A 144,179-nucleotide genomic window follows, 5' to 3' on the forward strand; every position below is an offset into this window, starting at 1 on the left:
TTTCCCCGTGTTTCATGTCCACGTAGACAGAACGTGGTGGACATTTGATCCTCTGCAGGTGCAAGCAAGGCAGAAAATCACTGTGGTCACTTGCACTGGAATTTGTTTGCTATGACTTGTTAGGATTAGGGCCCACCTATGGTTTTAATAGACTCAGGAGCTCTAATCCTTTAACGTGTTCCGTAAGTGCCATCGAAGTCTCGGATAAAGGGAAAGCAAATATTCAGTACAATATTTGTTAGTGATGGGTCTTAACAGATGTCAAGCCTGGAACAATGGGATTCAGTTGTAATAATGTGGACCATTATGTAAAAACTTGTTCGGGTCACCCACCAAGACCTTTTCAGGTTTATAAGATCAACTTAAGATGTATACAGAAATGTGGTTTATCTTTAATTGGAATTAGTCAATATTAATGCAAATTTGCACCAACCAAACACATCTAATAGTAGTACTAGTATTTATAATTGCTATTGTGACAAATTCTAAAATAAAACTCAATGGTTTGGGCTCTGTATCAAGACTATATAAATGTTTATGTTATATTTTATTCTAAGGCACTCGATGGGATGATTAGATAATTATGTTAAATCTATAGTGTGTAATCTAGAATTATACAAACATTCCCCAAAATGAAAGCATGGGCCTATAATTTAACGACAAAGAGTAACTTACAAAACAATTCAAAAATACTGGTTCTCTGAAAATGAAGTAGACTTCGGAACTAATGATGTGAAATATTTTTCAAACAACTTTCTGGGCATGTTATGTAATAAATACAGCACCGGACTTTACTACATACGTATGGAATTACATATCATTATCTCTACAGCCCGACAGGAACCAACCACCCCCTACACTCTCTCCTTCAAACGCTCTGCTCCCAACCCCTACCAAATAGCCACCACTGCATCGCAACAACTCCCAACCCCCATTCTTTTGAATTTTCCTGGTCGTTCGTTTTTTGTTCTAAAATCAAACCCTACCTCTTGAAATGCTGATTACGAGTCATTGAAAGGGACAGCCTTTGGCACCCTTTCATTCCCAATAATGCTTAAAATTGAACACATTTGGGGTGAAAGCAAAATAAATACCTACAGTTCCATTCCACGTGAAGGCAAACGAGGGAGCGATTGTGGTGATTTTTAAGTGCTTTTTGCAATTATTGGTGTCAACACCTACTCCATAGTTTGTTTAAATAGTGTGAACTTCTTTATCTGCTTATATATTTACAGTCCGCTCCCCTTTAAAACACACCGTCGATGTCAGCCTATTTTTCTTCGACGAGGTATTGAGCGCGTTGTCATTCGATTTGACTTCTTCTTAACATGTCAAATGACACCGTCATCATTATCATCGTCGTCGTCGTCATCTGCCAAGGTCAATGCACTGCCGGAAGGAGTACACCACAGATGTCACGGCCTGCCACGATCCGTCAGGAGGACCTGCACACACGAGCGGACATCACCGCTCCGTCTCAGCGGTCTTGACATCACCTCGGCAACATTCACTTACTTTGATCAGTCTACGTAAATGTAAATCAGCGTGAAGAAAATAACGTAGTGTGCCCTTTGTCAATCCCACCCCCACAAAACATGGTTTGTGATACAGAGTCATTTTATCCTCACAAGTGATGTTATACAAATGCGGATTTGTAAGAGTGTTCGGTTTGCAAAGACTAAAACACACATTTTAATCCACAGTATCACCACTTTACGGTAATCTATGCCAATTCACCTTCAGTAATAAAACATCTACTGCATACCTGAAATAAACTAAACTGAGAAATGTCGACTCTCTGTAATTTAAATGTAATACAAATAAAATATAAATATAAATAAATAAAACCGTGGCCTTTTACTTATTATATTCTTGGTTCTTTCGGTAAAGTCACGTAGATAGAAAACAAAAATCCTAATTAAAAGCAAAAAACCACGACGTTTCGATCGCAACAAAAGCCGTCTTCTTCAGGTGGAGAGACCGCTGGTGTTGCGATCGAAACATCATTGTCATCGTGACATCCGTGGTACAAACATTATACACATTTACAAATAAATATAATAAGTCCATAATATGCTGCTGACAAATCCGTAACGAAGTCCAACTGGAAGCAGTTGGTTATCAATTTCGTGTGAGGCGATGGGTATTCGTTGGCGTTCCTGTGGTGCTGCAGCCGCAAGCACAGAAGCATTTTGGTCAGAATATTGGCCAGAGGTCAAAGAGAACGGGTGAGGAGGGTGACAACCACCGTGTGGGCGATGAGAGGGAGAACAGGAGGTGAGCCCAGGAACGCGATGCATGACTGCTAGCGTCGCAGATCTACACAGCTGCACAAACCCTACACGTCACTTGCGCGCGCTCTGTTTCCAAACACGCAATTCGTGTTTACCAACTCTCTGCGAAATCCTTGTAAAAGTTGAAGCATTAACCCAGACCGTGCCAAAAGGCTGCAGGACAGGTTACTGATGTAACACCTTGAAGGGCGCAGTCCCACATAAACACTGTGGCTGATGTTAATCTTCAAATATATCCGCTAGCACCTCCCTAAGCCCAAGAGCGAGTACTTCGCACTAACCGCCTTCACATGCGATGATCTCACGCTCATTCTTCCGTTATCCCCCCCCCCCCCCCGTGTGTTTGTCACACATCGTCTTCCTAGTGGGTTGTTTCTTTCCATTGACTTTCTATGTGCTCGGTGTGTGTCTCGACAAGTCACACACTGTGTCTCAGATAAATCTCGGCGGCAGATGTAAAACTCTACAGCTGTTTTGTCCAACGCTAAAAAAAAATACCCAAAAGCGGCGAGTAGCGCGTGTGTTTCTTTCTTTTTAAAGCACGCCACTGTATTTAGGGCACCTGCCTATAAATGTGTTTAGATTGTGTCACACCTTACGCAGGTGCTGCGGAAATCTGTTGTTCACCGCCGCGACTGCTTTTGAGAAATGTTCTTAACGTGCTGCTTTTGTCCATTTTAGATACTTAGAGAACATTTTTACACCTGCTCCATTTTTTTTTACGTCTCCTAAGAAAATCTTTTTTTGGGGAAGCACGACCCTTTCATTATTTGTTTCTGAAGCTCTGCCTACAAATTGCCGATGGAAGAAAGCGCACGGTCCACATGGTGGTTGGCGTGTTTGTTCTTACGGCGCGAGGAGCGAGTGTCCTCTTTCAAGCAGCGCCTTTGACCAATGATGAGTGCTCACACGTGTTTCATAACAGGCCTGGGATTCGTGATACTTTGTGCTATGACAGCCATTTCACGCCTATTAAGATAGCGTTATAATTTATCTCTTTGTGCGCGTGTGGCTTCGGCTATATAGCAGCGTGCCGCAGGTAAAACGGGCTTCCTCGGTTCCAATAATATAATGCAGACATTGTATAATCTATACATACCTAACGTTCATTGGCGTGTTGTAAAAAAAAAAGTACAATTTCTATAACAATTTGTGTAACTTGACATCATTGAGTTCCTCCAAATGGTATTTTATCTGAAAGCATGCAGCATATGGACATATCTGTCCTGCCAGATACTGAAATTTAAAGCCGTGGTCAATATTCATAGACACTCTGGACCACCCGGCCACCACGGCCGGTGGGACATCCACCTCTAAATGCCCTCTTGCCAGGTCTCATGTGCGCGAATCATGGGGCAATGGGCGCGCGCGTCCATACAGGAGCGCACACGGAACCCATTAGCACCACAAGAAAGATGTCATGAAGGAGTTGTGGTGGGAGGGGGTGAACTAAAAGTAAGACTGATAGATGTGCTAAGTCGAAGCGAAGTCGTTATTAAAGGCACGGAGATTAGAGCAGACGGTCATAAATGGAAAACACGTTACACGGGTATCTCAGCGTGTGTTTACAATCATGTGTATGTATTTCAAGAAAAAAAGAGCTCTGTTTGAAATAAGTTTCTGAATTTTAATTGCATTCTTGCAAGATCTATACAGAGCAGGCTAAGTATAAAATAAATTGGAACATGTTCTGTTCATGAGAGGAAAGAACGGTGATGGCTCAGTAAAATTGCCTTTTTAAAGAAGAGTAAATATTTTATTTTTAAAAAAGTATTGGTCAGCACTATACATTTTACACATTTTAGTTGTGCAATTAATGTCTCCAATAAAAGTACATTTCAGCCCATTGTCAATCCATTGCTCAATCAATACTTATTTTACGTGCCAATATCGCCCTCAATAAAGTAGGCATCAGTGCACATTGCGACAGAACGGGAACGGGCATTGCTAGATGGTCATGGGGGTTGATTTCCCTTAATTCACCACGCTGATCGCTGTGGCTTGGGGAGGGTGAGTGGAGACAGGGCGAGTTCTGATATCAGTGGCCACTGTTGTTAGCCCTGGATCAAAATCAAACTCAGATCAACAGATTCACAGCATAGTGTGGTATCCCACTACACCACCCCTCCCGTCATATATATATAATCATGTAAAAGTGCGTTTAATGATAAATACTGTACATTTATTTATTTAATCAATACACCAATTCCACAGATTGACAATAATCGTGGGCTATTTACAATCATGGTTTACAGATGTTTAGGTTTTTGTGTGTACAGTACTAGGCAACAGCCATCGTGAACACCACGGGGAACTTTTTTAAAAACGGAATTAGCATAGTTACAGTAAGTGGCAGTCCCGAGTTGGCCCATGGGTCCTGGTACCAATAATTAAATGTGGCCCCTTGTCCATCTTCCCTCCTCCTTATAGCCTGGTCTGGCAGCTGGACTCTGTCTGGACTGTGGGTCGCCGTGCGGTTGCACTCCCCGCACGTTCGTCAGTTGCTGCGCCACTGGGACAGAGTAAGGTCCATGCAGTGAAGGAGATCAGAATGAGATTTCCACTTCGTTGAACACGAGGCGCCACTCATCTCACAGTTACACAGCCCCTGAGCCAGTGGGTGTCAATTCCACATTCCTGTGGTGGTCGAGGCAAGTCCTTTCAGAGGATAATCACCGATGACTTCAACATACTTCAACAATTACTATTTCACTTATTACCAGCTCGTAAATTAATTGCTAACTAGTTGTCGCCATTGACCGGCATTTACACGAGTTTAATGGCTGCAGCATAGCATACTTAAGGAGAAAAAAATGTTAAATACACATCGTACACGAATATTACGAATGAGATATATACTGTACGTGCAACTTGATCAATATGGGCATATGCCACATAATTCGGTTTGGGAAAAGCGCGAATTGCAAGCAACATGACTTAACAGCAGAAGAGCATGTAATTAGTCAAGAGGGCATTTAGGGGGGCCTGAAACACAGAAAGATATTGTTGGGGGGAGAGGAGAGGGGTGGGGATTGCGGATTTTAACGAACCTCTGCTGAAGGAAAAAACACACGAGAGGAAAGGAAAGGAGGGGGGGGTGAAACGCTCAGAGCTCAGCTGGGTTCGCCAATGCCTCGTTTTCCGACTGATTTGAGGCTGGGTCGCTGTTCCTACCCTGAAGCACTTGTGGTACAGCCTCGTGAATAACAGTGGTCGGGTGCGGGGTGTTCGTACTCTGCGGTGGCGAGGGTGGTGGTGGTGGGGGTAACGGGTGGTGGTGGGGTAGTTCTAAGCAGTGGAGGAGGTGGTGGTGGGGAGTGTTAGTACAGTGCCATGCAGCAGTGGTGGTTGGGATAAATGGTGGTAGTGCTAAGCAGTGGTGGTGGTGGTGGAGGCAGTGACGTCACTCGGGTTGATGTCACCCAGTGGGGTAACTCGTGGTCTCACCCCTCATGGACCTCCGCCCGTACCAGACCATACAGAATCCTTAGTCATGTTCTTTGTACTAATGTTACTCGAAAATCGTAATTCCTGTTTTCACTGAATTTAATGGCAATAGTAGTGATATAAACAACTAGCAAAATTAAAATTACACCTTTAAATGACAATATTTCCTTTAATTACTACTTCTTTCTGAAAAAGGTCATTGATGTAGGTTCACAAATACTAATTACCATAATATTGTAGCTAAAACACCAGGAAATTTGACAAAATCAGCGACTATAAAAACACGAGCAGCAACGAAAACAACAGCGCGTGCTTGCAGCGCGTGCAGACGAAACCACGTGACTCGATTCGTCATTGTAGTTGGGTAACAATGACGGCTCTGACCGGAGCGCATTAGAAGGTTCAAAAAGTAAATCAGCATAGAGTTTTAGCCTTGTAGGTAGATTGATACAGTGCATGTAAGCTGGACTTACGGGAAATGTTTTTGTTGTTATAACTAACCACGGGGATAAAAAAAAATCATATCAAAAAGAGAATAAATTACTGCTGAAACACTGCACAAAAATTGTATCGACAGTCATTTTGGTGTCACCCCCTCTGATGGTGTTACCCGGTGCGGTCCGCACCCCCCGTAGTGACGCCAATGGGTGTAGGAGGTGGGGCAGGAGGAGCGGCCGGCCAGCAGAGAGGGCTTCGTCTGCGCTCATTCTCTCTCACTCTGTACGTGCGGCGTTCCTTCCTTGCGCCGAAAAACTCCACCGCTTCGCATTCTTCTTGAGTTGTTTACTTGAAGCAACGCATTATCGCGTAAAGACGGATTAAACGCACTCAACGAGATACGCAATCCATAATAGAGGTTTTTTTTTAAAGATACGCAATACTGCCACTTATTTAAAAAAAATGTGTGTTTGTATTATTACAGCGCTATCGTTTTCATTGGCTGCGTTGATCGGTTTGTCTGTCATTTTGTGTTTTGTTTAATTGTTTAGGCAGCACTTTGCGGGATTGAGGCTTGCGCTCTTGAATGTTTTGATATAAACAAGGGGGAGACACGCTTGCGTGGGTAGCTGGGCGGGGGCCGTGGTGGGGGTAGGGGAGGGGGGGAATGAGTGGGTAGGTGGGGAGTGGATGGGTGAGTGGGAGGGTGTGTGGTTGGTGGCGGTGGTGGTGGATGTGGTAGAGGAGGAGGATCAGGCTGGATCAGCTGGGAGTGAGAGCTACACTCTGCTGTCAAACAGGAGGAGGAGGAGGCTGCTGCCGCTGCTGCTGCTGCCATGCAGACGTGACACGGAGGCGAGCGTTGCTCGTCCTCTCTCTCTCACCTCTTGACCACCGCCTCTTGCTGCCGCTGCCCTCGAAGTCGGGTTGTATTCCGGACCCAGGCGCGATGCCCTGCGTGGGAATGAGACCACAGTCGCCCCGGGGGCTGACACAGGAGCCCCGGGGGCTGCCCACGCTCCTCCTCCTCCTGCCGCTTGTCCTGGTGCTGTGGGTTGGCACGACCCAGTCCCAGACAGGTAAGTTCCGATTGATGGTTATCACCATGAGCAGGCTGTGGTGCGTGTGCCATCGTGCTGTTTTGCTTGTCTGGGTGGATGAGCACATCTCTTTATTTTGCGAGTTATGTGGTCATTACACATTCTTATGGCGGGCGCGTGCCAGGCAGGTGACAATCGTTATTTAAAGTGTAGGATAACCTTTGTCGACTTCCAGAAAGTGGACATTACAGTATGGGTATATTATTGCAAAGTACTGTGCATATGCTGCAGTGTGGATAGCATTTGCAGGGCTTTGCATGCACGTGATGGTGTGGCATTGCGTGATGGTGTGGCATTGCATGCGGCCGGTCACATCATGTCTAAGTTCGACACCCACAACGGGCAGATTTGATTTGTACAAGAGAGTGTTCGCTGCTCGTAAATGTGTGAATTGTGCGCCATTCCATTGCTATGCTGTAACCCGACATATGGTGCAGAGAGTAGATTCAGCAGTGGACCTATACACGCTGATAAGTTCTGTCGAGGCGTGCTTGTGATATCACAGTGTACAAACAACAGGGCTCACCTGTATGTACGTGCGCTGAACTTCTTTCGCACCGTACGTAGCCAGCCCTGCTAATTGGAGGTGCGCCCTCGCCCCCTCTCCGCACATCCGTCAGCGAACACCTGCTCGCAATTCCATTGAGATAGAGATCGAGGAACGGCGCGTGGATGCCAAGAGCACGCACGGGTCGAAGACGCGAGAGGGAAGGTTGGCTTGGGCCCCATACATCCGTAGAAGGGACGATGACCGACGGTTAAGAATAGGGACGGTAGTGATGGAGCGGGGATCAAAGATCGCGGCGAGTTCAAGAGCGACTTCCGTCGAGGTGGCGAGTGGGGTCAGCGGGCGTGAAGGTGCTGCCGAGTTGTTGCATCGCGCGAGATGACAGCGGCTTTGGGAGGCATTCATCCAGCAGTGGATTGACCATGGCTAGTGATGGTGATAGTACGTGGCCAGTTTTAATACGCAGTATACACGTGCTCCGTGTGTTGAACGTGGGATGTTTAAGCGGTGATGCAATGGTTTGTTGGCGCGCGCTGCGCTACGAACCAGGCGGCCCGAGTTCGATTCCCGACCACGACTCACGCCTGTGGCGATTGATATCGAAACCGGTCCTACTGCCCGCCCCCCCCCCGGTCAGTGCGGGTTGGCGAAATGAGATGGGGGGCAAGGGTCTCCTTCACCAACCCACACTGACCAGCGTGGTGAAGTATGATCAAAACAGGACCCTGCGGGGTGGGCTGGTAGGAACGAATAACCAAAGAATATAAACATAATGTATTATTACACTTGTTAAGCCAGGAAAGCCCCACTGAGTCAAAAGGTTTTAGTAGGGTCCTGGCAAGTGTTTGCAGTAGGGGTCGATGTTGATACACGGACGGACGGACGATATAATCTATTGGTGGTCTGATCCACTTCGTTCCTACCAGTATAACCCCTACAACTGACACACGCGGGGAAGGCATCTATCTATCCAGCAGTGGATTGATAAACGGCTTAACATGATAAACGTATGTTTTATTAGCCATTTAATTTTAATTGATCACCAGCAACTCGCACGTCCTTTGCACGTGACCATTCGTCCGTCCCTCCCACCCTTCAGCCAGCAAAACTTATTTTAAATCATCTGTACACACGTACAGTACCGCAGGATGAAGTATGAAATCATCTTCTTGGTTCTTTCGGTAAAGTCACGTAGAAGGGAAATAATAAAATAATAAAAATAAAACATAATAAAATACTATTTAAAGCTTTCGTGACTGCAGGGATTCATCTTCTTGGTTCATTCGGTAAAGTCACGTAGAATGGAAATAATAAAATAATAAAAATAAAACATACTAAAATACAATTCTCACGACGTTTCGGCCACAACGCAAGCAGCCGTCCTCAGGTGAAGAACAGGTCTGTCGGAAAGACAGCTGTCTTTCCGACAGACCTGTTCAAGTTGATTAAAATTGCTGTAAGTTGGAAATGCCCATACATGGAATAGTAGAGCAACTCTATTCACCCTGTTATGCAAACTCTCTTAATCCTTCCACCCACAGAGCAAATATGACGAGCGTTACAATAAGTCCAAGGCAAACAGGACACGGATGGGCGCGTGTTATCCGCGCACTTTGTGTGTGTAATTGACAACTTATGGCCGGTTCACGCCGTGCAAAAGTGAATTGCATGACAGCTAAATGAGAACATTTTCTTTGGGGTTCAGATTAAATGAACCGTTTGCCTTTGTGATGATCACATTGTAGCCCACCAGTTACTTTGTCACTTCTACATACGCGCACTTTGTGTGAATGTGGCCTTGTGCAAAACGCTGCAATGTTAAACTTCGTTTTCGCCGGTTTTGCTCTTGCTAGTTAGCACATTCCCTCCCTGCAATGTTCTGTGTAACATCCACTACTGCCGACTGTTTTGGGCTGTGGTTGTCCTCGTAAAAGAGCTACGAAGCACAATTGGCGTTACCAGCTGCAATTAAGGCTGGGAGTCTTGAGGCCAAGTATAGCTTCTCAGACGCGTTTGCGGGTTGTTACTGCGCGCTTACTCGGCACGATGTCCCAACGATTCGCTCCACGTGCTGTGGGCGTCTCACATTTCTCGTGCGGTTTAAACGGACGAAAATACAACAGAATTGCTACGTTGCGACTCTGTTTCGTACCGTACGTAGCCAACCGTGCTAATCATAGGTGGGGGGGGGGTTAAAGGACAACAAACTACACATACTATGATACCTCCTTTACCAGTGGCAAAATATAGTGATAGGTTTTTACCCAAAAACTGACACCTTTGTACCAGTTGAAAGGGTAAAAACCCATCACTACAAACTACACATACATAATACTGAAGTAGGGCTTTACCGAAAGAACCAAAGAGTAATTCCTGCAGTCACGAAAGCTTCAAATGAAGTTTAAGTTTCATGTCTTTGTGCCTTTTCGTGTTCCAGTGTGAAGCGTGCTGCGTGTTCTGTGTCCTTTTTAAGAGCGGCTCATCTCCATAAATGGGATGCAAGTTGGTTTTATTGTTCTTGCACAGGGCTTCTACTCACCGATACTGCCACCAAACTTTTCGCCATCCCTCGCCTCTCTTTCACCCCAACTTCGGGCACCCCCCCCCAACACCTCCCAACCTCCTCCCCCAACACCCTCCCCCCCAACCACCCGAAAAACGACCCCCTGCTCGCCCGCAGGCCTCACGATCATCCCCACGGGACCTGCACCCCTCTCGCCCCAATCGTTCACACCCGCACCACCACCAACAGCCCGGTCCACTTTATGTTCACAATTCCTCGCTAGGATTGGATTTCGGATTAAGATTGTCAGACTTTTGGATGTTTTAGGACCAGTTCTGTTTAGGGGAAAAGGGTTATTTGCATCATTTCGTTTTTTATTTTAAAAAAAACTAAAATTTTAATGATTTTGTTGTCATCATTTTAAATTTTAATCGCTGTACATAGTCATACAATTTAAGCAATTGACTTTTAATATTTTAAATTATATTTATCTTTATTAAAAAGCATTTCATGTTTGTACATTTTGATTTGTTATCAATTAGTCTTTAATGTGAATAATCCTAAACCATACTTCTGCAGTTTTTTTATATTTTTTTGATTGTATTATGTTCATTACATGCAATCATATTTATATCAATTTACTATTGATTTATTTTTGTGCATAAGTATAACAGCCAGGAATGCCTCACTGAGGACAAAGACCATTTCAGGTGGTGCCCTGCGTTGAGATGTTTGATCTGAAGCACTTGGAGAAAAGCCACCTTGCATAGAGGAGGATAACACCCAATGGCCCACACAGTCGGGTCCATGAACCCACCCTGCTTACTTGTACTATTATCTCATGGCCACCACTTTACAGCTCAGCAGGTGTGGGAGTTTCACAATCTCTGTTTGAGCCACCAAATCTAGCCTCCACGAGCTCTGGATCAAAGACGTGTGCCCACAAGGATGGCTGCTGGGTGGTTTTCAGGCAGCGGCATGCAGCTCTCATGGTCACACACAGACACTTTCACGCGTACGAATGTCTTCCAGGTTTTAGAAAAAAGTGATGTCACAGTGACATTATGTCCCTAAAACTGATCATTGACGTCACATCATGTTATCATGACAACTTTTCGAATCCGAAGCAAAAACATGTTCAGATCCGAATCTTATTTGATTGATTAACCCAAACATTCTAAAGACATCCTTATTCCACACGTAAATAGATTGATGAAGTCAGCTCAGACTTGATGCGGAAGAGTCATATCATTTGAGAACCTCAACATGTAAACCGTTTTCACGACAGGGTGCTGTCCTTAGCATGTGCTTTGCATTGTTTTCGCTCAGACCAACTGAAAGGCAAGAGTTAATCTTTGAGTGCAGTGCTGTGGTGGTTTGTCACTGCTGGTGGTTTGACAGTGTTTGTCAGAGGTATATCAATACATCGAATCATCAGTAAATATCAATTATTGAGATCACTGATTCTTCAATTAATATACTATAAGTTGTACGTACAGTACTGTAACCTTCGAGCCAATATCAACCACGACATTCACAACAAAGGTATAAAACACAAGCATAATTTTTTTGATTTAAAGCTTTCGTGACTGCAGGGATTCATCTTCTTGGTTCTTTCGGTAAAGTCACGTAGAAGGGAAATAATAAAATAATAAAAAGAATACAAATAAAACATAATAAAATACAATTCTCACGACGTTTCGGCCATTACGCAAGCAGCCGTCCTCAGGTGAAGAACAGGTCTGTCGGAAAGACAGCGTCTGAATGAACACCACCAAGCTTGGCAGTGTATATTTAAGCTGGGTTAGAGGAGGAAGGGCGCCTTGACAAAGGAATTTGCATATCAACATATTTTATTATGTTTTATTTTTATTATTTTATATTTTCCCTTCTACGTGACTTTACCGAAAGAACCAAGAACACAAGCATAATGTGAATCGAATTCTGACCCTGAATTGTGGTGATTGAATGAATAAGGAGGAGAGCACATTGCACCTCTGCTGTCATTAGTTGTAGTATACAGTACAGAAAAAACATGTGATTTACATCTCGTATAATAGCACATGGTAATAAGATACAGCAGTCTGGTGTGGTGTGGTATGAGCATCAGTGTGAAAAAGCTCAGCGCAAGGGACTCACAGTTTATACTTTTACAAATGTGGCCTTCAGATGGGATGTCCTACTTTGTTTTATAAGTGCCTTGGGATCGTTTACATTTAGACGCAATGAGGGATTCCAAAACAATGCCCTTTGGTTTCTGAGAGACAACATGCTGGGAGGTTGTGCCCCACTTCAATGCAAATGATTTCCAGGGTGATAATCAAAGACTTGCTCAAGTTCACCATTCCCAGGTACAGGTTTGAGGCCCAGTGTAAGGAAGCAGTCAGCCAGCACTCTGAATCCAGAGGTTTCATCAGGACCCAGGCTATCCTGGTGAAAATATGTTGCTGAAAGCCCTCGTAATTTTCTGATGTGCTGATAAAACTACTCTTTCTCAAATGTTTATTTTATTTGTAATACAAATACCTATCATTAGTATTGCAGTAAATAACACTGGTGATTAAACACATTCTTATTTAATCCATGTTTTCAATTTCTTCAGTGTACGTGTGTGTGTTTTTTTACGTCCAGGATTTCCAGTCTGCGAAACTGGAGTGTTCCTTCATTGTGAGGGATTTTTTTCTCGCCTATCCGCGGCTTCGTGCCTGACCAATGAAGAAGTGTGGCTCGGCACCATCGTGCTTCCTGGCTCAAGTAGAGGAGCTGGCACGGGGTGGAGACACATCTGGAAGCTTTTAGACCCAGAATTACTGAATAATTTGACCTGGAGGGCGAACAATGGAGCTGCTCACCATTGCATGTGCATATTACGTAGGCAAAGGTTTAATTTCTGTCTTGTGCTTGGTGACTTTCTGAAACGTAAAAGATTGCTGAGCAAACCAATTAACGCGAAACAAAACTGCATAAGTTAGGCAGATTAGCTACTGACGGTTGGCGGCTGCAAGTCAGAACTCTCAACTGGTACTGGACGAATCCCAGCGTGGTTGGTTGGATGCAGCTGTTTCCATGGAATATATTCTTGAACGTTAGCTCCACGGGTTTTAGGGACAGCCAAGGAAAAAATGTCAAAGCCACATTTTTGCCAATAAACATGGCGGGAGTGCAGCAGCAGCAATAAACGTAGCTCAAGTAAAACTGCTGGATATATGGCTCCACAAATTGGAACAAAGCACACGCAGACAGTTTCAATGTCATGCCATTACCAGTTACAGAAAGGTCTCTGACCTTAGCTGTGTTGCAGTTTACCAAGCATGTGCACATTAAAATATGCTGAAAGTTAAACACTCCAATTTGTGCAGATCCAGTTTATGTTCCCAAAAATAAGGGGCACGCACACTGCGAGAATTGATGCATCTGACAGTGAATTAAGTGTAACAAAGGGTTTTTCTGGTTTCCAATAAAGAGCAGGTTCATAATGTAAAGATAACTGTGCCGTGGCACAAATTGCGGAATCTCCTTTATAATGAATTGGTGTTGGCAGACCGTGATCTGGCGCCAGTTGTCAAGAGTTTTTACACAAAGCGAAGCCCTGATCCCTGTTGGGTCGATGCACGCCGGAATGTCATCAGGTGACCTCATCACCAGGGGCTGTGCAGATATGTCAATGCATGAGCATCCTTTAACAACCGTTCATTTAGGGAACAATCAGACGCCCGTCTGCCTCAGGACGGATTATGTCAAACGCGCAATGCCCCTCTTGTACCGTGATTGTCAGAAAGTAAACACGCAAGTGTGTCATCGAAAATGCCTGGCGAGATACCCCGTGATATTGGCCGTGGCCTTTCTCGTGCGTTGATGTAGTGAGGAAAACTGTCAAGTTGATTTTCTTGATTCTTTCGGTAAAGTCACGTAGAAGGGAAATAATAAAATAATAATAAAATAAAACATTATAAAATAATTCTCACGACGTTTCGTTTTGAGAATTATTTTATTATGTTTAATTTTTATTTTATTATTATTTTATTATTATTTTATTATTTCCCTTCTACTTGACTTTACCGAAAGAACCAAGAAGATGAATTCCTGCAGTCACGAAAGCTTTAAATCGAAACTGTCAAGTTGATCACAGACGCTTCACTTTACTTGTTGTGTATTGAAAAGCAGAGGTATGATAATGCATAGAAGTGCAAGTGTACGAATAAATGTGTTTTTGTAATTCATGTATTCGCATATAACAAAGTTCCCATGACACATGCACACAATAGAGGCCACTGCATTAACCACAATGTTAAAGAGAGAATCAATTAATCTAGGATTGAAGCGTTCGTGACTGCATGAATTACTATACTCATTGGTTCTTTCGGTAAAGTCACGGATGTAGAAATAAAAATAAAATAACATTAAAATAGATCACGACGTTTCGAACACAACACAAGCGCTCATCCTCAGATGAAAATGGTGTAAACCACACAGCGAGGGAACACACACAGAGAGGGGACATCACACACGGCTGGGTTGCATCGCATTATATTTCTCAGGTTTGCTGAGTTCGCGTACGAGGGCTTGTGTTGCGTTCTAAACATCGTGATCTATTTTTATTTTGATTTTACTTTATTTCTACATACGTGACTTTACCGAAAGAACCAATGAGTAGAGTAGAGAATCAATTCTTTAACTGCATCGTGATGCTGAATGGCGATGATACTTTGAGTTACCAGTTGAGGCCGAATCATTGCACATCTATTAAAAAGTTTCAAGAGTGCGTTTGCGACAGGACTTTAAATAAGATGAATGTCACCCACTTTATCCAACAAATATCAGTGGCACGTTAAATTTAGTGCCACTGCTCATTCCTATTAACCCCGCTGATCACTTCTCTACTTAAGCCCGAAGCTACCTTTGACCTCAGCTGTACCCCCGATGGCACAGTGGCCACATAGGAGATCAGATTGCTGACTGCGGCTTTTGTTCAAAGAAGATGCTCATCCTATCGCGCCATTTTTCCTCGCTGTGGGATGTAGGTAACAGAGGCTGTGTGCGTGCGTTTGTGTTTAAATTGTGTGTGTGTGTGTGTTGGTATATTAAAAGTAATCTAGTTGTTATTTCAAATGCAGCGTAAATGTATTCAGTTTACATAACGTGCCAAATCCTTCGTTTTGGCAAGGCTTGCCCTGTTTTTTTTTAAGTTATCTGGAAAGAAATGAATTATTTCAATCCAATGTTTACAAGTTGTTTTGGTCCAAGACATGCAAAACAGTACATGACATGACTGTTTTAAATCACGCGCTGAGAGATACATGTATTTTCTACAGTACAGTATTCTCACTCGACATAATAGGTTGGCAAAGTGTCTGTATACAGACATCTTCAAATGAAAAGTTCCTACGATAGAGTCTTCATTAATTGAATCATAGATAGTTGATTTTCATCTCCAGGGTCTCTTAACATTTAATCATTTGATCCATCAGTGTGATTTATAGTTAACATTCATATTATCACAGAGTTTAGTGTCAGTCTATGTAAGTTATTTCACAGGATTTACACCTCCTGCATACATTTGCCGTGTAGCACATCCATATATGAAGAGACATTGCTGGGAAAGGAATGCCTTCTGAATTTCACTATCATGCGCTGCTGCACCCAGCATTGGTCGTGTGCTATAATTCACAGTTACTTGTGCCATGACGAATATTGTAATGTTACAGTACTTTATCAATCCACTGCTGGATGAAGGCTTGCCCATGCCTTGCAGCCATTAGGATTGTTTGACCATACTTCACCACTGTTGATCCGTGCAGGATGGTGAAGGGAGTGCCCAGGGCCAGTCCAGATTCAATCTCAACTTGTACATATATATAAACCACTTTTCGATGTAAAGCTTTCGTGACTGCAGGGATTCATCGTCTTGGTTCTTTCGGTAAAGTCACGTAGAAGGGAAATAATAAAATAATAAAAATAAAACATAATAAAATAATTCTCACGACGTCTGAATGATTCAGACGCTGTCTTTCCGACAGACCTGTTCTTCACCTGAGGACGGCTGCTTGCGTTGTGGCCGGAAACGTCGTGAGAATTATTTTATTATGTTTTTTATTTTATTATTTCCCTTCTACGTGACTTTACCGAAAGAACCAATAAGATATAAACCACTTGTTTACCCAGAAAAGCCTCACCAAGTCTCAAGACACGTTTTCAAGAGGATCATGTTACTAGTGTTATCCGTGGCCGGGAATGAATACAAATCTGGTTGCCAGCTGCATTAACGCAATGGCGCTAAACACAGAGTGCAATATCTTTCCAACTTCCCATCCAGCCCAATTACAGAGGCCGCTGGGTTCAGGATCTTCTGGCAGCATTACTCCAACGTTGGCCATCTTATCCTATCTGTTGCTGATGTCTCCATGTCATTCCTCTCCGTCGCATTGCCTCTTCCGCTCCTCGAGTCCGTACTTGTTGTTATCGGTCGTCCCCTTGCCTCTGTTTCCTTCCACTAACGCGCTCGTTTCCGTTGCGGAATGCCTGTTTGGAGAGCACGAAAGGTGTTTGAGCTAAAGCACTTCTGCTTCGTAGTGAAAGCTCTCGTGGCACAAGACACACAACACACCAGACACACACACACACAAAGTCACGTGGTAGACCGCACTCGAACAAGTTTGTGTGCCCACCGTTTGGAGGCACAGAAAATGCCTCCTTTGAGCCGAAGCGTACGGGCTGTAGTTTGAGCAGCACAGCGACACATTACGAGACCACCCAACCTGGCCACCCGTTACTAATTGATATTTATTCAGCCCGGCCGCACACAGCCGCCCTGTTGGTGTGAGTTATGACTCCTGTGTAGGGGGCGTGACATCACCCAGCAGAGGGGCAGGTTTTTTTTCTAAGCTCGATGCCTTTTTGAATGAGCATGTGTTTTGATGTTTTATGATGAAAATGTGTTCATTGTACACTTTAGAAAGTACACTTTAGATAGCAGATTGGGTTCTAATGGGATCCGATGTTCGAGAGAGAATACAATATTTGAGGTTTCATGCAATTGTTTATTTTTAGTTACTTTTCAGCCCACAAACCGTCATGCCTGTCAGGAATTTGCGATGTAGTTTGTTTTAAAGGTGAAATTTCATGGTCAACCGGTCATATAGGCAGTAGCTTATTTCCATGAAATGAGGCTTGAAATGTGTTTTTGACCTTAGGCTGACGTGGAAAGGAAAAGCCAAATGAAAGCCAAGATGTAAATTGGGAAGTATTCTGGAAAGTAGCATGTTAGGCTCGAGCTAAAGATAGTTGTGGGCATATATTCCGTACCCCATGACGCGAATGTGAAACTCACCACTGTAATATGATTTTGGAGTTGCAATGATTGGAATTGCAACGTTCCGAATCATGCACGACATGGTATGCTCCATTGTACAATATATGTATTATACCAAATATTACAATGCAGAATCCTCAGTAAGGCTACTCTGGATATGTAAAGAGCATTATTGTATATAAACAGCACTGAGATACTACAACACTTGTTTTAGATTATCAGAGAGGTTGGTTTTATCTCTTGTCCTAAGTTCAGGCAGCAGTAGTTGCTTCACTCCTACATGCATTCTCTTTTAATTTCTCCATTTAAATAATGTTCATTCGTATCCTATATTCCACAAATCTGACTACAATGACTAATGGAGCACAGGTTTTAATACCAGTCTCTCCCGCTGCCCTTTTAATAGATTATCACCATGGAACTTACTAAAACTACGACGGCTTTTAAATTCAGCCTCAAGACGCATTTATTTGGTCTCGCTTTGGTTCTCTAAATTAGCTCCTGTACTTCTTCGTTTTGCTCCCCTTGGGCAGATGCCGTTTTATTTATTTATTTGCGTCGAGTACCTTGTGAAACGCGCTTTACAAATGTATTTTATTATTGTTATTAAAATAAGGACTGTAAATGTTACTTTGGCGTAATGATGCTTACACGCATTCTTTCTTTTGTTGCACAGTTTTTGTGGGTTTTCTAAATACAAATGCACAGAAATTAATTATGTCCCTGAATAAATGCAACGTACGCATTTCCACTGTTTTGGCAGCTTTAATAATTTTGACAAACGGTTCAAGTAAAATTGTCTTTAGAAATGTTAAGGAGGGGTAGGGGTCTTATTTTTTTGTTACTTTAGGATGTTTTTAAAAGCTCTGCTTCCTGGCTTTATGTTGCTGCACACGTTTACTTAGCTGGTAATGAAACCTTCAGCAAGTTAAACAGCAGGATAGCAGACAAAAAGTGTGCCCGTGACAAGCCACTTGGTGCGACTGCGTGGATGTTCGCGATCAAAGAAACCCTCGAGGAATCTCTCAGCGTGTGCTTGGAAGAAGCCCCAGCACGTGGAGTGAAACATTGGAACATCACGGTGACGAACTACGTGGCACAACTCCAAAAGAAAAACACATCGGAAAGCCACTTGGTGATCCCCAAATAGGACACCGTGTTTTGGAATTCATTTTGGCTGCTCCGTGCCTCGCTCATATAAGCAAACAGCAGAGCCATTGTCACATTTTTGCCCCAGGCAACTGTGGTCACTTGCCCGTGACCGCCAACATACTGTGAACTGTGTGGAAATAGCCAAAAGTTTATTGCTGGCTGGCACACGAGGAGTTGCGTTTTTGAATGTATTGTTACATAATGTATTTGTGTGTGTATATATATACCGTAATTATATTCGTCCAATGATAAATTAGTTCAAGTTTGAACTTTATACAAGCTTCAGTGGAGCAGCTGTGTTTACATTTTGAAGGATTGTTTGGGCTTTAAAAAAATCTAAGCGTTTTATCAGTCTCGTAAAGCGAGGCTCTTTTCCAGTACGTAATATAGTTTTAAAAACTTTGCATCCAATACAACCCACAACAAATATTTTTAGGGTGCGTTTTTGTAACTAATATTTTTCACCTGTCAGATATTTGCACCACAATAACATTTACTTAATACATTTTTAAATAGCCACATATTCTACTTTTATATTCATGCATTTGACAGCAGGAAATAATTATGCTCTTATTAACTTGGCCTTTGCAATGTGCATGTTCTCATGGGGTTGCATTGATGTTTTTTTTGGATTGTTGTACTGGAATTTCTGTTTGGGTTTGTTTGCTACGAAACAACTGCGCTTCGCTGCAAGGGCAGAGCCCCAGCGCGAATTAGTCCAAGTTGAATGCTATCTAGTGGAACATTTATTTTTATTAAAAAAAACTGTTCTAAAATGTTGGAGTTAATGACTGTGCAGGCAATAATATCGTCATGACAGTCATAACAACCCCGCGATTTCCAAGGAAATCGTTGTTTATAACGATAAGTGATGGGACCCAAGGTAAGTCGATGTTGATGAGCTGTAACGGTGGGTTTGTTTTGCAGTTAAATGTTATTGGATGGCTACGAGCCAAGGATTAAACAGCATCAGTGGGTGCCTGCACAGTTTAAGTGCATTTAAGTAGTCAGTCGACTTGTGGTTGGGGTGAGTGATGATGTTATGATACAAGATCCAGCGGTCTCTGAGCCCCACATGTTCTTAAGTTGTGCAATCGCAAACATTTTCCTTGGGCGTGATCATTATTATCCACTGGTGGATGCCGGCCTCCCAAAGTCATCACAATCCCTCACGGCTTCATGATGTTACAATCCATCTGGCTTCTCATTTCTCCATATCCTCTAAGACGTATTATTTTTCTTCCTTTGGTTGCCATTCCATCAACAGTCTCGTTCACCAGCCATCATCCCTTCTATAAATGTATCCTTAATAGTCAATATGGTGGCTCTGATTTGCAATTCCTGTCTGATTCATGTGTCCCTCGTTCTGTCTGTCAGTGTAATCTCTAGCATGCATCTCGCAATGATTCTCTTGCAGTAGCTGCAACATTTACCATTTTTTTAATCTTCATATATTTAACTCCAAGGTATCTGTGACGTTTCCAATTCGTAATTAACTTGTGAAAATAACATGCTTCTCGCAATCCTTTCCACGTGTTATATTGACGTTTTCCTCATACCTACGTTAGTCGTTTGCCTCTCACAAGTAAGCTGTTATAACCCCTCGATGACCTCATCTCTTAAAGTCGTCATTTTGTAATTTCATGCATGAGTGCAGGCCAATACTGATATTTCAAAACGCCCAGGGTGCTTATAACAAGACCTTAATCCAATTATAACTTTTCCCCTCTGAAATATTAAGTTCTGCTTGCTGTTCGTGATCATAAGAAGGAGTTGTAGTGCAGCCAAAATTATTCCATAGCCTAAAGACCACATTTAAAATATTGCATCCTGTACACGTTAAAGGTTGCATTTGCGACATTACTGTAGAAACTTGGAATGCCAAAATGACAGAGACGGAGGGAATCGGCCTCGGTGGCTGCTGGGAAATTGCTGATGGTGGGAGAGTTGTGGGTTGGCGAGGTGCAGCCACCTGCTTGACCGAGGAGGCAGCCCATGGCTGCCCAGCTGCAGAATTTTACATCTTACTTGGGCCTACACAGCCCCACAGCTGTTTCCTGCCCCCCCCCCCGCCCCCCCCTTGTAATGTACATGAACACTGCAGTTCACGTCAAGGAAAGGCACTGGTATGGTTTCTCTCACGAAGATTTCACATGCTCTGCTATGATTCGCAGGGCTTTAACTCTTTCTCTACTTCCCCTGGGTTAATTTGATGATGATGATGATGCTGCAGCCACCCCACTTGTCCATGAGATTGACTTTGTATCAATTTAATCCTATGCAATAATGTTATGTTTTGTCAATTATTGTAACTTTTAAATTCCGAGAATGTTATTCCTATTCTTGGTTCTTTCGGTAAAGTCACGTAGAAGGGAAATAATAAATAATAATAAAACAATACAATTATTTATTATTTCCCTTCTACGTGACTTTACTGAAAGAACCAAGAATATGAATCCCTGCAGTCACGAAAAGCTTTGAATCGAAATTCCGAGAATGTTGTTTAAATCCTGTTATTCATTTGTGTAAAAAGGCTGTGCAGTTTTACCGAGCAACGCAAGAGACATGAGTGTGAGTTAATTTACATTGCACCGTGTTGCGTTCATGTAAATGTGTCCTCACCAGGTCTAACAACCCACAAGAGTCGGTGATTTGTGGTCTTGGAACACAAGCATGTGACATTCCTCCTTTAGTAGCCCTGCTAGAGGCACAATTGGCAGCAAGAACGTAACAAATATGTTCCATGTTTAATTGTGTTTAGAGAAAATACTGTGCTCTCATTATTTCCAGAAATGCAATTAGAGCATTTGAAACGCACCCAGCATTTAACCATAAACAGTACTGGAGAGATATTTCCTTTTTTAGGGAAGAGATACAAATATATTGGATGCTCTTCCAAAGAGTTCGTACACGAGGAGATAAAGAATTACAGCATAAGTATTTTTTTAAAAACATAAACACATTTAATACAAAATGTTGCTGCGATACAAACTTGTTAGATTTATATTAAACAAGGGGAGTTCCTTTTGCCCGTGTTGATCTAGGGGGACCAATATCACAGATCCTATTATTATCCAAAGTAATATATCCATGATTTTCCTCCACTTATCTCTGGGAAAGATTACAGATAATGGCGGACAATAGGATGAATTGGCAATTCACCTCCTAATTATCCACAATAATTGCGGAAGATAGAAAGCCGCACCACAGAGCAGGATGGGAAAAACTTTAGAAAATCACGGATAAGACGAAGAATAGCACCTCAGATAATAAGAGTTTCTTCCAGGACGCTCCGGCTGCTACGGATAATAGGAAGCACGGGTAATGGGGTCATGGACAAAAGAATCTCTCCTGCAATACTGTGCATTTGAATGTTATAGTTCAGAGCACAAAGTAATGTTGTTTTTACGAAACCAGTGAGTGACTGTGGTTCCAGTGTGCGTCCATTCGATAATATACACACTTTGGAGGTGTAATCGCATTGGCAGCTGTTGTGTAACTGTAACCATACTGGCAGGCGTGTTTCCGCGAGTTTCTGTAACAACCCGGGCCCGCCTCCCCAAGCGTGGTGAGACGCTGTGCTGAAGTAATTCAAAGCTGACTTTTTTTGTGCATCTGTCTCCATAAATGTTTGAGTGCGCGTTTGCACCATCTGTTGCGGATTGGCTTGTTCTAGCTTAACAGGCTGGAAGTTCAAGGACAAAGGAAGAACAGAATGAGAATCCTCAGATCCCTGTACAAAGGAATACAAAATAAGGCATTTTGCAGAAGTGTGGCATTTATAACATAGTTTTATTTTATCAGACCGTTAATACGCGGCAGTACAGCTTTCTTTTTATACGTTTATTACAAACTATTTAAAACCCATCAACACTTGGTGTTGCACGTGAAGATGATGATGAGAAATCCAGTATTGTACTGTGTGTCAAGTAGAAAATGACTTTACATGAGAGGAAATATTTTCAATAATCTCATAGCTAATGAACAATAAGCGTTTTGATGTAATTCCCCAAATTATTTTTGAAGGGTAAAAACAAGTAACATGATCGCAGGGCATCATCTGCAGATGTATGACCACTGTCTCTGCTCAATGCAAAGTTCCACTGGCAAAGTTCCATTGGCATCATGTTGGCCACCCACTGGTCCAAGAAAACGATAATTATTTAATACACTTTATTCCATAACAGTACCAAATTTAAACTTCTGGCATGTGAATTAGCTGAGTTCACTCGCCCCGCCGAACGCCATGTGGTAAATGTGCAAACTAAACACCAGACACCCGTGCATCTGTCGGAGCACTCCTATTATCCACCGTAATGTGGAGGACCAATATGACAGAGCCTCTTATCTATGGGGTTACTCGAAAAACTACTCTACTTAACTGTGGGGGGGGGGGTGGAAATCGCAGATATTTGGACGAATTTACTGCTTTGCTTCTCCTGACTGAATATAATTGAATGATGCCTGCACGGTAATTCAAGTAATGCCATATTTTCCCAAAGTGCATGCCGAGAAAGAGAGGCAGTCAATCCCAGTGGATAACCCGTGGGTAATTGGACGAATTTTCCACGCGACTCCTCCTAACCACGTAAAATGTGCGTATGATTGGAAGCTGTTCTGCAAATAAACTCTTGGAAAATGATGGCAGACAATTGGAAGAGTAGGGCGACTCATAATTGTAGTTTTTGCGGACCCAATGGCTCCTGTGGATAATATTGGTGTATGACCGTGTAGATACACAGCTCTTAATTTGGGGGCTCACACAAGGGGTTTGATGGCCCAGTGTGGACGTTTACAGGCGTCCCCCATTCTGCCGCCCGGTTCACTCGCAACACTGGGTCAAAAGCTCACACTGCTGGCGTTGTGGCTCGCTTTGTCTTGGCCAGCGCTAAAAAAGAACTGTCAAATGTTTTATGATGCTAAATACTCACCACTGGTGCTCCAAAACCTTGGGTTACACTATAGATTTGCAGTGCCAAAAATGTGCTGTGGGTTCATAAACATCCAATGTAGAATCCTACTAAAAAAAATGTAGTTCTTCTGTTTAGAGACGGCGATAGTTTTGCCATCAATTATTGTGTCAGAATGGAGAAACAAATGCATGTGATATTTATTGGAAAAACTTGTTTACGATTTTTATTTTATTTTATTGCTTTGGCTCAAATGCAAGCAGATGAATGTGCCAGGCGGACACTATCCTTGGAGCGGGCTTTGTTGAGGGTCTGGCAGGACCACACTGGCGACCAGCATGTCCACGGCTGACCCTTCACTCTAACTGGTCTATGGCAATAACTTATTGCTCTGGTAGCATCAGCCACGGTGATGGGATTTCTCCATCGGGCAGTCACTGAATTGGGGTTCTGAGCTCCCACAGCAGGAAGCCAAGTGGCTTTTCAGTCGCTTTTGCAATTAAAGCTTTTTTGACTTCCCATGCGCTACTGCCCACAAAGCACCACCAACCACACAAGATGCTTGTTTTGTTCCCATGAGCGGAATGTTTTGCAGCCCTCTGAATTCTAAATTCCCACAACAAGCACAGAAATGTGCTCAGACCTACCCTGAGGATAACGCCTCTCTCTCTCACTAATGAAATTGTAGTTGTTGCTCTGCATTCCCATCGGCCATACCAAAGAAGGAGTGCATCAATGCACTTGTTACCTGCCTCTATTCGTTCCATGCCTACCGTTTACGGCACTCGTATATTGTGGTGTGGGCAAGTCGTACACTATCGTATGCAGCAACTTAAGATGTTGCAAAGTTTGTAGAAAAAGGTTAACGTGATTTCAAAATAATAAAGTGTGATGTTTAAAAAAAAAAAGATAAATCAGTTTTCACTCCGAGCTGCTTAATATAATAACTTCCAGCAGCTATTCCAACTGTGCAAAGTATGAACCATCACAAATGCTCACGGTGGAATGTCGCCAGCATTATAGTAAACCACAGTTGGCAGAAAAAACGACAAGATGTTGGCAAAAATGGACATTTCATTTTGGCTTGAACACGTTAGGGACAAAGGTTTAAATAGTTGCAGACTTGTATAAATAAATATTTATTTGCACAAAGCTGGTGGTATTTATGAGAAGTGTTTTATATTTTTTATGCAAAACTATTTTGGATGCTACACTATTCACTACAGAAAAAAATGTATCATATGACAACAAATATACAGTTAAGTTTATTGGAAATTACACCTTTTTGTGTATGTATATATGAACAAGTAAAGCAGGTCACGATCGCATCGGCTACATCTCACAATATGCCTTAAAACTAATTATTTACAAGAAACAGTTTTCATCAGTGTCGTGAGACACCGCCCTTAACCTCGTCAAGACTCTCATTCGTGGGTTAGTCAAGAACACAGAGCAGAAACCACAACAACCTATGCTTCAACTGACACCTTTCAACAAAACGATACGTCTATTGTGTGAACAAACTTGAGTGGAATAATAATTTTTTTTTACAACTATTGTGGTATGGGTGACTTGCTATGCACAGACATTGCTTTCCAGAAATAGAAACGCCAGCAGCTGATTCAGCTGCCATGAATCCCGTGAAGGTAGTAAATGAGGGAGTTGAACGGTTTTGTTTGTTTTAAAGTACTTTGACTCAAATTGTTAGCACATGGCTATGCGGGATTGACCTGCGGATTCGGCTGAGACCTGCTTTGGTATGCGTGTGGTGTCGGGTCATCGCCAGTGTCGGTCAGGTGTGTGCGCGTGTTTGGACAGGTACATACATCACAGGCCTGGCTTCGTGCGTCGTGTCCTGCCGGGTCACCTTGCCATGCGAACGCTCTCTCTCTGCGGCCTCTCCCCACAAACGTCTGTGACGGATGACAAGGGGCGATGTTGGCTGTCATACCTGAGACCCATATTAAACATACAGATTCTATTTCAGGATCATTATGTATATGTAAATGTACTCAATTAGTACATTTGGCTATCACCAAATTAGTCTTAAATTCAGCCGATCTTGTCAAATCTCTAAAAGCTAAGGAGGATTGGATCTGGTTCGTTTTTTGATGGGAGACTGCCTGAGAAAGCCAGGTAGGTCTGAGCTACAATGTGGCTGGCAGATGGCAGAACAGAATTGGGTTCTTATATATATGTCTGTATGGAGATCTGAGAGTTACCCCCTCATGCCTAGGCTTCTTACAGGTATTCCACTATCCTCCTACACGAAGCCAAATTATATTAATGGAAGTAAATAACCCACCCACTGCAGGACGCTCCTGAAAAGGGTTCTTGAGACCAAAAGAGGCTTTCCTCGGTAAAGGGCATTATATATGTGCGATACCGACTGCTCCTCGGTGTATGCAATTGACAAGTGGCATCCACCCTACATGAAACCATGCAGCATTGCCTATTCGCGGGTGTCCGTCCATTGTCCGTTCATGCGGAAAACGACAGATAAACCATCTCCGAGTCTCATTCGCACGCGCGCTCACGTGTGTCTTCCCACAGCGCCGGAGTGTCTGTCGGACGGGCACCGCGTGATAGACAACGCTTACCGTAGCGTGGACTTCAACTCTCTGCAGCTCCAGCAGTCGGCAATTCACGAGCTGGTGTGCGACCACTCGCTGGCGCCGGGCTGGTATCGCCTGCTGCTGGCCGGCCGGCCCGCCGAGATGCCAACGCAGTGCGTGCTGGTGAGGGTCGCCCTGGATGAAAGCGATGCAGGACAACAGCGTGTCCTCTGTGCACCCTCGCTAGATTGAAAACTGATTTCCTTAGAAATGCTTTTTTATGTTTAGTTGGCTACGTACGGTGCGAAAGAAGTTCAACATGTGTTCATTGCTCTTGCTGTTTCTCGGTGTAATTCTAGGGATGCTTTCCATGTTCCATTACACATTTTTCAGTTTTTGGTCCATTTTCTTCATTAATGCCCACCATGTTATCATAGTCTGTAGAGAATTACATTATCATTGTAAAACAAAACATATTGACCTTTTATTATTACGATGATTATTATTCATATTTTACAATTTCTTTGCAAAGTGAATTCGCGATCCTGATGATGGCAATGGTTCTCACTTTGTCATTGTTGTGATCATCTTTCTAATATATGTTGATCATTTTGACTGCTAGCATTTTAATTGCAGGTACAGGAGGAAGGGGAGCTCGCTCAAGAGCAATATATTACATTAACAGCCAAAATAACGTATTGATCTGACAACAGCAGTCACCTCTCTAGTTCTGACCAGCATGCAAAGTAACCCGGATTACACATGTTAGTGTTCACTTATGTGAGCTTTGCAGGCCGTGTACGGTATTGCTTTTTTTTCAATTCAAATCGATTCTTACACTCACGATTACATGCGCAGAATCATGCTTGTGAGAATTATTCGTTAGATTGAGACTACTGGAGTGGACGAAAACTGTACAAATGAGACAAAACGCCAAAAAACGATGCAATTGAGATCATAAAAAAGGGACAAAATAAATGGGAAATAAAACGAGAGATTTAAAGAGAATATACAAAAGACCAAATCTAATGAGTAACAACACAAGTGAGATGGTGCATTTGAGACAAAGGAAACACTGATTCCTAAATCCAATCACAACCAAGAATCATAGCGATTCATCAAATCACGAGGCGAGGAGAGAGGGGTGGTTCTATCCTTAGTAAGTACATGTGTTAAACATCTTTCACACCGTACGTAGCCAACCACGCCAATCGGAAGTGCTTACGATGGACACAGTTTCGATTTAAAGCTTTCGTGACTGCAGGGATTCATCTTCTTGGTTATTTCGGTAAAGTCACGTAGAATGGAAATAATAAAATAATAAAAATAAAACATAATAAATTATTCTCACGACGTTTCGGCCACAACGCAAGCAGCCATCCTCAGTTGTGGCCGAAACGTCGTGAGAATTATTTGATTATGTTTTATTTTTATTATTTTCTTATTTCCATTCTACGTGACTTTACCGAAAGAACCAAGAAGATGGACACAGTTGCTCAAATGTTTGCTTCGCTTTACAACCGCCTTCCCTATCCCCCTCCACTTCAGATGAACCATTGCGGGACGCAGGCTCCCGTGTGGCTGTGGCTCCGCGACTCGGAGAAATTGCCCCGGCCTGGAGAGCCTCCCCGGCAGGTCACGGGTTGCGCCACTTGGCAGTTCTTCCCTGGCGCGGCGGCTCGTGACTGCTGCCTCTTCCGCATCCCCGTCACCGTTCGCAGCTGCGGCGACTTTTATGTCTACTACCTGCGGCCCACGCAAGGCTGCATGGGCTACTGCGCGCAAGGTGACCCGTCCGTCCGTCCGTCCTTCCACCCCGTGGCCCGCTCGGCATCAGCGCGGGGGGGTCAAGAGGTCGCACACATCAATCGGCACCGCGCGCGAACACGTCTGACCCCCGAGCAATATTGTGGCGCTTTACACGGCTTCCTTCCGACTCAATTCGGGGCCCGTTGATAATGTGGTCGTTTGTCAAGCTCCGGCCTCTCGGAAACAAGCTGTTGGTTCGTTATGTATTGCCTGCCAAACTTTCTCGTCGCAATGCTAACGAGATAGCGTACGTCTTCTTGGTTCTTTCGGTAAAGTCACGTAGAAGGGAAATAACATAATAATAAAAATAAAACATAATAAAATTATACTGTAATAAAATAATATAATAATATAATATAATTCTCAGTGAGAATTTTTTTATTATGTTTTATTTTTATTATTTTATTGTTTCCCTTCTACGTGACTTTACCGAAAGAACCAAGAAGATGAATCCCTGCAGTCACGAAAGCTTTAAATCGAGAGATAGCGTACGTTGCCACGCGTCACTTGATTCGGTCGAGTCTTGTTGGAAACCTTTGCTCTAATCATTTTTAGATATCAACAGTAGAAATCACTGTATAATCTATGTTCCTGCGACAACTTTTTCAGCTTCTTTGCGAGTGGGAGAAAGATAGAGGAAGCAGTGTGATGTTGATATCACAAGTCGAGCAACTCGCGGCTTCACCTCGTTGCCTGTCTATGCTCAATCACTCTTTCGTACTTAAATAGTTACATTGAGCCTGTTGGATCTTTTCTCACATTATACGACTCTTTGTGAAGCACATTTAAAGTTTGTGATGTTTATTTTAGCTCTTGAAATGCCAATATACAGCATGGTTTCTGTATTTACAATGAAATGCAATGCTTTATTTTAACAGTTACTGCTGAAGTCGGAGCCAAGTCTTGCAAACTGGGAGAGGTAGAAAAGGATGGCTCTTGTCAAAGTGACCATGGTATGTGAATTTTGATGCGTTGTCATCGCGTCATTTGTGCTGTTAATAATGGGCAGCTCTGGCTTATTTACAGACTCGGAACTTCATCCACCACTGATTGCGTATCCAAGGGCTTGCAAAAGAAACTGGAATACCCGCTTGTAATTACAAGCAGATGTCTCAAACGCTGGTATTCTCAGAAGGAGCTAATAGGCTGTGATTCGTTTCAAATCCTCTCGAAGCCACTTTCCTTCATGGGGCTGTTATAGGCGATGTATTCCCACACATTCTACAGATGTTTGCTGCAGGTGGGGTCACTGGTGGAGATACACGAGAGCCTTATCAGCAATTTCGATTTGACTATTGCAGCTGTAGGCTCTGGTGAAACGTCGTGATGAATACTGGGCTCTTCTGTGATTTGTCACGTACTCACTCTGGTGCTGACAAGGTTGGCAGCCTGCATATTACACGGGCACAGATCAAATTGCCAAAATGTCCTGGGATTTTATTCCAGAACACAGTGCCTGAGCAGAACTCCTAAATGCTTTTAGCCCTTTGCGTAATTGAGGTTAATGTAAAACACAAGAAGTAGCTTAACGCTTCATTCATCGATTAAAATCAATTGGGAACACTCATGCTACGTGCATTATATTGTGTGCGGAGGGATCAGTTATTTCGGAGCATGTGTTGCAATTCGTTCACGTGACTCCTGCAGCAACTAGAGACACAATATTGCACCGCAGTGTTCATAAAAAACAACTTTTCCTTGAATCGAATTTGAATTAACAATTCGCGAGGTAAGAGGAATGAAATATTACACCGTGCATAATACTGTAATAATACATATTTACCCGTTCATTGATGAAAAAACTAAAATTACTTTGGAACAGAATGTAAACAAATTTTTATCGAAAATATGCTAAAGAAAACTTCCATAGAAAATCCTATGTTCATGTCCCATAGTGTCATGAATACAAAACACTTCTTTTGCTGCCTTCGTGTAATGGTTGAGTCACAGGTTCGATCTTCCTGCATGGAAGTTTGAGACAATGGGTGAGTTTCTTACATCCCCCCTCTGCTGTGAGCCAATCAGCAGGTCGTCCGTTATGGGGTGACGTGTGGGTACTCCCACCTCTTTCAAGACATCCAGCCACTATGGAAGAGTAGGCCAAAATACACTCTGGAGGGATTCTCTAGATTTCCCTCTAATAAAGGCCCTTTGGCAAGAAGTTGCATGGCCATGTATTTGCAGGTCCGTACGTGTACCTTTATCTTTTCCTTTCAGTGTCTGTTGTTGTTCATGAATGTCAACAACCGTGGTTGTTAAACACCAATTGCTCCATGTAAGTATGGTTCACGAGCACAGCTGTGATTTCATAGCCGTGCTCGTGGTGGTTGTTGCCTCTACCATCGCTATTGTGACCACAGAGACGCGTTCATAGCTTCCTTTGTAACTGCACAGCCACGCTTCCCACCCTGCCGTCGCCGCCCGTCGTGTCGGCGGAGCGAGGCTCCGACAGAGCGCTGCTCCTCCGGTGCTCCTACCAGCGACCGACGGAGAACGCCACCCTGGGCTACGGCGTGTCGTGGGTGCGCCTCTCCCAATCGGGGCAGCGGGAGGAGGTGAAGCGCGAGACGAGCATGCAGACCTTCTCTTTCCTCGAGGTGGATGGAGTCAACGTCGTACTGGGCGACACGGTAAAGCACCGGGGTTTGGTTGATTCGCACCGGGCTTGGGAAAACCCTTTTATGTTTTCAGTAGCATTGTACTTTTTTTTTCTGCCGCCCCACCATATTATATTTTGACTTCATCTGTTTTCTCTGTTTCTTCCGTGCAGATTTTCTGTGGGGTAACGACATTCTACCTGGACTTTCCAGAAACCCAGGGCTCACCTTCTGTCAGTGAGGGCTTCTTTGCTGGGATAAAGGTATGTCAGCTAAAGCTGGGCTATGCTGATGGTTGGCAACTCTCGCGTCATAGCTACTTGTATTTGCTGAGAAAATAACATCGGCGCATATATTTTTGGTGCAAGACCCCACCCAAAGCCACCAATCGAAGTTACTCTATCACCACAAAATACGAGCCCACAAAGGAAGCTTTGTTTTCTACTCAATCTGGGCTTGAACAGATGAGCCCGAGCAGCCTGGAGGTGGCCGAGGATGGGGCAGAGCACGAGCTGCGCGTGGAGAGCACCGTCCCACTGCCGTGCTCGCTGCACCTCGGGCCGCATCCCTCCTGCCGAATCGGTCTTCGCCTCGTCACCGAAAACCAGGGTACCGAATCTGAGTTAGTACCCCCCCCCCCCACCCCCCGCGGTCTATACACGAGGCTCTTTTGTGGGATCTAAAACAATTAATTCGTAAATTACCTGCCTGTCTAACAAGTCATGTTGAGCTTTGCTATTGGTAGTTATGCAAACTGTTTTTTTCTTTTATCAAAGGTGTCTGTGCCATGGACGTGCCTGTGTTGACCATTATGGATGTGAAAATTGGTTGATTAGTGACCAACGATGACCTCTTTATTCTGCTTGTCTCACATCCCTTGTCCCCAATTGGCCCTGACCCTCCATGGTCCTAGACCCACTGGACCAGATGCCCGTTGAGGTGGCTCTCTCCAGCTGCGAGGTGGAGTTGGCCCCAGCGCTGTGCCCGGACGGACTGGCCTGCATGTTGCGCCACCATGCAAGCGCACGCGTGCACCTCAAGGCCGTGACGGATTTTGCCAGGGACGGGAATCGCGTGGCCCTGGTCCACATTCTTCCCAAGCATTCTGGGAGCCCTCTCTGGGATTCGTACAAGCCCCGGCCTGTCACAGTGCGTTGTGTTTAAGTCGAGTTCTTGGAAAACATGTGATTTCATTTGATCCTTATGGCGGTACCCCGGGATACCAAATAATACAAAATGGCCGAGGCAATTAAATATTTTATTTCTGGGACACTATTTTTTCCAGGGGTGTACTAAACTCCACGACTGGGGTACCAATCAATCCGAAATCAGTGCTACTCCACGATGTCGAAACGCCAAACATTAGCATAAAAATCCGTTATCGACAAATTCCACTTTGAATAGTGCATCGCGTACAGCTCGTCGAGATGAGTCGATAGCCGCATCGCCGACCATCAACAGACTAAAAATCACTGCATCGCGGACATTATGCGAGAGCCGGGGTACTATGGTACCCAAGGATACCGCCATAAGGTTCATTTGATAAATTATTAGACTAACAAAAGTCTCTTAATCCATTAGTCTATGAGACCTATGGACTTATTTTTTTCCACAGAATGTTTAAGCAGCAAATTCTGCAGAGTCAGACATGTTTAACAAGTTTTACAATATGTGTTAAAAATACAGATACCAGGTGGCCAGGTGGCTCAGGTGTCAAAGCACTGATCCGGCACAGCGGAGATCCTGGGTTTGCATATAGGTTTCATCCACCCATGATTAAACGTGGCTCTGAAATGTCGTAAAGTTGTTGGTCTCAGTCTGGTCACCAATGACTGCAAAAAATACATTGCAGTATATTACATTTGGCAAAATTCTTGTACTGTGAATAATATATTAGTTTCAGTGGCATGTGCAAAATATTTCTTTGTAGTGTGTGTGGGAAATTGCAGCACCCACTCGTGTGGATAAAAGTGGTCACTTAAAATTATCTCAGAATTAATTAAGTGATATCTGCTTCCACGGGCTGTTCTCGATGTGGGGTTATGCACTCCTCTGCAAGAGTTCCGAATGGACACTTTGACTTTTGACATGGTTCCGATTGCACAATAGGAATGGGGTACAAGTCTCATGGAAAATACATTTAACAATTACTTAGTCTATTAATTTAATAACCCGTAGGGCATATACAGTCAGTTCCCGTGTCGATACTAAAGATATCAAATTGACCCAGGTGGGCCTTACACTGAGCCTCTCATTTGGAAGCAGCACTCAAGACTCTGCAAGTTTATAACATAAACGAGGGCCCTGATAAGCAGTGATGAACTGTGAACATTATTGAACATTTGAGTAAGGCAGATTTCAGATGTAAGAGACTCAATATGGTTTAGCCAGCATGGCAGGTGCCTAATTCCACACAGATTATAATAAGCAGTTCGATTCTAAAATAAATATTTGTATTCGCAGGTGACGGTGAAGGATGTTCCAACAGCCCACTGCTATGCCATGACGGACCCCCATGTGGTCACTTTTGATGGGAGGTAGGGCATCAGGAAATCTTTTTCATTTCACTTGTGCTTTGTAGTTTGATACAGCGGAAACGCATTTATATTTCAAAAGTATAAAATGTAATCCAACTTTAGTCCGATTAATGTTGAAAAGAGAAAAAATGCCCTTCGTGTAAAATTTTCAGACATTTTCCACGTGTGTCACAGTCTTTTGTTCATGTGGGGTTTGCTTCTCGCCAAACAGTCAGCTTTTTCCATTGACTTGTTCTAGCAGTGTGTTACACAGATGTACCCTATTTTATAGATTTTTACTCTAGGAAATTAAGACACGGCAATGTAAGTGTGACACGCGGCAGTCCTATCTCAATTCAACAGCTCCTTTACTACATTAGTATGTTGAGCCCTAGTAAACCCATTGGAATAACTGTACGTAATTATGCACGCTTAAAATTCCTAATTTGTAACGTTTTTTTTTATGAGGTTCCCTGAATTGCACTTGCACCCCTCTGGGCTTGCTGCTCTGAACTGAGCCTGGTTCCCCCCAGTGCGGCGAGTGGCATCGCCTGCCTCGCACGTTTAAAATCATCAACCATTTTAACTAATCAACCGTTTTAACTAATCAACCGTTTTAGCTAATCAACCGTTTTAACTAATCAACCGTTTTTACTGATCAATCAACCGTTTTTAACTAATCAACCATTTGAACTAATCAACAGTTTTAACGAATCAACCGTTTTAACTAATCAACCGTTTTAACTAATCAACCGTTTTTAACTAATCAACCATTTTAACTAATCAACCGGTTTAACTAATCAACCGTTTTAACTAATCAATCAACCGTTTTTTATCAACCATTTGAACTAATCAACCGTTTTAACGAATCAACCGTTTTAACTAATCAACCGTTTTAACTAATCAACCGTTTTTAACTAATCAACCATTTTAACTAATCAACCGTTTTTAACTAATCAACCGCCACCTGAGATTGTCGCACGGTCTAATCACGGTCGAACCCGTTGCTCAGCAGTTTCACAAGAAGCTGGATTGCATCAATACTTGTAGGGATACATCTGCAACGTCACCAGTGTGTTGCTTAACACCAGGTGATGTAGCTTTTAAGTTTTTGTGTTAAGCATCGCAATTTAACACGTAGGCAGGTCGAAAAAAAAAAACTTTACAATTCGCCAAACATGTATCCATCTCTCAAATCGATTAGCACGGTTGGCTACGTACGGTGCGAAATAAGTTCAACGCACATACACACCTACGAAACAACCTAAATGCTGCTGCTGTTGCGGGCGGGCTCCGCGGTGTTGGGCACTGAGATGGTCTCCCATCGCGCTCGCAGGCGTTACGAGAACCCGCGGCCGGGCACGTTCGTGCTCTACCGAAGCTCGCGACGCGAGTTCGAGGTGCACGTGCGGCAGTGGAGGTGCGGCTCGCGGGGGGGTGGTGGGCCACGGCCAGGTGACGGCAGGACGGGAGGAGGGGGAGGAGGCGCGTGCGTGTGTGGCGTCGCGGCTCGGGAGGGCCGTGACACCGTCACGTTCGACATGTGCAGCGGCAGTTACCTGGAAACGCGACCACACCTGTCGCTGCGAGGCGCTGGCCCCGCTGCCTCTCCCGGCCTCCGCATTGCCGAGGCTCGGCAGGGGAAGAAGGTCACGGTGCGTTCCCATCCCCCCCGCCGCCGCCCCTCGACGACATGGTCTGGGCTTGCACCCATTGTTTGTGTAAAATGCACAAAGTGGCCACAATTTTGACCCTTTTTTGAGTTGGTGAATTTGAGATGCTGCTTGGTGGTGTAGTGGTTAGCATATTAGACTTGCAATCCAGAGGTTGCCAGATCGATTTGATCTCCAGTCAACGCCAGTTGAAACATTGAGCAAGTTTCTTAAATGCTGTGATGTTATATTCTCGTAATTATACAATTTTAATTGTAAAAAAAAATCAATATTAGCGGACTTTTTTAAACAGCTGTTCAAAAGTTATTTACTAATTTATCTAAGGATTTTCAAAGAAAGAATCAACCACAAAAATGATTCGCTAGGTGTGTGTCTTAGACTGCCATATATGAATTAGAAACTGTGTTAATGATAAAAAAATAAAGTCATGAGTATGTGCTCCATTATATCACTCTAGTGACATCATTGCAATATCCCTCCCTATTTTTTTAATACATCAATGACACCACTTGGGTGCAATGGCAGAACACCTGGCTATGATTTTACAATCTATTTTTTCATTAATGAAATTTGAAACCCATGTATTTGGACAGCTTCGGGCACACAGCCAATATGTTTTTTTTTGTAAGATAAGAGACGTTAGTTTACTTGGTTCGCAAATTTCTTATTAAATCTGATATAAAGTAATTGGTACAAATATTTGTGATACTACATTGGCAGTGGTGCACAAGCACAAATAACAAACACTCAACACGTTCATTAATAATACTGACTTCAAGGGGAAAACACATATGATGAGCAAAGTTCTGGACCATGGCCCGTACTATGAAGAAGAACCAATGGCCCCTGCTATAAAAAAGAGCCATTGACCACAACCTCATCTATTATAAATATATTTTTTTCTCCTCTTTAGGGCATTGCTATTGACTCAAGTGCTTTGGTTTTTACAGTTATTGTTGAGCACCGTGCTCGCTTCGCACGGCTCTGCTGTAGTCCGATGAGCCCATGGGCTTCAGTGGACCTTTGCCTTGAGTCGTGGCTACGACCGTTGAGAAGCTACCCCAACCCTCCCCCCCCCCCGTCCCGCCGAAAGATCTCGTTCCGCTCGGGGGCGTTGGTGCGCGCCGACGTGAGCGACTGGGGCATGAGCGTCATGGTGCGCGCGCCCAGCCGCGACTTCAACGGCACGCGGGGCCTGTGCGGCACATTCGATGGGGACCCGGCCGGCGACTTCCACGACGCTGTGGGGGCGCCGCTCCCCGAACCGCCACGGCCCTCGCAGCCTCGCAGCTTCATCGAGCAGTGGAGGTACCCGCCGGGGCCCAACCGGTGTCAGCCCACACTGAGTCCAAACAATTGTTGCACTGTAATCATTGTTTTTCATTTTCTCTTTGGCAATGACCAATTCAACTGTAATACGTCTGATTGAGCCAGACCTCGAAAGCTACGCAGGATTGAGCCTGGGATAGTGGCTGTTCTAGATGTCTGCGGGGTTACGTTGAGAGCAGCAGAGTGCAGTAAGGAAAAATCAATTGTTATTCTGTGCTATTTCCCCACTTCTATGCTTTCTGCTTTCACCAAGCCAAACTGGCCACGACACGAGGGTGCTTTCGTCCGGCAGTGGATTGACAATAGGGCTTTGGATGGACTTCATAAGTGTAGTGCAGCACATTGTCTGACAATGAGAAAAACATACATTTTATAGATTTGGTTTGTTTTATTAGACCGCATGGGTGAGTATCAATCACCATCATGATCAGGTATCATTTCCTACTGTTCTCTCGTGAACCTTTAATCTACAATATATATTTTTTAATCGAACATTGGGTGACAAAAGCAGCCAGTGACCTCTGCACAACAACAATTCTGTAATTGACCATCAGGAATGAAGCGTTTCTCAAAAATTGCATAGCCTTCAATATAATTCGGGATGCTAGAATTCACTGCCAAATTACCAAGTTGAAAAAGCTGCACATTGCTTGAACTGCTTCTGTATATCTGTGAGGCAGGATGTTTAACGTGTGGAAATATTTGCACAGAGCGCCTGAAGAAATTCACAGCATGCTAATGTACATGAACATCAAAGCTATACCCTCTGATAGTTTATTATAAGTCTGGAAGGCATAATAAATAATTAACCCAGTCTCAATCTTTATTTAAACTTCTCAAGGAAATATTTCTAAAGAAGAAGGGGCTGTGACCCTCCTCTGGGAGTCTGTCGATGATGTAAACGCCATTGTAGCACGGTTGGCTACGGACGGTGCAAAAGAAGTCCACCGTATATACGTACAGACGGGATTCCCACAACGTGGAGTATCGATTGGACAACTGTGGTCCAATCTCTCCTGTTTATTGTCGTCCACACTCAGCGTGGCATGCTCAGCTAACACGTCCTGCTCTACCTGGTAGAGAGCAACTCAGACATCCTCAATGATGCAGCACATCTCACTCGTCGTAAACCTCATGGAAATAGATGTAATCCATAAACTTAACGTCACAATTATGTATCTTGGTGTGGTGGCTTAGGGTCAACTTATTTTATTTTATATGTTGTGTTTCAGAGATAAGCAATTATTATTTTGGAACAGCAAAAACATTTTTATAAATTGACATTTATATTGTATCCCTTAAAAGGCATTCGCTGTCAGCTGAATTGCCTCTGGTGCTGCTGCTCAATGGTCTTGATGGGTGGCAACTGACTGTGCACTTCACTGTTTGTTCCACTCCATAGTTGCAGGTCGAACTTATCTCGTGTATGCGGTTTGTGTAGGAGATGAGCACACGTTCAAATGTGATTTATGACAGTTTGCAGTGAAGGGAGAAAGGGTTGACTAATTTTAAGTGAAGTTTGAGGCTGTCAAGATTTCCTAGCAACTGCTCACCAAAATAATATGTGCATTCATAATGGTGGTGATGATGACGATGAGCCAGCCGATTTCCTGTTTCTCATTCTGCAGAATTCCAGCTGGTGAGAGTCTGTTCGACAAGAGCGCCGTGTCGCTGGAAGATGAGAAGCCTCGCGATTACTGCGACTGCAGCAGCCATGCGTCTGCAGGGGAGAGCGCTCGCAGCTCGAACATCCTAAGCGTCTCTCCCTCAGAAGCGACGACTCGCCCCGGTGCCTGCTCGGGCTCGGCCGACGTGGACAGCACCAGCATCGTGCCCGGGCTGGACGTGACGAGCGAGTACATCAGCTCGGCCGATCAAGACCGATTCGATGACAGGAAACGGAGGAGAAGCACACGGCATAGAGAGGAAAGCACGCCGGAGCGTCACCATTTTGATCTCATTGCACCTCAAAGGACACCTGTCCCGAATAATAATTTAAGCACCGAGGGTTCGACACTCCGAATGGACTCCACAAAAAGTCCTCGGTGGAGCGCCAGGTTCTTGCATCCGGACAGGCTGCGGAAACACCGGCCGGGGGCAGCGAGGGGGAGGAACGTGACGTGGACGTCCCGCGCACGGCGTCAGCCTCAGTACTACGAGCTGCCACCACCGTACCCCTTCCAGAGCTTGAGCCAAAGCGACCTGGAGAGCCTCAGCTACTTCTTCCCCGATGACCACGCCCCTGCGGGAGGGAGCGAGCGAGACAGCGACCACGCTGAGCCCCGTTGGCCGACGCCACTGGGAGGCCTCAGCCAGAGCCGGGCCCGGGATGTGTGCCACTCGGCGCTACTCGAGTCCGGTGTGGGGCGAGCGTGCGGCTCGCTGCTGGGACCTGCCGTGCTCTCTGCCGCCGTCGACATGTGCATTGCGGACCTTCGTCTCAAGGGTGAGCTGCCTCCAGCAGGCCCCACAACCTCCAGTCTATGTGTATTCATAAATAAAGAATGTGCGCTGATTCTGATTGTGTATGTCTAGCAGTGCTCGGAGGGACAGGATGAGTCCCAGTCGCTGGTAGAAGTCCTTCTACTGGCTACCTTCACCTGGTTTATCCCACTAACAGGATGTACTGCACACAAGCAGCTACTTGGAGGCACACTAAGAGTTGAGTGCCAGTATGGAATCAAAACATAAACGGTTACCCCACAGGATGGAGGTGCAGCTAAACCAAGGGTAGAGGTGCTACCCCATTGACCACTCCATACCACCCATTTAAAATAATAGTCAAATAAAAAAACATTACTGTTTTGTGAAGGAAGTGTACGGGTGTTTTTACTTTTTTTTTGCCTCGATTGATGTAGGCTCATTTGTACAATGAATAGTGTGACACTGACAGCTAGGAGGACCTGAAGTAACCCTAGCTGAGATCATTTGCCGTCCTTTCATACCAAGTTGTACGATAGCATGAATACACATCATGAAAGATTGGTTTCAAAAAGCTTCTTTGTGCTGAAGCATGTTTCAAATTATTTGAGTATCTGTGCTGGCCATTATGAAAAAAATTGGACGTTTGCCAAATACTATACACAACCCATATATATTGTCCATGTGGCCAAAAATAACTTGAAAAAGAATATTTGCAGCTTTTAGATAGGCTGTTACCCATAATGCTCCACAACAACACATAGAGCTTGTCTACAATATTGCTTTTGCATTGAACAGGGCCCCATTGTTTAGATGGAGTGGTCTTGCTAATAACATCTGATAACCCAAAAACATTTTTTAAGCAATCCTGACTGCTGATGATGAGACCCAGAAGTTTGAAACTAGTATTAAGTTTGATTGTTTAATACATATATATAATAATCTGAATGTTATTGCTGGATAACTTCGGTCTCGAAAGCCAATAAGCTGATAGACTATTTTAACATTTTTTAATAGAGTTCTGCTTATATATGCTTTTCATCAAAATCATTAGCTACGGCCAATCCACTGCTGGATGCAGGCCTCCCCAAGCCGCCACCATCCATCACAATCCTGCGATGTAATAACCCATCTGCACATGAACCGATGTCTACTCCTCAATGTGGACATCCTCCAACAAGTGGTAATATGCATTAACATTCTTTGTTGTTGCTTCAAACCAGACGACCTCACTTGGGAAGACGCCGCGCTGCCGTTCCTGGAGAACGAGTGCGAGCGGCGTTCGCTGGAGTTGCGGCTCTCACCCGAGTGGGGCCCTCGGGGGGACCACCCCCCCATGGACGTGGCGTCGGCTCTGCGCTGCCCGGCTGCTTGCAGCGGGAACGGCCGCTGCACCGAATGGGGCTGCGTATGCCTCGTCGGCTTCAGCCACTACGACTGCAGCGTGTCCAACAGTGCGTGCCGGCACGCTCCATAACCATAGCCAAGGCCTTGTAAAAGAAATGGGTTTTTTTTACTTTTTTACGATGCCAAAGAAACGTGTTGAGTTAGAGTTGACTCCCGAAATGGTACGTTAAATATCGACTGATATGTAGTTTACGATTTTAGCTTTTTCTAAAACTTTAAATTATTATATTAATAATTGCACCCTTGATTTACCCAGGAATGCCTCACTGAGTCTTAAGATGCTTTGCAGGATGTTTCTGCATTGAGATATTAGGTGAATTTCTCTGCAAGGTCAGTTGCTATGTCTAATTTCCGTATCGTGCTTTTTTACATATGTGTATACTACTGTGCGAATTGGATGTGCAGTTGGTATTGTTTTCACACATTTAGGCTCACAACTCACCGACCTGACAGAACGTGACAGCGATGGGCCATTAGCTGGCCCACGAGGCATTCGCTCATACAGCAGGCAGCCTTAACTCCAGGGCAATGTTATTATCACTGAACCACTGCACATTTACTACGAAAAAGATAATAAAGTCCTTGTTTTTCTTACAAATAGGCTTCATTATTTTACGACTCGCTCGATATTATTTTATGAGTCGCACGATGTTGTTTCACGAGCCATGTGTGGCGAAGGAGAGCTCAATTAGGCATTGCGAGATACTCTGGCGTTGGTGCGGTGCTGACGGTGATGAGTGCGAGATGGGCAGTGGTACTGCAGCCGGATGCGTTCGTTTATGCCTCGTGCACTCTTTGAAGCGAAGGCAGGAAGCAGATTAACCCAGGCCCCCTGTCAGACGGGATTATTCCAGAGGCCTCAAATCCATATCCCCTGCCTTTATTGAACAATCGCAACCAAAGCCGACCGCGGGGGCCCTGTTTTTTACTGAGTTAAAAGAGACTTTGCAGAAAATTGTACATGTTGTAAGCCGATTGACCGAAGAGCTATATTTACATACCAGCTATCGTGCAACGTGAGGTCTTTGACATGTCACTAATGCACACGGATGTCAAATCTCACACAAATAGGGGGAGCATGTGCTCTATGAATGTTTCATGACACTGTAGTTAATATGAGGGAAAGGAAAACCTATGTGTTGGTTAATGTGACTCATTTTAATGGACGTGCATTATAATCGGCACTCAATCTCAACGACACAACACTCTAATACTCAAATGAACAATCATTTAGCATCGTTTACAGCATTTGTCAATCCACTGCTTAACAGAGGTCTCTCCGTGCCTTTGTGTCATGGAGATTGTTGACCATACTTCACCCTGCTGGTCAGTGTTTTTGGTTGGTGAAGTTGAGGTGGGGGGGGGGAGGTGCTGTGATCAGTTCAGATGTCAATCCCCACCGATATTAGCCACGGCTGGGGAATCAAACCCAAGTCACGGGGTTCATAGCACTAAGTGCTCACCACTGTGCCACTGCTCCACCCCAATAACATGTCGTGTATACTGTTGTACAGTCGAACCCCTCTAAACGACGGTAATTGGTTCCACGATACCAGCCGTTAAGTGATTTGGTCGTCAAGCGAGTATAGGAAATATATGTCAAAGGCTTAATTCGTTCCGATAGCATCTAAAGTTACTCTTTTTAACCCAAAAAACGTACTTTATCATATTTATTAAACAATGGATATGAATACATACAGATACTAACAACATTGTTAAATAACATGTTAAATTAACTCATAATATACGTGTAGAAGTGTGAATACTGTGTGCAGCATACGTATGTGAAAATAGATAGTAAATTAAACTGCAAGCAATGTGAGAATATGAAACGTGTGTGTGTGTGTTGAAAACCCCCAGACCACTTTGCCTCGAGTCGCAGGGCGTCATGAGGACAGTATTTATGTGCATTTCGGGGGTTTTATACTTGCACGATGCGGTAATCTGGAGATAAATCTTTCATATAATTACTTCCAGAACTGGAACCACAATTCACTTAACCTCAGAGATAGCCCTGTTCCCCGAAATCAGAGTCTGAAAGAAGGTTTTCCACAAAAGCTGATAAAGTGGGAATTGATGTTTGGAAATCAATATAAATCACATAATTAGGCTGAGTTAAAGGGGACCAAGATACGTTTTCTGCAGCCAGGTTCTCTCGATGTTCCACTGCTCTTAATTGTAAAAAGTTTAATACCTCCGATTATCACGGTTGGCTACGTATGGTGCAAAAGCAGCTTAACATACGTGCAATACTACGGCATATGCCACTGCAATAGGAAAGACACTTTACCACTGACCAAATGAACACCTTGTTGCTGTCTGTCTCTTTGTTCCTCATTTGAAATGTCTTTCTCTACAAATTGTTATTGCGCGTGTTTACGCAGAAAGGGCTGAGTCTCGTGACTCTTTTCAAGGAGGATCCTGCCAAGTTTTCACAGTTAGGGGCAATGCTCGCTATGTATATTCCAATTGAATCACTTTCTGGTGATTTTTTTAATTTGGCAAATTTGGAACCTGTCACCGGCACACAGTCGTGGCCCGCTCTTGCGAATGACATAACGGGATATTTAACGTCCACTGCTACGTGATATATATTTTGCTATTTACATGTCACATGCCAACCAGTACATAGGTATCCCATCTCAAGGGACTGTGCCGGTTAAATATTGCAAAAAAATAAAGGAATCTAGTTCGGGTGATTTTTGGGTCATGTGACACGCATGCAATGATTATTTGTATTCTCGCCCCCCCCCACCCCCCACGATGTAGCACAACCCCCTGAGCTCTCGGACCTGGAGAACGGCGGACTCTGCGATATCCGCGTGTACGAGTGCAACACCGTGCGCGCCTTTGGCTTGGACTTCCACGACTCAGCCGACCTCCAGTGTCAAACCACCAAGCTGCAGGTGCCACGCTTCTTCCACCCTACCACCCCTGCTACTCCCCCCTTCACCAATCGCCGCTCGTACCATAAGAGATCCCCCATCACCGCCACCACCAGGGACGACGTCGGTGAAGCTCGTTGTTGTGGAACGTAAATCGCCGGCCGGGTGAATGCCTGCGATTCGCTCATGTGCTTCTGGGCCCCTGTAGGCTGTGGTGTATTGCCGACCGACTCTTATTTCCTAAATAAATTACCGCTGTTTGTGCGTCGGCGTCTTGAGATGCCGTCACTTAGTTTGCTACATCATCGTCATCATCGGCCTCGGTCAATCCACTGCTGGTTCAAGGCCTTCCCAAGCCACTGCCATTTCGCATGGTCCTGGAATGTACTAATCACTTTGCACACAACCTGATGCCATTGCTCTATCTGCTTGGTGGATGTCCTCTCCGCAGACGTTTCATTCCTTGGCTGCCACTTCGTCGTTATTGTTGATCGTCGTCGTCTTATCATCCCCTCTGGCAAAGAATCCTGCCCAAGACCACTTCATTTTCCAAGCAGTTGTATACTTTTTGAATCCAAATTGTACGAGTGTATTGGACAAATTCACGAAATAGGCCACGGCAGGAAAAGGCACCAAATGTTAATGTCGAGCGTGCCACAACGCTCAACCCGCACGAGGCTTTATAATTACCTGGCCCGGCATGTTTTGTCCGGGTTTACGTGGAAATTATATTTTAAAAAAGCCCCACCTCGCTATCTGATGCTTAAGCTGTGCGCCTCCGTGTGTACGGCCACGGCGCTTAATGAATGTGTCAATCACGGGGCCGTCGCGGGGCCGATAACGGCTGCGCTGGCACGGCGGCTTGATGAAGAGCGCTTTTGGCGTCGCTGATGGCGCGACGAGGTGGCAAAGATACCGTCTGCCGCATTCGTCTGCCGCTGTGGGGACTTTCTCCTCAAGGGGGGCGGGGAGAGAGAGAGAGAGAGAGCCAGCCAGCTAGGATTATACGAGCTCGAAGATAGGAAACGAGCAATTACTCGCGGGTCAGCGGCCGTGTCAGCAGGCCATTGTGTTTCTAACAATTACTCCTCGGTGATTGTTCCATGGTAAACAGGAAGTGAACTGCCTTGCCAAGTGAAAGCAAAACAAAAAACATTCATCATCATCAATCATCATCATCGGCCATTCTCGTCACGCTGCGGGTGCCTCTCTCCGCTGCTGCGTTGCGCTGCGATCTCCCTGTGCTCCGTCTAATTGGTGACCTTGTTTTCTCACCTTTATAACCCCCCTTTGTCCCTTCGATTTGTGCCTTTTCTCTCTCTCGCTCTTGACTGCCTTTTCATGAAAAGAAGTTTCACCCAACGGTCGTCGGCCAAGTACACCTGGGTTTTCCTTGGTCATTAGCGTGGCACGTCTCGCGTCGTTTGTTCGTACGAATGGAATCTCTTGACAGAAATAATGGGACTCGTCTGACTCCTGGTTCGTTGCCGTGTTATTGGAAGGAGTGCAGATAGAGTAAATATTTGCTAAAACAAGTGTTTAGTTATTTTTCTTCATCATCTCTACCTGAACGTAACTCACCAAAGCAAGGACAGTTATGTTCCAAATGTTTTAGTCTTTAATGTACAGCCTTGTTTTTTTCAGATTGTTATTATTACTGCTGCTTGTTTTTGCACTCGAACGTGGTTCCAATCACATGTTAGTTGTTATTGTGGGATTAATGGTATTTGACATACATGCCAGGATGATGTACTTCACACTGCTGCTTTGTGTTGATTTACATAACGGCCACTGAAAAAACAATACAACAACCATACATTACATTGGCTGACTCCACACACTTCACGACTACAATATGAGCTTAATGCATTTGAGGTCTCACCACGACACTGGTATGCATGTACGATCCGTAAGTGTACATACTGCCCTTGGGAACCCGCGCTTTATCGGTGACGACTATACCAATTCCAGACAATCGTGTGCAGGACGGTTTGTGAGAAGAGCTAGGATTTGAAGGGTGACCTGCAGCACGGACTGTAAAACATGACGTGTGCTTTTCCTGGTCCTTGCCGTATTTATGGAACCGGCTTTACGCTTATCTTGAATGCAGATGTATGAGGTCTTGATGAATACATTTTAGAGGAAATTAAGATTTGCCTAGGGGAGTTCTAAAAAACACACAGGTATGAATCTCATTTATCCATCTGGTTTTATGTGAATCATAACGGAAAGCAGACCCTGGAGAAATAATCCGAATCACGTTCATTTTCCTTGTGGAGTATGCGATTTTATTGCTGCCATAAATTTTGGAACACACCAAGCAGCAGTATGACTGTAAATTGCTCCCAGCGCACACAAGGCATGAGAGAATGGAATTCCTATTAATGAAGCGTAGCTGTCCTCAGTTTGCCATACCCTATTGCTTACACCCATACACGGGCATAGAGTGTATCTCCATTCAACTTGTACCAGAGTCATACATCTGAACTTTACAAAAATGCCTGATAAAATGGGCATGCTTTGGGCATAAAGTATAAAAATCACATTTGCAAACATAAACTACTTTGTTATTGTAACTGCACTATTGTGTTTATGATTACATATCACGTTCACTCTATATTTACCCAGTACAGTCCCCGTAAGTTGTATTGTCAAAATATAGATTGTGATGTTGAACTATAACCTATGGTTTCTCAAATAAGAGTCATTGCAATGTACCAAGGTGATTTTTTTCATGTTAACCATTTTTTTCAGTTCAAAACCATATTTGTTAATCAATTCAACTCAAGTTATAGCTCCGACTTTTTTAATGTTTGTCTGTACATATCTCATGGTTATGTTTAGAGCAATCTTAATTTGAATCAGCACTCTTAGCATCACTTGAGACCTGTTCGTTATCATCAGGCATGTGCAGTGTGTAACGACTTAATTTACTTTTTACCAGACACGATTGGTAAATACGGACACACGTGACGCATCGCGATCGCGATCTCAGCTATAACTGAGATCATGAACTTGATTAAGGACTGGAGTTCGGCAAGCCCAGCAATGGCCAATATTTGGGAATTAACACGGTCTCAACGTTGACTTTACGATGAAGACGTAGAAGCTATTATTGAGATTGCGATCTTGATCCGTTGTAGTTCGTGGACGGGGAGTGGATACTGGGGGAGCCAAAAGTGACCAAGGCCTTGTTCCTGAGCAGCCGTGCCGTGGACTGTCAGCTACCGACCAGTGAGCCCATGGACATGTCCATTGGCGAGACTCCAATTGCTCGCTACCAAGTCAGGGTACGTACGCCAATGCTCACACACGATGGCGTTTCACTGGGTTTTCATTATATTTCGCAATGTTAGTCTTTGACCTGTAACAAAGATGTGTATTAAATTACCCCACCTCCTCTAAGTTGGTGGTGTTTTCCACTTCGTCTTACAACCGGCATGGGGAATATCTTCATTACTGAGGGCTAAACAGGACTTTCATATACAGTAAAACCTTGGATTGCGAGTAACTTTGTCTGCGAGTGTTTTGCAAGACGAGCAAAATTTTTAAATGAATATTAATTTGATAAACGAGCGAGGTCTTGCAATACGAGTAGTACGTGTATACGCTTTGTCTGCCGAGCGTCACGTGATCACAACTGATATACGAGTGCTTTGATATATGAGTGCTTTGGATTACAAGCTAGTTTCCAGAACGAATTATGCTAGCAATCCAAGGTTTTACTGTACCTTTGGTGGACACACATTAACACACACGATTCAGCCACGTATGTCACTGCACGAGGGCCCTTGCAGTGACATCGGTGAGTAGACATGTTGAAATTATCAACACGGTGTTGCCAGGCTGAAAATATTTCCACCTAGTACCGTACTCGTTCAGCGCGTCTAACATGCTTGAAGTGAGGGATAAATATCGATAACGAGCTGTTTTGAAGTGGTAGGCCTTAGGTGGCAATAGGCCTTATGAACTGAAGTTGCCTGTAGTATACAGCTGAAAAAACTTTGGTTCCCTGCCTTGCATTGATTATGGCCTCACGCAAGTGAGTTTGAGCGGGTCAAAGAGTGCTTTGAGAATACGCCTGAAACATGCAGGGCCTGCAGTCGAATGCGACTGCATGATACATATGATGATACTTCTATTCATTAATTGCAATCGATCTTTACAAGCAGCTTGTTTGGCATGGGTCCTGGTGCGAGGAATGCGATGGGGCCTCCTGTCTGTCCACCTTCCCCCCTTTTTGTAGCCCAGAACCCGGATCTCTCTGGCCCTTGGGCCCAGTGCAATTGCACTGCCTGCAAACTCGTTACCCGTGACAATGATTCTTACTGCGATGATACATGTGTCGTATTTCGCATGTCAGAATGTGTCATTTTAAAGGATATATGTTGCATGTAATCGATTCACATAGATGATGTAGCCATTTGAGGCGCTTCGTTCACCATAATGTAAAACACATAACAATTCTTCACGTCACAAGGCAGGCGAATTGGTTCTGCCTGTCAGGGAATTATTGCCGAGTTGTTTTAGCAAGGGAATGGCAAAGCAGAATCACCTCAGCATCACGAACTAAAAAAACATGGCAGAGTACATTTTAACTTAATGGTTATACAATTATGATGTATTACTTTAGCCGATATTTTTACCATGGTTTGAGATCGGGTATATAACCCTGTCCTATGCCAACGGTGACCCGAAATTAGTATTTGGTGCATTGTGTAAACATCGCCAAAAGGGATTCAAAGGTGTGGTGCTAGCCACCCAACCCCTGTACCTTGCCAGCCTTAATAGGTGCCCGCTAACAGCACTTGCCCCAAAGTCTGTAAAGGCTATTTGGGGGATCTTTGTCTTTGTGCCCAGAACAGGCGTGAGTACCCCTGGCGATACATGTGCGTGTGTGTGTGTGCACGCATCCAGCAGTCTACATGGTTATATGGGTCACCTTTGTGTGTGTGTGTGCACGCATCCAGCAGTCTACATGGTTATATGGGTCACCTTTGTGTGTGTGTGCAGGTAGCCAATGATGGGCTCACCTTCAGCGATGCTAGAATCCTGACGCTGTATGATGGTGTTTGCCAGAACTGCAGTCGGAGCCCAAACGGCCTTTGTAAGTTGAAGGTAAACGTTTTCTCAGATACAATTTGTTTCCACCTTCAGGAATTTTGATATGAAACTTTGAACTTTTGAGTATTGCTTGTTGTGGTAGTTTTTTTTTTAAAGTATAAATAGTAGTAATGTGTAATATAATGCAGGCGAGACGGGTTTATGTTATCTTAATTAGACGTTATACAGTACTCGTGAAGACGCTTGTTCCTCAGTGTTGCTGGCATAACACATCACAAGACAGAAATGGTATTGGTAAATAATTCAGTCGAATGCTTCGTATCTTTAGAGATACATTTTGATGCTTTTTTAGAGCCCTGTTTAACTGGCAGTGTTCGTCCTTGCATTGTGCTCACACATTAAGCACAACAGCAATGAGCAACTATCAACGCTGGACCATCGTCATTAACATTGGTGCTTGTTATGAACATTGGCCATTGAGTGCTGGAATTGTTGTGATTGGGGCCCAGCTCTGAGTTCCTATTGACCGAGCTGAGGTTGTAACCGCTGGCAGGAGAAGACGTGCAACATCGACGGGCTGTGCTATGGCGAGGGAGACCCGAACCCCACCAGCCCCTGCCTTCAGTGCAAGCCCGACGTGTCCAAAATCACCTGGTCCATCAATGAAAGTGAGTGCACACGGTGGCCCAAAGCGCTCGGGCTTATCACACGACGGAAGACGCGCTCTCTCGCACAAGCATGCGGAACCCTGCAACCTCTCCCGGCGATCGCCGCGTAAACCTCCGACATCCCCTCGTGGCCTCTTTCTCTCTGACAGACAACCAGCCGCCGCTGTTCCAAGCATCCGGCGAGCGACTGCAGACGTTCGTCGGGGAGAACTTTGTGTACCAGCTGGCGGCCGTGGACCCTGAGGGCTCGGCCGTGCTCTTCGTGCTGGAATCAGGCCCCGACGGCGCCACGCTGTCTCCGGCCGGGCTGCTCATCTGGACCGTGCCGCCCGCCCGCCGCGACCAGGCCTTCACCTTTGCCTTCTCCGTGGCGGACGAGTGCAACGCCAACAGCAAGTACCTCGTTCAGGTGCCACTTTGCACGCAGCGGCATCCCCGTGTGGGAGACGGGCGGCCGAGGCATCGGATGAGTGGGACAAGTAAATTTGAGCCCTCTGTTTACACTGATTTACATTGCAAACTAAAGGTAAATATCACTTAAAGTTATTTTATTCAACCGGCCACTGGTTTCAAATCACAGAGGGTGAATGTCCATTCCAAGTCAACCTTGCTCTCATCCATAGACGGCAATAACCCGTTAAGTCAGACATGTAAATGTGGTCTTTTTTGCAAAGGTGACCTAGCTTGCATTGAACATCAAAGATACGAACCCGGCGACTCGAGTTCAAGTCCCGTTCACAGCCAATACCAGTGACGGTTATCTGAAACGATCCGGGGCCTCCCCTAGCTTGACTCAGCCTCAAATGAGGACCTGGTGTGGTGTGTAAACATGACCACTAGGGAGACAAAGGTGGCCGGGCGCCGTGCTAGCCACCCACCCCTCATATGCCATGCCAGCTTTCATAGGTGCTCGCTAACAGCAATCTGTATATGTGTGTCTTGCATTTTGTTGGGAGTGGTAGAATAGCGCACTACAAACCCAGAAACCTGAGTTCAATTCCCGATCATGGCTAACGTCAGTAGTGAATATCTGAAACAATCCTTGGCCTCCTCTAGCTTGTCTCAGCCTTAAATCCGTATCTAGTGCGGTGTGTAATCATCAGCTCTGGGGAAACAAAGGTGGCCAGGTCTTTATAACGATAATAGGTTATTTGTCTCTTAAGTTTGCTTGCAAGCACTTATCCACTTCTTCTGAAATTTAAGTCATAAAAAGGGTATTTCCTTTATGCATTAATTAAAAGTATAATTTCAAGTCTGTAGGCCACTTTATTCCGATGTTGACTTGCTCATGATGAAATCTGTGATGTTGGCAGGGGCATGTGCTAGTCCCAGTGAGTGCTCACACAGCAATATCATAAATCTTTTGCCTGGCTCAGTGCCGCTTACCTGCTGAGCTAAGAGGTGGGGCACTGTGCCATGGCAGAATTACTGCCGGGAAGAGAGTAGCAAACCCTCACTCCTGCTAGGAAACAAATAGTTGGGATTCAGGTTTCAAAGGCTTGTGAAGTATCCATTAATTCGTGGTCAGGTTGAACAGACTCGTGCATGCCAGCTTGTTAGGAGCGTGATATATTGTTTCCCAGACAAGTGTCCCGCACAGTGGTCCTTCCAGCGGTTAAATCCAAGCCGCTGTTCCCAGATAGAGGCACCCTGGTAATCGTCCTCATCGCACATGGTTGCGCCGGATTGAGATGAGCACGGGCCTCTCTTCTCCAGAGGCATTGACTGTTGCGAGTGACCAGCTGGAGTGGAGGGCTCTACGATCCCTTTGCTATTCAAGTGCAATAGCAATAGTGGTAGCAGTAGGCGATCATGGCCTGAAATTAGTGACCAGTGTAAGAAACTGTGGAGGAATAAAACCACACATTGCATTCCCCACCCAGCCCAAACTTGACATTTAGAGGAAACAGAATTCTACAAGCAGTTTGTGGCTCTCTGGTCTGTCAGGGCCTTCAATGTAACCAAGCCTTGTATCCTCCATATACGATTTTTTTTTAAATATGAATGTTAACCATTGCTACATATATAATGCTTAAGCAAAGCTTATCCTTAAAAGAACATTTTGCAAGCTATTACTTCTTTTTGGAAAAATAAATCATTTTTATCGTGCTTCGTGCCTGCCAAAGAAAAACTAAGAAAAATACCGCATATTTCCACTGGGGACTGAACCCAAGGCCTCTGCGCATGTAAAGCAAAACGTAATAACCGCTACCTCATGGAACCTCGAGCGGCGCATCACAGACCCCCGCTGTCCCTCCTGCTCGTGCTCTGCTGCCCGCAGAATCTGTACCGTAGTGCCGGATTGAATTCCATCCAAATTCAAAGCACGCCTCAGTTTACATTTTTCTTGTAAAAGCGCAGAATTAACCTCAGTCCCCAAAAATGGCATGGCAAATAACGTTGACTTACAAGCAGCTCAATTTCACTGACTGCCTTCATTGTTGGCGTGTGCACACATAACTCAGCTACAGTTTGAGAATTCACTGCGGCGAATAGAAAGAGATGGAAGGGTCGATGGTAGAGGATACTTTTTGTTAAGCGAACACGCTTGGTTAGGGTATCGCTTTACTTTTTGTCAAGTGAATGTGTGAGGTGTATGGACTCAGTTTGGGCTGGATAATGTGCCTAATTATTCCATTTAACGCCACATATTGTATCGTCACTGCAGGCTTGGAGTGGCCTTCATTCAGCAGTGGATTTGTCCATGGCTGATAAATGGGGATGAGTTGTGTAATATGATAAAAGACGTACGTTGTCGTTTTGACTGCGCGTGGCTTTGTTGGACCACCGTGCGAGTGGAGCTGACATACTCAGCAGTCCGGCTGGGAGAGTAACTGCTCTCCATTATAACATTTTATCTTCACGGACTACAATTTATTTGTTTTGCTTGGATGGATTTTTTCCAAATATAGCAGCAATGTTTTGTTTTCGAGTGGGGGCGAGGGGACCCTGCGATATTTCGTAAAAATATTTCTCTAATCATGCTAAATGATTGTTGATACTTTGCCTTCTTGGCTGTGTTCAAATGTTCTAAATAAAACCTCCACTATATGATTATTTTAATAAGATAATTGATACATGTCCTCAATGTAATTATCGTGGCTTTGTGTTTCGTTCTTCACGTGACTTATGCATGCTGTTGTGTGCTATTAATTTAACTACATTCATTGTTATTATTACGTGCAAACTTCAAAACATTGTTTGCAGTGCACTGTTTAAGTCGGTATTCATAGCATTTTGCAGGCTGATGTTAATGTTAATCATGGAACAGTTCATGCTTGAGTATGGGTGGAAGTGAGAGAATGTGTGCTGTGGCTTTAAAGAACGTTTTTCTCCACATACACTTATCCTGATTGATGTCACGTCATGAGACAAAGCATCCATCCGCATTTCCGACAAAGCAGTCCAATCCTTTGCATATAGAGTGACCCACATATGTAGATGTCAAAGAGCTACCTTTGAGATCTCTTCAAGGGACTTGGTCCACGCAGTGGAGGGGCAGTCCTTTCCCACCTGCTCTATCGTATGAGAATAACGTTCATCGCATGACATTCAAACCAATTTATTATAATGTACTTTTTTTGTATGCAGTCATAGGTGACACAGCTGAGACCATCAACTCGCTACACTTAAGAACCAAGTTTCATCATCGGCATTTTGCTTCTTTGTTTTGCACACATGTGTGCATGCGTTTGTGTGTGGAGAGCGGCGGCGTAGCGATTAGCGCGCTGCGCTATGAACCCGGCCACCCGAGTTCGATCCCCGCTCATGGCCAACACCAGTAACGATTAGCTGAACCGGTCCTGGGCCTTCCCTAGGTCGACTCAGCCTTAATTGAGTACCTGGTGCGGTGTGTAAACACCGCCACTCGGGCGTGGTGCTCGCCACCCAACCCGTCGTGTGCCGTGCCGGCCTTCATAGGTGCTCGCTAACAGCACTTGCCCCAACAGTCTGTTATGTCTATACAGGGGATCTTTGTCTTTGTGTGTGCACACATACGCGCGCAGGTGACGGTGCGTGCCTGCGAGTGCGCCAATAGCGGCACGTGCATGACGGACGTGGCATTTCCTCCGGGGAGCGGCGAGTACCTGTGTTCCTGTCTACCCGGTTTCCGTGGTGCCCGTTGCCAGGACGACGTGGACGAGTGCCTGTCGGCTCCCTGCGGCCCCGGGCGCTGCGTGGATGGAGCGAACAACTACACGTGTGTGTGTCCACCGGGATACCGTGGTGAGACGAGGCCTCGGCCCGCATGGCCACCGCCATTCAACGACCTGCGTCACGAGCGCGGACACAGAGATGAAAAGTGGTGGCAATATGCCCGCAGATCCACGTGATGGAAAACTTGCCCATTCGTGGGTTGACGTTATTCTTATCCTTTCCATTGATAGGGGGCTCAAATGCCTCGGCATCTCAAATTGCCTAACATCGCTTCTCAGTCACAGGGCTCAGTTTTACTGAAAGGAACCAGGTACCTGTAGGATCGAAAATAAGCAATGCACAACCTATGACCTTTGACAGAGGTCGCAACAAAAAACACGACTCCACTGCATTGTACGCGTATCTCCACGCATGTTAAACATTGCTGCGACACAATTGAGCAGACGTTTTCTCTTGAGTCGGGAAGGCCTCCCTTGCACTGCGCATGAGCAAGACTGATGGGTGCCCTTCGCCCACAATGGATGGTGGATGGTGTCGGGCATTGCTACTGCCCCAATGGCACTGGGGACTAATCGCGGTGAGGGCTATTGTGCCTCTTCACTTTTGTAACACCCCCCCCCCTAACCCCGGTTGCGTTGTTAGCAACTAGGATAGATAGCGGCTTAATTTATTTTAGCGAAAAACTTGTTTTGTTTTAAGGGTTTGACAATTGAAATTCAACAGCCCATACATCCTTACAGAGGATGACATCTATCAGCAGATTCTTCCATTACTAATGATATTTAAATAAATAGCCGTGGTTTTGCTCGTGCAGTTTTCCTAACATACGATCTGTTAACATCCATCCCGAGTTAAGCAATTTCAAAAAGAAAACTGTCAGCTTCAGGATCGTTTTAAAACCGCAGCCTCGACCTTCTCTTAGTTCAGGTTTGAAGAAGAAGAAGTAGAATAAAAGTGCGTTGTGCTGCCATCACCATAACAAACTCTGTGAGACCCTGTTCCTTGCAGGCACGACCGTTCACACAGCTGTACACCGGTCGAGGCAGTCTGTCCGCACGCACACTGAAAGGGTGATACACTCCCAAGGAATTCCCACGCTGTGGACACACGTTTCGAATTATATTCACCACGCACCTTTTTGTTTGGTGCAGGTTTACTACTTACAGCAGCTGAGAATAATTTGGTTCCCATTGCTTTCATTGATATTTTTCGTTGGATGCCAAACTGCGTCGTTTCCATTGATACCCACTGTTAGAAGACTTTTATGCATCTCATCCAAAATTCTGCTGCTCCATAAACGATGATTACTTTATAAATGCTCTCCGCAGAGTTGACTAAGTGTTGTACTCAAGCAGACTGTGATTAAATATTTCACGTGCCAGTGTAGGCCCTCTTAATTAGCACTGGGTATGATAATTAAAAAATAAAACCCCTCTTCCTGCATCGAGCCGTGTACCAATTGGAATAGTTTAGAGTGTCAAGACTTACTGCGCTAATACCGACTAATTAATTTTCCTACGCTTCATGCTCCACTTGAGACTAATTGCGCCACGTTGCCTTCGCCCCTACTCCCTCTTCGGCCCTCATCAGGCCCCACCTGCCAGGATGACGTTAATGAGTGCAACCGGTCGCCGTGCTTCCCTGGAGTCGTTTGCATCAACTCGTACGGATCGTTCCGCTGCGGGGACTGCCCATCGTGGGCGCGGGGAGATGGCGCCACGTGCACCCGTGAGCCTCCGCACCTTCCCACCCCATCCCCCTCACCAGCCACCTCACAGGCCCTCCCACAATCTGGCCACAAATGTGAAACATTTATAAAAGTGAAGGTTTTGGTCGAGATGTATTTATCTCGGTGGAATAAATACAGATGGGCTGCAAGAAATGCCTGCGCTCCCGGCACTTTGCTGTTTATTGTTATGGGAACTCGGTTCATCTTGAAGTCATACAAACTCAACGCATTTATCATTAACACTGGTCTGAAATGGCCCTTCTTCATAGTAGAGTGTTGATAGATGTGTACATTTTGGTTATTTGTGCTTGTTCACCACTGCCAACGTATATTTATGAAAAAATTGTTCATCTGAAAGTCGATATATTTTATGACTGCATGAAAACACTTTGTTTAAAAATATATAGAAAATTCCAAGAATGCAGGTCAATGCTAAACCCTATCGTAGACTTTTATGTTCAGTCAACCAAATCAAGATGTGTTTTTGCTGCCGTTGAAACCTCTAAACTTCCAAGGCCACGTTAGCATTGCTGATTAAAAACAAATGCCGTGCGTCTTGCCGAGAGCGCCCGGGAGGCTGTAGGGAATTCCACTCTTGACGCGTCCCCAAGCAGGAAATCATCGGAGCGGCAGCCGCTCTGCTCACGTTAACACGCACCCAGCCTGAATCCACGTCGCTCGGGCGCGTTTTGATCGATCGAGCAGCGCTCGCGGGACCCGCTCGTGTTGCCGCCGGCACTTACGACGGTGGGATTTTGGCTCCCGAGGACGCTCAACTCCCGCCGGCGGCGGTGGCATCATCTGGGCCCCCGCTGGCTGCAGACTCCCAGCAGCGGCGCCCCAGCCCTGCTGGTACGCGCAAACCATATGTCGTCGTGCTGTCGCGGCCCATGCGCGCGGCGTTTCCTTGGAGGCTTCCCGCTACAGCCGAGCCATACGTAACTTTGGCACGATGGCAGAGCAGAGCACGCTCCAACATTTGTCACGCAAATGTAGCCCGAGCTTAAGAACAGAAACCGCTTAACATAATAACTTAATGAATTGCCTGAGTAATCTGATGGACGATAATGATCTTTAAGTGGATATCATTGGTTTCCACACGGTTAAAGAGCAATCATGATATCGTTTTACAAACAAAGAACAAATGTGGCCAGGGGAAGAAAAAAAATTATTCGCCAAATAAATTGTGACGCGGGTCATAGAGTGTCTCCGCCTGAACCGGCAGGAAAAATGCATACGTGGTGTATTTCCAAGTCTCTTTACAGATCCATATTAACAAACAAAACACAATGTTAATCGATCAATCAATCTTTATTTTTTTACGTGGCCAATATCGCCCTCAACAAAGTAGTGCATCAGTGCACATTGCAGCAGAACGGGAATGGTACCGGGGGGCATGGAGCAACAGAAATCAAGAAAGAAACCCGTCATGACCTCAGCGGCTAATACCAACTAAGCAAAGTGAACTGCAACCGCTCGCAAAATAAAACGCAACCGTGCGCAATGACTAGCATAAGAAAAATAAGTAGTAAATAAAAAATAATGAGTTAAGAAAAAAAATCCCTGCACTTACTGCTCATGCCACTGTTGGCAGACGGGCCTCCACTAAGAGGAGCTCTGGAAAGCTCGTCTCAAGGATCTTTTGCCGACTTCCACACTTGCTGGATGTCTTGGAAGAGGCGGAAGTACCCACACACTTTACCCCCCCCACACATATGACCTGCTGATCAACTCACTGCGGAGTACCCATTTACACCCATTTACACCACTGGATGGACAGAGGCCCGTTTTGTTTCAACGTACGCGCCAGGTAATCAAATCGAACCAGTGACCTCAACACCACGGCAGCATCCGTCACCATACAACCAGGAGGAAATGCTTGACAAATGCATACGCGGATGAAAGAATGATGCTTCAACCTACATATGCACACAATGTCATGTTTAGGTGATGCAGTTGTACTAGAAAGGCCAAGTCCAGGGAGTCAGCCGGTTGGGAGGGCCTCACCCGCTGGGCCGTGCAGCAGCAGCCCCTGCTTTCCCGGTGTTGCGTGCTTCGAGCGCCGGCCGCCACAAGCTGGGTACTCGTGCGGCCGCTGTCCCCCGGGTTTTCACGGCAACGGACGTGTGTGCACAAGGAGCCCCCGCAACGGTGAGGGTGGTGGGACGCCCATGCGTTTATTCGCGTCGTCCCACTTCCAGTGCCAGCTCGGCAGCTGTCTAAACATATAAATCTGCTTGCGAGTCCATCTGGGTTTTTACAATGGCTCCCAAAAGGCAATGTTATTGGGGCTGAACCGATGACGGAATGGATAGCACACTTCACTCCCATCTTGGTCACCTTAGTTGCAATTCCCGGCCGTGGCTAACCTCAGTGACGACTGATATCTGGACCGTTCTCTACGCGCCCCATCGGCAACGTGTGATGACCAGTTTGACGATGTAACGATAATGCAACCCCCATGACTGACATTGCATAAGGTGGCCTGCACCCAGTGGGCCATTAACAAAGAGATCTTAAACTATTATTATTATTATTTTCAGAGTGTAATGGGTTTTGGCTCACGTTTTTTGAAGTTTAATGACGTGAAGACAGAGTACTTGGACTTGTGTGAATGCAGACTAGATTTGGGAGGAGTTGAAAGCTATAGTTGCCATGCGTTATACAAATAAATGTTGAGCCTTGACTTCTCAATACACCTCCTCTAAAGCGCGTAAGAGCAGCTTGCCGACACGTGTACACAAGCAACGATGAATTGCTGAGTTAGCCTCAGCGTTTGGTACTTGCAAGGCCATTATATAGCTGGTCGAAACATCCAGTGATACTCATACAAGGTAAGCATTGTGAGGCTTTGTGTCAACAAGTCTACTCGGGATATGACGGTACTTTTAGAATTCAAAATGATGATTTCCTTTTTTAGAGATTTATACATTGATGAATTTGCTATTCGTGTTTTTTTTTTATCTCATGCAGATATATAAACTGGGTCGCAGCACCGGCAGATAATTCAGTCTTGTGGGTTTAATATGCAGAGAACGCATGTCAGTGAGATGTACAACTTAGAAAATGATTGTGCCGCTGTCAGCGTCATAATTGCATACCTGTGACAGCCCATTCATGCCGCTGTATAACATCATAGTGCCGTACTGACAGCAGCTTTGCTAATCATTGCTTGCATCAGAATCCGTTGATCATATGAGGCTACGAGCTAGAGACTGAAATTTCTAATAATGGAAGACCTTATCGTACGCATGACTTAGGTCAGAGCTTATCTCAGATTAGTGGTGTCTCAATTGTGCTGGTCAACATGGCCCCATTCTATCATGGAGGTGTAGTCCCAGAGCATTAATTTCATTCTGAGCTGTCCCATACATGTTAACCCACACGGTTTACCTGTATTCTTGTCCAGGGAAATTGAGTTTTCAATACGGGCAAAAAAATGTTGTCTATTTCTTTGTGTTTCTCCCTTATGATGGGACTTTGTAGGTTTGAGCGTTGGGATTAATAAGGGCACGGGCTGACCAATAAGGTCTGAATTTGTCTATAATAAGATAGGCACTGATAAGGGGTTGACAGATATGCTGTCCAGTGCAGGGACCCAGGGGATTGAGGGTTGGGGTGCTCCAGAAAATGTCCCATAATAATGTAAGCCCTGTGTAGTCCCAAACCTGTAGCCCATTGTTGCTGGCTGGTACTTGTGCATGCATTTTTGGTGTTCCGTCATCTTCATGTGTCTTCAACCATCGTGTTGTTTGCTGGCTCATGAGGTGTACGAATATGAATGGTTACACCTGCTTAAATATTATAATGTGTTCGTACGAGGGTAACGATGCATCGATTACTGTTGATTTTTTGGCTCACAATTCTTACATCGAATCACATGTATGAGGATCATTGTTTTTAAGTTTGTATACAGTATACTGTATGTAATGGGGCCACGTGACTTCTCCATTCACTGGAGACCGTGACATTCACCAAAATGCGAAGAAATACTTTCTTGAATCGAGTCAAAATCCTGATTTGCGACGATGCACTGAATTGTGAGTGGGGTGAATCATTAGCATGTGATGGGGCAGCATAGCGCCCTGAAAACGGTGTATGTCCTTACCTTGCAGAGTGGAGCCATATGTGCAGAAAAGTAAAAAAAATATGAACATGTCAATATTATTCGTATTTGTTATTATTTCACTGCAGAGTACTGCTGACGGATGCCGTGTCTAGAAATAGGAATTGTTATAGATGAGACTAGCACGCTTTTGATTTTATGAGTTTTAATGAAGTTGTTAGTTGGCATGCTGTTAAAAAGAATAACTTTTACTGCTTGCATTCGAGTGGGTAAGGGTGCTTTTTGGCAGACAAAGAGTCCCCAGGTTGATGTAATAAAGATCATATTTGTGTAACGTTTTCTCCAACTTCCTATGGCACATATTGTTATTATTAAGAGGGCACTCGCCTCCCCTGAATGAAATTCCATTGTTTAACAACAATCTTACACGTGTACCATTTAAAACACAGCATCTGGTTATGAATTTATCACTGAACGACACAAAAATCTGTTGAAGTAATTATTGCACTCTTTGAACAACTAAGATGGAATTAACAGGCTGGTCTCAAACATTTATCAAGGTGGAGAACCTCTTCTGACTGCTTTTGTTGAGCCTCTACTGCCATCTGTTGGGAAAGCAACGAATATGTTTAAAGTCTCGATTTAAAGCTTTCGTGACTGCAGGGATTCATCTTCTTGGTTCTTTCGGTAAAGTCACGTAGAAGGGAAACAATAAAAATAATAAAATAAAACATAATAAAATAATTCTCACGACGTTTCGGCCACAACGCAAGCAGCCGTCATCAGGTGAAGACCAGGTCTGATGACGGCTGCTTGCGTTGTGGCCGAAACGTCGTGAGAATTATTTTATTATGTTTTATTTTACTATTTTTATTGTTTCCATTCTGCGTGACTTTACCGAAAGAACCAAGAAGATGTTTAAAGTCCTCAACAAGGCTTCCTAAAATGCACTCATCACGTCCTCCTTGCCAAAAACATGGGACTCCTTTCCACGTTTCCCAACCTTTTATATTTAAATGCTCGCCTATGTATTCCACTTTGAATGCATTTAATTATTGATTGAATTTTAAATGTATATTAACCAATGGCTTTCCCCTCCATTTATTTTCTTCCACAGGCCTGAGGCAGCCTGAACCTCCTGCTCAAAACAGCGAGAAGGGCAGAGCTGTTCCCACCACTCCTTCCTATGCAGCGCTTTCTGACGTGCTCAGCAAACAGAGCCATTCCATACACGAGAAATCTGTTGCTGTTATTCCCACCCTTCTGCCACCCCCCAGCCTAAAGGCTGTGCAGAGTGCTGATCAAAAGGCCACTGAGTCTTTTGACGTTCAAAATCCACCAAATCAACCGACTCGAATGGAAAATCTGAACTCTGATGTAACGGATCGTCCTAAAATCGTTGATAATCCTCTGTTACGGACAGTCGTGAAGGTCCCCGTGCAGCCAGTTCCCCCTCTCCTTTCACGGTCAAGTGGCTCAGGACAGAATGCCAAAATTCCAAGCCAGGCCAAAATTCCAGGCCAGGACAAACTTCAGCCCCAACTGCATGGACGACTTCAAACAGCTTTCCAAGGCAGTGACAAACCCGATTCGTTACGCCCGACTTCACAGCCAGTGACCAGGCCTCTGCAACAGCCGCGGCTTAGTCTGCCGCTGGAACGATCAAGCGTACATTTGCGCTCAACCCCCAATCGATCGCCGTTGGGAATCTCGGGAGGGCCGTGGATGCACTTGAATCCAAACCCAGAGCGACCCCTATCCCGCCGACGCCTCGGGGTTCAGTATTCCTCCACACAGAGGTATTCACCTCGGCACAGGGTCGGGGTGCCGCTGGTGCGGTCGGTCATTCGTCTGCAGGCGAGGGCCTCCCTCACTGCCCGCGTGGCCACCTCCAGTCCCTTCATGACCCTGCCGGAGAGTGCCTTTCCCCACCCTGCCATTACGCCGGAGCTGGATCCATATCCCCGTCAGCTAACAGATGCCATTGCCCTTTACGGCGTTCAGAATAACGTGGATGGAGCAGGTGAGTTGATAGACGTTAAACGGAAATGGCTCACTTATAAATTGTGTTCCCGCTGCATCCAAATCTGTTCATTACATTTTATATTTAATCGTGGTGTTGACGCTGTAACTCCTCAAAGTCAGGATTGTGATCTATTTTTTTTCTGTGGTTTGTTAAAAGGGCATTGCTCCATGCCTTGCGGTAAGAACATGGAGTGCGCTGCCCCAAATGCGTGCCGTTGTAGACCTGGCTACACCGGATACAAATGCCTCACCGGTAAGAATCTCCCAAATCGAGAGTGAAACAAACTTCAACACGATATTGTTATCCGTGGACTTTGGTGTTTATAGTTCCATCAGCATCTATTGCTATAATGGTTGGCACAATATACTTGAAATCCAGAAGTCGCCAGCTGCTTCTCACAGCGCAGCAATTAAAACGATGGTGCAAGTTTTGTTTTTTTAACTAACCCCTCCCCATGTTGTTCCTCCCAGCAGTATATTGGGTACACCACAGTTAGTCGATCGTCACGTTGCGTGTGGTAAAGTGTGGATACTGGCCCTTCCTCCAATATCTAGCCAGCATGAAAGAGTCGGTCAAACATTCTCTTAGCGGTAAAGTAACGTAGGTAATAAATAAATAATAACAATACATAATAGAACAAAAAATAGAATAAAATCATTATTTTATTTCTATTATTATTTCTATTATTTGTTAAAATAATGATTTAATTTCTATTATTATTTCTATTAGGTTTCTTTTTGTTTTTATTACCTACGTGACTTCACCGAAAAAACCTAAGAGTATGAATCCTTGCAGTCACGAAAGCTTAAAATCTAGAATTCTCTTAGCGGTGCTCTTTCGGGATACGTCGAGCGGAGGCACGCCCGCCAGTAGTGGCGTGAGCTTTGCAATGACAGGGCTGCGTTTTTCACTTTTACCCACGTATTCCGTATTCAGCTATGAACCACAGAAAGCAGTGATGGCTCCACTTGCTCAAGGCTCTTTCCCCCTTGGCTTGGCAGCGATCTGCAGGCCCGACTGCCGCAACCGTGGGAAGTGCGTGAGGCCAGACGTGTGTGAATGTCTGCCCGGCTACAATGGGCACAACTGCGAGGAAGGTACAGTTCTTTGTTCAATTGTTCGGTTCTTTAAATCAATCCCATAATTCTACTTATCCACTATTTGAACCAGTCTTTCCAGAATCCAAAGTTCTATGCAATGGTGATCCAAAACAACCGGTTACCTGAGTCAAAGCCGACTGACAAAAGCCAATGCGTTGATGCATGGCCAGTGGACTTTATTAGCCAAACCTGTTCTGACCAGCTTCAGAAATCAGCCCTTTATAATTTGAATTATTCTTCACTAACCAAATAAGCACCACGTCTCAAAGCATGTGACTGGAGATAAACAACATAAATGAGAATAGAATGCCTTTAGGGACTAAGCCAAATTACTCATATCGTTTATAACTCACTGGATAATGTTAAAATTAATCTTTAAACGTGTGTATCAGCAGAATGCTCTCATTTAAGTCTGAATATTTCAGCCATTGTTCCAGTTGTGGCCATGATGATAAGTAAACCAATGCTTCTCGGTCTTTTGCGCGTTTGATATCATAGACTCGGCACCTTTCGACTCTAATTTATACGCAGCTTCGTGTTTAGAGATAGCGGTGCAGAAAGTATGTTTTTGTGCAGCGGTCTGCAGTCCTGCGTGTGAACACGGAGGCACGTGCGCGTCCCGAGACCACTGCTCGTGTCCGTACGGCTTCGTGGGCCCTCGCTGCGAGACCAGTAAGCCGCAAAACTGACTTTCGTGAGCACACAGTTGACAGTCCTAGTTTGGGTACATTTTACGAATGTTGAAGTTCTTCAGATGCATAATACAACGTCGTGGTGTTTGTCTGATGTGCTGTGAAGTGGTGTGCAATCGGCACTGTGAGAATGGAGGGGAGTGCATCGCTCCGGATGTTTGCCAATGTAAGGCGGGTTGGAATGGACCCACCTGCAGCAATGGTGAGTATTTGTTTTCCTTTTGTCATATAAAATGTATATATACACACGTGTGTGTGTATATCTGTAACGGACATAGCTGGGTGAATTAGAGGTCAAAGCACCAGGTTGGGCACTGATAGGATTCTAGGGTTAAGTCCAGGCAGTTGCCCATGATTAAACAGGATGCTCATGATCAAGGAGTCGATGGCCTCGGCCCAGTCACTAATGACTGCACAAAAACACCACGCTACAACATGTCAGATTTACAATTATTTTATTAAACATGCAACAAACAATCTTTGTTGGCCGCAGGTTTGTCCCCAGTGTGAACAAATACACCTATTAAAGTGACTTCAGAAGTAGGAATGTGATGTTCTCTGCTGGGGGAATTGCTCCAACACTGGGTGGTGCACTGCTCGCTGCTGAGTTTCAAATGGAAATGTTTTCTCTTGACGTGATGCTGATAGCATGTTTAGGGGGGGAGGGAAGCTGAAACTAATTCTAATGACAAATAATATGATTTACAGACCTTTGTCAACCTACTGCCGAATGTTAGCAGAACCCGGGATTCAAACTCAGTTCTCTGGATTCATTGCAAATGAGCCCCCACTCCTCCACCCTCATTGAATAAAAGGCAACAACCAAAGTGGTATGATGGAGAAACTCAGTCTGCATATACTTGTGCATTAAGGTCTTGTTCTACCATCTAGTGGGGAAAATGTAAAACTACATTTCGGCGAATCGTGAAATTTTTGTTGAAAACGCGATTCCTTACCTCACGTTTTGTATTTCTCATCTCTCTCGTTCTGTCTCCATCCCAAATGAATACAGCGAGCCAAATCTCACACGAAGTATTCCTGTACTCAACACTATCAACGTCTCACAATATAATTGCTACGTTTATTTGTTCACTGAAATGTTAGTTTATCCTGCCTGGCACGTCACTCAGGGACTGAACATGTTTAGACGGACTGCAGGGTGCAGGGGATTGTGATTATGGAGACCTGGCAATTGCTGATGAATAGGAATGCTTCTGCAGATTGTACAGCACTACACACTTTTATTCCAATTGAACATGGCATCATGGCAGTCCAAAAGAAGCTGTTAGCTGCACACTTTGAACTTGAGAGCATTGTTACCATTCCCATTTTCAGCACGTATTCTGCAGTGTAAAATACATTGAGTGGTGTACAATTGGCGTTCTAACATTGTGGGGTCTCATCATCGTGATAATCATCTGTTGAGATAATAGAAACAAAACAAAAATGTGAATTAAATGTTAATGAGAATAAAATAATTATAGCTGAATTCGTATACAGTGTGTCCAAGAACTGCTAGAGTAATTCGGAGGTGGGGTATTACCAGCCAATTCTGGAACCCAACTCAATGCTGCAAGAGTTACTATACAGGGACTTCTCTGCTTACAAATTTCCAGAGATACGAACAAATCTGTCTGGATGTCCAGTTGCCTGTTCGGACCGAGTCTTTTTTAAGAGAGTAGAGAATAAACACGAACACAAGAGGGAATTAGCATCTACATCTGAAGAACATGAAGAACCAATAGCATCTACTTCTACAGGAGATTATGCAACTTTCAAAGCCATTCCCCGTGTTTAGTGTACATGCTGGAATCGATAAGAATCGATAAGAGTAAAACTGGACTTTCGAGAAAATTGACTTACAAACAGACCTCTGGAACCGAATTCGTTCATAAGTAGAAGCGTGCCTGTACACTACGGTACGAATTTGGGACTGCCTGGGAATGTGATTCTTCCACGCAGCGTGGAAATGCAGAAAACAAAAAGCAGATATTGCTTTGTCCGCTGTTCATTTTTGTGGTTGTTATTTTTTTCGGGACTGCAAATTTATTTTTTACTTTACATTTTTTATGGATTGCACCCCAAAATCACCACTATGTGTTGAACGCACTGTACCCACTGACGTTTATGTATTTGGATGGCAGCGACGGAAAGGTCCACGTGTGCATTGCGTGCGTCTGTTTGTGACTCAGCGGCCTGCCATCCCGTGTGCCTCAACGGAGGAACCTGCGTCCGGCCACACGTGTGTGCCTGTCCCCAGGGCTTCTTTGGGCCGTACTGTCAGAATGGTACACGGTGCTTCATACATACATATGCACACATTTATTTATTGGATAAATAAATGAAAACAATGAAATTATTATTTACAGCCCTTGCCAATGCACTCAACTCCTGCATGAAGGCCTCTCCACGCCATGTCAGTCGTGGGCGTTGTCTGACCATACTTCACCACACTGGTCAGTGCAGGTTGGTGAAGGGGAGGCCGAGGAGCAGTTCAGATATCACTCGTCATTAGTGTTATATGTGGACAAAAATCGAACTTGGGGCGGTAGCTTCATATCACAGTGTACTCTCCACTGTGCTACCACTCTCCCCTTGTATATATTTTTTTATTGTGCCTTAATTTCTTGAAGTGCTATACTGTCTGAAAATACAAAGAAATGCTCTTATTGGATGTCGTTTGCTTTCCAACAAATCAAAAGTAATTTGTCACGATCGACCAAGTCTCAATTTGGCCTTTGGGGGTAATCATGTGGCACGTCATGTGTGCTGTGAACCGTCTATGCTAACATGCTGCTTTACCGCAACAGCCATCTGCTCCCCGGCCTGCAAGAATGGGGGCCACTGCATGAGGAACAACGTGTGTTCCTGCCCTGAGGGATACATGGGCAAGCGCTGTCAGGAGAGTGAGTGGCCCTACCTCCTTTCCCACAACCTCACTTTACACGCCGCATTTTGTCCTTTTTGGACTGTGGCCATAATGGTCGCTTTACGAACGCATCTCGTTTGAAATCCCCTATCTTTGATTTCATGGCGTGATCCTATTTCGCAAATTAATATGTTGGGGTGTTCTTTTTACAAAGAGTTAACATGCAATACAAAGGTACACATGGACACATCATGACAATGGCTGAGTTCTAGTTTAGAAATGAATTATTTTATACCTAATAATTTCACACACACCCTTATAAGACAACATCTCAATTTATTGCCAATATTCTCTTTTCTCACTACGTCTCTACAAACTATATTATTTCATCTCACTAGATGTCTGCACTACTTGTGTTACTGTTGCTGCATGCTAGTCTCATATACACTGGAGAGTGTGGTGGGTGCTGCATTTATGGTCGTAATAAATACAATTTTTATGTCTCTTTAGAAAAGTATAATTATTTTATTTTAATCATAGCCCCTTTGTCAGTGTGCTGCTGGATGAAGGACCCTCCCACCTCTGTGTTGGTCACGAAACTAAATTAACTCTGCTTTAACTGGCGGTTTGTGTGTGGGGGGAGCAAGATTGGTTCAGATATAACTTGATATCACTATCATTATGGTATCACTATCATGTAGTGCTTGATTAGAGGGCCTTTAAATGGGCAGTTTGATCATCTGCGGCAGTATGTCTCATGTGTCGCCAGAGGAAAGCACTCCCATAAAAGGCTGTGGCATTCCGTAGACATATAAAAGTGTGTTATGCGAGAGGATAAGGATGCAATTAATGTGTGTACATATAATAAGGACGGGAACAACTAAGAAGAGGAAAGAATGGAAACATGCATAACAACGGGGGAGGTCTTTTCCCAGCAGTGAGAAATTACAAGCTAACAACATATATATATATAATAATTAAAAATAATAATACGTTTTACCCTCTCTGGCAATAACAAAGGGTACAACCTATTCTTATTTTTCATCATTTTGGATACTGGAAAAAAGGTCCCATAAATATATAATAATCTAGAGTCCTCTTTCAATCCACTGTTGGATGAAGGCCTCTTAATGCAGTGTCAGTCATGGAGGTGTTTAACCATACTTCACCACACTGGGCAGTATGGGTTGGTAAAGAGGAGTGGTGCCCAATGACCAATTCAGATATCACTCAAGACTAATGTAATTTAATTCGGGTCACTGGATTCTTAGTCCCACGCGCTAACCAAGGCAGGTTCATGGTTCGAATACTGCAGCTGTCTTACCACGGAAATACACGCTGTCTGCTTCACAGTGGACGTTAAAGATCCTGTGGTGTCGTTCACAAGAGTGGGCCATTGTGTCAAGCTCCAAATTTGGCACATTTTTCTTATTTACCCACATATTTCTCAATTGGAATTTACACGGAAATCATTACCCCCCCCTCCCCCCACTGTGAAAACTTGGCAGGACCCTCCTGAGAAAGAGTCATGAGACTCAGTGAGCTGGGTATGCAAGCTAATCACCACTATACCAATGTTTTTTCTGTGTATATGGCAGTTAGTACATGTAGAAAACCTTACACGCTTCATACGTCTCTTGTTTTCTTCCTGTGCCGTCTTTATATGAATTACGAAAATTGTAAATGGTTAAATCAATATATAGCAGACATGTAATGATTCATCTGACGTGACTTTTGGAAACAGTTTGTTTGAAATCCAATTCATTCTTACACACACACACTTCGATTTGTGAGGTTGAGAATCAGCTGGACTGTTGAACCCATGCCTTCCATGTAGCCATACATGCAACAGTTAACTAGGATGAGTTTTGGCCATGACACCCGCAATTGCTGTGCCTCTTCCTTGTTAAGGTGTCTGTGATCCGACATGTCTCAACGGAGGGAAATGTGTGGGGCCCAACATCTGCTCATGCCCGTCCGGTTGGAAAGGCAAGAAATGTAACAAACGTGAGTTTGACATGCAGAAATGTGCTCGTTGGAGTTTGAGCCAAAGTGAATGTTGGGTTGGGGTACGAGAATAAATCGGTGGGTGGGAAAAGTGTGTGAGTGTGTTTTTTGGAGGCCATGGGGAGGGCAGGCAAATTTGCCAGGGGGTTGTGCGTATGGTTTCCTGTCGGGCAACATCTAAGTTTGTGAATGTTGACTCTTTATATATGTGTATAATAAAACCATCTGTTATGGGCTCCTTATTTTAAATTACTAAGCATGTCTTGTTTGTCTTACTGGTCCGCCTTGTTGATGTTTAGCTTGTACTCTAAGAAACATGCAATAGCAGTATAATCAAATTAACAAAATAAACTCAACAAAAACGTAACTCTCAACCTTGTTTTTTTATGAGTTCTCATTCAGAGGTATCAACTTTTTACGTATATCGAGAAATATGCCAGATTTACTTTTTCAGTGTGTCATTAATGAAATGTTACACATGTATGCTGTAACACACTTTGCACATTCGTTTTATATTTTGTGCTTGACAACAAAATTAGAGTGCTGAACTAGGAAAGCCTCAGGGAAGTGGTAAATGGTCCTGCATCCTCTCCAAAGCATCTTGAGTTTGACTCTAGGTCAGACAAGTACAGGAAAAGGGCAATTTTCCAAAGTCTTCTTTACTGAGTGGAACAGCCCAGCTCTGGATTTTTTCAGTTGAGACAGTCTTCATTTGTACCATGTTTGATCAGCGTTAGCCTCAAAAGGTATTGCTTTAGAGATTCATCTGACATGTGCCATTGCAGATTATGTTTTTTATTGCAGTCAGGATCAGTGCGGGAAATATATTTGCTTACAGCAACAATACAGCTCACGTTGCACGATTTACTTTGTGACATTTCACGCCACGCAGAATGCAGCTGCGTGGAGCTCATTTCTGCGTCACGTTCCTGTTGGAATTACGAGAGCCTGTTGGATTGTTGTTGTTGGGTTGTTCGTTTGTTTTCCTCCACAGCAATGTGTCTACAGAAATGCAAGAATGGAGGCGAGTGTATTCGCCCCAATACCTGCCTATGTCCACCAGGCTGGGAGGGAGCCCAGTGTCAAAACCGTACGTCGCAGCTCAAAGCCTTGGCTTAATTGGAACCCTTTCTAAACCTTAGCTACACAACTTCCAGATGTTTCTGTGAAAGATCGATCCGCTACAGATTTTGCTTTAATTAAACAAAAACCAACAAGGAGAAGCATATTGTTCTTGTTCTTGGCTTTTCTATAAATTGCTTGCCATTCACAGTTGCTGTATTTTGTGAATATAATGTAAAAAAAATAACCAAATAGATTCGTGACTTTTACTTTTGTTATCGTTAATTTAATAACATGCTATCCACTTTGTTCTGTTATATTTTCGAAAAAATATAATATCTGTGATACAATCGATATTCCTCTATTTCCATTCATGACCGAATAATTATCTGTATCTCTCTGTAGGGAGTGTCATTAGATGTGGTCTCATTTAGACGACATAATAACGTCCGATTATGATTGACTTTTATGAGTGAAAGCTGCTGTCTGCTTTTATTTCGCTGTAATTTGACCCTGTGTGTGTGTTCTCTTCATAGCCACTTGCCGCACCAAGTGCCAGTTCGGGAGCAAGTGTGTGCAGCCCAACATGTGTGCGTGCCGTCCCGGATTCGCAGGCCTGGTTTGTCACAGAAAGGTGAGCAGATTCCCCCTTTAAGAACCACCACGCGGAGTATTGAGATGCGAGTGCATTTAGATGCTGTATTAAACCCGAATTGCATTATATAATTGTAGTAATTCCCCGTCAGCTTTATTGTTCCGAAGCCAAACTAAAAGTGGTATTGTGACGTTTTGTGAAATGTGTAAACCGACACATAGCCTATGATGTGCATAACCTGGAGAGTGATTGTTTTTAAATCCCAATAATTAGTTAACTTTAGTTTTGTAAGTATATATGTCGGGAACATTGTGTCTAATAAGTTTTATGATTTTTCATTCCACTTGCATTTGAGACTGAAAAATTGCATGCATTGCAACTTTTGCGTTGTTTTACCCAGATTACGTTGGGGTGAGCTGACAAGTAGAAGAATTTCCGGGAAATCCTTCATATATATACGAATGCTGCTCGCAAAACGAAGTGCTGTGCTGTTGCAGTGCCCACGTCACGCCACTGTGACGTGAGCTTCCACCTGAATGCGCTTGTTTGATTGGTGCTGCATCACTGTATGCATGTCCTTGTGCTCAGAAATTATTATACGATTTTTTTTTTAAAACAGGCCAAAAAAAACTGAAATGTATAATTTATTTTATATTTCACAATAGAGCAGTGGTAGACAATGCAATTGCCACTTCTGCAACTGTTCACATAACCACTCGCTGTTCCACTCTGACAACCTGTGGTCACGTATCTACCTCTGTGCTCACTTCTTTAAACAACACAAAAGCATTGGGCCACTTCTGGGGCATTGCAGTTTTGTAGGATTTATTTAAGAGTACACACAAACAATGCCTTTCTAATAATATTGTAACATGACCGTTTCGGATGAGAAACACTTATTCTGTATTGTAGTGCATTGCTAGGGTTAACAGGCATCATGATATTCCTTGAAATATTTGGTTTTGTAATAATTTTAGAAGTTGTTTCAAGAAAATGTTGTTTTTGAATCACTTTGGTTTGTTGTGGTTATTGTTTTTATTGGGATTTATTTTTTAAATCGATTTTTATCATAGCCACGTGTGTGCACAATTGTCAGTCAAAAATCTTGACAGATGAAATATAATTAATCTGTCACTGCACCAGCGGCAAGCTGCCATAACAAGCTCACAGTAATTTGGCTGTGCGTGGTATCAAATGCATCACCATCATCCATCATACAAAACCTCTTCTTACATTAAGTGGTATACTGGGAATACAGATCTTACCAGTTACACTGCTCAAGTCTGCTTCTCATTATAGCTGTTGAACTCCCGGAATGATATAAGTGTTATTGCACTGAACATTATGACTGGCTCCATGCCATGCTTTTCACGTACGTCCCACTTGTTCTCCCACAACTAATTCCCAATGCGACACATTACCTGCTTTCATAACTGAACATGTGTGTGCACTTATCACCTTCGCCAAAATAGTCTGTACCAGGAAAGATAAAGGGTCTCCCTAACTCTATACGCTATGAAATAATTAAGATTGCACAGAAGAATTCTAGATTTGTAGCTTTCGTGACTGCAAGGATTCATACTCTTAGTTCTTTCGGTAAAGTCACGTAGGTAAAAAATGAAATTAATAAAAATAAAACAGCAAAAATCACGACGTTTCGGAGGCAACACAAGTCTCCGTCATCAGGTGGGACCGTCACAGCCAGATTTTTTATTAATTTCATTTTTTACCTACGTGACTTTACCGAAAGAACTATATATTGCACAGAAGTTTTAACTGCATTCTTGAAATGTTGGCAACATATTTCTTATATACTTAAGCTAAAGTGTATGCCAAATAACCGAAAGCCTTGAGTCATCTGCAACTGCACATAACAGCAACATTCGGAACAATCACAGCCGAGATGTTGGCGACCACCACGGGGCACCATGGGGCACCATGGCGGCGAGATGTTAACTACCTCGCCTGGGATACAGGAGGGCGTGGGTTCGATCCCGACGCTGACGCCTGCTGCTGTATTTTTGGAGTTTTCGTGTTCTCCCCGTGGTCGCGTGGATTTATATGCAAGTCCTCCAGTTTTTCCCTCCACATTTAGAATCAACATGCGTTTAAGAGTATTTGCCTATTATACATCTCCACGTGATAAGTGACTAAGTTGAGCTATCATTTGTGGCCAGGTCACTTTGAAAAAATAGCTATATAGTTCAGTGGGCCTTACCTGGTCAAATACAAAAGTTTTAGTTTAAATCTCAATACCATGCGTGTCGCCAACACCATAGACAGACGCATGGAAGCTAAGAAGAATGAGACCCGATTAAATCGTCATAATACCAAGTGTTAAATTGCGTATTTTCATGGGCTCAGCTCAAACTGCTGTTTAATTACAATTCTGTAATAATAATGAACGATACTTTATGGGTACACTGTGTTTTGTTCAGAAATTTTGTTTTGGTTACTTTCCAATCTTCACTTGGGACTACGCAACATTTATGGCATAAAACGCATTACCAAACCTCATATTTCATTATCGGCCTGTGGTATATAGTGTACGTTAGATATTGAAACGCCTCAGATATAATCAATTGTGTATGTAAATATATACTGTATATTCACTTGCAATAAAAACACAATATGCGTCAATTGGCTACACATTACAGTATGTATGTTGAACTTTTTTCGCACCGTACGTTGCCAACCATGCTAATCGTAGGTGCAGATTACAGACACTTGAGATGTTTTTTAGATCTATGTATATGGTACAAATGTAATACTATGTGTTAACGCGACACGTTTTACAATAATTTTTACATTGGAAAACTGTAAATCATTGAAAATCTTTATTAAAAGTCATTTTCTATCTACATTTCTACGTTGATTTTTTTTTATTGTTAAGCAAAAGTTGTACATATTTTAATATAATGTTAATACTCACTTGAAATTAACAGTTTTGTTCTAAGGTTTATATAAACAAAAAAAATATGCATTGGCTATTGATATTGGTAACCTTTTGCAAAGTATTGAAAACTGAGGCACATTACATGACACGTTAGAATGCTCTTCTAATTTCTAAGTTGTTCTTATCATGCACATACAGTATTCAAACTTGAACAATGTACAATTTAGTCATCTATTAATTACTAGACATATGCATGAATACAACTATGAAGATAAACCTCAGTTATTGTTATGACCTGTAAAGCTCCATGGGCAGTGCATGACGAACTTTGTTTCAGAAACTTTTTATTCCTATACGAATTTACCAAGGAACGCCTCGCAAGAGTCCCCAAGACCTTTTCAAGAGAATCCTGCATTGGTATGTTTGGGCAACTCAATTACTGCAGTGTTTGGCGTGCGGGAGGAAATCCGAGTAACCGAGGATCGACACTCAACTCTTTTATCCCCTGGCCAGCCCTGACAACTCCACACCTACAACAATTGGCAAACCTTGGCGGTCACCCAACTAACTACATACTGCTCACACCTGCTTGCCTTACGATATCCGACAACATCATTACGGAGACACACGTAGGCAGGGTCGCCGACAGGTCGGAGGGATAAAAGTGGTCATTTACCTGGGCCTCACTCCACAACGGGCCTGTTTTTTTTGTGTGACTCATGAATAATAAGGATTCACGTGGCAATCTGCCCTGGACCTCCAGGAAAATCTGGGCAGCCCTGCGCATGGTACACAGTCATCAAATATTGGGCCCGGCTGGATTGCTTGGCTTTAAACACAGTCTCGGGCGTTTGATAATGGTTCTCTGGTGTACTGTTTTTTTTGGCATTGGAAGACATTAAGGCGGCAACATCTGTGCACTAGTGTTCCTGCTCCGGTTTGCTGTGCTGTGGCGTGATCATGCAATCACTCGAGTCGCACAGCGGGGACCTCGGTAGTAGTGACGGCAGCGGCAGACGTCGGGTGCCACGCACCTCCCTCCGTTGAGGCATGGCTTCTGGCACTCGGCTGGTGACGTGTGCAAAAAAGCATGGTTGAGCATTACATATACTGAACTTTTCAATGAAAAATAACATTAAAATGTGCCTAACAATTGAAAACTTTAATCATTGCAAACTATATGTGGCTTATGGTTCGAGATGGCATGAAAACTGTAAAGAAATGTCAGTGGGCTTGGGCTGGACACGTCCCGAGAAGGAACGATGGGCATATGGTCAAGAGTAGTGACAGAGCAGCAGCCCAGTAACAGAACGTGTCCGAATGGTCATACACCGAGAAGATGGTGCGATAAAATCTGTGTGCAGGCGCTAGTTGGATTATATCACAAGATCATGAGAATGAAAAAATAAGAATGGGTTTTACCCTTTCTGGCAATAAAACAGGTGTTAAGATGTTCAAACACCAAATAGAAACCTTTTGCAAGGAATCATGTCTGCATTAATCACACGTAATTGTGGTAAACATGCAAACACACATGCTTTGATCTATATGCATTGTGTTTGAAACTGATTGGTCTCTAGATGGACTGAACTATTGCATCTTTACTGCCCAATATATTTTTTAAAAGTTTTTTTCATATTTATATATTTGTTCATAAGCTAGCTTCAGAAATTAACAAATAATATGTTATAGTGAAAGATAATTGCCATTTTAATGACTTTGTTATTCATGTTTGTGTGAAGCCTATTCTTAAACATTAAGCCACTAATGGTTAACTACCCTGATAATTTCATCCAGAAGATTCAAGAAATATGATGGAAAATAACTGACTTTTCTTGCAGACATGATTAGTTGCATGAATTTTGAATGTCAGAACCAATTTAATAAATCAATGTATGCATCTTTACACTGCTATTGGACATGCTGTGACGAGTCACCTATAATTGCTAATAGCGAGGCTTTGTTCACAAAGGGTGGTTATGAGAAAACGATGCCATAGGGTGCAAGGGCATCACCCCTGTAAACCAATCCCATGGCCTGCGCAGGCTCTTTGTGCACCTCTGCAACCATCTCAGTCCCATAGCCATCATAATAACAAGTATTAGCTGGCACATTAAGAAATAAGTATTCACCAATCTGGCAGGCTCCTCCATGCCAGCCTGGAAGGCAACTACAGATGTCTGGCACCACACACACACCTCCGTTTCTGCATCCCTGTGGACACATAGCTGCAAACAAAGCCAAAAGAGAAAATACGAGATGCATTTAACAAATCAATATCTTTACACCAAAGGTAGAACAGCAATACAGTACATATTTGAAAGTTATGGTTAACATAACCTCGTTATTGTTTTTGCCTTTTTCTACATTTATTCCGTTTGTGGTTTTGAATTCATGTTATGAGACGGAGTGTCCAATGGGAATGCTTGCAGAGCAGTGTATCACCTCATGTTAGAGAACAGCCTGTGGAAGGTGATATCCAAGAACTACTTCAAATGCCCGGTGATCCACACTTGAGGAGCTGCACTTTAATGTATGTCCCGTTTCAGAGAAATTCAGGTCGCATGGCAAGCTGACTTTATATTTCACAGAGTTTAAATTTTGCCATTTAAGTACATTGAAACCTCCAAATTTCACGTGTTGGATTTTTGTATGATCCCCGTCACCACTGATGTGACTGGAGTGAGACCGTCAAATCACTTCACCTGAAACCCCAGTTTTAATCATTGGGTGGCTACCCAGAAAAACACTGCTCTTACCACTCACTACTCCACCCAGGCCACTTAGGTTAACGCAATGCCCCGAGGACCCATTAGTAGGCGTTAAGCGGCTGTCGCAATCCGAAGAATGGCGTATACCCACCCTGGTGACAGCGCGCGCCTCCCCAGCCAGAGGGACACGAGCACTTGGAGACGCCGAGCACCGTCACGCACTGACCGCCATTCATGCAGCCCCCACTGCAGCTGGCTGTAGGGCAAGACGCAGGTTAGCGAGAGATGAGCTCACAACTTACAGTGAGGGGGGGATCGTAAAAAAAACACCCTCTCATACACTGATTACACTGGTCAACACACTTTTTCTGGCATAAGGTATTCCAACGGTTTTAAGGTGCCGATTCCAAATCTGGCATCAGTTTTTGTCTATCACATCAGGTTTTTGAGATATCAAATATTGCATTTTCAATAAAAACTGCAGAAGAAAAATATTAAATAAATTTGGATATCTACATACAATGATATTATAAACACACTATCCTAAAAATACAGCACCATATTTTAAAACTAAAGCAGTCACTGACTCGCAACAACTTGCAATCATAAGTGACAGAGTTAATTTCGGGTAAAATCAATGAAAATGGGGTATGCCGATAGCATAAAAATGATGTGATAGAGCAAATCTGAGATCAGATTTAGAATCAGCACCCTGAAATTAGTCTAAAACAGCTGCAAAATTCCAGGCCAGAAAAAAATGGGTTTTTTGTGTTGACCAGTGTTATTGATTATTAGAAGGAAAGACAAATGATATTGTTTATTGTAGTTTCATGAGTCAAGAAATGTGTTGACATGTTTTCATAGAATGTCTTAACATTCATATATATACATATCATAACAGTCCACAACAGTGGATATGATGTACGTATAATATAATAAATGATTATATTGTACATGAAACTTGTCTTTATTCTTTCTCCAAAAAATAGACAATACAGTATTGTGATTTACCTACCGATACATTTCTATATGTATACAAGTGGTCTTGTTAATTTTTATTCTTAAGCAAAAGTCTTATATATTTTAATAAAATGTTAATACTCACTTGAAATTAACAGTTTTGTTATAAGGTGTATATAAAAATATATATGCATTTGCTATTGATATTGGTAACCTTTTGCAAAGTATTGAAAACTGAGGCGCATTACATTAAAGTTAGAATGTTTTAGCACAAAATGGCATGCATGGCTCTAGTCTGAGCATGCATTGTGATGTGACGCGATAGTAAGCTCTCAGGCCCGATCAACGTCCATCCTCATGGCACCCATCCGATGTTTTCAGTCCATCTGTGTTCAACCAAGTAAAATGCAAATTAAGTGTCCCGTGAATGGGCCCTTATCATTGGTAAATATGTAAACAGCAAACATGTGAAGTCGAGAACGCGAAATGTGCACCTCGAGGAATAGTCATTATCCTTTATTAGTTCACTTCAATTTCAGTTTTGTTTCGTAAGGTAATGTATAAGGCAGTCATTAAAAAACATAAAAATACCACGGTTGTGTGTGCTGCATTGCATATTGGCATGCCTCCATTAGTCTTCTGAACATTCCGCAAACAGACACGCGTTTCATACACGATATAACCTGTCAAGAGAATTCACCTTTTAAAATGAACTAAATGGGCCATGCCAATTAAAGGTGAGTGGGGAAAAGCGGATGCAGTTGTTTAGGTTACTATATATAGAGAGAGATTACGTACTATATAACAAAAACTCTACACCAAGTATGGTGGTACACAGGTGGTACACAGGCTTGGAAACATCTCACGACCGTCGTCATTTGCACTTCCTCATACAGAGAAATATATTGAGCTGGCTAACGCTTACGTTTCCTTCACAGCAAAGAGGCAGGGCAGCCTGAATATTTATACCGGCTTATCGTTGGAGATTTAACAGCAGTATATTTGCGAAATAGCATTAAATATCAGTTTAACACGTAGGCTTTCGCGACGATATTTTAGTTTGTTTTAATCCCGAAAACACCTACATTGTATCTATTAAAACGAATGCTGTACTTCCACATGGTCAAGGATATGTTGTCAATCCTGTGTGTACCGTCTCTTTACCGTACATTATATATACTTTTAAGACGTGTCCCGTAATTGTGCACACTTTTAATGAAGCACGCATGTCTCTAGTACTCAAATGTTTACTTTGTGAACAAAAACACTTTGTTTACATAACAATGTAACATTATTATTATTATCGTTCGCGGGCGGGTTGCTGTGCTTGTCCCGTCGCTTCTAAAATCTGCCAACTGTTGTTTTCATGTTATTATTATTTCGTGTCTACTGATTATGTGTATATGGTCGTCTTCTACAGCATCCCGAGAAGCTCTTGAACCTCCACGCGGAGAAATGTGAATTTATAATTACGTATCATCAGAATGTAATCATCTAATTAGTGCGCTAAACGCGCGTCGGAGCCCATCATCATCATCAGCACGAGACACGTCTGGAACATCTTTCCAAAGCGCACGAACAAATTGTTGCGACACTGCTGCACCTCTCCACTGATAACTGTCGACATTACTTTGGACCGGAGAATTAATAACGTGGAATGAATGCGCTGCGTGAAACGAGGATAACAAAAGGGAGCAGCAGCAGCACCTTTTTGGCAGAATCGCCCCTCGAATCCCAGAGTGCAGCGGCATTTGGCAGATCTCAGGCACTCGCCGCCGTGCTTGCACTGCGGGTTGCACGTGGCTGTGAAGGGACAAATGAACAACAGCTCCTTCAATTCGGAAATACGTTATTGTACACAAACTAGAATGTCCAGTAAATAAATAAAAACATTGCTCTCCTGTGCTAGTATAGAGACTAAAAGGTGGCATCATCCGGCTCGGTGGCAGCGAACTGCGAGAGAAAACAAGTTTTAAAATTCCAGTCGGGGAGAATCCAAACCCTTCCTCCGTGGTCGATAAGATGAGCACTGTACCACGTTGTGGTATATCAATTAGTAGTCCTGAAACATGCAGACTCGCCCCCGCCATAGTAACGCGGAATCACCACTATTCGTTCACTGCTATGTTCTGCGTTGCGGTTGCGCAAAACGATTCGCCCACATTGCAACGCCGAGCAATAGTAGCGAGTTGATATGCCGCGGGATGAATCCTGGACATCCCATACATGCCGACTTAGCCTTAAACAACGACTTGGTGCTGCGTACAAACATCAGCACTGGGTAAACATGCGGCCGAGCGTGGTGATGGCCAAACCACCCGCTCGTGTGCCGCGCAAGGTCGAACAGGTGATCGCTAACAAGACTTGCCCGGTCTGTGTAGGGTATACGGCAGTGGTGTATCGTGGTCGGCATGGACCCTGGTGTAAGGAATTATATGGGGGGAGGGGGGCAGTCCACCCCCCCCCCTCCTCTCGTTGCTCGGAGCTTGAGCCCCTCCATCCCTGAAGCAGTTGTACTTCCCGCACAGGTACAGAGGCGATCTTTGATGAATACTCCCAGCGCAGGTGTGGCTACCCCTATAGGTGTGGCTACCCCTGCAGGTGTGGCTACCCCCGCAGGTGTGTGCGCGCGCGCCCTGCGTAAGCGTAGCAACCCGTGCAGGTGGTGGAAAGCTACCGTGCTGGCAGCGCTCTCCCTGGTATCCGTGCAGGCAGAAGCAGGTGTCGTTGCGCACACACAGTCCATAGTTGCGGCACGGCGGCTCGCAGCGAGCCCTCGACTCGTAGACGAACGGCAGGGCCAACCCGGCGGCGGCCGCGCCAGCGTCGGCGGATCGGAGTCCTTGGTGGAGGAGGAGGACGAGGTGGAGGAGGTGGATGAGGTGGAGGATGCGCCCTGCGGGACGCATGGTGCGTAGCGCGGCACCACGGGGCCCACTGAGAGTGCGAGACGCGGGGGTCTTCACGAGGTCCCTGCCACTACCGCTACCACCGTGCACCAGCGCCACACCCGTGACCGTTCCTACAACCTCCCTGTCCCGCATCTCACATGCACGGCAGAGCTCACAAGGATCTCATTCATCATCTCCTCCACACCAGGCTTGTTCCAAAATAAACCACTCTCTGGCCCACATCTGCCCCACCCCCCACCACCCCCACCACGGCCAGGCTCACGGGGTCCCCAATGGTCACATCCCATCTTTGCGCTCCTCAACCCCCCTGCCCCATACGTCAAATCCCAAGGCAGGCGCGTGGGAACGATTTTGAAGTTAGGGGCAAGGAGTCACGAGGGCCAACGTTCAGTAGGCTCGGGAGTCTATGAAGGTTATTAATTGTGGAGCCCAGCATATGACTTGTCCCTTACACCCTCCCTCCTCCAACCCTACCTTTGTCCAAAAAGTGTAGGGCGACTTGCCTCTTGCACCACGTATATCCCACTCCGTTGTCTCAAGGCACATCCTGCTTCTTTATGAAAAATCAGAGTCAAACACCACAACGAAAAATGTCGAAGAACTGTTTGAAGCGGAGGACAGCATGCATACAATATAAAATTAAAACTCGTCAAATACGGAAAAGTGGGACATATTCACAAAGTTTACCAATGAATATTGAGTTTATTTTAGTTTTAATTCGTAAACCGAAAACATATATATAGAGTCAACATAGGTGAATTATCATACGTCAACTTCGGATAGTATAGCTACTGGTTATATGAGATGTATTAAAGTACACTAGTGTTATTATGACGTTAGGGACATATATCCGCGTATGGCTTAAACATGCACCTCTTGTGTTTATAATACGGTATTTGAGTCTTAGAATTCAAGGCGTAAAAAGATAATATGCCGTTATGCTCACATTCCTTTGTCATCATCATTTTATACTCAGTTTGCTCACACTGCCATGTTCACATGCGATTTGGGAATTCTTCTCTCCTGCAGTTAATTGTGTAAATGGCCTTGACTTGATGCCTTGACGTAACTGTGGAGTAAGTTGAGAAGCACTGCTTCTACATAGGTCAGTTCTCATTAGGCCTGAAGGTTCGCATCTGCTAACTTAATTTTGTTTCCACAGCAAATGTCCATTGTAGCTGACAATGATCTACGGTTGTGTAGTGTGCTGATCTTAAGAAAAGTCCACAAAGCAATTATTTATTCAATAACAAAAACAAACCTTATATGTTATTAACATCACAGAAAATATAGGTGCAAACGTATAATTGTATACAAAGCCCTTGCCACGATTTCCATCTGAGGGTTGATAAAGGTGGTTCCAATTTTCTTGAACAAAACTCTCAAGCCATCTTCCAGCATATCTCCACAGCAGCAGTCCCCTCTCCACATATGCAGGGCTGCCCAGATGTTCCTGGAGGCTTGGGGCTGGAGGCCACTATTGCAATTTTTTATATTTCTGCTGATGATTCTTAAGGATAAAGTTGATGAGCAGATCTTGATTTGAAGCTTTCGTGACTGCAGGAATCCATACTCTTTGGTTCTTTCGGTAAAGTCACATAGGTAGACAAATATAATTTTAAAAAAAATCACGACGTTTTGATCGCAACACAAGCGATCGTCCTCAGGCGGTCGAAACGTCGTGATATATTATTTTTTTATTTTATTTTTCTACGTACGTGACTTTACCGAAAGAACCAAAGAGTATGATGCGCAGTTGTCTAATTACCCTGCTCTTCGCTAAAAAAATATGGCCATAATAAAAAATAATTTTGGTGGTTTAAATCAAGGCTTGTATTATACCATGTGACGTGCAATAATAAAAAATAATTTTGGTGGTTTCAATCAAGGCTTGTATTATACCATGTGCCGTGCAAGGTGTGACGGGAGGACTGAGCCTATGGTCACTGTTGTGCTTTTTGATGTCTACAAATAACATGTTGTGTGTACTGTATTATTACTCGTTTGTTTCCAGCCTGCACGTACATTTCTGTATGTAGAGTTTCACATCATGTACAGAAAGTTAATTAAACTTAATATGAAATGTATCCTCTGGGGCTCAGGGCTGCTGACAGTGATGAGCACCATCCGTATGCTTGTTTAACAATGGAGACACTGGCTTTTTAACAATATTATTCCAGCACGAACAAATGAGTTGAAAAGCACCCCATACACCCATTCAGCTCAATTTGCTAAATTATTTACTCTACAATTTAGCAAAATGAAAAACGTCCAAGCATATTTTCTATGACACACACAACAATGCTAAGACAAATTTGCGGAAATGTTTACATTTATTTCCGCAACATAACATGCTTCAATTAGGCTTGCAAAGCAGTACATATACTTTGCAACAGATATGTTAGATTTTACTTAGATAATAGGTAGTCTTAATTGCTACATACAATCCTCGTCTTATAATTTACCTATATTTTAGACCTGGTAATACTGTGCTTCTAACGTTATGGCACTCCGTCACAATGACCCCTTGCAGTGCCTGAGGTGTGTGTGGCCTGCCAAAAAAAATGTTTGGCTCTCAGCACATGTACCTCACATTGGATACGGAGAGGTGGAGCTTTTTGCATTTTCAGTTATTGTCATATATGCACCATATAGGCCATGTGAACCATAAACATTGCTATAGCCAGAAGACCAGCCCTCACTCGAATATAGTAACCCGAAAACCGCACTTGTGTTTTGCCACTTAAAAACGAAGAAGTTGGCTAGCGCCACCTAGCCTTGATTGCTGGTCATACACCTTTCCCCACGTAACCCCCACCGAAACATCTCAACTGATCCAAAAAATACAGTTACCTGTACTCTTAGGTTTTTTTCAGTAAAGTCACGTAGGTAAAAAATAGTTAAACCTGTGTTATGATTAGCAAATCTGAGCACAATCATAACACACATCGTCACGTAAGCCCGAGGTATTACTCCATATTAGAGATGATGCTAAACTAGGACGCCGGTTAGTATTGGTTACCATTACCCCCTACACAATCAATAATTTCAATTACGAGCTTATGGATTATTTAGATCCAAAATGCTTTCTAAATTGCGTTATTGGCCTCGTGTCAGAAGAGAATACATTCCCATTCGACACTCTCAAAAAACGGTGCAACACCTTGTGCCAGAGGATGGAATATGACTTCACAAACTAGTCATAGTCATGCATTTTCAACGGTTTTACTTAACTTGATTTTGGACGATTTTTGACCCCCCCCCCTTCGTCACGCGGCGTCACAAAAGTCAGACCCCCCCCCCCTCAAATATGACGTCACAACGCTCTGCCCCCCCCCCCCCCCCAAAAAATAAAACATGCTTCAAATCGCTTTAAACTAGTATCATTGTAGTGCGTATTTAATGTGGGGGAATTGTTAGGGTTACAGTGGAGTGGTTTAGAGCAGAAATTAACAAATTACTCTCTCTAGCACTATTTTACTTCAATCGTTTGGACTGAACTGTTAATTTCATCAAAACTGTATATTTTCTCTTGTTTTAACATTTCCCCTTGACCATTGATCCCTGCTCCTTTTGTTCTGTATCAATATCACATTTGAACCTGGCCCTGATGTTGCTAGCAAGTAGGCGCGTGACAGCTGCATGTTCATCGATCAGTATACAATAATTAACGTTTTTTTCGTATTCGTAATTGTTTCACATGACTCTTCCAGCCACGAGAGGCCGCTATATTCACTAATATGTTACGATAAGCAATCACGACCTAGTCATTAATCACCGAATATCAGAATCTTTCAGAATGTGTGTTTATCCTGGATAATCTGATGAGCTGTAAAGCTCTTTTCACAGATGTCTAGTAAGGGCGGGGTCAGCATAAGGCCCCACGATGACGTCACTCAATTTCAAACTTGCCGTATGACGTCACCCACCTACCTATGACGTCACCTTACCCAATCCACCCGGCAGCAAACACCCACCCCGAACTCGTCTCATTGTCATCTCAACACGCCCCTTCGTGTCCAAGCAACCAACTCACGGGGCTTTCCTATTGGCTGCAATATGGGGCGGACCAGTCGCTCAGCCAATGGAAAGCTGCCATCAGGCGTCACTGCACCGATTGGGCGTGGGAGTCCGCCCCCCCCTTTATTCGTTGCGCGCGTTGAGGAAGGGGTCGTCGGGTGGAGGGGGCGGGGCTATTGGGTGGAGGGGGCGTGGTAGTATGCTAGAGGGGGCGTGGCCGTAGGGTAGAGGGGTGTGGCCGTAGTAGAGGGGGCGTGGTAGTATTGTAGAGGGGGCGTGGTCGTAGTGGAGGGGGCGGGGCTATTTGGTAGAGGGGGTGTGGCCGTAGTGGAGGGGGCGTGGCTATTGGGTAGAGGGGGCGGGCTATTGGATAGCGGGGGCGTGGTCGTATGGTAGAGGGGCGTGGTCGTAGTGGAGGGGCGGGGCTATTGGGTGGAGGGGGCGTGGTCATATGCTAGAGGGGCGTGGCCGTAGTGGAGGGGGCGTGGTCGTGCACTCGGTCACGTGGTTCTCGTTCTGGAAACCTCGCCTCGCGCATCATGGACGGAACCGGAGACCGATCGACGTAAGGCGATCTCTTGCTAATTTTAGCCGTTTTCAAAATAAGAGTTACATTGCTAATTGCAAATGAACAGCTTATGTTTACGTTTCAGCACCGTATCATCCCTCCGGTGGTTATTTTTTTTGCCGCTCGCATCGGCGGCCTTCGGCGAGGGCTTAGTCACTGTGGGACTAGATGCGCTAGGCCGCCGGTCGCCATGTGCTTCTAATTGAAACTGCTGCGGCTACTACCGCTTCTAATGTTTGTTCAGATGGTACTGTTGCTGTATCAACTACTGATTCGGGCACTGCTAATCATACCGGTTCATTTGCTTCTCGTGATGCTACTACGTTTAATGATGTTGCTTCATCTGCTTTTTCGGCTACTTAGAATAATGCCGTTGCTGTTTCATCTGCTTCTAATGCTGCTTCAGGGGCTTGTGGTTATGCTTCTGCGTTGGTGTTTCTCAGAAATGCAGCTAATTGCTGCTCAGCTACTGCTTCCGCGTTATTTTCGGGTTTGCTGCATCAGCCGCTGCTCTTGTAAACCGACGGTGTTTAGGGGGGCGTTCTGCTTGGGGGAGATGTTTCCACCGCCCTGGTTCGTACGAATTGCCGCCGTGCCCCCCCCCCGCCGACTTCCATCCCCCTTCCATTCAAACCTCTTCCATCGCCGCGTGGGCTTGCCGCCGAGCAGCAGCGTCCCCTATGGAGGATTGGGCGGGAAGAGCGCGCGTGCCGCCGCCCCTTCCAGGGGTTTCGAATACAGTGTAACTGGAACAAATACTGTGCTGAAGAATCCGCAGTTTGTGTCATTTTCCCCTTTCGTTCTTTTGTACGCAAGTGACCTTTAATATTCGCGCCCGCTCGTCAAGATAAATGGACTCTTCGCTCACGACCGAGCCCTAGCCCACGTGCTCGGTGCATTGGTTTCCATTGTGTACTCGGGCGTTTGTCGTGATACACGGCAATGCGTTGTTGTGCTGTTGCGGCCTATGCGCGCATATATAGTAGTTTGATTGTATGCCCTTTTGTGTTGCCATAGACACGCCGCCTCTGCGAAATGGTACGATAGGAAGGAGTACGTGTTCCTGGATTTTTGCATAGAGGACAGCAAGGACGTGACCGTAAAATTTGAAAGTGGAAAGCTCTTGTTCAGGTGGGCGTCGCCTCGTCACAATGAAACAGCGCAGTACACATTTTGCTCGGATATATTGCGTCTATAAATGTACGACGGCGTGAAGGAGGCATTTGTGTGTGAAATGTTAATATTTTTTGTACTCGTCCTACAGCTGCGTGGGAGGAAGCGATAAAGAAAAATACCACAATGAAGCTGAGCTCTTTGAACAAATCATTCCAGAAGTAAGTGCATTTTTGCGCTCTAATAATAATGTCTACCCGTTGCGGCAATTACGAACATAATGCTACTGTTTATTTGAAACTGAATTACTTCTTTGCTACACCAGGATTGCAAACACAAGCGTACAGACAGATCGATACATTGCTTAATGAAGAAATCCAAGTCTGGAGTGGCTTGGCCTCGGCTCACCAAAGAAAAGAGCAAGGTACATTTGTTTGCGAATCCCTGTACTTTATTGCTTTCATACGTCGAGTTTCTGCCTGGTTATTATAAGGCAAGTGCATTGAATCAACGTCCTGTAGTACTTCCTGTTGTACTTTGGACGCAGCCCCATGGCTCGTGTTCAACAGGCTGCATCGGCTGTACAAACCTGAAATCTATCCACCAAACCATGTGGGTGTACAATTTCGTGAATCTATAATTTACGGTGGTCAGTATGTGGGTCTGTGGTGAAGGTGGGGGAGCATACAAGTATAGCACAACAATGGATCTTGCTGCACTACCCTATTGCCCACGGCTGAGCTCCACGCCAGTTCACGTGCTGTATAGGCCCATCCCAACTTCGTTTTCGAGATCTGATGAAATTATAAGTGCATATCGGGTGATTTTAGCATCTTTTTCTAGCCACCAAGAGCCCCACCTGCTGTAGCAACAACATTCTTAATTGCTGTCGTAAAATATAGTACCTTAGGATCTTGGGTGGATCTTGGGATCTTTAATGATTATATTGCCGTAATCTGTTCTTTGTGCATGTTATTAATACTTGTGTTATATTGTTATTGCAGCTGAAGTGGCTGTCTGTCGACTTCGACAACTGGAAAGACTGGGAGGATGAGTCTGATGAAGAAATGGGAAATTTTGACCAATTCTCTGATGTATGTTTTTAAATTTAAATTATTGTACTACCATTTTTTGAAAGGTCATTAATATTTGGAGCAAACCTGGAATAAAATTGTGTACAAAACCATACTTGGCACAACAATGACAAATGGACATTAACAGTTGCACTCGGTTATCAATTGCAGCAGGTGCCCTGTTTTTGTAAACTGTATGAATTAATCACCCCACTTGTGCTCATGAAAAAAAATCTAGATTAATATTTGAACATGTAGTTGATTTTTTATTTTAAAATGCATTATGTACATGTTAAGAATGTGACTACAGTATTTCAAATTGCTCCATTGTAAAGGCTATGTGAGACAAGAGGTGAACATGGGTATATTGAGATACATGTAACTAAAGTATTTTATTGCGAGAACAGCAATGTTAAGATTTTCCATGCTGCACTGAGGCACAAAGGACATTTCGAATTTTATTGGTATGTGGCTAATGATAATCGTTGCAACCAGGCTTATGACAAACATTAATTTGACTTGTAAATAATATATGTCGTTATTTATATTGGAGACTGCACACTTGTGGTTTCTATCCTTCGGTTAATTTATGTATTGTCTTCGTCTGTTATAGATGATGAACAAGATGGGAGGTGAAGATGAAATGCCTGACATGGACAGTATGGAAGATGATGTAAGTTATTTTGTACTTTATTTTACAGAACTGGATATTCATGTTATAATTATATTAATACTTTATATTAATACTTTGTACTCGCTGGTAGTCTTTAGGGAACATTGTTGGTTTTTAAAAAGTAAAACCCTTGCATTTGTTTTTCCAGGATGGAGGTACCGACAGTGATGATGAAAGTAAGTACTGCCCAGGATTATGAAAAATAAGAATAGGTTTTACCCTTTCTGGCAATAAAATAGGTGTTCAGATGTTCAAACACAAAATAAATACCTATTGCAATTAATCAAGTCTGCATTCACCACACGAACTTGTGATAAAACATACAAACAAATGTTCTGATAATATATGCACAGCCTTTTAAACTGATTGGCCTACACCAGGACATCCTTCCTGATGGTCTAATCTCACCAGTGTCTGACCAGAGAATGTCAAATTGAGAATTCCCATAAGTAGTTTTACATTTTCTTATTTCATTTGTGGATAAAATGTAACAAATATTCTTTCTTCCAACAGAACTTCCCGACTTGGAGTGAAGTGGACACGTGGCAGCTTTATAGGAACCATCCCATTTACTGGCTGGTTTAGTTTGTTTTCATGGTTTAATTCACAGGGATTAAGTTTTTATCATCTATGCTTAAATGTATCCTACACATCCACATTGCAGCAGTTTGTGTATTAAAATGACTATACATCCTAAGAAGGTAGTATGGGAGGTAGCCATAAACATTTTCCAACGAATTAAAATTCTGGACATTGATCAAGATCCACGTACAAATGTGCTGCTTTATTTTCCATTTTAAAACGTTTAATAAAGACCTTTGTAACTAATATTTGAACTTTAGTTTGTGAATTCCCAAATTGGTAAAATGCGCAAAAGTCAAAACTTCACTTGTCAACCAACGTGTAGGAGAACTCAGTGCATTTCTCAGGCCATATAAAGCCATGAAAAAAACAATCATTGTCCTTGAAATTATTTCTTATGTCTGGAGTAGATTTTGATTTTTTTTGTTCACATGTTACGTGACATTAACTTTTTACCAGCAGTAAAACTTCCACTTGCACTATGAGCGACATCAGTTCCTGCAATTTTGTGGTCGTGTGATAATTATTGTAATGTTTCAACCAATTTAAATGATCAATTTAGATTACTTTGACTCGTCCACGATTGAGCAAAATTACACTTTTGCTGACCAACATCTTGACATAACTCAAATGTGTATGCTTAATAAAGTATGGGCCAAATGTGCATTACAGAATCCTTAACAACCTTTTTGACCCATCTGAATAAAGGAATTCCAGAATTGAGCTTAAAATTTTACTGACTAAATGCAAACTTTATATTCTGACTTCCCTTAATATTGTCCGTTTCAATGTGTTTTACAAAAGGTGTAATGAACTAAAACGCAACCCTGAGCCACCTTGTGTTTTAAAACTTAAGCTTCACGATATGGGTTTCAGGTATTGAAATAAATGGGTGACATTTTAAAAAGTGATTTAAACTAATTTGTCACTAAGTGAATCTGAAATTTTATTTCCATATTTTGGTCTTGCCATGAGAATCTGGAGTGCTATATTTTGACCACATGTCCATTTTAATCAAATGTAGCTATTAAAATTGGCAAAGCAGATGCATGCAATTAAATCTTCATTTTGGCCTGAATATTTTCATATAAAACTTCTTTGGATCAACAAATGTTACAAAGCTGTTGGAAGTCAATGTTCCTGAAAATTGGTCCTTTGATCCCATTGCTTATAGGATAAATATTATACCTTTAAAATGTGCTTCCAATACAAGCACCATATATGTTACCACTTGTAAAAAATGCATGTGGCAATTTAACAGGCCTTCATTGAATCAGTTTCATATCAAAATTTGAATCGCTTCCACTTAAATATGGGCAATTGGTACATCTCGCAGGCATTTCACTTCTGGTTCAGCTGTACGTCTGTCCACATGCACATTTTACGAAAAATGTGAATCAACTTTAAAATGAATTTAGGGAAGTGCAAAATACATCCTACTGAAATCGTTAAGTATTCCACACCTTCCACAACCAGGCATTTCTGCAGTTGACTGATTATTCACTTCTAAGTTGGGACCAGTTACCTAAAGACGCTTCCCCGAGTACATTCTTTTATCAGGATGGTGTTTTTAATGCCAATTACATTTTGACACGGTCACATCTACATTTTTGGTGGACTGAACATTTACCGTACAAAAGTGGTGTGTAGTTGCCACTCAAGCCTGCCTGGCTGAATAAACCAATATTTATCTTGAATAAGATACATGGTCTCAAATGACGTCAGTCTGCTTTTGCCTTTGTGCTTTTCAAAATGTTAAATTGTGTTATCTTGAGTGCATTTTTAAATTACATTCTAAACTCGAATGCATGCCTATTACATCTGTTTATACTAAAATAATCGACCGATGGAATTTATATCCCGTAAATAGAAATATGGTTGTACATTATTTGGGAAAAATGTTCCCTACAACTGCATTATTATCAAGATGTTAAGTGTCAAATGAAAGGGCTTGGCTTTACAATAGTTACAATGTGGATGGGTGAAATTAGTGCTGCATTAACAATTTAAGAGGATTTCTGTTAAAATATATTTTGAAATGGTTATGTGCACATATAATGGAGCCGTTCAGAATATCAGACTCAACAAGCCGTCAACAAAATTATACGCGCAAAAAGGTGCTATCTTTTGCAGGTTAAATTTTATGAAAAGTTGATTAATATCCCAAGTTTGCATATTTTAAACTCGTGACCAACATCTGATACTTACAGGTCTGCAATATTATACCTTTAAAATGTGCTTCCAATACAAGCACCATTTCTCCATCACAATTTTAATGTACATTTTGTAGATGTAAAATTCTTCAGAAAATGAAAACAACTAAATATAAATAAAACATTTGACCGTGGTTGTCACAATGTTATTGTAAAGCAGAAAGGCCAGCACGCTAGAGTATTAAAAGTTAAAGCACGAGGTAAAACAAACTTGGATGTCCAATCTGAACAGCCTTTAAAAAGAAGTGCAGTGCGAATTAATATATACTACATTAAACCATTTTTAAGTGTAGAATATTGCAGGGGTTATCTGGAAGTTGCATCCTCTCTCGGGTTTTGTTCAAATGGTATAGCTTTTAATTTTTCAAGTGTCCATTAGTGGTTTTTGTATTGTAAGGCGCTTTCTTGCACAGCTCTTCATGTTCACTTATTTCATCTTCAGAACTGCTCTCGACGTCGCTGCGTTCATCTTTGGAAACCTGTCGGATGTAAGAAGTAGAGGCGATAATTAGGTGTACAATATTCGCCATTCCACATGACAAGCTTCACAGTATTTTGAGGACTGAAAAATACATCAACAATAGCAGTCAATTACCGCACCTTTCCTTTAGCAAATGCCTTGAAGGCAATGCAGAAGATGAGGTAGGACCAGACGGCGTGGAGCACTTGTAGTAAGAGGAGAAGGGGATTGAACACCCACCACGATGGGTAAGGGCCAACAATCTCCCAGCTTTCAAACATGGTGCTGTTCAAGATCCTGTGGTGGAGGGGGGGGGGGGACAATTGACCAAGGGTTTAAAAAAAATTCAATCACTTCCAGTGGAGGGTGTCTAAATTTTCTATGCACCTGCTTTGTTGAAACAGTTTTACGACTAACTTTCTTGGACCTGATTATTAGCAGTAACATTGTTTAAATGGTATAAAAGCCTGGACAAAGTTCCACAATTTGCCGTTTGCTGTGTTAATGTAAAATTTCACAGATGGATATGATTTCTATATTAGTCATGAATATAAACAGTATATTGCTTATTCTTGGTTCTTTTGGTAAAGCCACGTAGAAGGGAAATAATACAAATCAAGCAATAAAATTTCCACGACGTTTCGATTGCAACACAAGCAATCATCAGGTGTGAAAACCACAGCACTTTTTTCAAAAAATGTATTGCTGTGGTTTGATGATTGCTTGTGTTGCAATCGAAACGTGAGAAATTTATTGTTTTTATTTTATTATTTCCCTTCTACGCGACTTTACCGAAAGAACCAATGATATGAATCCCTGCAGTCACGAAAGCTTTAAATTGTAAAGTATATTGCTTGTCGCTGAAGTAAAACTGCACGTGTTTATTCAGTTAATGATAATTGTCAGTCCCTATGACGATATGGTCATACTACAATCATAAATGTGGAATAACTGACCATTACACAAATGATTGCAAACAAGCATTTTGTAGTTGCCCAATGCCTTTTTCATTGGATGCTGTTACTCATTTCAGAAGTACTCTAGTATTGTTGCTGTGTCCTCGCCTTTCCATGAAGTTACAACCCAAAACTAATAAAAAAAACTAGGTAACATGTCCCAGACTCCCACACAAATTTGTAGCAAGTGCATCACTATAACACCAGTGCCATCATTACGATGATGTATAAGAGTGTGTCATGTTGCACCTAACCACGATTTAACAGTGTTTAGGTTTTCATTAGAGAAACTCCAAATGTGTGGAACATCCTCGGACACAACCGAATCATATTTTGAGTTTTTCTCAAAGTTGGCATTTAAAGTTTCGTCATTCCCAAGCTCGTTATACTCATGGGCTAATGGTGAAACAGCAACTCAACAGACCTACTACTTACCAGAGAGGGTACAAGACCAACCGAGTGCTGATGAATACCAGTCCAAAGAGTGCAAACATCGTATCACAGAGTTTCTGAAACTTGGCATAGTTGGCCATTTTTGCTGTCTGCAGAAGGAAAAAAAGCAAACATTTGGGTCAGGATGATTTGGGACAATTGTGCATTTGGTTATCCTGGTGATTTCACTTAGGTAATGGGGTCTTTCATGATGCAGCACACACGAAAGCCACTGCATCATACCCATCGATACTGTTTGTAACACCTAGCAGAGAAAATTGCATGAATACTGCTGAATTATCAACCAGTGAATTGCAGATTATCAACCAGGCCATGTCAGCATCGGTTAATTTTACTCATGAAATAAGTAACACAAATATTGTCCACGTAGTCGTGTATTTTATTTTAGTTGATGACAATGCACCATGTCGACTTTGACGACGACCGACTATCCACCAAAGACCACAAAGAATAACTGAATATTACGAATAAACTCGTCTACATGAAGATGCAGATGAATTATGAGATACCTCAAGTCACTGAGGAAGACCAAAAATTACTTGGTTTAAAAAAAAGTAATGATTTACTGAGTTCAACGTTTGGCTGACTTGATAACATTGGTTAGGGTAGGGTGAAATTGTGTGCCTCTCGCACCAAACAATGAATGAGAGTGGGACACACGTTCCCCCTCCTTTAGCCGACGAGACTAAAAAGACAATCGCTCAATAAAATCCACATACTATAAAACCTGATCAACATTCCACACACAACACATTTCCTTCAACCAAGGCCGTCGACGACGACGACGTCAGCATGCGGTCCAACATTGGTCGCGGTGCAAAGCGGCGCCCCCTATCGGGCACCTCGAGAAGGAAGTCGGCGGCGTCGTGCAGGCACAGGACGAGGGTGCCGACGCGCACCATGTTGGTGACGTAGGAGAAGGACACAAGGGACACGGTGGCCAAGTGATGCACCAGCATGATGACAAAGTCCTGCCAGGGACAGACATTTGAGTGTGGGAACATGAACACGTCATTCATCCCTTTGTATCCCATACTTGTCAACCCCTTATCTTATTACAGACCGATTTCAGACCTAATTGGTCACCCCGTGCCCTTATAAATCTCAACGTTCATCCTACAAAATTCAATCACAAGGGAGAAACACGAAAATGTTTTGCCCGTATTTAAACGGCTGTACGCAGTATGAACCTGAAAACGCAATTTCCCTGTACAAGAATATGGGTAAACAGTATGGGTTGCCAGGTATCCGTTGAGCAGGAACGTCGGTAAATTTCTTTCGGCATATATTGCTTGAATATATTTCAAGTACGTTAAAATCCAACATTATTTTAAACATTTAAAATGTGTTCACTTAAAACTTTCGTGACTGCAGGAATTCATATTCTTTGGGTCTTTCGGTAAAGTCACGTGGATAGGTTCAAAGAAAATAACAAAAAAACTACGACGTTCAATCACAACACGAGCGGTCGTCATCAGGAAGATGACGAACGCTCGTGTTGCGATCTTTGAACCTATCTACGTGACTTTACCGAAAGACCCAAAGAGTATTTAATATTTGTACAAACCATGTTCATGAGGAAACAAGAACTTGTCAGTGAAATGGTATTTCAAGTTACGGGGAATTCCAACGATGTATCATCGGGCTTGTTTGACAATGCAGTCCAGCACGATGCTGGTCAGTGTGGGTTGGTGAATGTTTGTTAGGTGACCAGGAATCCAACTCAGGCTGCCGGGTTATTAGTGCATTGTACTAACCACTGACTCACTGCTCCATCGATAGTTTTCTGCAAGACAATTTGGTTTAAATTGTCATTACCCTTTCAACAGAAATCCATGACCCACACACAACTAGGATGGGGCTCACCTTCCTCTTAATGTCCACAAACTGGGAGAACATGAGTGACCAGTAAAAGGCAAGCTCCACGATGTAGTACCAGAACAGCCCTGCAGTCAGCGGCTACACACACACAAGGAAACACAACACATGCGTTTTCATTGTGTAATCTATTCGATTCTTCTTGTTTCGTTGCTGCTCTCTAGTATATTACGATGTCCATTTGGTGTTTTGACAATTGCATATAAACATATAAACGTCGTAGTTTTTTGTAATTTTTTTGTTATTTTCTTTGAGCCTATCTACGTGACTTTACCGAAAGACCCAAAGAATATTTAATATTTGTACAAACCATGTTCATGAGGAACCCTGCACATTTCTTGCTCATGCCACTATGGGAAAAAGGACCTCCACTAGAGGGAACTCTAGACAGCCTCGAGAGGGTATTTGGCCTACTCTTCCTCACTAGACTAGGCATCTTGGAAGAGAAGGGAGATACCCACAATTTACCCCACCACACGTGACCTGTGGATCGACTGAGTGAACAGATGTTTTTTTTTTTAAACGGTGCCAAAAGAATGAACGGGCGACCTCTGCATAGCAAATTCAGTTTTCTAATCATTCCACGACGGCAACAAACTATAATATAGTTTTAAACATGGACAAAACAACTTGGCCAGTGATAAATGGCATAATAGCCCGTAATACAGTGGTTAAGTAGAATGAAGTAATCCATACTTTAAGTGTAATTACTTTTGTAGGACACAAAAAATATTCATCTAATCCTGGTTTGATGTTGGGAGGCTCAAGAAGCAAGCTCATGTGGTGCAGTGAGATATCAACAAACTGGAAAAGTGGGGTCGGGCAGGTGAAGTGGGGAGGAATTGGGAGAAGTTACTATCCCTGGAAGATAGGTTGCAGTGAGGTTCAGGTCAGAGGTCAATACGGTTGGTGGAGAGGTAAAAGGTTTATTGCAGTCCGCAGAGTTATGTCATCCTCTTGGGTCCATAACACATTCCTGCGGAGGGAGCTGGTAGGAACGTTGGGTTGCTCGGTCGTGGTGTATTCTGCAAATATGGCCGACTGTGAGGGCGGGCACAAGCCGGTGTGAGTAGGTTAAACGTTGATTTTTATAAGAGCACCACGGGGTGACCAGCCCCTCCCCACCCAGCCCCACCCTCCCCACCCTCCTCACCCAGCCCCTCCCCACCCTCCCCACCCAGCCCCTCCCCACCCTCCCCACCCAGCCCCTCTCCACCCTCCCCACCCTCCCCACCCAGCCTCACCCGCCCCACCCAGCCCCTCCCCACCCTCCCCACCCAGCCCCTCCCTGCACGACAGACGGACGGACACAAAAATCCCCTGTGGGCTGGTGTAACCAGGAGGTTCCTCCCAGTAGTAACGTCTACCAAGGTCAAGGAAGACGACTGGACATTTACCTGGTAAGGGTAGTTATACCAACAGTGTTTTGTGTCCCACAGCCATGGAGTCTGAGAAAACAGAAATATCAACGTGTACTGCTTACAATAAATATAAAACTGCATGAAGACAATGCTGCTGTACTGGTTTTCACTGTTTAATATACTATAGCTGTTTTGAGTTTTTGTCAACAAAAAAATAATTGCCATTTTTTCTAAAAACGACAAAATGGGTTTAAGGGGGTATACAGCATACAATCACATCAAAATATACGCATGCTCACCCATCCATATTAAAAATCCACACATCCACACCCACCTGTACACAAGCCATGCACACATATCTCACGTGCACCTGGGACACAGCCATCGAACACAATTCATATTTTTCATGCTGTATATGTCAATCCCCTGCTCATAACATCACTGCAGACATTGTGCCACTGGATTTTGACCAAATCTGCGTTGATCCCTTCTTAATTTATCTGCCGTTATTTAGCCACCTCCAGGGTTGAATGGAGGAGAAATGTTGGGAGACAATGTTCCTCCATGCCCTCAGTTTCTATGTGATCTTTGGTGGCTCAACCCTTGAGAGCACAAGTCAAACAAGTTGTTTTGTATTGACAGAAGCCAGAATGTTTTGGCCAAGAAACAAGCCTAAACCAAGAGGCAATCTATCACTGCATCTAGCGCTGTTTGAGTCATGTGTTTTATGCATTGCTCATTTGCTAGTATAGCTGTATAAATCATGCACATCATTAAATGAATATCATTATTATGAAAGCATTTACCTTCCAAAGGTACTGAAGACCAAAACAGAATATTCCAAAGTAAAAGCAGAACCTCCACCTGCATGAAGAGAGCCATTTTAAGAAGTACTGTCAGTTCCATACAAGAACCAAAACATGAACATATACGAATCATTTTCTAAAATCATAGAAATACACAATGCAGCCATACATATCTTTGCCTTAATTAATTCAATAACTGTTTCTTTAAATGGGTAAATTATGACGGCATCGAAATAATGAAGAAGGCTTTTCAGCCACCACAACCACTCACAAGCTTTCACTGAATTTGGTGACGAGACTTGGCTTCTCCTGGTTCCGTCTCTGCCGAAACCAGTGCTGAATAGTGCGCACATCCAGGTCAAGTTGTTTTGAATAACCCTTGATACGTGCAGAATCGGGGTGCTGTTGGCAAAGAAAAAACACGAAGACAAAGGTGGCATTTGATACGAGCGTGGGTTCATGCCCTCTGCAAGGTCACAGCGTAGCGAGATTTACATGACGCCAATTCACTATGTAAATCTTTTTTTCATGATCGACTTCAAAGGCCAACAACATGATTTCCATTTTGCTTATCAAAAGATATACACGTCACCAACAGTAGAGGCTACCCTCTCATCTTTGGTGGGTTTGAATATTGAACGTGAAAAGATGGCCAGGCATTTTGTTATTCTCCACGAAAATATACGGGGCTATTCATTTATAGATACCCCCACTGATTTCTATTGACCATCTTGCTTGTCAACAGGTGACTAAACATTGTATAAACGATGGCCCCATATCATTGTTAGGGGGGTTTCTATAAATCGATCACTTTAACATCTGGGTCAAGAAACATTTCCCGATAAGTCTGTCACTTAACCCACTGAGCAATACATTGCTGTTGATGCCTTAAAGGATAGACCCACTTTCAAATGTGGCTTCACAAGAAAAAATAGAACAGATATAACACTGCATAATCAATGTTTATCCCCAACGCTTACACATTGCCTAATCAGCCTTGAATCTGTAGGGACTTTCTGGTGCACAGCCATTATTCTGGAATATATATAGAGTCTACTGTAGGTACACATTATACATTCATTATTTGTTCTGGCTTTATGTAAGGCACCTGTTCACAATAAAGCTGAATTCTATCGATAAACATGACAATGGACTTGTAGCATCATGATGCCGAGATATTTGCTATGCAAATGAGCCATCACATAATTCCTGTCTGCTTTAGAAATGTAGGCACAGTCACCTTGGTCACGGTCTTGAAAATGTTCTCTAAAGCTGCGTGTGGAACAGCCGTCGTGAACCTGCGTGCTTGGATATTCAAGTAGATCGCAAACGGCTTCGCAACGAACCTAACAATGCAAACGGCACATTTCACATACAGTACATGTGACAATGAGCAAAAGAGGAAATGCATGTGACATGAGTGTAACATGCAATGACGGTTGATCATCACCCGTATCAATTATCGCCTGCCTACCAAAACAATAAGCGCGTCCACAACCAACGTCTTCTCAGCCATTCTAAAAGCACCGCAGCACTTTCATCTTTGTCACTTACCCACAACTACCCATTTACCTTCATTCACAGTTTTCTATTTTCGCCAGCTCCTGTAAAGCATCTTGAAACGTGGCATTTTGACACACTATAATATCTCAACTCAGCAGGGTTGAGCCTTCAAATAGCGTGAATGGGCGACCACCACGCACATAACAGTCGGTTGGTTATAAGCTGCTGTATTACTTTGTGGTCCATTGTTGTACTATACTATGTAAATGTGCCCTTACTTCACCATCCCGCATTGACCAGTGTGGTGAAGTATGGTCAAATAATCCCCGCAACCCACATGGCGTTGGAGAGGGTGACTCATTGAGCAGTGGATCGACATGTACATCACTATCCACCAACTATTGTACAACAACGCACAGCACAGTAAGACACGCTCGGAGCGGTCTCGCTACATACGCCATTCCCAAATAAATGAACAAGAGAAAGTTACTCTTTGGTTCTTTCGGTAAAGTCACGTAGGTGATAATAATAATAATAAAAATGAAATAAAAATGAAAATAACTAAATTAAATCACGACGTTTCGGAAGCAAAACAAGCCTCCGCCATCTTGCTGTGGCTGTCCTACCTGATGACGGAGGCTTGTGTTGCTTCTGAAACGTCGTGATTTAATTTAATTATTTTTTTTTAAAAAAATTTCACCTACGTGACTTTACCGAAAGAACCAAGGAGTATGGATCCTTGCAGTCACGAAAACTTCAAATCTATAAAAGACAAAGTTACTTTCGCATAATTACGTATTCACTGCAGTTAGTGTCAACGTTATGATTGTCGCTCAGTTGTCACACGGCAAAAAATCTGGTGAATAAGCGAGCTTACGTGTCATTGTTTTAGTTATCACATTGAGCACACTCCCAGATTTGAAAGGGGTTTAAAAGTAACTGCCTGCTGGAAAACAGCTGTAATTTCAACTACAGTATTTACAAGAAGGTAATATCCCAAAACATATCATTGTATATTACCTATATGGATAGGCTGTATGCAATAAAACAGCTGGTAAACAGAGACACAAAATAAAAAAAATCGAAATAGCCTAGCAGCAGATCCCAAGAGATACAAAGACCTCACACTTTTCCTCCAGTAACAAGGCATAACATGCAGATAATCACACCAGCTTTCATAATGGATCTACTGGGTAAAGCAACACACACACACAAAAAAGTGCAATAAACGATTTTACTTCACTTATTTCATAATAATCGGCTATGATTTCTCCACAGCTGGATGAAGGCCTCCCTCCGTTGTCGCCATCTCTCGTGATCTTGCGATGCCACAACACAATTTGCTGCTGCATATCAACTCATCTATTTGATCTCTCTCCGTGGTGGTCGTCCTTAGCTGGCACGTTCCCTCTTTTGGCTGCTGTTCCATTACCAATATCGTCCATCAACCATCATCCCTACAAGTGGTGTCCCTGTCCAAGGCATTCACCAATCAAAACTATTACTAAATCACAAGCTTTAAATGGCCTTTGGAAATAATGTAAATAAATTGATAATTATACTCTTTGGTTCTTTCGGTAAAGTCACGTAGGTAGAAATTTTTAATTAATAAAAAATAAGAAATACGCTTTGGTTCTTTCGGTAAAGTGACGAAAGCTTCAAATCAAGAAAAAATAATATATCACGACGTTTCGATCGCAACACAAGCAGTCGTCCTCAGGCGGAAACAAATATAATCCGACCGCTTGTTTTGCGATCGAAACGTCGTGATATATTATTTTTAGTTTTATTTATTTTTCTACCTACGTGACTTTACGGAAAGAACCAAGGAGAATGGATTCCTGCAGTCACGAAAGCTTCAAATCAAAATTGATCATTGTTGTCATTTTGGAGAATACAAGTCACAATAAATAAGCAGACAATATATCTCATTGATATATCTGTTCCTACACTTAAGTATTTATAAAACATGACACTGGGAACGCCTCATGTGAGTAGCATTGATTCAATACAAGCAAACTCTGGATTAGTTTCAACATAAGTGTCTCATCAGCAGTCACGCTTGCTTGGACCAATGCTGACGAATCGCTAATGCTGGTGAAGGTGTTTTAGGCTCACGGTCTCTGAAGGGATGTGACCATGCTTTACCGACCCTAGTGGTTTATACACCACTGTGTGTTGACTACAGTGGGGGTACTACTGCATTAATCTTTAACTTTTGAGTTAACTATTTACTGGTTAAATTCAAGTATGTTCCAATTTATTATTTTTTCATTATTGTTACTACCCTAGATTTTGCAAGGTTATTTCATCACTTACATCTTCCTCTCCCACGATAATATTTGTTCCCTGTATTTTATTACTTTTACACAATGTCTCTCTTGTAAAATAAGCAATAGTCTCAACTCACCCTCGCCAATCGTATGATAAATAATTAATTATCCAGGATCACCACGCCGAATCTTTTTAATGCTTGTTCTTTTTTAAATATCTTTTCAGCCAATGTATGAGCTCATACGTGTGGGAGGAAACCAGAACAAGGGGAGAAAACCCACGCGCGCGAGGGAGCAATACTCCATCCCCGTACAGGTGAAAACAGATGGCGATTAGTCCACTTTCTCTGAACTACCGTTTCATGGCGAGCCAGTGTTGTGGCACCTCGTCGGGCAGGGAAAAGGGAGTTTCACAACGTGCGTGCAGGATCCACCAATTCTCGCTTCCACAGTGCTGGATTACAGGCGTGCGTCACGTGACCACCGCACGCGTTTTGAACAATGAGGCTGACTAACCCTAACACATGCAGCCCTTTGTGTCACGCCACTGCGGGATGAGGAGGGTCCTTCTCGTGCAGTGTGCGCGCGATTATTTGAACCGTGGAGTACTTCACCGCGCGCGTCAGTGCGATTTGGTGAAGAAAGAAAGCATTGGGGAGCTTAGAATGAGCTTCAGTTTTCCTCATTTTGCAAACTATCCTTAACAACTAACCCTTGCTCCCACATCGCCCCGACCCAAGAATTACAACTGCACTTACACTACTTCATCAGTGGTCATAATAGTCGATCATTAAACAGTAACTTAAATGGTTATAAGATGACAATTGTGAGCGTCGGCTGATTTGTACAGCTTAGAAAGATCAAACATTCTGTGACGATGATAGATTGTCATCATCATCATAATAATCTAATCGTGAAGGATACTTCACGGCCATTTTGTCAAGCCAATAATGAAGGCCTCCTCATGCCGTGTCGGTCAAGGGCTTTGTTTGACTATACTTCACCATGCTTTGTCAGTTATTGCTCACCCCTGATGTAAGCCGTGGGGTCAGGAATTGAACGGAGCGCTCGCTATCCATTGTACCACTCAACATATCAAAACGTAAAAAACCCTCAAAATTGCATGTACTGTATACACTGTAATTATGTAATAGAGTGCTAGGAGACTGTACCGAGATTTGACTTCATTATTGTGAACTGTACATCCTGCCACCAGGACTCTCCCCTGGGTGTCTGCACGTCCCTGAAGCTTTTAATTAAAGGTGCATCTGTGACCAAGACACAGCTTTACTTGGTGGGGGGGGAGAGTCTCACAGCTCAGACCCAAGGTCCCCCAGCAGCCACACGCTATTGTTGCCACGAATACACCATTTTTCAATCTTAACACAATGTGAGGTGGCTGGATGACTCAAGAGGTCAATACTTGGCTGGCATCGTCGAGGTCCTGGATTTGCATACAGGAAGCTGCCTGTTATTAAACTGGATTCTCAAGTGGAGTGAACTGATGGTCTCAGCCCAGTCAGTCATCAATGACCGCACAAAGTAAAACGCATTTAATAAAATTTGTTTCTGCACATAACTTGGCTAGAGTCTAGCTGTGTGAATAAAGAGTTTGGTAGAGTGGGTGGGGATGTCCTGCATCTTACTGTGTGGAACAGAGACCAGCTGAAGGGATTCAGAGGCAAGCTCTGGGATTTCCAACTCTGGGATATTCTCTAATATCCGTGTACAAGGAGTTCCAGACTTTTAAGAAAGCTCCAAATGGAAACTTTGTCGCATGACATGTTGCCGATATCGCATAATCGGGATAGATTACGGATCGTATTTGTTTTAATGAAAAACACTGCATATTTGTGTAGACAAAAGCTCATCATGGGTGCTCCATCATTGAAATCTGTCAATAACCTATCGTCTCAGAATAAATCATGTTTTCACAGTGTTACTCCACATTACCAACCTTGCTTGGCTCGTTTTATTTATGATTACAGATTTATATTTATTTCTTATTCACATTTTTAGGTACTAGTTTTACACTATTAAGAGATTATAAAATAACGATGAGTGTGCCATCCTAGACACGTGTAGGTGCATAGGAAAACGTGGAAATATCCGTCCTCCCATGCAAACACGGACACTATCATTGATAGTGCTCTCAGACAATGCCAACATTCAAATCGCCCACGCCATCTACAGCGTTTAGCCTATACAGTGCTGTACAACATTTCCATGCAACCGCTGAGAATCCATGTAATTTTAATTGAAAGCTAATACGGCCATTCTTTGCCAGCCTTTAGAGGATGGAGTTACATGGACATAGCTAAGTGGACCACTAAGGAGCTGGCCCTTGCATAACAACTGTGGTTTACCATCTGAAGGAAACGAGCAGTACATTTTAGCTCATAATCCTCAGCCTTTTTGTTTGAAATGTTTTAAAATACAAATACATTTCCGAGGAATCTAAAATTATAACCTTAATGTCAACATCTGAGTTACCTTTGTAACTAAGGAAAGCACCTAAATAAATACATATTTTATAAAGAGAGTATACAAAAACATCAACAATGTGACCAATTAGAGTGCTGTACTCTATAGTGTATGTCATTGAGTGGTGAATCATCAATCAAAAATATATTGTGCTGTGTGCAATGCCTATGGGGTTTTATTAACTCTACAAAGGTGTGTTAAAGTAGCTGTGAAATTGGGCACAGCAATAGAATTCCGAGTCATTGTGAGCAATACTTGCACAAAGGCAGAACAGTAATGTTTAACTAACCGTAGTTAACACTCTCCCCCAACTCAAACTGACACTTCCTGGAGCGTCTCTCGTCGAGTTTAAGGACTTTGTATATTACCAAAAGCGTGAAAGTAATATGCCTCCTGTGTGCTGTACATTACAATGTAGTCCAATACTTTATACTCAAATTTTCAGAACAGCACTTTATTAAAGCAGTAGCATATCTAAAATCCACCTCCCACACTTCATTATCATTACTGTGTCAACCTCATGTTCTTGTCATCAAAAAGCTGACAAGGCATCTGCATAGAGGCATCATTGGTCCTCAGTCACCGCACATTAATGTCAGCCGTAACGATCAATGATATGGAATGAACAAGTCAACTAGCAATACAGCATTATGCAGTATAAAGTATGTACGGTACTGTATCGAGCATTGTTGTACATATGTAATTCGTGTCACACTCAGCAGTAGTGGCCGTTGCCTCTGCAATACAAGGCATTGACAAAAGATGTGCGTCCTTTTGTGTCAATCCTTGAGCTACCGATTCAAATTCTACATTTCTGCGCGAGCCAATTTAACTATGGGACAAGCGCTGTTTATTCCCCCAACCTCAATTGGTAGTATGCATGCAATGATTCATTGATAAATTAAATCATTACGCTCAATCATGCGCATGAATATTAATTTATGATTCATAAAATGTGAATACTGCTGGGGTGAATTGTTACATGTCCAATAGGCAGTGTTTATTTAACTAAAGCAAGAGGGGAAATTGGAGCCAACAAGCCCTGCGGAGGGCTTTAACCTTTGAATTCAATATTTGGAGACCTGTCACTCTCTAAATACCGACTTAAATCCCAGCTTGAAATTCCACTCCAGTGTGTACTGGCTAATGACGATGTTCGCTGAACATGAGCAGCCAATATACGACTACATTAATGCATTGACGAAGCATCACAGAACGCAGCAAAACCAGAAAGTCAAGCCGCTCATACATACTTTGGTGGGCATGTGGGTGTGTGTCTTTAGGGAGTCTACAAAGGCACTCCCCGTTCAAAGCCCGTAGGGCAGCAGCATGGATTGTTTCATCAATAGGCAGTGGCCATCACCTGTTGCTTATAATTGCTGCTAAAAGTATTTTTGGTCCGAGAACATACGGAGTCAGCATTTTCCAAATTTTCGGGTCAGCAGTGCACACCAGATGGCCCGATGCCCTATGGTTGTACAGGGTTGTCTTAGCCATCAAATGTGTTTGGCAGTATGATACTAGAGCCTCAATAATACACAACAGGAGATGGTTTTGATTTCTGCGCTGCAGATAAACTATGCGTACTATAGTCGGAAAACCTAATACAGATAGAAGCTTATGCTCAACATGAAAACTAACAACAAAGCAATCCGTGAAATGGGGGAAGGCGACGGCTCAGACAAAATGATTAAGGGAGTAACGACATTGAGTCTCTAACAATGCTGTCCTCACATTTTAATCTAACCCCATCCCAGATTTAAGTACAAAGACCTACCTTGAGTTGCACTTACCCATTAATGACCCTTTCCAAGTCCTGCTTCTTTAGATTTCAGTTGATAAAATATTAAGTGATGCCACTTCTCTAGTTTTCGTGTAGGGTTTAGGATTGCCGTTTAAGATGAGGGTTAGGGACATTACAGTAGTGCCCAAGGGAGTTTTTTTTTTATATAAACCTACAGGGACAGTGGTGTATAAATATTGTTTTTTTTATTGCCTCAGATCTGTAGAGACAATACTATATATAGTTTACTGCATAATATAAATGGAAAACGCGGAGAAACCTGTGAAAACATCTCATGATGGTTGCATGCATGTGTGCCGACTGCACAGTTTATGTGAACTACAGAACCACGACAATATGTATCCATGCAGGTTACTTATTTGCGGATGAAGGCCTCCCCAAGCCCCCCCCCCACTCTTTCTCTCACGATCCTGCAATTAAACGTGCACACGAGCCTATGTCATTGCCCGAACTCCGCGGGCAGACATTCTCGGGCGCGTTCTGGCCCGCGGCTGTCACTCTGTTGGACATTGAACTTCTTTCGCACCGTACGTAGCCAACCGTGCTAATCGGAGGTGCGGGCGGGGAAAGGACAAAACAATTGTTGTTAGTCTCGACCACAAGCCATTCGTGTCCTGACGAAGTCCACTCTTATGAATAGTCAATGTCTTTCTCTTCTCTCTCAAAGTAATTATAAGCATGCCTCTCTCCACGCTTCTTAGCACACTTTTGAGATTTTCCATAATTATCCGTCAATGTTAGTGTTTGGAAACCATTTTATTGCAAGGAATATATTCGAATTAAGCCACTCTACTTTAGGCGCATTCGTATGCTGCTTTTTAATATAAAAAGCATATCAAAGCATATCATCACGTTTCGATCGCAACACAAGCAATCGTCTTCAGGTGAAAAAATACAGCAGGTACAGCAGGCGAACTGCAGAAATGCAGAAATGCAGTTCGCCTGCGATCGAAACGTGATGATATACTTTGATATGCGAAACGTGATGATATGCTTTGATATGCTTTTAATATTGAAAAGCAGCATACGAATGCGCCTAAACAGCAGGTATAGCAGGCGAACTACATTTCTGCAGTTCGCCTGCTGTACCTGCTGTATTTTTTCACCTTACCTAAAGACCCAAAGAGAGTGTAAAAATAGTGGCATTTGGCAGTTCACCACCATTTTGGTTGAAGCCTGATTGCTCATAAGATTGAATGTCAAAACTGGTCCAGAATTGACTTGTGTTGACGTAATGCTGCTGAATTTATGCACTCCAAAAAAGGTCGTGTGGCTGATGGGATATACATTTTTTATGGCGAGGGTCAGATACGTTAAGGAGGCATATTGGCCGATTATTTTTTTAGCCACACACCCTCAGTTAAGTTCTCTAGTTGTGTCCCTTCCGAGACATTCCCACTGTTTTCTCTCGAATTGTCCCCTCAAAAATTGGAAAAAAATACTCAGCATTTTTATTCAGCATTTTGATGATGTTCAGAATTTTGATAATATTCCGAATTTTGATTGATATTCGGCATTTTGATTATTGTAGTAAAGCATACGTTAGTCTGGTTTGTTGTGCATGTGTATGCGGTGGCACGGTGGTTTGCAAAGCCATCCACGGCTAATATCAGTGGTGAGTACTGTATGTCGTTCTAGTCCTAATAACCCCCTAAGTGCCAGAAAACAGCACTTGCCCCAACAGTCATATTGGTTGTAAGCTACACGTAGCATTTTAGTTTTTTGTTTTACAAACTGGACTTGTCCGGTTTATTTGAACTAAGGCAAAGTCATTTAGAGTAGAAATAAAGCATTGGGGTTGTTTCTTGTTCCCCAAGGCTCGGGATCGGGGGTTTGAAATAATAAAGTAATTCAGTGTGTACACAAAACAAGAGAACATTACAGTGGGTCGGGAGCTACCACGTTGTAGATGTGTAAAAGCGGCAAAAGGTGGATTTCCCTCCGGCCCTATTTGAACAGCAATTTGCGACGGTGGAGGTGTGCCAGGTGCATTGGGGATGTGCCGAGGGTAGTGGATCGGTCTTGGGTCCTCCGTTCACCAATCGGCAATAACCACAATGTGAAGTACTGTATGGCTATACAAAAAAAAAACCCGCCAAGACGACAGTGGAGAGGTCTTCGTCCAACAGTTCATTTACCAAGGGCTGTAAACCAAGCAATCATCATCTCGTTCGATGGCTGATTGGCAAAAACGCAATACAATTTGTATTTATAGATTGTCTAAATTCGACGGCATCTCTCAAGACATTGTACAGGAAGTGGGACATTTTATTTTGAAAGAGACAGCAAGTCGTGTGAAGTTTATATATTCATTTAGAAAGTACAAATGTTACCGCATCTCAAAACGCTTTCCAGAAACAGTGAGCAGAATTACAGTCCGGTATTTTTATAGACAAGAGAGGCAGTCGGTCATGAAGGAATTTGCCCCAACAAAACCAAGCAGCGTCCACCTTATGCAAACAACCCCACAATGTTCATAGCCCGCAAGTAGTTTAAGGGGGGGCCCCCGGTTTGGGATAATTATTATTTCATAGTTTTGGCTTGTGTTGTCCCTGTCGTCTGACGGGGCAATTAATTATGAAGGCGAAACTCGATACACATTACTGTAGTGTTTGCAGGAGAAAGTGGATCGGGTTATAAGACTTAGGCGTGTGCGTGTGAAGCGGTGGCACAATTGTGAGCACACCGCTCTGACAAACGTAAAGGTGCAGTCGTGCTGGCGTTAGGGGCATCATATGAGAGGGAGTTCTAGATCGCCCCTGTATAGGGTATTTGGCCTACTCTTTCCCACTTGTAAAATACTGAACTGACATCATTGCAGGTGTGTGAATACCCACGTTGTACCCCACCACCATCACACCACAGGGATTAAACAAACTTGGCCCACTTTGTTTCAGGAGATGGAATCGAACTGGTGACCTCTGGAGTGCAAATCCAGTGTACACACACCCACGCTTGCTCCCTGCATTTTTTTTCTCAGCAAACACAAAGGGGGCAAAAGTATTTTCGTTTATTGCTCCAGACATTTCTATATGCGGAGCAAACCCGTTAACCGAATTAGCTTTTGTATTTATTTATTTCTGTTACCGGCCATTATATAGTTTTACATCCCGAATATATTATACAGACATCGGCGGAGGGTATTTAACTCTCAGGTTGCCGTTAAACGGTGCCCCAACCGATCATTATCATTAAAACCCCAGCGCGACTGTGGCTATAGACCCTCTCTCTCCTCTTCTTGTTTTTTGCTCACCTCTCAAACAGCTGTCGGACCACGAAAATAGCCAGCGCCAGGGGGAACGCCAGGTAAAGGTCGCTCGCCTGCGGGAAGGTGGCCGCTTCGCTGTTGCGAAGGTCCTCCCAGCTCACGTTGTGCGGCAGCCAGAAGCTCTCGCTCCAGAACCACGCTTTCAAGCGGCCGGCCATAGCCGTTTGCGTGTGTGCGTGCGTGGTTTGGTTGTCGCTGCTGCTGCTGCAAAATGCGTTTGGAGGGAGAGGTTTGGCGATGATGCGGGGGACGATACGAGTGCAGGAGGAGGGAGGGAGGGAGGGGAGAGAGAGACGCGCACACCTGTGGTAGGAGGACGGGAGCTGGGAACACCTGAGAGCCACACCCCCCCTCCCCCACCACCACCGCCGCCGTGGGCGAGAGGCGGGGGCCTGAAACTCAACTCGCGACTCACAAGGTGCGTTGGGGCTGGGCTGGGCTGGGCTGCCCCGGTCGCCCGTCGTGTTGAGTATGAGAAGCGGGGGGAGGGGGGGTAATACAGGGGGCTTTAATTTTTTTTTAACACTTCTGATAATTTGCAACAATACCACAATGTGCCTCCGGGCTCTGGAAATCACTGATGGCGAACACGAGACTCTTCGACTTTTTGAAGCTATTAACATACATTTGTTATATTTGCGGTGTATTATCCGTTATTTTCCCATGAAAAACGATAGTCCCATATAAGTGTTAACATTTTTTTTAAGCACCCTGTATTTCCCCGTGGACCCACCACCACCAAACCAACCCCGCCAAGGCCCCCACGACCCAACCCCGCGTGAAAGACAAAAACAAACCCGGTTAAAAGCCCCAGGCAACTCCGGATGATATTCATAATTAAACTCTTTGATGTTTGAACATCTTAACACCTCCTGTTTTATTGCGAGAAACGGCAAAACCTATTCTTAATTGTCATCATTTTGATACTGCCAAAAAGGGTCCCATAGATATAAGCGCTGCTTTATCACGGCATCATCGGCATCAACATAAAACGCCGCAATGCCCGATCCACAAATACGAATGAGACGACACAGCGACGATGCACTGACGCCACTATTCGTGACCCGGTTTATCTCGTTTGACCACCTGAATGTGGAATTGTCGTTGTTGCTCTGCATCAGGGACGTACGGTCAGGGGAGACAGGGGAGGCAGAGCCTCACCTGCCATACTCCAAAGAAAATAGCTGGTACGAAAAATAATAAAATAAAATAAATATTAAGATGTTTCCACTGATTTGTTATTAATGTCATTTTCGTACGATTCCAATCATTTTTATAGTCAAAATCGCCAAATTTGCTAGCTCGGCTGCAAATACAGGAAGAGACGAGAGGTGAGGCAGCGACGCGCTCAGCCTCCCCTCTGATTGCGCAACCCCTCAGTAACTGGATGGAGCGCGGGCAATAAGCACGTGCCTGTTACTATATCAGTATGTCACCAATGTAATGTTTGTAGACCCCTTCATTTCATGTCCTCGCCTTCCATACTCCAGGTAACTTATTTCACGAATGTGTATAAAGATGTTTAGGCTCGCTGGTCTCGTCATGAAACTGCAATGAAAAAGCACCAGGGGAGGCAGCTATCACATCTGCCTCACTGAGGTCGGACGTGTCTAACACGCCCCCTCAATGAGGACACGCCCCCTCCGTGAGGCCTCAGTGTGTGAATCTGGCTCTGACACTAGCCAGTGCCTCCCCAGCCATTGACATCACCTCACGTCACTGCTCTGCATCTACCATCATCAAGCCTTACGAAAGAAGAGGAATCGGAACTTTTATCTACATGCTACCACCACCAGACCCCCCCAGAGTATGGGCCAACGCAGCCAAGTGTATATAATGCATGTATAGGTTACTGTAAGTATAGGCTCATAATCCGCAGGCCATAATTTCATTAATTGAGTCATCCAACTGTCGATTTAGTAGATAGTCGATATCTGTACCCTGCTGCATACATTCAAAACAGCACAACATTGTGACGACACGAGAGTGGCAAGGCTAATCAAGTGTCCTGGCTGCCGAGTCCCGTACATTAGATGTTAGAGGAGGTAACTCTGCTGTCGTCAGTGGTAAGAACATCTGTGGCATTGTGATTTAATTGTAATTAACAATGTAACATGCCCTCCCCCCCCCGCCCCCAATTCGACGAATTGCCACGATTCAATCGATAATTCGATCATTTTCTGCCCTTGATACGACTCATTTGCATTATCCATTTCCGACATGGTTTTAGTTTTTTACATTTGCATACAATTAACAGTAAATAGATGGATAATTGACACTACTAAATCGACTAATGCACGTTCGATTTGATATACTGCACGTGTTGTTGAGCCGTGAATAGATGTGAATTCATGAATCGATACTGGAGGTGTAACGACGCTAAATTGTCGCCTATTCGTGACCCCGATACTTTTCAATAATCGTTTAGGACTAAACGTCGTTTGTATCGCATGGAGTTTTTTTTCTTTCATATAGTTGTTTTGGTCGCATAACGCTCTCATGCATATACAGTACATACGTACAGCAAACATTAATAATGTACACACCGATTCTTCACGCACGCGTCTCACACACAACGTGAACGTAATTATCATCGATTTCAATCGACGCATCGCCACCCCCGGTTCTGTACGTGACTTAATAATGGTCCCACTTGACCGGGGTTCGAGAGCACACGCCACCCAACCTTAATCTTATTAAACATTTAACCTAGAAAGAGGACACTTAAAGAGTTTGGGACAGGATGTTTTGCTTCGGGTCTATTAGGCTTGCTGTGGGGCCACGTTGTCAGCAGAGGGCGGTGAAGAAAAATCCACTGTTGTGCTACACTACTATGCTCTCTCCGGGACCTTCAACCAACATTCGAAATGACCGTCGTGGCGATCGAAGCATACGTACAGATGTGGCCAAGGCAGTGGATTGTTGATAACAGGGACTGTACACGTGCATGCTGTTTTTCAATTCCATTCTCCACGACCTTCACGTTGCAATACACGTGCCAAAGAAGAAGAAAAAACCCCACCACTGCTTTGTACTTCAATGAAGACATTCGATCCCCGGCCGCGGCTATATCGTCAGTGGCGAGAAAAATCTGAACCTGTCCTGCGCGCCCTGGTCACCAACCAATCTTGACCAACAACAATGCAGTGCAGTCATCCAGTAAGGGGATTGACTAATGTATGAGATGTTTAGTATTATGTCGCAATGTGTTGTTGCGTAACGACACGTGTACCGTGACAGTGACCGGAGTGCACACGTGGCGTTGATTTCAATGCTGAGAATGGACAGGGCCCGGTTTGCGTTTGTCCCACGGGTCCTACATAGTTTGGACAGCCCCTGCACCCCACGTAATGACCCTTAAATATCGTAACTTGTTTCAAAATCTGAACTAAACCATGCCTCTCTAAAAGTCCTCTCAATATTTAAACGGTGGTTTAAGAGGGTAGAGGTTAGTTTTATTTCTTTAGAACTGAGTTGTGTTTTAGTTTGTCCTTCCCTGCCGCACCGACAATTAGCACGGATGGATGCGTACGGTGCGAGATAATTTCAACATACAAATACATAGCCGTACTGCACAATTTACCCAGTGGTCCAAGTTCGTATGCCGGTCACGACTATTATTAAGTGGGAAAGTATATACAAATCTGTCCTGCCCTATGTCGCCCCTACATCAACCCAAACTGGCCAGCAGTAAAGCAAGATCAGACAACCCCTATACCCGGACACGTTGAGAGAAGGCCGTCAACCAGCAGCAGTTTGACAAAAGGGATGTGAAGTCTATCACTAAGCAGGGGGCTTCTTTCACCGACGCCTCAGCAAATTATCATACTAACAAGGCCGATGAGACACATCACACGCCACTTCCAAGATCTTACCTTTGGGTTAAGTCTCGAATGGGATTTCACACCAGGCCACCTCGTTCCACTGGCATGGCAAAAGAACCGAAGCTGATATCTTTAAGTCGACTCAAGTTCTAGCTCGTTTGGCGAGTATGTGCAACTGTCCTAATTGTTTCGTGCATCTGGTGGATTCTATGAACGCGAAAAAAGGAACTTGCTCGTTTCCTGTGGTCCAAGTTGACCTTTTGTTACCACATCCTTCATGGTCACAGTTCTCCAAGCATCACACCTTATTACAGTAGACATTACACCGTGCTCGTTAAGCACTCTACGTGTTTAACTTACAAAAGTATAAGGTGGAAACGAATGAAAAAACAAATAGAGTCCTTGTGTTATACCTTACAGTGGTTGGGTTTGTAGTAAAGCACACTGACAACTGCACCAATCACATAATGTTTTGTTTTAATAGGTCACACAATACAGGAGTCGAGCAGTAACCGATGCATTCCACCTCCCAAATTATGGTTGTAATCATCATCACACAATCACCAATAATATATGAAGCGTGCAATATATTTAACAAAAAATTGATTTTATATACATTTCTATATTCATTATATAAACCCCAACTTTAGGAAAAAAACTAATACAGTTTGATCAATAGAATTCCATACTGATTGAAAAAGAAAATGTTGAGCACTGATTAAACTCCGTTTGAAGAACAAACTTGTACGCACAAGCTAATGTGATTTCAAAATCCATAACCTATTGTAACTTGAATGTGACAGAGTATTTGAGAGATAGTGTTAGATGGAGGTGATATTATTAACGATAATTTCATAGCACGTTTAAATCAAGAAAAGTGGTATACATTTAGAGTAAGAGCTCAAGCCTCGTCAATTAACCAATCGGTCAGAAGTTGTTAACATGCAAAGGAGTTTAAGCGAATTGAAACCTGACTTGGCAATGCAGGTGGGTACCACCATGTCTGCTCTCTCAATTGCCACAAATGTAACAGGAGCATAAAATTTTCATATGTTGTATATACTCTTATAGGTAACTGATTCTTACATTAAACAAATTTGGTGATTCTGTATTGCATTAGCAATGATGCACAAGTATACAAATAAAAAAGCAGCACTCAAAAAGAAAAAAAGCACTGCATAAAAAAATAGAAAGTATATAATAGGCAACGTGTTGGGGAATGGAGCTTCTGCACAGCACGTAGAGAGAGGCCAGAGAGGTTGAGTCTAACTCGCCAGAAACTACGGCCTACCTCTCTGGCCTAGTGCTCTGAACAATGGCCATTACACGAAGTGTCACCCATTACAGTTTCTACTTTTCCTTTTCAAGGCAGTGTTACTCACGCGTGTGTTGGGGTTTTTTTTACCCTTACATGCACGATTCATGTTACACGAGTGGTACAATTCATTTTAATCAATGAAGCCACGCATGTATGACTAGTAATCATGAACAATCCAGAAAGTGTTTTCAAACATTGAGTTATATGTCCTGTCAACTACTGATAGGGTTCCTCACACTCTACCAAAGTGTACATTTACACTTTTACCAACCAACAAACATTTGCGATAAGAGTTTTACCCAATTAACATTTGGAGAATGTACTGTGAAGTAATGTAAAGATTGAGTGGAAAACTATGATTTAATGAAACCACATTCAATATATTTCACAATTTTCACAATATACCGTATGCAGCATAGTTCTGTAGAATAAGAGCCCAACAGCCGAAACTAAAACATTTTACTAAATCTACATTAGGAATTTATGGCATCCAGAAAAAAGATAAAATTACTAAAACAACACATAGGCCCTGGTTTAACTCACATAGCATTCTGGGTGAGTACAACATTTAGTGCTCCTTGAAAGTAATCCTTTAGGAAATAAACCTGTCATTTGTTCGTGTGATTGCATGTGTGCACGTACTTCGAAATGGGTAAAACGTGTAAAGGACTTTGAGCTCATACATTATTGGAGGAAATACATGTGTCATGACAGGATTCAGCCTAGGGTGTGAGTGGACTAGTGGCCACGGGAGATGACAGGGGAGTCAGCTGAAAGTGTGAATGGACTAGTGGCCACGGGAGGTAATGGCAGGGGAGTCAGCCGACAGTGCGAATGGACTAGTGGCCACGGGAGGTAATGACAGGGGAGTCAGCCTGCAGTGCGAATGGACTAGTGGCCACGGGAGGTAATGACAGGGGAGTCAGCCTGCAGTGCGAATGGACTAGTGGCCACAGGAGGTAATGGCAGGGGAGTCAGCTTGCAGTACGAAGGGACTGGTGGCTACGGGAATGATTGAGAATAGCAGCGTGGCCAGGTGACGGAAGAGGATGGTAGAGTCTGCTGGTAGAGCGAGTGTCTAGAACCAGCGAGAAGGATCGGGAATGGGGGCGTGGCCTCGGACCGTATTTAAGGGAGATTCGAGGGAGACTCATGGCTGTTGCAGTGAGGTCTCCGCCTGTTCAAGTGAACGTATCTTCAATAAAAGAAACCATCTCAAGAAAGTGTGTTAAGTCGTCTTTACACGTGTACTAATTAAGTGTGATTAATGTACAATTTAAATGTTACCTAACTACTGTACATTTTTACTGATAGCTTGTCTAAACACGTTAATGTAATGTCTCTACTGTATTTAAATGCATGCACATTATTTTAAGATCTTCAATATACTGAATTAGAAAATAGTTTCACAGGGTATATCAATGAAACTGCACTCAACCTGCTTACAAGATGCTGCAGTATTTTTTAAATCAAATTATCTTTGCACAGATTATATATGTTATTGTATCTGGGCGTCATTGATGATAATACCCCATATATGTAATTATGTTCATGAGTGATTATGAATCACAACTAATGCTGTGGCAAAGTTCAGCGACAATAAGCAGGCATATTGGAATAAGCTCTCAAACGTTATCCTTCAGTGTGACATAAAACATAGGATATGCCTGGTGAGGGTTAAACACCACAAAAACTTGGGGATTTCTGAGGTTATCCACAGTGCTGTCATGCAAATGTGTTGGATCTGATTGTTGAATAGGTGGTGGGGCGAGCATGCCTTGCTGTCCAAGGCAGTGCTTGCCCGTCATCACTCTTGCCACCACCACAGCATCAGCCTTCCTCGCACTGCCATCAGCACCATGCGTCAGTGCTGTGTGCACATCTGTGTAGAAATAAATCCCTCTTCCGTATCGGTGCCCTAGTAGGGAATAACCATACATTTCGTTTTTAAACTTAGATGTTTTCATACACACGCGCACAGTCATATAGAAAGCATATATTTGTATAACTTTCACAATCATCACAAGAACGTGCATTGTTATTATTACACGCTTTTATTTAACTCACTTCGTCTGTTGTATCCTCAAAAAAGAAATATTGTAACTCAATTTTTACACACTTCCCAATGTGCTATCGACTGCAAACTTGAAATAGCTATGTCATACTGATGACAACACGATATTCTATCATAAAAAATCCAAAACATATATTTTTTTACATTTTACACGCTTTTATTTAACTTACTGTGTGTTGTCGTATCCAAAAATCTTGTAACTCAATTTCAACCGTATTCCTAATGTCGCATCGACTGCAAACTTGGTATAGGTATGTCGTACTGATGACAATACTATATTATATCATTAAAAAAAAAATATTTTTAAACAATCTTTTTTACGGCTCTAATTGTCCACGCTCAACTCACGTTGCCTGTAAATCACCACGTGGTCCCTTACGTCACGGCAAGCCTCGGGGAGCCACGCCCAGGGGCGGGGGATGTGGAAGGAGGGGAGGGGCGATGGGCGAAGGGGGCAGGGCAGCTCGGACAGTACATTTTATTAAAGCGTGTTTTAAAAAAAAAGTATTTCTAAATATTTTATTTATATTAACATTCATAAATGCAACCAACCATCCACACTCACCATTTATTCCAGGACGTGCTCTATTGAAGCCATATTTCTCTACGCTTTTGCTATCATTCTCATTGATGCCTTGGAACAAGATTCTGCATGTAACGGGATTTCCATCACGCTGCGATATCCAAGTATGTCTGTCCCCAAATTTGTTTTCAAGATCTTTGTTGTGAAGAGGCACCACCTTTACATAAATATACATAAATGTGATGTAAAATCCATGTATAAAGTGTGGGTTTTTTGTAAATGCCAATATCAAATTAAATAATAGTATGAATTTAAACAGGTATACTGTAGTAACGAAGCCATGTTAATATTTGTTTATTGTGACTGTATATACATTACACATCAAATTGGATATTTTAACAATTAGACACAAAGAATTAATTCAATAGTGTGCAGGTATTGTACATTTCATTAAAATATGAATCTGCAAAACTGAAACAAATGTCAGAAGGTGCAGCTGCGATGTAAAATTGATGCTGGAAAATCAAAGTGTGCTGATATAAGTGCATTTATAGCATGGACATATTGTAAAACAAAAACTAAAACACTGTAGTTATACTATAGCACAGTATAAATACTCGCTCATGAAGTGAATGTGTATATTTTTGCAGATATTTGCTTTCTCACCAACATTTAAACAGCACACCTGTATAAAAAGTACTTAAACTGACCGGTAATCCATGACTAGTACCCATAACACATCACAGTTAACATAATTTACATATTTAATTAATTTATCAAATTTTTAGGCATTGTTATAGGAATTATAATCCATTTGAAGCTCTTGAGAACAGTGCATCACCCTGTTTCTGAGATCTCTTCGAGTGACCTCTTATTTACACTAGAGGCCACAATTTTCGACTCTACCTACTCCAAAGATATTTGAATTTTAAATTTTGAGAGCTAGAATCCAACCAATTAAGGGAAAATACATTCCATGTGATTTTTTTGTGTCGTCATGGGTGAAAGGGCTGAGACCACCGGCTTACAATACTTGTGAACCAAGTTTAATTAAATGCTACCTGAACTGCAACCCATCTCAGCAGCACCAATGCAGCACTCTCACCTCTGATACACGCTGCTACATCACAAGGATCACATTTTTGAATTCCACTGTTTTTTTTACTTTGCATACTCAGGAATTTCATTTTAATCATCAAACTTTTGTTGATATCACATTGTTCTTTAATTGTCCAATACATTATTCTATGAAGTGGATAGATTTTTTTTGTACAGTATACAATACTCATACATTTTACCAAAAAAGTTGTTGCTTTAACCAGTATTGTGCACAATCACCAGTGTACATGTCACTTATGATAATTATCATTGTGTATTTGGTACAGTATTAGTTGCAATTGAACATAACTTTGGTAAACTGTGTCATGTAAAAGGGTACCTGTGAAATTGATGTAATATTTAAGGTGGAGTGTTTCAAAGCATGTTCTAACACCCTATAATCTCTTGGATTAAGGGACAATGCTTTTACTTCTTTTGCTTCTATTTCTTCATCATAACCCATATTAGAGAAGATAAATTCTTGACCTGTAATAAATAATACAAATACACTTTACATTTTGGAATGTAAGAATACAATATAACATTTTAAAATTACTGTAATTTAGATTTGCTAGTTTTTATTTTATTTACAATTTCAGTCACGTATTTTAATGAGTACAATGATTTACATTATTTACACTACCACTGCAGCCGTTAAACTTTCAAGATGAACAGAACTCCTTAAAATATTTTGACAGATTTTATCAGTAAAATGTAACATTTATAGATTACAATACTGGCATACCGCTTAGATCGTTCAGGATGTGTTCTTGGTAAATGGAGCACGAAACGAAACAGGGCTACAGGAGGTCAATGTCACATTGTTCCAATAGAGATGCAATATTTCAGGGCTTCATTGGGATATCAGTAATAGCCTTAATAATGATACTGTACACATGATAAATGTATTAAGGCATTTTGTAAATAAAAAAATGTAACGTTTAATGAAAATGACATTAAAAATACGATAAGTTACGGACTCAAATGCATTCGGTCGGCGCTTGCGTAACATCAACTCGTCTCCCTAACGTTTCGCAGGAAGCTACACTAACCAATGGGATTACTGGATCCATAGATCACAAATTAATTGATGCAATGATTAACCCTCGATGAATCGATACTCTAACGTGGCTGTCGGATCGACAATGAGCACAATCGATAGAAAACGCACCACGATTTAGGCTCAGCTTAAGCCCATATATAGGCAACGCCACACCTACTTCCAGATATGGGCTGGTCCGCGCATATATTTAAGCATTCAAGTGAAACATTGTTGTAAGAGGCAGCGCTATAAGAGGTATGTCTGTATTGTAAAATATTTTATGTACAATAATTATTTACAAAGGATATGGCCACCTCTTGAGGACGTAGCACCGCGAGCCTCACCAAATGAAGACGGTTCCTGGTTTCCACTGTGTTCACCTTTTGGGGAGAGCATTCCACCGGTAGCTCCAACAGATGAAAAAGGTGCCTGACTTGTGCTGAATGCACCATACGGGGAGGGCATTCCACCGGTAGCTCCACCAGATGAAAAAGGTGCTTGACTTGTGCTGAATGCACCATTTGGGGAGGCCATTCCACCGGTAGCTCCACCAGATGAAAAAGGTGCCTGACTTGTGCTGAATGCACCATTTGGGGAGGGCATTCCACCGGTAGCTCCACCAGATGAAAAAGGTGCCTGACTTGTGCTGAATGCACCATTTGGGGAGGGCATTCCACCGGTAGCTCCACCAGATGAAAAAGGTGCCTGACTTGTGCTGAATGCACCATTTGGGGAGGGCATTCCACCGGTAGCTCCACCAGATGAAAAAGGTGCCTGACTTGTGCTGAATGCACCATACGGGGAGGCCATTCCACCGGTAGCTCCACCAGATGAAAAAGGTGCCTGACTTGTGCTCAATGCACTGAACGGGGGGGGCATGCCACCGCTAGTCCCACCAGAATGAGGAGGTTGCTGAATTGCATTTACACTTGTTTGTATCACAGGCTGTGTGACAATTGCACCTTTATGAGAGAGACGTTACATAAAAAGACATAATTAACAGTCAACAATTTATAACGTGTACATATGTCACGAATCAGACACATTTTCAATAAATGCTGTACTTATGAATTAATACTGTGGTTTTCAGTAGATCCATAGCAATGGAATCATAGGATTGGAAATATTCCATCGGGCCAAGTTATCAGCACCTTGACTTCCAATTGACTTTGTAAAATACATTAAAGTGGTCGTCCCAATTACTAAACCTCAGAATATAGATGTCTGCAATTGAATAAACATTGAATTGATGTACATAAATCCATACCAATATCCATCGAAACAAGATTAACAATATATATTCATGTTGATATTTGACCGTGCATTATGTTGTAAAAAATTATGGTTTATATATATTTTCTGTACATTTTTTTTATTTCAATGCAAAAATACTGTATTAGGGTATTTGTGGTATGTATCACAATTTCAAGGTAATCCATACACATGGATCACCTTGTGTATGGATCACTTTAGAGTATTTGGCTGCTATAAATTTCCACATGATAAGCCACTTCATTAAGCTTTCATTTGTAGCCAGGTCGCGTGTGGAAAAGAGATAGAAAGCTCAGTGGCCGTTATATGGTACAATTTTTTTTAAAGTTTAGTTTAGTTTTTAGTTATATGTTCAAGTACAGTGAAAATGAAATAGCAATACAATTACATGTGTTTACCTACCTGGTATTGCATATTGCATGTTAAATTCTTCAAGCAAATTCTCAATTTTCACCCTTGCCTGAGCCACATCACTGGCCTTACCAGCCATCTGTATCACTGTCACTGGACATGAACCAATCTTCTTCTCAGCTCCTTTGTTAGAGAAACGCAAGATAAAAAAAACACAAAGCTGTTGAACTGCTGAATGTATAAAACTGCGATTGTATTATTTGGATGTGATGACAAAAAATATCTAAGGTAATATTTAAATTACGTTTAGTGTAACCATTTATTTTAACGAATGAGTGGTAACATAAAGTAAAGGTTGTAGGACTGTGTAATCGATTTATATTAAATATTCACTCTGGGCATACGCACACTGGGTGAATTTGTGTAATACTATGCATTAGTGGCACACCGGTAATCCACTGCTTTGTGGGTAAGTTCTAGTGGATCATGTACAGATGTGTGTGAAAGTCTTAAAAGTGATGGACTGTAAGGTGGCTAAGAGATGGTAGTCCAGCAAATAGATTTGTGAACCCTTTGGGTGTTATCCACACGTATATGTACTGCAGGGTTTTTTTCTCTGTTTTCCTCTCACTTCTTCATTTCTCACCCTGTCCTTCCTTGATAAACCCACCATCCACTGCAACATCATCATCTCTGTGACTGACATAGCTTGGTCCTCCCTCTTTCTTGTGCCCCAGCACTCGGTCCCATACAACACCGGCCTCATCACCATCTTGTACTATACACTACACTATACACTACACTATACTATGCGCTACACTATGCACTACACTATACACTACTCTATACACTACACTATACACTACACTATACACTACACACTTTTCCCTTCAATCAAACTGGGACCCTCGTATCACACACCACACCAGGCATCTCTCGCCCTTTCATCCAGCCCTTGTTCTTGTTCTCATAATCTCCTTCAAGTGATCCATCCGCACCACATCGTTGCACCCAGGTACTTAAACTCATTCGATATTCATTAACTGGTCACTTCCAATTTGAAATCCTCCTGCATTATTTCCACTGAAATTTGCCACCATAAACTCAGTCTTTGTCCGACTGATCCTCAACCCATTCCCTTCAATCTTTTGCACCCAGATCTTCAAATCATCTTCCACTATCCCCCTGCTTTCACCGCATAGCACAATGTCGTCTGCAAACAGCATACACCAGGGGGGCTCTCTCTGAATATATCTCGTCAGTGTGTCCAGCACCAGGACGAACAGGAAGGGGCTAAGGGCGGAACCTTGTTTCACTCCCGCTTTGATTTGAAAGCTCTCCGACACTCCACAGGTGCTCCGTACATGCATTTTCCCTGCCCCATTCACATATCCTGGATCAGCCAGACATATACCTCAGGAAAACCTCTTCTTTTCATACACCACCAGATGAGCTCACTAGGCACCCTGTCGTACGCTTTCTCAAGACGAAAAAACACCATATGCGGGTCCCGTTTCTTCTCTCTGAACTTCTCCATCAATACTCTCAGTGCAAAGATCGCATCCATTGTTGACCTTCCCTGTCTGAATCAAAACTGACCCTCGCCAATTTCCACCAGCTCCCTCAGTCTTCTTTCTATGATCCTTCCCCAGAGTTTCATGGTGTGACTCATCAATGCTATTCCTCTGTAATTCCCACACTTATGTATCACCTTTCCCTTTAAAGATGGGAAGCAATGTACTCTCTCTCCATGCATATGTAGTGACATAAGAAGGGAGGGGCTGCTGGGGGCTCTGGGACCTTTGGCGCCAGGCGCTGGGTTCCCAGGCGGGTCAGACGCTTAAGCCTCTTGGCGCCAGGCGTTGGGTTTTCGGGCGGCCCAGGCGCTTAAGCCACTTGGCGCCACCAACGGGGGGGGGGCTGTGTGTGCTCTGTGGGATACCTGGGGGCGCACACGGCCCTACCCCTCGTTGGGGACTAGGCATAAAAGGGGAGCTCCCTGGACGATCAGGGCCAGTTGTAGCTCAAGACCCAAGACCCAAGACCAGCCATCTGAGGACCCTGGGATGTTGTGAGAGCCAGTGGTGGGACTCTGGAACTCCCGACTCTACGACCTTGTGGGGGCGAGTTCCAGAGCGTAGCCAGAGTAGAGTATCTCGGCTGTGTACCTAGGCTGTGTACCTAGGCGGTAACAGAGTATCTGGACTGTTGGAGAGTTGGACTGTTGGAGAGTTGGACTGTTGGAGAGTTGGAGAGTTGGAGTGTTGGAGTGCTGTTGGATTGTAATAAAGAAGTTACCTCTACAAGTGTCTCCGGAACCCGTTACACATACAGCATTTTCTTCTCCATCCAGATTTTCTCAAATACCCCCATAAGTATTTCAACACCACTTTTTCCCATTAATTTAAACACATCAATTATAATCTCATCTGGCCCCACCGCCTTTTGATGTTTCATGCTCCCCAGAGCCTCCACTACCTCTTCTCTGGTTATAGTCAATCTATCAACCGCTAACTGCAAAGTGTTAACAACTCCACCTCCTCAAACATGGGGTGACGTTCATCTCCACTAGTGCCAGGAGCACACATTCCATAGAGGAGAAGACCTCTTATCCGCATCCATATTACCCATGATATTGATTCGCCACATTGCTGGCGATAACAAGGGCTTCTGCCTCTTTAGTGGAGGCCAGTCTTTTCACAGACATTGTTGACGTGCCACAAAATGGTACTACCACAGTAAGCTTATAAACCCGAGGAATCATGTGGAAAAAAATGTTTAACAAAATGTTTAACTTACCGAGTGTAGGTAACAGAGAGGTTTCATTTCCATGCATATTCTCGATGTTGTCCTTTTCCATTGTGAATTTTTTTTGGAATTCCTTATGAAAATACAATATAAATGTACAATGTTTCTATGAAAAACTATTAAACATTAGCCGAGTGCAGTATTTTATCCACAAGGCTAGTTGTTTGATTATTACAAATCTCTATAGAAAGTTAAACATGAATACATGTACAGTACACAATGTCACAATTATAGGTTAATCAACTTTGAACATCACAGCATAATCAAATTCAAGAATTATAACTCAAACTAAAGTATATCTTTAATATAACACAGAATTTTTATTTATGTGTAACTGTCTTTTGCAAATGCAAGTTTTGACAGATTAATACTGTACATTTTAATATAACCTGTAGGAATTAAATAACATGTTATTTGGGTCTTTCGGTAAAGTCACATAGATAGGTTCTTTAAACGTAGATAGGTTATTTGAACCTATCTACGTGACTTTACCGAAAGACCCAAAGAATATGAATTCCTGCAGTCACGAAAGCTTTAAGTCAAGATTTAATTAAATAACATCTCTCGTATGTCGTACTTACTTTGATTGTTTCATAATCTTTAGGATAGAGTACAAACCTAACATTTTTCAAACTGCTGTTAGGGTAGTCCTTGAAATGGGCAATAACAGATTTGATCATTGTGGCTGCCACCATTTTTATAGGGTGCTGTAGTGTTCCAGCTCCAAGGGCTGGGAAAGAGATAGATTTTTGTTGCTTGTCTTGTGCCGTCTTCAAACATGTTTTAACAATGTCCTTCAGAATCTGTTGGTTATTGAATAAGCCAGGCATTAATAGAAGCACATCTACAGTCTTGAGAAGTTGTATAAGAAAAAATTATCCCAAGATAGTGTTTTTGAGAAGTCAAAGTTTAATAGTTGTGGTGCCTTAATGTACACCAAAATGTTTATACATTTGTAGAAATGACAGTCAAACTGTTATCCTCTTGTTAGCCATTATTTTTATTATCCGAGGCCCCAGATCAACCTATTTAACTTGTACTGTTTGTGCTTATCCACAGATAAAAGAAACCAAGAAGTTGTGGCAAATTCATCCTATCAGCCAAAGTTACTCACTCGGAATTGTGTAGATAAAAGGGGTCTCTGGGCACGAATAAATGCGAATGGGACCACCAGTAGCACCCCCAACATCGCTACATATAAGAAGAATTTAATTGTAATGTCTAGTATATCACATTTTGTTAATTTCATTTTTGAGTTCCAATAGTTAAATCAGTTTAATGACAAAACCATGAGGTTGAAGTTGGCATCTTATTTGCAACCATAAATGAAGTAGCTGAGGATTTCCATCATAATATGATCTTGGGCCACTCGTGGCAAAGCATACATCTGTAGTGTCAACAGAATCGTATAGCCTAGCCTAGACACAACCCTGACCGTGTTACACTGACAGCGTCGACCGAGAAAGCCAACAACTATCTGGCCACGCAATTATCGAGTGAAGATGGCAGCGATGAAGGTGGCGAAGATGATGAGACGAGTCCACTTCCCAGAACCGGCAGCCATGAGCTCTCGCTCTCTGCTGAATTTTTCCTACTCAGCGCGATCTGGCTCCACCCTGGCCATGCATCCCTTCTCGAACCCACTAGCAGGTTCCAGGGGCTTCCAGACGGGGTCTCTGTGACCCTTGCCCCAGTTCGTCAGCCCTGCTGACACACCCTCGTGTAAGTGCTCACCGGCGTGTGTACGACTCGTCCACCGCAGTTGCCGTTGTTGGACAACAGACGACGCTATTACACGACACATCTATAGAGGGAGGACCGCTTTACAAGTGCCAATAGAATTTTGCCCGTCCCAACACGGACGTCAATGTCAAAATGGGTGCCAAACTTGGCACGTATTCCGTAATATTATGTTCCGGCAAGCATTTTAGTTGCAGCCCAAATTTAATACGTAGCTAGGCATATGAATGGTAAAATGGTCTTGCCCAACCAATCTGAAAGCACACATCTGTAGAGGGGACACCCCTTTACGAATACTAATCGAATTTTGCACGACCTAACGTGGATTTCAGTGTCAAAACGTGTGCTTGGCACATGTGTAGTGACATAGCGCTGACTGCTGTCCAGCAGCGGCAACTGCAGTGGACAGTTAGCGCACATGCCGTTGGGCGGGCGGAGGAACTGAGGCAAGGGTTACGGAAGACCTCATCTGAAAGCCTCTGGAACCCGCTAGTGGATTCGAGAAGGGAGGCTGAGTAGGATAAAAGCAGCGGAGAGCGAGAGTAGACTCGTCGTCGCTGTCGTCTTCGCCGCCTTTGTCGCTGTGGCCTTCACTCGATATTTGTGCGGCCGGATAGTTGTTGGCTTTCTCTGTCGACGCCGTCAGTGTAACATGGTTAGAGTTGTGTCCAGGCTGGGCTGTATGACATCGAGAAGGAACGAGGCAAACCTGTTGAACCTAAAGAGTGTCAATAAAGAAGGTGCCTCCTGCAACTACCTTGTCTCCGACTTGTGCTACACTACATATGCACCAATGTGCATTGTTAAAATGTAATAAATCGATGCAGTATATCCATGGATAGAATGACCTTGGACCCCGAATCCCAAAACATAATTCTACATAGGGGTGTCCCCTCTACGAGTACCAATCATTTGCCCTGGTCCAACGCAGATTTCAGTGTCAAAATCGGTACCAAATTTGGCACAGGCACTTAGGTGCATTGTTCAAAACTAATTCGTAGTTGGGGTATTTCAGTGGTAAGATGGCCTTGGGCCATTTATCTTAAAGAGTCAATTTACAGAGGGGTCCCCCTTCTATATTCTCGGTTAAACGCCAAGTTTGGCGACCGTTTTGATACAAGCACGTGTTTGACTGGGCGAAAAATCGATTGGCACGTGCAGAGGGCCCCCCTCTGTATATTTATGCTTTGATATTAGTGGCCCAAGGGGCCGTCCATAAATGACGTCACGCACCTGGGGGGGGGGTCAGACATTTGTGACGATGTGTGACGTCACATCTAAATGCGCAACTTTAAATATAGACAACACGTTCTACTTAATTAAATAGACTTTTAAATAAATGTTTTCTCCTACAACATCAGAGTGCAGCGGCACATTAAATACGCACTACAATAACAATAGTTTCAAGCGATTTGAAGCACATTTTATGTTACGGGGGAGGGGGCAGAGCTTTGTGACGTCATATTTGAGGGGGGGGGTCTGACTTTTTGTGACGCCGTGTGACGATGGGGGGGGGGAGGTCAAAAATCGTCCAAAATCGCGTGACGTCATTTATTGACGGCCCCTAAGGCCAATTTACCATTAAAATACCCAGCTAGTTATTCGATTTGGGCTGCGAAATACTTGTTAAATGTAGCTTATGGAAAAAGTTTTTTTTTTATCAATGTTGATACAAATGTACAAATACAGAGGATACCGTGGTATGTTTACTCACCAGTTGTGCACGATACTCTTGCTCCTGAGTAATTATTTCCCTATTATATACCATCACGTGGTAGACAAACGTGCATCCCAAGTTGCAGCCTGTGGTAACTATACGACTTCCTTCTTGAAGTAAATATCCTCCCATTTTTTGAGTCACCTGTTTTTGTAAATCAGGCCCAGCCTTGCTTAACAATGCGATCGACACGGCACCCCGTTTCAACTCTCCCTTTTCGCCTGTAGAATTCACAATGACGTTTGTCTAAAACAAATGGGAAAAATTTGTGCGTAAGCATGACTAAAATACAATATTTCTTTGAAAACCATGAGCATTTTCTATGTACGAAATTTATCTTATGAATACGGTAACAGCATACGACATACTATACAGGTAGTCCCCGACTTACGATGGTCCGACTTACGATATTTCGATCTTACGATATCGATATGACAAAATTGTTAAATATTTTACATTTCGCTCGGCAGGCAAACGCAGCATCGTACGAGGTACTATGCTGTACGTTGGGACGCTGCCGGGATGTTACTGAACGCATCTCACGCCTTGTGTGATGATGCCTCTCACTCTCACCAGCGGTCGACGGAGTTGAGTTGTCTCGGTGCTAGCGCGTGTATTTGTTTCCGTGTTTTTGTGTTTCAGAATCTTGGTGAGTGCAGTACTATATGATACGTTACGATACGTTCAATGCATGTATGATACGTAGCTTTAGCGATTTCATTTTAGGGTTACCACGATACGATACGTTAAATGCATGTTAAAAGTTTTTTTTTTATAGCAGATAGGATTGTTTCCTGAAAAAAAACTTTCTTTGAAATTGCAGTTCATATAGGTAGGCTAATAATTTACCTTGTTTTTTACTTTAAATTTTACTGTGCAATACAGTATTGTAATTAATAAATACATACAGTATATAGTTTATACAGTACGGTACTGTAAATTGCTCTGTTTTGCTAAATTACCACCATTCTTTAAGTCTCCTGGGTAGGCCAGGTCATCTTCGACTTACGATATTTTCGACTTACGAATGGGGTCGTCGTAACGCATCTCCATCGTAAGTCGGGGACTACCTGTATTTGTAAGAAACTGTATATGGACACAAATTACTGTAAGAAATAATCAAGTACTGTATCCCTTACCACATTACTATACATTTCAAGACAGTTTTTCTTTGAAATTCAATAAAGTATCACGTGCTAATGTCCTGCACAGTAACAGGTTAAACCACTCTACTGTATATCCTATAATTAACACTACATCCACGTGTTGGGTTACATCAGAATAACGGCAGTGCCTATGACCAAATCAGCCTGGATAGTGATTGGATTGACCAAGAACAACAGGTTATAAGCTGCGAACCTACGCAAATGACCCCCACGACCCGCAGTGTGGAGAAACCTTCTTCCAGAACTGCATTAACATGGCTGCACATGTTCACATGTATTCAGAAACACGTGCTGTACATGTACAATTATTAGCAATACAACTTCTCAACTGTAGTTCGGGATCATCAGTTCAACATTCAAATCAGGACTGTATAAGTCCACCATCTGCCACGTGTTTTTTACTGAAAAGGTATTTTTTAAAATACTGTCTTGTACATTTATATATCTAATGCTGATTAATTGTATCAGTACATTTCTTTTAAAATCAAGTTAATCTTTAAAAAAATTAAATAGATATGATTGTACAGCAATTTCCAGCGCCAAGGTTGTTCCGACTATACTTCACCACGCTGGTCAATGTGGGTTGGTGAAGGGGGTGTTGAGGAATCGCCAGTTAAGATGACTCGCCACTGTTAGCTTTGGTCGGGAACTGAACTCAAGAGGCGCCAGGTTCATAGCGCAGTGTGTGCCACCACTCCATAATGGTTTAAACAGAACGGTAAATACTGTAGTCTGTGTGCCTTTGTTACGATATTATTGCGTATGACAATTAAACATGTTTACCTGCTCCTCCTCGAGTGAACCACGAACAAGAACGACTGATTGTCCTGTTGTGGTTGTGAATCGCATTAATGTTTCATTTATAGCGTCTGAGATCAACATTGACTCGAATTGATTAGTCGTCTTATTTAAAGTGTCTGCAATGCTCTTTGCAATATTTCCTTCTTTGTCTACAACTCTAATGTCACGGACAGAGCGACCCTGATATTTTGTATCTTTGCAGAAGTTGACTATGGCAGTGACTATAATTTTAGCACATGCATCATCAAGAAATCCATATTGCTGTGCAAGAACTGTAGGAATGGCAATGGAGTTTAAGCCATGCAGATTGGCTTCTCTCAGGCTCAGTGTAATTATTGTTTCTAGAAGACGAGATTCCTCAATTCCAATTTGTGGATATACATATTTTGAGGGAGGACCCACAGCATGAATCATGATTTTACAAGGCAGGTGACCTGGACCAGTGATGAAACAATCTCCCTCCTTTAAACTCCGCTCGCGAAACACTTCATCAATTTGCCTCTGTACGTCTGAATCTCCAGTTTTGGGATAATCTTCGCTGCCTTTCAACTTTTTATTGGGTGCAGTTGTCACCATTGCATCAATGTGATGTTCAAAAACATCACCCTCGAACACAGACAGGATTCGGTCACCTGACAGGACCACCCTGCATTGTATTCCAACGGGGTGTGCTTCTTTGCAGCTCTGAAATATTTGTATTTTGCTATTTTTGTCTTTTGCAATGTCTCCTTTATGTTTCTTCAACATATTTAACTTATCAATTCCTTCCATAGAAATCTCGTGATGAACAACATCCTTTAAAGCTGCAAAGACACTTTGTGTTGCAGAAATTATATTTTGTTTCCCTCCCAATACTGTCATCGTCATATTTGTTTTATCACTCTGAAATTTAACCCTTTCTTTTATTGAGATGTCATCAGTTTGTATTTTTTCATCAATGTAGTCGAGGACAGTTGCAGACACAAATTGAATTGATGCCGGAATTTGCTGTGGGGGGAAAAAATAGGCAACAATGTTCAATATACACAATACGCATTTTATAATACAGCACCATATTCATACTCATCATCTAACCAAACCACGACCTTCTATAGATCACGGTTTGCTCTTATATTGACCAATATCCTCATCTCAGATGACTGCAAGTCGTTACACATTGTATTTGACGATGAGAGTAGTGCAATTAATATTTTATTCTGGCAAAAGTGTAGAGTACGTGGATTTTTGTACAAAGGTTAATAATGCATGCACGGATACACTTTAATAATACACAACATGCAAGAAAGGAATGCAGTGTTTGCCTATGGTATGTTATAATTGCAACACGCTTATGCAGTAATTAGTAGCAGTGCTATTGCGAGACTTTACTTGTCCTGATGCGGCATGGCCAGAGGTGCCGTGAACTTCTGCGGGCATCCCCCATTGTGATGAAGGCGTCTCTGTGGCTTCACGCCTGGACAAGTGGTGGTCCAGGTACTCCTCGAGCCGAGTAACGCTCACGTTTCGCAGAAGCTCTTTGTCTTGCAACATGTAATCGCGTTCTTTTGGAGAATGGCAAACAGAAGACATTTGTTCATAATAAAAGTTTTTGGGTTAGATCGCGTAAGTATAAATGTGTCGTAACCCTCTACAGCCAGTCAGGTTTGTCACGTAAACAACGCGCTAATTAGTTACTACTTCAGCCCACCGGTGTGTTGGAATAAATCCACAACATTTACAATTTGAAGACGACGTTTCGCTGGTAATTACATCCAGCATCATCGAGCGATCTCTGAAATTATACACACCGAGAAGGACCTGCGGCTGATGGGCTGTGTAAGAAATACCTTTTTATGTTTGTGTAGATATATATGAAGGAGACATTGATTTTGTTTTTACTGTTTGCCCCAACTACGTAGCTGATGCAGTCTGTTTCAGATGGAAACACTGCTGATTTTGAAGGGCAACTTAGAATGTTATTACGCGATACCACTTTTTGGCAGGAAAAGTACGAAAGTACAAGATGCGACATTATACTTTCGAAACAATCAGGGGAGAAAATTCTGGATAATCCAAACATTTCATATCTGCGACGGATATTCGGATTTATAACAAAAATTTGAATATCCCTACCAAGGCCGTAGCCATGGAGTCAACATGGGGGGGACGAATTTCCTGCCTAAAATATAAAAAAAATATCCAACACATAAGATGGACTTTTTATATTTTTTTTACAATACTGTCTAATAATAGTATATTGTATTACATTGCTGTTTTTTTACCTTTTTTTTCATTGTATGTAATGGCAGACATTAGGGATTAATAAAATACAACCATAACCACAATCATTTTAACAGAAATCTATTCTATAGCAATATATTGGGGAGGACATTTTGAGCATATAATTACGGCCTTGATTCCTACTGAATAGTAACGTAATGAGCATCAATTCATCAAAAACAAAGTATGCACTTGTGGTAAAATTAGCATTCTCTTTTGAATGCTACATTGCCTAAGAATTATTACATATGTTATAAGCACAGTATTTAAGATGAATGTGGTGTGACTTCTGTGGCCTCACGCCATAATGTGTTTCGCTCTCCCACGTGTCCCTGCCCCTTTCATTTCACCTTGATCCATGACGTTCACTTATATATTTTAAAATAATGAAATTGGTGGTGTTTGTGCTTTAGCACCACTGCTACGGTCAACCTTTATGTCTTGCCATCGTCGCAAGTTGACGCAGAGAGTACTTTCCAGTACTATTAAACAAACTATTATACATGTAGGAACAATGTTCCACACTGCCCACCAGGGATTATTTGTCTGTCTGTCGTGCATAAATATATATATAATATAAACAGCTCTTTGATTGGTGGAGACCTACTGCCGGGTACGGAGAGGGGAGGTGCCTAAGGGAGGGTCAGGGGAGGGGCCTAAGGAAGGGGGGGGTCAGGGGAGGGGCCGGGAGTCAGGGGAGGGGGGGTCAGCGGAGGGGCCAGAGGGAGGGGGAGTCAGGGGAGGGGCCTAAGGGAGGGGGGGAGTAAGGGGAGGGGCCTAAGCAAGGGGAGGGGCCGATAGTTAAGGGGGCTGGCTACCTGGCTGGCTGCCTGGCTTCCTCAAGTTATCTTGTATACAGGTAGGAACAACAGGTTCCACACTGCCCACCAGGGATTATTTGTCTGTCGTGCATATTTGTCTGTCGTGCACGAATGCGCTGTCCAACCAAGTTCCTACCTGCCCACTCCGAAGGAACGTGTTTTGAGCCGTTGATGATGCAAAGAGAAATGTGAACTATGCAGGCTCTTTTAGAAAGCAATGGCATTTGAAATGTTACCCGTGTTCACTTTGTCAATGTGACGAATCTAAAAGTCACGTACATGCACGTATTTTACCTTGTGATCTTACAATGCCGTGTTTATATTCAGCAATGAGTGTAAACAGCCACTGTCGCATACAAATTAGGGATGTTTCCGGTTAATCCGAAAAATCGAACGTGGCCTCGACACGAAATTCCACGTGACCTTAAAGTGTGACGTCATAAGGAATGCAGCAACACGTCAGAATATTGAATAACACTGAAGAAATCCGATGAGCTGCAAAGCTCTTTTTAAGATGTCCAGTATTTTTTCAGACGCCTTGCGATTAAAACTTGTGAGCGTGAACACGTTTAATTATTGAATGTAAAATGATCCCCAAGCAAATCTTACATTTAAAATAAATCAAGCGGATTTTTTTAAAATCCAAAACTAATCTCGGGGTCATGTCCTGACCACACCAATTAAGGTCAGGCGGACCCTTCCGGTGCAGCCAACTGCTTTAATTGAAGATCAAGTCGGTAGGTATTTAAGGGGACTTTCGAAAAGTTGTCAACGTCATTTACCCAGCATTAGTGAAAGCACAAATTGTCCCCAAATCAGCATTATCTGCAGTAAAAGTTGCTGTATTCCGACGTTTAGTTGCGAGCGAAACCCAAGTCGCTAAGCTGTAGCGACAAACGCCACGGTGGCGACACTTGAGACGCGACTTTTAAGCAAGAGACAGAAGGGCGCAATCGCTGTTCACGGTGCCACCAAAAGTTAACGCTTGATACATCCGCATCGAGAAAAGAAAACAGACTGTACAGAATACTAATGTAGTATATAGTGCTGTAATACCAGATTGTAAATGTGTAAAGTAACTCACCTGCGCGTGATCTAAAGTGAACGATTATTATTCGTTGAACGAAATCTGACGTTATGGAATGGTTAATGTTTCGTCTTTGAAAAAACTGCGTTAGCTTGGAAATGAATTCACTGCTATTTTGAGGTTCAACATGCAGCACCATCCCAAACGTCGGGTCCCAAGCGCCCATGGCTGCTGCAGCCATGATCTCCAACACTCATGCAGTCTGGACCACTCCCCTATATGCTGAACTTACAAATACTGTAAACCAATGGATGTGTCGATGTCTTTTACCAATCAGTAATTGCTACTTTCGACCCTGCACCTTAACGCCTGGTTTAAACTTTAGAACAGTAACATCAGCTAGGCTACGCGATGTTGCCCATCTCGTTCGACAGTACACAAACACGAATAACCCAAGCGTCGTCTTGAAACGCACTCGAAACGAAACTCTCCAACTTCCCACTTCTGTTCCGGGACGCAGTGACGAACTGAAAATACTGTATAGCCGGTGCCACAAATAAGTTACAGCAATAGCACCTACCTCATTAAAAGGACAGATGGCGCTATGCAAAATTCAGTCAATCCAACGTGGTTCCCTGGCTTATATGCTCAAATTAGATGTTGGTAGCCGAGCCAGTAGAAATTCCTAATTCTCACGATGGGTAAGTTTGGATGTTTCGCACCGTACGTACAGGACCACTTCCCGTCATCAGGCAATCTACTGGATGCATACCTACCAAAGTCACCATCCTGCCTCCATGTGAGACAAAATTGACCACTTAACAAGAATTTAACTCACAATCTTTTTTTATTACAACTCGTGTGCTCCAAGCAGGGCTCCATGGCTTTTACTCATTCAGCGAGTGCCTGTTCGCAGAAATATGGCTTAACTAGGTTAGAGCATGCAACATTCAATAACCACGAGAACCTTGAACCTGTGGTTTGAGAACATAGGTCTCAATGATCCGATATCATGGCCATGACCTATTAGGCCAAATAAAGTTTAATGTGATCAAATAAACGCCATTGCCTATATTCAATAAACAACTTGTCCTGGACTGAAATAAAAGGCATCCCTTATGTTTAAGGCTCGACTTTAAACGCATACAAAAAATGGACAAACATTGCAGTTATTTTATGTGTACTAAAATGTAACCAATTACGTGCTCCGAACAATGAACAAAACTCTAACAACCAAACAGTATATTAATTCTTGTACCAGAATCAAACTTTTTAATAGATCAAAATCTTATCAAATTAGCATAGAGTTAAATGGGGTTTTGCATGCCAAAAACAAGCTAATGCAGCGACAGAACATGTACATTAATGATATACACCACTAAATTGGGTGGAATCATCCTTTCAATGTGATCAAGTACTCTGGGTACGCTTGACAATCATGAAAGATAGAGAAGATTTTTGGGTCGACTGCACAGTTGACGGAGCTGTTGTACAGGCAGCTGGGGTCTTGGCCAGGCTTTCTGGGACGTGTGTTCAGGCTGGGAATCCCTACACAGTAGTCTCCAGTGACCACGCGTGCGCGGAACACCATCTTCAGCCCAGTGGCATCTGGCACCGAGAACAGGTCATTGGCAGAGTATTCGGGATCTATCGCAAAGTAGGTCCCCTTTCCAAATGCCCAGGCTGAAAAAATGAGCGAGAAAAAAACATTTTAGTAAATACAAGATACATGTATTGTCAACAAGTTTTGAGATTCACTTAAAGTTAGGTTTCCTTAAAAAACTATTTATATACTTAAAGTGCGATTTTCCATTACAATTTTAATCTAACTCCTGCAGACTAAACAAAATCTAATAGAAATTTGCTGTACCATATTTGAAAAATTAGTCGTCAAATTTAACATAATTTTTTTTATTGAAATTCTTAATCGCAGCAATACTTGTAAATGTAAAAATAAAACTACACATTTTAATTGCTTGATTTTAAGTTCGACTAAAGAATATTAGATTTCATTGTCCAGTTCCTCAAACACCCATGAGTCATAACTACCGTTTTTGCCGCAATAGCCACGGTCAAAACCATTGCGGCTAATGTTGTTGCAGACGTCATGGGATGTTCCATGGTAAAGCAGTCGCTCTGTATCCATCTTTATTTCGTCGGTGATTATTTTCTTTTGCAGCTGATAACCTTGCCACAGGTTTATATTCTGAATCCTTTCAATCTAAAACACAATTTACATTCACATGGACACACATTAATTACACTTAAACACCAAATGTGGCAATGTTTTCTAAAAATACAAACACATTTTATTGAAATAGATATACATAGATGTTTCACCTTTGCAATTCTGTAGTTAAATTGTCCATTTTTGTTGAAGAGGTCAGAAATATCTTTATATTCAGGTGTTGCTGAAACAAGTGGGACCATTGCAAATCTTTCCTGACCCATGTCATCCCAGTGCACTGGAATGTTGTTTTCTGAAAAATAGAGACTCGATTTCAATTAATAGTTTAAGATGGCACCAATTTATGCTGAAAACTTTCAGAGAACCTTAAAATGTACTTCCCCTCTGCTCTAATCTCATACTAACCACTGCCTCCCATATAAAATAAAAACTCTCCAATGGTCCCTTTGACACACCTCCTCCCATTGTTGTGAATTGTATAGTGCATGCACACAACAGAAACAGGTTTAAAAACATGTAACACTTGCAAACAGTAGAATAAACTAGATTCGAAGCTTTCGTGACTGCAGGAATTACTCTATGGTTCTTTCAGTAAAGTCACGTAAAATAAAAAATCAAATAATAATATAATAGGACGTTTCGATTGCAACACAAGCAACCGTCATCAGGTAAGAATGAATGAGAAAAAAAAACAGTAAACTTATAGACAATGCAATAAACTTAAGCTAAAGTAAAACAGAATCAACATTCCTTGACTATCACTAGGGAGACAAATACACTGAAGATCCTTTGCAAGGGCTATTAAATACGAAAATAAATGTAAAGCCCTCTTTTCAAAACACTTTTATGATGGCCTTCCCATGTCATACTTCAAAATGCTATCCAGTAACAGAAGATGAGGAGAAGAAGTTGGAGCATCGTAGAATACAATTATTTTTGTTCTGCATCGCACCCGACTAGCAACATTGTCCCACAGCATCCTTAAACGACTTGTTATATGGTCACCCATCTCAGCAGTATCCAGGCTCAAACCTGCTTATACATATCTCACAAGATGAGCCGTATTACAAGTAACTGTCATAGCAAAGTTACAATGAGCATGTAAATGAGAAAATTGTTAAATAAGATACCTTTGGCTTCTTGCAGCAAAAGCAAGATGTGAAGTTTTGCCATCGGCACGTCGTCTTTGGTCCCCTCCACAGAGAGGTGGGTGGGTGCGGCCGTGATGCGAACACCCAGGCTAATCTCCATGCTCTCAAGCTCCCTGTAATGCTTGGGCCGTAAGGTCACATCTTTCAGCTCTACTATGACACACGTTAGGTTTCCCTTGATGATATCCGTCACTTCTCTTGCAGCTTCCGACACGTTCTGCCAGGATTTGCCATAAATGTGCAGGTGAGCTGGATGAACTGCAAACCTGGAATTCATGTCCCTTGGTCTTGTTTCCATGACAGAACTCGGGCTTTCTGTAGAGATGTACAGAATCGATGTTTGACCCGTGACAAAGTTATTACATTTTTAAGTTTCAACTTTTGCACAATTAATGAAGACAAGACAATGTCAATTTAAATAGGAAAGTAAAATCTACTTTCAAAGTGTAACTCAATATTGAATGCGAAACATGTCCTTGAAAACCTTTCTTTCTTGGACTGCAAATAAACAGATTTGGAGCCAAGTTAAATGGCCCACTTCTCAATCATGCCGATCAAATATGCACATGTAAAGCTCTTTTGCAAATCCACTGCAAGAAGAGGGCCTTCATGTACCATTTGGGTTGTGGGGGTTATTTGACCAAACTAACCAAACTGATCAGTTTGGTTAGTGGGAGCGTAGAAATACAGTACAATGGAATGTGGTACCCTTCTCTATGCTGCCCACCACATAGCCCACAGCCGATCACCACCTGCTATGCATTGTGGGTGCTTATAGGTAGTGGGCCCATCAAAGCAATCGACACCCCCTTCATCTGGCTTTCAAGATCAGGCACATTCTGGGCGATTTGTTCAACAGCATTTAAACGTTATCAACTAGTGAAATGCGTACAATGAAACACTTGTCTTTCTAGTCAATACTTACGTTACGTGCGACTTTATTTTGCTGCTCTTCCCCCTATGCTGTGCACTATGTAGCCCCATAGCCTTTATAACCTGCAATGGCGGTGCCCAAACCATGCATTTTGCAGACCTTATTTATACATGCACAACCTTATCAGAACAAGCTAATTAAATATTAACAATTCGTGCGATTCAAACATTCATGCGATTCTAATACAGTTTACCTTCTAATGAAGGCAGACTCGTAGACTGCTGCCAATCAAGCAGAGATTCCTGGAAAATGTGCAGCATCTCCTTCCTGAGGATGACGATCCGTACGCCACAAAGAGCGGAGCCCTTCTTGCAAGATTTAGAGTACTGTTCGATGGCACCTAACATCTTATCTGCTACCACAGCTGGGTTGAGGCCCATTTTTCCTGTAACAGAAATGTACATAGCACAATATCTTAACGTTAATATTTTCATTATAAAATACTTTAAGATACCTGTGCCATATAAAGTGAAGCTTTGTAAGACAATGGTATGCAGTTTGGAAGATTGTGCATACAAGTAATTAAATTAACTTAGATGCACTCATTGTACATTACCATTTGGACACCGGTCTGCAATGAATTATGATTTTAATCATCCAGTTTTTTTTTATGTCGTCAGTGTCTAGTGAATATCATTGTCCAGTTTTCATCAGATTCCATAGTTTGGCAAGTCCCTATAGAAAATACTGCCTTGCTGGATGAACTACATGTAAACACGCATAACTGTAACACTGCTCTCTGCAACTGAACATAATTAGAATGCTGAATTTATATGACGACATAGTTAAGACAAGTTCTTACTGTGCAAATACTACACAACTATTACACAGGCTGCACATACCTGTTCCAATGGCAGGGAAGGAGATGAAGGGCACACTCCTCTTCTCACATATACGCAGCACTTTGGTCACACAGGCTTTGAGCTTCTGAGGACTGCTTGGGTTCGCCACGTGAATGATGTGTTTGCAATGCAGTGCTCCTCCACTTGTGACCACCAACGGTTTGTTTGCAATTTGGCCTGAGTATAACAAAGTTGTCAATGGTATTTTTTCAATGCCTTAGTAGAATAACAAAAAAAATACAGTACCTTTCTTGCTGGCTCTGATGGTGAATGCCTGCTATCCAGCATTCTAGAGATAATGGTTGGTGGATCATGCATATTTGAACTCCCAAACAAAAATCATTACCTATTTACCCAAGAAGCTACACCAATTCCAAAGCACTGCTTTTCAGCAGCGTCCTGCATGGTATTTTTCTTATATCGAGATGTTTTCAGACAACTCGTATTTATGCGTGTGGGAGGAAGCCGGAGCACCCGCAAAAAAACCACGCATGCAAGGAGGCAACATTCAATCTCAAATAGATGGGACAGAATATTAGTCCACATTTGCTGTACCGCCTTCCCATAATCCAGAATAATCCATCTTAACACCAAATTGGGAAGGCAGTTTTGCAACATTTGTGTAATCCACCAACCTGCACCACCAGCGCTGGATTGCAGGCATGCGTCACCACAGCCCAGCTACAAAGTGGATAGAATAGGGCAGCACAATTGATTCTTGAAGCCATCTGTGCAGATATTGGAGTGTTATCCCCCTGTGTGTGGGGTTTCTCTGAGTATGGCAGTTTACTTCCACATGTAAAATACTCATTTAAAGAACTGCCCAAATATCCATTGCAAGGCCTACCAAAAAAAAGTATTTATAATAAGACGAAACACGGTAGGACCAATACCTCTGCCGTTGCTGATCATTGTTTTAAACGCTGTGGGCTCACACGAAATGGATTTTTCCAAGACGGAGGTACTCTGAAAACCTACTGGCTACCTTCAGAAATTTGTTCATGAAGCCATCCAGATATATAAACACAGACACAACTTCAACCGAGAAGATGGGTATAAACTGAGCAATCATTGGAAGGACGTTATTAACCAAGTCTTAACTGTGACGTTTCCATCCTACCTGCCTATGTCAGCTGTTATTTCCGATTCTCTGTCTCTCTCTTTGGATTGCACTCTCATGGTGCTAATCTCTCATTAACACTGCTGTTGTGCGCATATGTGGGCACGATACTCTTATGCGGCGACAGAAACTCATTCATGCTAATCTCCCTCCCTAATCCCTCTCTCCCTAATCCCCCATTAACACAACTGACGCGCTTGCGTCCGGGGGTGGAATTCCTTTCCAGCTCAGACCCCGCTTGCTTGCTTGCTTGCCCATCGCCACATATATAGCCTCTTGTTTTAACTGCTCTCTCGCTATTTCCGCAGTTCCACTGCTGGATTATATTTTTACCGCCTGAGGCCGACCGCTTGTGTTGCGATCGAAACGTCGTGATTAATTTTATTTTATATCTACGTGACTTTACCGAAAGAACCAAAGAGTCTAAGTTATGCTTCTCTGCATACATAAGGATTGTTTTTTCAACTAAAATATAAATTCAGTGATCAATCAGCTTCGAGGACCAATGTTACTTTATAACTGGAATAAAACGGAAACCTTTTACACGTATATGCTTATAAGTGTGTATGTTTAAGTTTACTGAAATAAAATCAAAACGATACGTGTACTTGTGCATACAAAAAAAATATTCCTTACTCCAAAGATTCGATTTTTTTTCTGCCACCCAGCCAGCTGCTTTCATGATTGAATCGGTGATCCCTGTACAAGAAAACAAATATATTTTTTTTCAAGGAGTAAAGAACGGCAGAGCTAGATTTTCCAAAAGCGTGGAGCGCAAACAGGTTAGTGGGGTGCTACACCAACCGTTTGCTCTGCCAGATGTTTCGGAGGTGATGTTGACTATCGCATATGAAGTCTCGTGTATGATATCTCCATGCTTGACCTCCACCAAAACCCCATTCATGCTCCTAGTTACAGGGTTGCCTGTGGGTTTTATTTTTGCATAAACAAATCAAACAAGACACTTGTGCAAGTTAAAATCAACAACGCACATAAACTTGCTTTACCTCACACTGGCGTTCAAAAAGCTTCGACAATGAGTCCACAAAACCTAACGGTGGCCATTATTAGATCCCATTATTAGATCCCCCATGTGTTTTCGTGCTGAAGCTCATTTAACAACTGAAGCTCCCTGCAGGTGGAGCACAACACGTTAGGCATCTTACCAAACTACACATGGAACACCCCAAAAAAAACATTTGAGAGACACGCAGCACAGCCTTGAACAGACACATTCTCACGTGACATTTTAAAGCACTCAATTCTGACTTGCCCGAGTCAAATGATGGGCCAAGGGAACACCTGAAAGCCGTCTGCTTGTTTTTCAGTGCGACAGAGATACGAGCAGACTTCCTTTTCTTCATGGTCACTGTTTAAAGTATGTCGACAGAAATGGTTATTACAACGCAAATAGCAGTGTGCTACATACATGCGTTATAATGCATTGTTGAACAATTCCTAAATCGCTGTGTAAACTGTTATATCATTCAGAATGGACCCATTTACCACATTAATGCATAAAAGATTAACTGAACACGTAGTTGCATTTTATATACAGAATGTAGACAAAACCTGATTTGCTGGGGTAGTCATCCATCTCAGCATCAAACACCTAGCAAACAAAAATTGTTCACTTCAAAACATGTTTCAAATAACTTTTTAAAGAGCACAAATAAAATGAGAATGTATACAATGCATACCAATTTACGACTGAACTTACCTTCATGGTGCGTTCTTTAAGAGAATTTAATACAAACCGCACTTCTTGCAATGTTGTACCATCACTGGCATTGCTGAACGCGACAGCCTCACTGAACATGCTCTCTGCCACGGATTTCACATCATACCCCAGGTTCCACATGCCCAGGACAGGCACAGAGATGCTCCGAAAGCTTGCAGTTCCAGCAATCGCCAAACAATTTTTCATAATTTTACTAACAACCTGCCAGAGTACAGCACAAAATTAGCATTTTCGATTTAGCAATTTTCATAACCCATTTAAAAACTCAATTAACTTAAACTCTAAATAGGTGGAAACGTTAAAAAGATCCCACAATATCTTTGGCCAATCGTTTTTTTGTATTGCATGTTTTTCCAAACATAAGTACGTAAACATTACTCTGCGACGATATGAAGGCACCAAATCATGGATTCTGTAAATGGCAGTTCGCTGCGAAGGTTCGACCAAATAGGGCAGTAAACTTACGCCCACAATTCGTTCATGAGACTCGTTCGCAAGTCAGAACACAATAATATACTGTATTTAATTGCCCATACGGTCAGTAATTAAATGTTTCGAAGCTTTCGTGACTGCAGGAATCCATACTCTTGGTTCTTTCGGTAAAGTTACGTAGGTAGAAAAAAAAAATCACGACGTTTCGATCGCAACACAAGCGGTCATCCTCAGGTGGAAAATAATAATCCAGCAGTGGAACTGCTGAAGCAGCGAGAGAGCTCTGCAACAAGAGGTTATATATGTGGCCAAGGGCAAGCAGGTGGTCTTTTTTTCCGCCTGAGGACGACCGCTTGTGTTGCAATCGAAGCGTCATGATATTATTATTTTTATTTAATTTTTCTACCTACATGACTTTACCGAAAGAACCAAAGAGTATAGTAATGAAATTTGTTAGTTGAAAGGGAAGCATTGTTAAACTCATAAGAAATATTGTACATTTGCATGTAATGTTAAACAAATACTATACAGTAAATAAAATATTAAGTAAAATAAATAGAAAAAAACTATTTTATTTTCACTTATCACAAGTCCTGATGCGGTCTTGCAATTGTGGTGACAATTATTCACCAAAATTGCACACAAACACCAAGGATCCCATATATGGCCTGAACAGGCTGTTGGGGCAAGTGCCGTTTGCAAGCAGCGCCTATGGAGGCCAGAATGGCACACGAGGGGGTGAGTGGTACAGCACTACGCCCAGTCGCCTTTGTCTCCCCAGTGACAATGTTTACATACCATACCAGGTACTAATTTGAGGCCAAGTCGACCTAGGGGAGGCCCATGACCGGTTCAGATAATGGTCACTGGTGTTGGCCATGAGCGGGATTCGAACTCGGGTAGGCGCTTTCGTTTGTGCAGAGCGCTTAACAGCTACACGACCGCTCCCCCCTCACATTCACACTCGAAGCGCGAGGCTGACTCCATACATCTCACAGAGGATCACTCCACTGAACAAAATAGTTCCGTGGTTCAGTTTGCAAGTGCGAGGTCACGTCAATGTGAAAAAATATATACATTTCATGGAAGTTGGTTCCTAAGTGTGGGTGTTCGCAAGCCGAGGACTGCCTGTAATGAAAAAACTAATTTTCACAGACTCGTTGCCCCACGCACTGAGGGGGAAAAGGCAATTCCGTTACTTTGCAGAGTATAGGGGAAGGACGGCACAGACGAGTGGATACATTAATTAATGAAAAACCTGCGTGTTTTGAGTTCACAGGTTTTTTTTTAAAGACCCAAATGGTGCAAATCTGCCACGTGGCTCTAAGATAAAAAGGATTTTTTAATTTTGTTAAGACTTGAAAAATGCAGAAATCATTTACAAACAAATCACATCCGCACAGCTAGTCTGTGTAGATCCAAAACACCTTTCCTCCGCGTTTCCCTGCAGCTCCGTGTTACGCACACCCACGTCTACAGATCGTGCTATGCGGTCCATAGAAGTGATTTTAATTCACCAGTGTGCATGGATTTTAGGAACAGTTGCAAACCAATAACCTATGAATAAGATAGAGCTTCACGATTAGATCGTACATTTTTGGCATCTTCTGTACTCTTTTGAATGGAAATTACACCTATACCATGAAATCTATCACTTGTGCACTTTTTTCACAAAAACAAATTAGGATTATACGATTTTTGTTTGCAATCTTGTCTAGAAGAATATTTTCTTAATCTTGAAAGATTAGGAATTCAATATTTACTGCACTGGGTTAAAAAAGGTAAACTTATTTAAAAAGCATCACACACCTGCGATGTTTGGTTTTCGGAGTTAACCTGCGGTAGCACTGTGTGGTAGACTTTTTTGCAGGCCAAGTTGCAGCCAAATGTGTCCGTTTCAACAATCTGTCCATCTGTGACATCTTTGCCTTGGCTTTGCAGAGTGACCATGGCTTGCATCTCTGGCCCAGCCTGTTTCAGTAGTGCCTTTGACACCACACCACAATTAAGGCACATGCTGCGATCCACAATGTTGACGAGCACATCCGACTGCAATAAAAAAGTAAAAAATACAGCAAAGGATGGGGTGACTTGAGTGAGGTCAGTGCACTTGGCTGGCACTGCTGAGAATCCTGGTATCAAATACAGGCAGTGCCTATGATGGATCCTCAAGTCTAGCGAGTTGATTTGATGGCCACAGCCTGGTTACTAACGACAACAAAAAACATAAATTAGGTTCTGCACTTAATTAGACAATATTTCAGTTAAATGAATAACAAATATAGGTTAAACTGTTACAACATCGATCTGTGGCAGAATGGGTGGGAAAGTAAAGCCCCCACTAGTGTCGACCAGAGGTCATTTGAAGGCATTTCAGACAGTTCTTTGATATTTGCATCTGTGGGCCATGCTCTCACATGGCGAATTCCACTGCTCTGCAAAAGGTCCGAATAGATACTTTCTCTCAAGAAATTACACAATCAGGAAAAAACTTAAGTAAAACGAAATACTTTTTTACTCAGGAATAAACAATATTAAACAGCAAATAGTGTCTTGCTGCAAAACTCAATAGGAATTGATAATTGGTTTCTTACCCTTTTATCTGGCAACAAAACTGACACCTTTTTTTACAAGGAGTCATGTTTGCATTGACCACAATACCTGCGGTCGGAATTTAAAAAAACACGACTCTGATAATGTATGCACCGTCCATGAAAATGATTGGTCCACACCCGAGACAGCTTTTCTTAGAGCCTAGTCTCACATGGTGTTGGACCAGATGACGCACCTTTAATGAGCCTAGTCTCACATGGTGTTGGACCAGATGACGCCCCTTTTGGCTCTAAGAAAAGCTGTCTCGGGTGTAGACCAATCAATTTCAAGGACAGTGCATACATTATCAGAGTCGTGTTTTTGGTTGCATTTCGACCGCAGGTATTGTGGTCAATGCAAACATGACTCCTTGTAAAAAAAGGTGTCAGTTTTGTTGCCAGAAAAAAGGGTAAAAAACACAATTATTATATTTTGCTACTGGTAAAGGAGGTTCCAATGGTCAATAGGCATTAACACCACATTCATATGTGATGTGCTATGCTCAGAACATAATTTATGTACTCTATTTTGTAGGGTTTCATTCAAATACCACCGATTTTTTTAATGAAGTGCATCCAAATATACTCATGATTCAGACAATACAATATTTGATCATTACATACCAAAGCAATGTTTCAATAATTATTTAGTTATTTTGTCAATCCACTGTTTGCGACAGTATTCTCATGCCATGTCATGGTAGTTTGACGACACTTCACCATGCTGGTCAGTGCATGGTGGTGGAGCGGAGACCAAGATCGGTTCAGATATCACTCGCACCACTCATGTTATAGTCATGGTTGGAAATAATCAAAATTGCAAGATTCAATGCAGTACACCAACCACTACAACAATCACTCCACCCGAATGTAAAAATGTTATGTATTAAAAATTGCAAAAACATACCACATCCTGTTCCAAGTTGCCAGCCACAATGGAGATTTTCATTCCTTTTTTCGTTGTCATTGTGCGTATTGGACTGATGGGCTGGACAAAACTGTAATTATTCTCAAAAGCAGACTTAAAGGCTTGAGAAACCTTCTGATCAATGTCAACAATATGAAAACTTTTCAGCTTGTTTTCCACGTTCTTGGTTTTATTACAATGTTGGATGATGACTTCAACCACGATGTCTGAGTAAACACCGAGAGGAATGCCATACATTCCGGCACCAAGATTTGGAAAGGCAACAGAGTTATATTCTTCACGTTCTCCAATTTCCAGGCAGCTAGCTACTGCTTTCCTAAGGGAGTCAAGCCTCTGAGCCTTCATATGTTCACTCCAGCAAGGTACCACGGCATGTATAATGTTCTTGCATGGAAGTCTACCAGCACTTGTCACGACAGTATCCCCTGCCGTCAATTCTCCCCAAATACGGATGTGTTCGTCACATTCTCTTTGAACATCAGGACCAGCCGCATCACTTATTGCCTTGGCAAGGCCCACAATGTGCTTCAAATAAATGTTGCTTGAATTCACAATGGCATCAACACAATGGACCAATATGTTCCCAGTGTAAATGTATACAATACGACCAGCAGACAGCAATTTAATGCACTCAAGATCTTGCCCTAAGCATAAGGAACTTTTGTTGATAGATATTCCCATTTTCAGTAGACAATTTTTGTCCTGGCAAATGTCATGGACTCTTTTCTCCTCTTTCTGTGCTATTTTTAAAGCTCCTGGTGAACTAATGTCTAGTTTCTCGACAAAGACATTGACAATCAAATTTTTTAAATAATGCTCCACTGCATTTACACTATCTGGATGACCTGAAATTAAATAACCTGTTTCTTGCTTGTTAACCTGCAAGTTGTTTTGGAAAATTGGGTTTTCAGAAAAATTTGTAATACTGTCTAAATATTCAATTACTTCGAGAGAGGTTACAGGAACATGCCTCTCAGTATATGCATTAATGTTGCAAAAATGTTCTAACATATTGAATACCCTTTTCACATAGGCCTCAAACCCTACCAAGACCACTTCACTACAGAAACCAACTCCATCAAAAACTTCACTTAGAACACCCTTGAAAGTACTATTTGTGCCTTTGATCTCTTCAATAAAGTGTCTCCATTTTGGAGTTGTTGTGGCATGTTTTGAATTTTGTGGAATCAAAAAATGGACCTCTCGCAGAATATTTTTCATCTGATCTTCTGCCATTTGCGCATGTTCTTGAGTTGTAAGGATAATGACGCTCTGCCCATCAATAATACATTTGGCATTAATGTGTTTTTCATGGAAATAGGTTTTGCAAAAGTCATCCATATCTAAGCCACCCAAGAAGGTCATCATCATGTTGGACACGTTCAAGTGAATGTTTTTCAGGTTTGATACTTCCATTTTAAGAGCCATTTCAACTTCATTCACACCATCTGGTGTTCCACACATCATCACTGAACACTTTTCTTTATTAATGTATAACGAAATCTTGGGAAATTTAATCTTAAGTTTTTCTTCGATGTCTAGTAATTGCAATATATCAAATATCTGGATCTCAAGAAAGACCTCGGTGTTGATATGGTCCTCTCGGTGGTAAGTGAAAGTTCCAGTTTCAATACCCGTGTCACTGGCACGTTCACAGGCATTTTGTGTCCGAGTTTCACAATGGACACCAGTGGTATTTCTTCTCCCTTCGCCTTTTAAGTAAATTTCAGAACTTACCGCTATGAGAGGTAAATTTATGGATTCCTCAAATTCATCCACACGCAGGTGTGCCAATTCATCTTTTAGATTGTTTACAGGGCACTCAATACCTGGAGAGTAAAAAACAATAAAAAAAATTATATTAGAACCCAAGTTGCAATGTTCACATAGGCCAATAATACATTATATGGCTTGGTGTGCCAGTTATTACGCTTGATCTTACCTGCTGAACACTTTGAACGTCTCTTATTCCAACGCTTGCAAGTACTGTTTGCATTTTGCTGTTTAAGTAAAAAACACGAACAAACTATTACAATGTACTTCATTCTGAAGTTAATGTACTAATTAATGCATTACCAAGATTTATATGGAAAAGATGAGTACACTGTGCAGTACTCACCTTGATTTGGCCACAATTATGTTTTGCTTTTGGAGCGTCACCGCAACACGTGAAATGGGCACCATCACCTCGCTTGACTGGTATATACTCTGACACTTACATCGCAAACAAGATTGACAACGGGGCATAGCTTTCAAATCATGGTTTTCTTAACACTACATGATGTATAGTACATCAACCAGACCATAAAAAGCCAACAAAACTGTGCTGTCCACATCGACTGCTGTATGTTTTCGTTTGAAAGCCCTGAACACGGCAGGTATCCAACGCCTCACCGTAATACACTCAAGATACTGTATTCACAATGTAAAGAAATTGCTAAAAGTTGTTTAAAAGGACTGTAATTTTAAAAGATTGTTATACAGTGGAAGTACGTTTTTAAGTTGTTACACCTTACTTTTTAAAAAATACCTTAACTCGCATGTTGCTTCACGAA

General features: G+C 42.8%; 6 protein-coding genes across 10 annotated transcripts in view; 2 read left to right on the plus strand and 4 right to left on the minus strand.

Annotated features, from left to right (window-relative positions):
• Positions 1–6,985: 6,985 nt before the first annotated feature.
• LOC144727224 (von Willebrand factor D and EGF domain-containing protein-like) lies at positions 6,986–71,752 on the plus strand. Its single transcript, XM_078605900.1, has 34 exons — positions 6,986–7,258; positions 26,215–26,399; positions 27,765–28,002; positions 28,904–28,978; positions 30,420–30,655; positions 30,796–30,885; positions 31,087–31,231; positions 31,536–31,771; positions 33,086–33,159; positions 34,475–34,578; positions 34,621–34,793; positions 35,905–36,119; positions 37,769–38,586; positions 39,785–40,015; positions 42,738–42,874; positions 45,997–46,143; positions 47,867–47,971; positions 48,471–48,585; positions 48,735–48,994; positions 52,593–52,812; positions 54,334–54,471; positions 55,178–55,324; positions 56,420–56,623; positions 59,656–60,561; positions 60,721–60,816; positions 61,566–61,661; positions 62,241–62,336; positions 62,463–62,558; positions 64,549–64,644; positions 65,167–65,262; positions 67,137–67,232; positions 68,227–68,322; positions 68,831–68,928; positions 69,290–71,752. The coding sequence occupies exons 1-34, from the start codon at positions 7,129–7,131 to the stop codon at positions 69,302–69,304; spliced, it is 6,210 nt and encodes a 2,069-aa protein (XP_078462026.1). The 5' UTR covers positions 6,986–7,128; the 3' UTR covers positions 69,305–71,752.
• LOC144727216 (uncharacterized) lies at positions 71,712–78,558 on the minus strand. The gene is made up of 5 exons (XM_078605893.1): positions 78,134–78,558; positions 77,164–77,259; positions 74,648–74,752; positions 73,918–74,013; positions 71,712–72,853 (listed from the first exon to the last, which is right to left on the minus strand). The coding sequence occupies exons 1-5, from the start codon at positions 78,498–78,500 to the stop codon at positions 72,744–72,746; spliced, it is 774 nt and encodes a 257-aa protein (XP_078462019.1). The 5' UTR covers positions 78,501–78,558; the 3' UTR covers positions 71,712–72,743.
• Positions 78,559–82,809: 4,251 nt separating this feature from the next.
• On the plus strand, positions 82,810–86,643 carry LOC144727346 (prostaglandin E synthase 3-like). Its single transcript, XM_078606097.1, has 8 exons — positions 82,810–82,953; positions 83,974–84,087; positions 84,221–84,290; positions 84,395–84,493; positions 85,074–85,163; positions 85,756–85,815; positions 85,964–85,991; positions 86,329–86,643. Exons 1-8 carry the CDS (start codon positions 82,928–82,930, stop codon positions 86,346–86,348), a joined length of 507 nt encoding a protein of 168 aa, XP_078462223.1. The 5' UTR covers positions 82,810–82,927; the 3' UTR covers positions 86,349–86,643.
• Positions 86,644–88,518: 1,875 nt separating this feature from the next.
• On the minus strand, positions 88,519–106,145 carry LOC144727336 (ceramide synthase 6-like). The gene is made up of 10 exons (XM_078606087.1): positions 105,842–106,145; positions 95,765–95,870; positions 94,796–94,926; positions 94,525–94,582; positions 93,755–93,805; positions 92,346–92,438; positions 91,322–91,450; positions 90,462–90,568; positions 89,211–89,367; positions 88,519–89,089 (listed from the first exon to the last, which is right to left on the minus strand). The coding sequence occupies exons 1-10, from the start codon at positions 106,012–106,014 to the stop codon at positions 88,967–88,969; spliced, it is 1,128 nt and encodes a 375-aa protein (XP_078462213.1). The 5' UTR covers positions 106,015–106,145; the 3' UTR covers positions 88,519–88,966.
• A 3,995-nt stretch (positions 106,146–110,140) lies between these two features.
• Positions 110,141–130,234, minus strand: LOC144727318 (uncharacterized). Of its 3 annotated transcripts, none has more exons than XM_078606065.1 (11): positions 129,755–130,234; positions 126,959–127,131; positions 125,573–126,577; positions 123,621–123,869; positions 120,748–120,969; positions 120,158–120,239; positions 117,410–117,541; positions 116,116–116,697; positions 115,034–115,179; positions 113,638–113,812; positions 110,141–112,916 (listed from the first exon to the last, which is right to left on the minus strand). In XM_078606065.1, exons 1-11 carry the CDS (start codon positions 129,936–129,938, stop codon positions 112,624–112,626), a joined length of 3,243 nt encoding a protein of 1,080 aa, XP_078462191.1. In that variant the 5' UTR covers positions 129,939–130,234; the 3' UTR covers positions 110,141–112,623. The 3 variants fall into 3 exon arrangements, with proteins under 3 accessions (XP_078462191.1, XP_078462185.1, XP_078462200.1); XM_078606059.1 differs by having other exon boundaries at positions 116,080–116,697; XM_078606074.1 differs by having other exon boundaries at positions 116,080–116,697; positions 120,748–122,584; positions 129,755–130,218.
• A 291-nt stretch (positions 130,235–130,525) lies between these two features.
• LOC144727298 (protein mono-ADP-ribosyltransferase PARP14-like) overlaps positions 130,526–144,179 on the minus strand; it is a 16,027-nt gene continuing 2,373 nt past the window's right edge. For all 3 annotated transcript variants that reach the window (XM_078606033.1, XM_078606049.1, XM_078606041.1), the window contains exons 2-16: positions 143,744–143,838; positions 143,567–143,624; positions 141,604–143,453; positions 139,915–140,154; positions 137,653–137,874; positions 137,505–137,544; positions 137,206–137,301; positions 136,737–136,856; positions 136,569–136,631; positions 134,813–134,989; positions 134,164–134,355; positions 133,016–133,351; positions 132,038–132,177; positions 131,747–131,918; positions 130,526–131,380 (exon numbers count right to left, since the gene is read on the minus strand). In XM_078606033.1, the coding sequence (XP_078462159.1) occupies positions 131,091–131,380; positions 131,747–131,918; positions 132,038–132,177; positions 133,016–133,351; positions 134,164–134,355; positions 134,813–134,989; positions 136,569–136,631; positions 136,737–136,856; positions 137,206–137,301; positions 137,505–137,544; positions 137,653–137,874; positions 139,915–140,154; positions 141,604–143,453; positions 143,567–143,624; positions 143,744–143,838 (4,091 nt within the window). In that variant the 3' untranslated portion in view covers positions 130,526–131,090. The remainder of the gene's footprint in view (positions 131,381–131,746; positions 131,919–132,037; positions 132,178–133,015; positions 133,352–134,163; positions 134,356–134,812; positions 134,990–136,568; positions 136,632–136,736; positions 136,857–137,205; positions 137,302–137,504; positions 137,545–137,652; positions 137,875–139,914; positions 140,155–141,603; positions 143,454–143,566; positions 143,625–143,743; positions 143,839–144,179) is intronic.

Source organism: Lampetra planeri, chromosome 2 (assembly GCF_965212315.1).
Source record: "Lampetra planeri chromosome 2, kcLamPlan1.2.h2, whole genome shotgun sequence".
In the NCBI taxonomy this organism is placed as follows: Eukaryota; Metazoa; Chordata; class Hyperoartia; order Petromyzontiformes; family Petromyzontidae; genus Lampetra; species Lampetra planeri.

Coding starts and splice junctions, on each gene's coding strand:
- LOC144727336 (XM_078606087.1), bottom strand. CDS start 106,014: ATGGCCGGCCGCTTGAAAGCGTGGTTCTGGAGCGAGAGCTTCTGGCTG. Junction 92,439..93,754: donor GGTATAACTACCCTTACCAG/GTAAATGTCCAG, acceptor GTGTGTGTGTAG/CCGCTGACTGCAGGGCTGTT. Junction 89,368..90,461: donor TTGGTCTTGTACCCTCTCTG/GTAAGTAGTAGG, acceptor CCTCCACCACAG/GATCTTGAACAGCACCATGT.
- LOC144727318 (XM_078606059.1), bottom strand. CDS start 129,938: ATGGCTGCAGCAGCCATGGGCGCTTGGGACCCGACGTTTGGGATGGTG. Junction 120,240..120,747: donor AAGATTATGAAACAATCAAA/GTAAGTACGACA, acceptor TATTTTCATAAG/GAATTCCAAAAAAAATTCAC. Junction 115,180..116,079: donor CCAGGAACCGTCTTCATTTG/GTGAGGCTCGCG, acceptor TATTTATTACAG/GTCAAGAATTTATCTTCTCT.
- LOC144727216 (XM_078605893.1), bottom strand. CDS start 78,500: ATGCGGGACAGGGAGGTTGTAGGAACGGTCACGGGTGTGGCGCTGGTG. Junction 74,753..77,163: donor GGGGCGATTCTGCCAAAAAG/GTGCTGCTGCTG, acceptor CTTGCCCTACAG/CCAGCTGCAGTGGGGGCTGC. Junction 74,014..74,647: donor AGGCGCGCGCTGTCACCAGG/GTGGGTATACGC, acceptor CTTTGTTTGCAG/CTATGTGTCCACAGGGATGC.
- LOC144727224 (XM_078605900.1), top strand. CDS start 7,129: ATGCCCTGCGTGGGAATGAGACCACAGTCGCCCCGGGGGCTGACACAG. Junction 7,259..26,214: donor CACGACCCAGTCCCAGACAG/GTAAGTTCCGAT, acceptor GTCTTCCCACAG/CGCCGGAGTGTCTGTCGGAC. Junction 62,559..64,548: donor TGGACCCACCTGCAGCAATG/GTGAGTATTTGT, acceptor TTTGTGACTCAG/CGGCCTGCCATCCCGTGTGC.
- LOC144727346 (XM_078606097.1), top strand. CDS start 82,928: ATGGACGGAACCGGAGACCGATCGAC. Junction 82,954..83,973: donor GGAACCGGAGACCGATCGAC/GTAAGGCGATCT, acceptor GTGTTGCCATAG/ACACGCCGCCTCTGCGAAAT. Junction 84,291..84,394: donor TTGAACAAATCATTCCAGAA/GTAAGTGCATTT, acceptor TTGCTACACCAG/GATTGCAAACACAAGCGTAC.